This window comes from Schistocerca piceifrons, chromosome 1 (assembly GCF_021461385.2).
Source record: "Schistocerca piceifrons isolate TAMUIC-IGC-003096 chromosome 1, iqSchPice1.1, whole genome shotgun sequence".
NCBI classification, from domain to species: Eukaryota; Metazoa; Arthropoda; class Insecta; order Orthoptera; family Acrididae; genus Schistocerca; species Schistocerca piceifrons.
The window spans coordinates 134,785,749-134,929,927 of record NC_060138.1 but is presented as its reverse complement, the minus strand read 5'-3'; the positions used below and the strand labels follow the sequence as shown (position 1 = coordinate 134,929,927).

The 144,179-nt window shown below is 43.3% G+C and overlaps 2 protein-coding genes across 3 annotated transcripts; one reads left to right on the top strand and one right to left on the bottom strand.

Annotated features, from left to right (window-relative positions):
- Positions 1 to 1,953: 1,953 nt before the first annotated feature.
- LOC124789811 (gustatory receptor 23a-like) lies at positions 1,954 to 2,526 on the bottom strand. The gene has a single exon (XM_047257332.1). The coding sequence runs from the start codon at positions 2,524 to 2,526 to the stop codon at positions 1,954 to 1,956; it is 573 nt and encodes a 190-aa protein (XP_047113288.1).
- A 47,765-nt stretch (positions 2,527 to 50,291) lies between these two features.
- LOC124804610 (protein roadkill-like) lies at positions 50,292 to 90,990 on the top strand. 2 transcript variants are annotated; one of them, XM_047264819.1, is made up of 3 exons: positions 50,292 to 50,394; positions 65,304 to 65,877; positions 90,381 to 90,990. In XM_047264819.1, the coding sequence occupies exons 2-3, from the start codon at positions 65,315 to 65,317 to the stop codon at positions 90,814 to 90,816; spliced, it is 999 nt and encodes a 332-aa protein (XP_047120775.1). In that variant the 5' UTR covers positions 50,292 to 50,394; positions 65,304 to 65,314; the 3' UTR covers positions 90,817 to 90,990. The 2 variants fall into 2 exon arrangements, with proteins under 2 accessions (XP_047120775.1, XP_047120768.1); XM_047264812.1 differs by lacking the exon at positions 50,292 to 50,394 and adding an exon at positions 50,920 to 50,996.
- The last annotated feature ends 53,189 nt before the right edge of the window (positions 90,991 to 144,179 follow it).

Sequence of the window (144,179 nt, the reverse complement as noted above, 5' to 3'; positions counted from 1 at the left end):
GAATAATTTGGACACTGCATTAAAGTTCAGAGATGAGGAAAACAAATGTTTGAGGTTTGCCAGCGATATTTCAATTTTGTTAGATACGGCGGAGGACTAGGAAGAGCAGCTGAATTTTTTGAAAGGAGGCTTAAGATGAACATCAACTGTTGCAAAGGAGAGGCAATGGAATGTGGTCAAACATATCAGGCGATTCTGACGAAATGGGGTAAGAAAATGAAACACTAAAAGTATTAGGTCCTTTTTGCCCTTTGGCCAGCGAAACAACTGATGACGCCCGAAGCAAAGAATATATAAAAACGTAGATGTCAATGTGCAAGAAAAGCATGTGTGAAGAGCGGTAACTGGTCAATACCGAATATGTATTCAAGTGTTAGGAAATCGTTTCGGGAAGTATTACTCTGGAGCGAAGCCTTGTGTAGAAGCGAAACCAGGATGATAATAAGTTCAAACAAAATGAGAACGGATACTTCTGAAATGTGCTACTACAGAAGAAAATCGAAGATCTAATGGGTAGATCACGTAACCAGTGAGAAGATACTGAACTAAATTCGGAAGAAAATAAATTTATGGCACAACTTGTCTAAAAGAAACGGCCTGTTAATTGAGCACATTCTGAGACGTTAAGGAATTGTCATATTGGTACTGATGGGAGTGTGGGGCTGCGAGAGGGAGGTAAAAACAAAAAAACATAGAGGTAGACTCGGAGATAAATGAAGTAAGTAGTTTCAACTGGATGCAGGTTGTTTTAGTTACTAGGAGATGAAAAGGCTTGCACGGGATAGAGTAGCATGGGGAGCGGCACTAAACCAGTCTTTGGACTGAAGATCAAAACAACAACTCAACCTTGGACCTAAAAAGAATTTGAAACCCTATTGACATACATTATGTAAGTATCCTCTGTGGCGTTTAACCCATGTGTACAGTGAAATTTGAACTTTTTCTCATTTGGATTTCGTTGATAAATTTGATTTATAGATTATAAATAATTTCTTATGCTGGTTCTGTACAGTACAGAGAACTGTTGTATTAAAGCCAGTGAATGCACAAAACAGTTCTATAGTTTCAGATCTTTAAAGCTCGTCAGCACTTGAGTGTTTGCTCCCACTGCACGGGCATGAAGTGTCAATACATTCTGAACGCTCGTAAGCTGCTACGTTTGTTTGTGTAGCAGTGGCAGTATAATGTGTGGTTCTTATTTACTTGTCATCAAGGTACGTGTGAGGAGTGTGTCAACTTTGTGGCGAATATTGACGGATTTTTGGCAAACCATTAACATGTTATGATTCGCCATTTTTCTTTATCAGAGGTGATCACAGAAAAGAAAGAAATTTAATACAGCTTCTTGTGCGTGATGAAGTGTGTTAGTGTTGCAAAAACAGTATTGACATTGTTCTGCCGGTGATTTAAGGTCATGGAGAACCAGCAGGTGTCCTATATGGTATGTGCGTGCTGTAGACGTGGGGCATGATATCACCTGCTTCAGGTACTACGTAGGAAAGAATGTTTTAAAAGTAACGTATGATGGAAATATCATATTAAAATAATAGCTTATGCTGGAGCCCTAATACATCCTCATGCTTTGGAGCTGTAACCCAATTCGGTGCTGGAGGATCTTCTCCATTATTTATGTCACCTGATTTGAAGGAACCATTTTAGAGCTCCATTTTCCATGCAGGCTGTAGGTAGAAACAAAATAATTACACACGTTCACTATAAAATTTTTCAGAACAGCTTTATTGCTATTTGTTTCATTAGAAGCACATGTCTCTCGGTCCTATGGATAAAACAAACACTACGAGTAATTGAAAAAGAACCTGCACTTACCATGCGGCTATTAGGTAATATGACACAAACTTTGAGTTTGCAAGATGATGTTTCCAGCAATGATAGCTTCCGTACATTGCACTGTTACAAGGAGAGACGCCCTTCCAAGCATCATTATGTAGTACTTCACTTATGGAATTGTACAAGTATCACGAGATAAGTGACTGCCGCACTAACCGTGGCCGTGAAGACATGAAGGTCGATGTCAGAAAAACCCATAGCAGAAACTCTTAGTCTGTCCATTGGAAGTCGCAGAACATCGACTGCTGGCCCGGGACGCAGGAGCGGCTGCAGCCTCGACAGGAGCAGACCAGCCCTGTCGGCGCGGTCAGCCGCCGAGGAACACACCCAACAGACCACCAGCTGGCGTAACAGGACGTTAGTAAGTGCAAATAACTTCACGAGTATTTCCGCTCTCTTGTCTGTTTCTTGAGCCAGGATTATAAGCCAATAGGCAGAACAAGTCATCTCGACGAAATCTCCCAGGATGGCCAGCAGCAGTGCGGGTCCGAAGTGGAGACCGCAGAGGCGAGCGCAGCGGTGAAGAGCCAACCTGGCGCGCTGCAGCCGCCGCACCTCCGCCCCCACCGCCCCCGCCACCCCCGGCTGTCCTGCGCGCGTCGCCAGGTCCTCCAGTTCTTCCTCGCTGCCCGCCGGCGGCCGGGTACTCCTCAGCAGCTGTCCACAGACGATGCCCATCCTGTGTCGGAGTACCAGCACAACGGCGAAGAACTGAACTCGCCAGAGTGTGATAAATCCTTGAAGGCACAGGGTGATAGTACCTATTGGCCTACGTCTGAAGAAATAGGTTGCTAGTAAGCTAACTCGTATGGCAACCAAAACAAGCACTGTAATGGAAAGAAAAATTGCACTTTGGCGAGTTTTGCGATATATTTCCGTTCTGTAAGTGTGATCTCGCATGGCGAGCAGCGCATCTACCTGTTGAACCAGGTCCTTGATACTGCTAACGTTATCTTGTCCAGTAGACAGAGATCTACATAAGATTGTAGCTGGTTCCAACATCGACAGTAAAACAGATAATACAATTACAAAATGCACTGTCATAGGGGAATGCTCATCTATTATGATTATATGCTTTACTAAATAACTGCAGTAAAAACCAAGGGCAATGACAGAGACAAGCCACATCAAACATATGAAGTAGCATGTGAGTCGCTTTAATGACACTCTAAAGGCACAAGTTGAAGAATTTTTGTAGTCACTGATGATGGGAACCAAACCAAACATTTGAAATGTAAGGTACAATGGTCTCACTGCGCTTTCGAAACTATGATCACTCGATTGAGAAACAGATCTGTATGGACTGATCATAATTGAAAGAGCTCTCCTCGTGTAACCGAGTAGCTCTCACGACTGAGTTACGACCTTGTTGTCAGACAGAGCACAAAATGAGAATTCCAATTTTCTTGATGGGATAACGATCGATACGTAATTTCACGACTACCGGTAATGAATCATTAGCGCTAATGAGTCGTTAACTTAAGAGGGTCGGCAAAGAAATATTACAATCTGTGTCAATTGCGGGCTAGTTGTTTGCAGACCTATATTACAACCATTAATAATTTAAGGACAAGTGTTAAGGTAATACAAATATTTCATATATCATCTCGGAAATAGATTAAGGAGCACATTATAAATTTCTTATCTCATGAATTAATGTAGCACTTAGGATATGGTTTGAACTGACAGCTAGACTGATTCACGAGGAAGAGATATTTACACATGCTATTATCGTTATGCCTGATAAGTTGTCTGGCTATAGATACTTGGTGCTCTCTGCACAAAGCCAGTGCAGATCACTCATGCTGTATAGTTGGAGACAAGAAGCCATTCCAGAGCTCTGCGACCACTATGCACTTACACGCAAAGTTTCTGTGCCTAGATCACATTTTACTTATTAGAATTGAAATTTATACATTTTTCTAGATAGCAGCTAGTATTTCCCCCCTCAGATATTTTGCACACCAGATGGAATATTTCCTGTCTGTCCTGGTTCTCCAACTGACCTTCATAATTCCGAAGGAACGTCGTCTGCTGCTGGGGCTTGTTTCGACTCAGGTCTTTCAGTCTTCACACAAACTCTTCTCGCAGTGTCATTTGTCTCAACTCGTCTTCACTTACTTACATTTCTTTTGCTATAATCTTGTCTTTAAGCCTTGTATGGTCCCTTTAAATATTCCTTCCACCATTCAGCTAGCCTGCATAACGCATTTTATCAATATTTGTCAGAGAATAGCCCATATATCCTTCAAAGACACAGAAAAATACTATGAAAAGCTGCGAAATAAATGCAGTCTGATTCAATATAAAACGACTCCTTACTGTTGCGATTCTCAATCTGCAGCTCTCCACTCTAGTTTGACCTGTGCAGCTCTTGTCATTACTGAAACACTCCTGTAATCACATTAATTGTAAGCCACGTACAGTGTCATACCTTGGTGCACCTCTTCAACTCTTAATTCCCACTTCCAAACTTTACCAAACTGACTACTTCTTCATACCTCGAGACATGTCCAATGAACCAGTCCCTTCCTCTAGTCACGCTGTGCCACACATTTCTTTTCTGCCCATTTCGATTGAATCCCTCGTAATTTGTTTTCTGATCTATCCATCCAATCTTCAGTATTCTTCTTATTACCACTTTTCAAAAGCTTCTATTAGCTTGTTGTAGGAGCAGCATACTCTCCACGTTTTATTTCTGTACAAGTCCAACCACCTAACAAATGCTTTGAAAAAAGATATTCTCTTACATAAATTTACATCAGCTATTAACAAATTGTTTTTCAGACGCACTTTCTCTGTCTATTTACCCTTACTAATTTGGCCATCATTAGTTACTCTGCTGCCCAAGTAGCAAAATTCATCTACTATTTTTTAACAGCTCATTTTCTAAAATAAGTTGCTCAGCATTGCCTGATTTCATTCAACTATATTCCATTCCCCTTGTTTTACTTTTGATTGTGTTCATATCAGCACCTCTTTTCATGACACTATCCATTCCCTTCGACTATACTTCCAAGTCCTGCGTTTACTCTGCAAAAATTGCAACATCACTGCCAAAAATCAAAGTTTTTATTTCTTCCCCGTCAACTTCAGTTTCTTTTTCAACTTTCTCCTCAGTTTTCTTTACTGCTTGGTCATTCTACGTATTGATTGACAACAGGTACAGGATTTAACTCTGCCTCACTCCCTTTTCATCCATTACCTCCCTTTCATGTCCTTCGGTTCTCGCATGTGCAGCTAAAATGACCTTCCGTATCCTGTATTACATCCCTGCTACCTTCAAAATTTCTGGAATAGCAGTCCAGACCACACTGTTAAAAGATTTGAAAGGTAAGCTTGTATGATTCTTGAAACACTGCGCCATCGATAGCTCGCGCTACGTCTCCTAGAAGAGAATCCTCATTGCGACAGAGGCGAGGCAGGTTTGTCGCGATTGACGTTGAGACGCTTTCCCGGAAAAGGCAGTTTGTGAAGCAGTACGGACAGCTCAGGCCTGCGGGGCAACAGGCAAGCTGTTTGTTCTACCGCCTGTGTGACTTACAAGTTCGTCTTGCTGAGCATCTTCCCGTCATCAGAGACGTGCACCAGAAACGTGAGTGGACGCAGTACTTCACTGGTTGACCAGGTTTGGAGGCTAGCGGTGGGTCGTCGTCATCAACTCATCTCCCTGCGGCTCCATGTTCTTCCATTATGTGTCACCCCACAGCGGTTTTGCATGCCCGGCGAGCTACTCTTAGTTGGCTACTTCGATGCCGACATCACGCGGCGTTCATAAAGACTGATGTGTTTGGTTCTGCTGCTTCTATATCGGAGTCGGTTCAGCCTCCTGTCGCTGTTGCTCCCTATTCCTGTGTCCGACCGGGCGATTTGAGGAACATGTCGTTCTTATCAAAACATAAGAATTTCCATTTGGTTATTATCATAGAGCTATAACTTGATTGTGTGTTGTAAAGTATTGAGGTTTTGTAAATTTCTTTTATCTTCAATGTCATTAATCGTGACATTCACAAAATTTTTCTTGCAAATTACGTTCTGTTCTAAATCGTCAAGTCGCCTTTGTTAGCTTTTCGGAATTCAAAAGCTTACGTACCTGACCGCGGCAAATCTTGTTGCTTGTCCTTTTATGGATTATATTTGCAAACCAAGCCTGTGTTTACGTATGTGAGGTTCATCAGACAACTGTTGGCGTCTTCCTTCCACCTACGCTTCCCGTCCCGTGGTAAGGGTAGAGTATTTACTGTTTCCGCCTCGTGGCGTGACTTGTAGATGAATCTCAGTTGGCGGCTGAACTTCTTTCCTGTCAGGTGTAAGTGAGGGTGGTGGCCTTGGCTAGTAACCCAATTTTCTCTTAGTACATTTTCAGAAATGATACATTATGTCTACACTGCCAGCATCTAATCTGATGACCTAAGTTTTACTTATTTTACTTAAACATTACTTCTCTGTTCATCAGGCTGTCATTCTATGTTTGTGCCTCTGGGCAGGTTCCGACTAGTTGCTTAGAAAAAGAGTGTGGTTTGCAGCTTATCGAGTTGGCCGTAAGTAATTTCTGGTCCGGAGCACATTGCCCCACACGTGATGGTCTCATATCAAGCGGCTTTGATTGCTTTGTTTCTTTTTAATGAACTCATTTTAGGTAAACCTGAATTATTTGTTGTATTTTAGGTAACAGCAACAAAGGCAAAGCAAGGATAAAGGAACGTAGTCGAATTAGATCAATTGATGCTAAAGATTAGGAAACGAGACACTGGAAGCAGTAGATGAGTTCTGCTGTTTGGGCATCGAAATAACTGATGATGGCCTAAGCAGAGAGGATATAAAATGTACATTGGCAAAGGCAAGTAAAGTATTTCTGTAGAAGATAAATTTTTTTACATCGAATTTAGATGTAAGTGTCAGGAAGTCTTTCCTTAAAGCATTTGTCTGGAGTGTAGACGTGTATGGAAGTGAACCGTGGACAAATAACAGATTAAACAAAAAAGAGAATAGAAGCTTTCGCAATGTGGTAGAGTAGAAGAATTCTGGAGATTAGATGGGTTTATCACGTAACTAATGGCGAGGTAGTGAATAGGATTGGGGAGACAAGCAATTTATGGCACAACCTGACCAGAAAAATGGTTTGGTTGGTAGGACACATTCTGACGCATCAAGGGGTCACCAATATAGTATCGAGGGAAGTGAGGGTAGCAAAACCGTAGAGAGTGTGGTGTGCGTACTGTAAGACCTTCAGTACACACACCATCAGATTGTTTGACTTGTCGCTGTAACGAAGTAGGCGAATGTCAGCAACATGTCTCGTGGTCTTATTGTGGCGTGTTTATCTTCGGCCGTTAGGTCAGACGATAGAAATGCCACTTGCACGCTTAGAGTAGCAGATTGACGGTGACCAACTTTAAACAGAACTTGATTAATTTTCACACACATTTATTAAAATAATAAAAAGCAGAGACATTACGTAACTTGATTCTGGATGATGTTTACAAATGAAAATCTGAAGTTCTTTTGGTCTTGGTACGTTAATCTTATTCTCCCATATCTCTGATACTTGACAAAGTGTCTATACATTTATCTTCACGGCTATGTACAAGAATATGGTAATCTAATTAGGTGCAGACTGAAACTTGACTATAGACGGGTACAGACAAATGCAGACTGGTAGACACTAATGCAGACTGACTAATCGGAGGTCTGTACACTCGTTATAATACCTCGCGCGTTCAGGTATCACTGTGCTTTTTACTTTTCTTTATTTTTTTTTTGTTTTTTTTTTGGTTACGCAACTTTCCATTCTACAATAACCTATGAAACCTTTCCTTAGGATTTCCATCTATCGCTTAAGAATAACAAATGAAAACTTTCCTTTTAAATTTATTCTCTTACTGAATCTTCGCATACAAATTTAATTGCTGCTTATTAGAAGTGATTTTCTGATTATTTCGACGAAACATAGAATGTGGCGCCGTAATGGCCCTCAGTCATTATCTGCAATAACCCAAAACTGTTCCTTACCTGTTTTACTGTTACTGGATCGCCATCTGACTGCTACTTCGAACTGCGACATGAATATACTTACCCTGTTTTACTATATTCTATTAGCTGCTGGTGGATTGTCATAATATGTGGCTGTATTTATTACCAAAGCTGACGTTATTCTTTAATAGCAAAGCTGACGTCTTTCTTTAATTAATTTGACTGAAGTTACGTAATTCATAGTTACACTTTTTCTTGCCAACAATAAATTTTTTTGGAAAGTTTTACGTTGATGCTTTTTGGGATGCATTATAATCAGTACTGCAATATTGCTGGCAGAAATTAATTATATTCTGAAAACGTTTCTTCATATATCTACTGCTGGTAATGAAATGATTTTACAAACGTTTAAAAGGGGATTACTTTTTACAATAATCTTACAACTAGCATTGCGCAAACGTACCTTCAGTAGTCTCGAGTTTCGCAAAGAAAATAATTCAATAATATTAGTTCCTCTTATGATAATAGTTAGCTGATGTCTCTGTACAGCCGTTTATAATCTCTTGTAAATCATAGCTGGTGGCTGGCAGGCACACTGCTCCTCTCAACCTCTCGCTTCAGACCTGCTACCAGCTCGCTTCACATCTCGCTTACTGCTGACTTCCTACGAACGCGTAAGTGTGGTCTCTCCTGGCAACAATGCTTTCAGGTGCAGACAACCCCTGCTACCATTACAAAATGTATCAATGCGCGGTCTTTCCCGCTCTTTTCTTAAAACGTATCCATACGCGGTCTCTCCCGCCCTTTTTAAAATTATATCAATGTGCGGTGTCTCCTGCCAACAACACTTTGCTGCAGACATTCCCTCCTACCACAGTTATTTCCAACATGACAAATATTAATTATTCCTACTTATCCCTACTAATAAAATATAAACATCTTTCATGAATTGTGGTTTGACAATAGACAATAGAAATATACACGTCTTTCATAACCCTCCACTGGGTTTCCTTAAAATGTTCCTGCGTCGTTAGTCATTTGGACTTGACGTAAGGAGAAAATTTGATTATAGAAATATGTGTAGTAATAAGTAAGTTAATGATAGAATATTTGTTTCAACAAAGCACGTACATATACTGTCATAAGAATTTGTTTTCCTAAGTCTAAAAAAGACAATATTCAAAAGAGTATACATCAAAATATACAAATAATATGAGTCAGTAATTTGTAAGTGTACATCAGGTAGTAAAAGTTATTTATATCTCTAATAGTAATAGATGGCAAAAATTGGTACATAGTTTATGTTTCATTATAAATTGGCATCTATTAGTACCATATTCAAGGAAGGGGAAAAAAAAGAATTGGATAACATGGTCAAAGCACTGGCAACTGTCTGTGAATGCACTCAATAGTCCGTTTCTTTCCCTCACGTAGCACAACACCAGGTTTTGCAATGTGATTTCGTCTTCTCTTTGATCGATAGTTTTAGTGTAACCAAACACTAAGTTAACCGTCCAATTGCATGAGTTGCCGCAGCTACATCTGGTACAAGTTCCAGCTCCAATTGTGCATTAGTAGTGATGGTGTGCATCTTGATATGCAAGCACCTATTGACGTATATCATGACTGTGGTGTGCATCTTGGTATGCCGACACCTCACAGAAAACATCGTACATTGAGGTAACGTGGTTCACTATTCCCTTTGTTTGTGCTCCATAACCATGGGGATGCACAGGAATTAAGGAACAGGTATAATCATTTTGTCAAAAGGTTCACGGATATGGTTGATACCGTTATTACCAAATTTTACATCATCTCTTTCCTCTGTGCTCATAAAAGTCATTTATTTTAGGTGTGACTGTAGAAAATGTTTATAATTTTAAACAATTACATAAAAACACATTTTCCATCTGTAGTGATTTCAGCCTACAGTACATATGACATTACGTGACAGTGAATAACATAAACACATTTTTCTGCAAGTGGAATTTAGTAGTACATTTAGATATCAACATTTTAAATAAAATAGACAAGTTCCTTTATAAGAACTATGTAACTTTCTGTGACTTTATCAGATAAATTTCCTCTAAATAGATCATAACCTGGTTCTCATATAAGTAATTACATAAAGGCACTGTTATATTACTTCACAGGTTGTGAATTCAGTTTTTGAAATATGGAAGTACATTTTGACAAACATGTCGCTTTCTGTGACTTCAGTATGTTCGGTAATGTGGTCGTCAGTTACGAGTCATATTGTCAGTCGACTATATATTATGTTTGAGTTGTGTAGCACACATCGTCATTGATATTTAAGAGAAAACGTTTGTACTTTACGGAGAGTGCGAATCGGTATGCTGACATTTGGTGTGATCTGTTTTTCCTATGTATGTATCTGATGTAAAAGATATCATGTTCAATGCAGAAAAAGTTTTTCGAATAGCAAAGTACATCTAGTAAGCAATTTTATGTGGTTTCTCCATCCGTAGTGCTGCACTGCGCAGTCACCTGTTATCAAAATAAACCATTGCTAAATTATATCCCTTACATACTAACATCTTCATTCTCCGCTCTCCTTTGTACCTCGTGTCATCTCTCTGCATAGCTTATAATAAAATATTCATTGTTAATAATCATCAGCGCACGGCATGACTTAATTCTCTCTCTGTGTTACCTATGACAGAATATTCATGGTTAATAATCGTCAGCGCACGGCATGATTTCAACATCTCTCTGCATCTGGAAAATCGCGTCATCTCTCGGCATGACCTGTAAAGCATTTATCCACATTTCTCCATCTTCAATACTTACATTATAATTAAAACTACGTTACTTTCGTGAACTATGACAACAATACTGCATGCACGGGTTAAAGAATACTGCTGTATGAAAATCATTTGTACGTGTTACACATTTTAATTTAAAGTGGTCCTGTTGATTGCTTCACTGACCTTACATAATGTGAAATAAATGTCCTGCGAGAACGCTTCTAAGACTGCTATTAATGTTCAGTGGTTAAGCCATGTCTCCGCAGTATCTTTTCTTTCAGGAGTGCTAGTTCTGCAAGGTTCGCAGGAGAGCTTCTGTAAAGTTTGGAAGGTAGGAGACAGGATACTGGCAGAAGTAAAAGTTGTGTACCGGGCGTGAGTCGTGCTTCGGTAGCTCAGATGGTAGAGCACTTGCCCGTGAAAGGCAAAGCTCCCGAGTTCGAGTCTCGGTCGGGCACACAGTTTTAATATGCCAGGAAGTTTCAATGTTCAGTGTATTTATCTGCGGTCGAATCGAGGTGACCTGTTGTGCACGTAAATAACCCATTAGTACCTCACTGTGTTCAGGCTTGCTGGAATGTGTCAAAAAGCTCATTGTTATACTCTGTCTATGTGTATCCCTGTAAGAAGGTTTTTCTATTTTAAGAATTTCTTTATGTTTGACATAAGATGGTTTCCTCTCGATTTTTTTTGTTCGGAGTGTCTCAATGTGTTCTACATTAGCGTGCTGAATGTTTCGAATTCTGTACGGTCCTGTTTATAGAAGTTCAAATTTTTTGCATCGGTTCTTCCCTATATGTGACTGATAATGGGTACGGACTAGTACCTTATCACCAATCTCGTACTTGCGTAATCTACTTACCTGTTTCTGCTGTCTCTTCCGACGATCTGCAGCTCGTTTAATGTTCGCTAGTACCATGTCTATTATCTCACAATGACGAAGTCTACGCTTCTTTGTAAAAGTAATCATTTCAGTAACTTTATTCAGTGGGTCTTTATTCATCAGTATTACAGTTGGTGAGAACATAATTGACTAATTAAGTATTGCATTTATTACTTCCTGAAACTGTGAAATGTATTCGTCCCATGTTGTATGCTTTTTGTGGCAATAAATTCTACATAGTTTCCCGATCTCTTTCATTATTTTTTCTGACGGGTTAGAAGAACTGTGATATCTTGATATGTAAATTTGTGTTATGTTCTTACTCTCTAACATTTGTTTCCATATGTCTGACCTAAACTGCGGTCCGTTATCAGAAATAACCTTCTGTACAAGTCCTACTATTGATAGAAAATCTCTTACAAATGCACTTGATACTGATATAGCTGTTGCTTTCCTTAGTGGAGAAAATGTTACAAATTTGGATGTCAGTTCTACGGCTGCTTGAATATAACTATAACCTTTACTTGTTCTGGGGATTTGGCCGAAAAGATCTACTGCTGCCATGTGTCTTAACTTAATCGGTATGATGGGATACAGTGGTGGAATGCATGATACTGTTGACGATTTAGCTTTCTGACATATCTTGCAGGTTGCTATAACTTTGCGAATGTGTTTTTCCATATTGTTGAAGTGACACTTTTGTCGAATAATTAGAAAGCATTTCCTAGCTCCGTAATGTGCATAGATTAGGTGCGTATACTATTTCAATTTCCTTCTGATCCCTTCTGTAATGCATAAAAGCCAATTGTTGCCGCCTGGTTATGACCGAATAAACAGAATATTTTGATGTATAGTGTAATTATGTTTGGTTTTTTCGTTGCTCTTGTCTCGCCGAAGCGTTACAATCTCTTTTAGTGTTTCATCTTTCTGCTGTTCTTGTGGTGTCACCGCTAGACACCACACTTGCTAGGTGGTAGCTTAAATCGGCCGCGGTCCATTTAGTACATGTCGGACCCGCGTGTCGCCACTGTGTGATCGCAGACCGAGCGCCACCACAAGGCAGGTCTCGAGATACGGACGAGCACTCGCCCCAGTTGTACGACGACATTGCTAGCGACAATACGGACGAAGCATCGCTCATTAGCCGAGCAGATAGTTAGCATGCATTGCTCATTAGCCGAGCAGACAGTTAGAATAGCCTTCAGCTAAGTCCATGGCTACGACCTAGCAAGGCGCCATTAACCGTATCTGAAGACAGTCTTATTTGTATTATCAAGAGCGATGTACCACAAGATAGAATAAAGTTAAGTATTCGAGGAGCTGCATACTTTTCTTATTAGCTTTCACTACTTATCCTGTTCCAGACTTGACGCCAGTCGGCGTGTGTGTACGCGTGCCTTTCGGCTCCCTTCTCAGTGTGGCGTAGCTAGCTTGTTACGCCACAACAGTTCTCTCTCTATGTCCTGTAATGCTGATGATATAAAGTTTTCGGAAGCTACTTGTTTGATTTACATAATACTACGGTTGTTGTAGCAGAAGGTATTTTCTTTCTCTAGTCGTTTATGGTGAATAGATCTCGATAGTGCGGCGGCAACAATATTCTGCGTGCCTGGAATGTGTACAATAGTAAAGTCGAACTCTTACAGATATAATTTCCAACTGCTTTATCTATCGTCCGTAAGTTTTGCTGACAATAAAAACTGCATTGCTCGGTTATCGGTATATACTGTGGTGTGTCTTCCATATAGATAATGACGGAATCTCTTAAACGCCCATACTACGCATAGCGTCTCTAATTCCGTTACAGAATAATTGCGCTCTGCTGGAGAAAGTATCCTGCTTGCAAACGCAATATGTTTAACGATTGTCTTACCGTCCTCTTCTACTTCCTGGAAAATAAGTACTCCTAGCGCTGTAGTTCAACTATCTGTTGCAATGGAAAAGTTTTGTGTTGGGCCAGGATGTGGCGTCTTCATTCCATGACCAAATTGTGTTTTTACTTGTGAGCTGGTATAGCAAGGGTGTGTCTAATGCTTTATAATGAATGAATTTTCTAAAATAATTAATAAGGCCTAAAAAGCTCCAAAGTTCCTTCTTGTTTGTTGATACGTCGATATATTTCAATGCTTGCAATTTGTCGGAGTCTGGTGCAATACCTGTTTGTGAAATGATACGACCTAAAATTTTATTCAGGCTTTTCCAATTTCAGATTTACGGAGGTTTATTGTTACACCATTCTGCTCGAATGCAATCAGTAATTGTTGAAGGGTGTGGTTGTGCTGTTCCCAGTTTTCTGCTGCGATTAGAATGTCATCTACATATGTAGTAATTTTGTTTTTAAGATCCTGTGGGAGAATTGTATTCATGCCTCGTATAAAGCCTGCAGACGAAATCGTTAGTCCAAACGGAAGTTTACAAAATTGTTAACATTCACCAAAGCAAAAGAATGCCGTATACTTTCGGCAGTTTGGATGAAAAATGATTTGCCAAAATCCTGATTTGAGATTGAGGGTGGTACATATAGAGGTGCCATGAAACTTTTGCAGTAACTCTTCTAACGTCTGTGGTCAGTCAGTTTCTCTAATGATTATTTTATTAACCTGACGTGAATCTAAAACTAAACGGAGCAATCCATCTTTTCAACGATGTGTCAAGGATTTATACACTGGCTTGCTACTGGTTCAATTGTACCCTGATCAATCATTGCTCGTAACTCTTTCTTAACTGCTTCTCTGTGCATATGCGGGATTGGATAGTGGTTTCCTTTGAAAGTCTCGTGTGGTTTCACCTGAAATTCGTACATAAATCCTGTCATCGTTCCTGGAACATTGTTAAAAACTGTTTTATGTTGCACAAGAATATTTCCTAATTCTATGCGTTCTATGTCGTCTTTTGCTATACTGTCTCCAACATTGCGTGTAATTCTCTAATACATTATACACCTGTTCCTCTTCCATGTCGTTATTATGTTTATTCGTGCATAGTGTGAGATAACAATCATTGTCTTTAGAATCTGCAATAATCTCGATCCTGTGCATATTTTGTTCTTCTGAGGATACTGTGTTTTGAAATCTCACTACCGCTTCACTGTCTTCCTTCTGTGATGTTAGGTATGACGATTTAAAGTCAATCTTTGCGTCGTACTGTGCGAGAAAATTCATTCCTAATATTATATCAGTTGTTAATTGTGGAACTATCCAACAACTGATGTGGAAAGTTTGCCCTGCAAAAACAAACGTTAATTGTGTCTGCCTTTAGACTTCAATGCTTTTTCCTGGAAATGCTCCCTTAACTTTAGTTTTGTGTAATGGGAATACTGGGTAATCATTATTGCTATTGCATCTGTTAAATGTGACTTCGTTAATTACGCACATTGGTGAGCATGAATCAATTATTGCTAAAATATTTTGTGACTTTAAATTTATCTGGATTATTAGGTGGTATATATATTTCTGCATGATTGGTTTCTCGTGTAACAATGAGTCAGCCGGCCGCGGTGGTCTAGCGGTTCTAGGCGCTCAGTCCGGAACCGCGCGACTGCTACGGTCGCAGGTTCGAATCCTGCCTCGGGCATGGATGTGTGTGATGTCCTTAGGTTAGTTAGGTTTAAGTAGTTCTAAGTTCTAGGGGACTGATGACCACAGATGTTAAGTCCCATAGTGCTCAGAGCCATTTTTTTTTTTTTTGTAACAATGAGTCAACAACGTCGTCGAATGTAATGGCAATCTCTATCGTTATCTTTTCTCTGTCCTTATCCATAGTGTCGTCATTTAGAGATTCATCACAGGCTATCTCCAGTCATAAATGTTCTGACATTTCATTTTCTGTCGGGGAGTGTTGTGTGTTTTCTATGAGCTGTACTGTTGTACCGTTTTGATTATTAGCGGTAGGTGGCGGATGATATCTTGTGTCTGGTACATTCATATGATGACTTGGTTGCTGTGTACTGTTTGAATTTCTATGAAAATTATCACTGTAGAATGTCCTTTGCGGTCGGTGTTCGTTTTCTCTCCTTCTGTGTTATAACTGTGGTTATACGGCGACGGACACGTGTTTCTCTGAAAAGGCTGTCTTTGTTCGTTTTGTGTATTTTGCGGCTGACCCGCGTAATTGCTTGCACACATCGCATTTTCTTGGCTATAAGTCACGTGGAAGTTTGACCGGTTTGGCATTTCCTGTTGTATATGTGTTGTGTTATTTGGATGGCTTTGTTGCTGTCTTGAACTGTTATGTACATTGTTATTATACTGCTGTTCATTAAATCCCTGTGTGTATTCTCGATTAAAATTTTCATTTTCGCTGCGAAAGCGTTTATTACGTATGTTATTGCCAAATCGTGTTTGCTCAAAATTAGTATTGTTTGTCTGATTTGCGTTATGTCGTGAAAAAATCTTATTAACAAACGCATAATCTGCCTGGTGTACCTCTAGCAGTTGCAGCATGTATCAAAATGCGTACACGCTGTCCTTTTGCTGGCCTGTTAATAATAACACTTTTAATGCTCTGGGGAGTTTTGAAATACACAGCTGTATTAATGCAAATTGACTGTATGGCTCATTGAGGTATTGGTTTTGTTCAACCATATACTTGAAAAATTGTGTGATTGTTGGGAATGTAGAATTCTCGAAATTTAGCAGACTAATTAGCAGATCCTTAATTCTACTCTGTGTGGTATCTGACCAATATGCTGCTAGAAATGCTTCCTGGAATGCTTCAACTGAAAAACACTGTCTGACAATTGGTCGCATTCTTCTCACTGGCTCCCCTTCAAGAAAACTGATAATAAATTCTAGCTTATGTTGATCAGGCCATGATGGTGGGAGTGCCGCATTGAATTGGTGGATCCAGTCCAGTGGATGTATTTGCGTCATGTCGTTTTTAAATGTTTTAAACTTTCTCACTGAAACGAAATGCTTGTGGTCGATACTGTCATGTCTTTGTGTGTAATTATTTTTGTAATGTTGTGAATATGAATTTATGTGGCTTTCTGCTTGGTTAAGATCTGTTACTCTCTGAAGTCTACCGACATTATATGTATTGTGCATCTGAGGCATGTCATAATGGTGTGTGTTCTGTTGAAATTGATTATTTGCAGTTGTTTCTTGTGTGTCAGCTATCCCTTGCTGTAAAGAATTGATTTTCTGATGTAATAAATTATTACATGATTCTAGGTCTGCGATTGTTTGTTGCACATTTGTAATTTAAGTATCTTTACTATTAGAAATCTTTTGAACTGAGACTGCGGTAGTGTCATCTGATTTACTGTCATTGTTAGTATCTAACAGGTCTATTCTTGTAGTGAGTTTGTTGATCTTTCCTATCAGTTCGTTTCGTAATTTACGATTACTATTGGTTACTTTCTTAAAATCTGCTTTCAAATTTACTGGGTCTTGATTGATTTCAATGTGTTCTATTTTGTCAGTTAGTGTCTGGACTTCTTCTGTTAATTTATCCCTAATATTCTGGATTTCAGTGTCTGCAGAAATTTTCGCCTCAATTGTGTGTGATAGGATTTCCGTGAGCCTCTCTTGTATTTGAATATTTGTCTCCTTAGCCGTTTCGATTTGTTCCGAAAACGAGTGTATGTGATTGGCTACGTAAGTTTTTCCCTGAGCAAACACTTTCTTCTTGTCGTCCTGTCGCCGTTTATTAATTGTTTGTAATAGTTCTTTTCGTTCTTTATCCTGCGACCACACCAGCTTGCGGTGACGTATCAAACTGTTTTCTGTGTGATTGTTAAAACGTTCATCAATGTGAGCGTTTTGTTTAGAAAAGTTCTCTTTCATTGTTTCTCGTATGCTAACCGCGAATGCTTCTTGTTTATCTGTTATTTCTTCCATCTTAGCGTGTAATTCTTGGTTTTATTGTGAACATTTTTCAGCGACTACTTTGATTTGGTTATTTAGATCTGCTGATTCTTGTGCCTTTCTGTTAAAGTTTTGATTCATGTCTTGTCTCATTTGTAGCAAAAATGCCATTATTGGATCCGTTTCGGATTGACTTCTGTGTGTATTTGTATTCGTTGTTAAAGGTTGTACATCTGTGTTCATTTGAACATCCTCAGACGATTGTAATCGTGTCACGTCTTCCGTGGTTTCAGAATTTTTGTCAATAAAACTGTGGTATCTGCTACGCAGACTGTGTAGCTGTGTACCGTTTGAATCTGTTTCGGCAAATAATGGAGTTACACTGTTTGACTGCATTATAGTGGTTTCGTTACTGAAACTATTATGTCTGCTACGCGTAATTTGTGGCTGTGTAGCGTCTGTTGTATTACAAACAAATTATGTTGCACTAATGTCTCATTATCAGTTGGCATTTCTGAAGTTGATTGTTCGTCAAAAGAGTCAATATTACTAATGTCGAATGTCTGTTCACCTAACGTTTCACTATCGTGTTCTTCACACGTATTATTTCTCTCTATTCCTGAAAAGAATATCTCGTCAGTACTTTCTACACTTTTATCGCTTTGAGAACGAGTAATTATTCTCCGGGACATAGTCTATAATTAACACACGCAACAAAATATACCACTGTTCAAAGCGGATTCAACACTGAACAAACACTTTTCAACGCAGAATCAATAGAACAAACAGAATTGCCGATGGGCTGTGAATTAAAGGTATACAGTCAGAGTCAGTACATTCATTTTCACAGTAGATTCACTAAATAGTCTTAACTGATTGGATGTCGCCAAGTGAAACCTTCCCGTCTCCTCTGCAACTCCTTTTTTTTTTTTTTTTTTTTTTTTTTGTTACGCTACTTTCCCTTCTGCAATAACCTATGAAACCTTGCCTTAGGATTTAAATCTCTTGCTTCATAGTAACAAATGAAATCTTGCCTTTGAAATTTATTCTCCTTCCGAATCTTCGCATACAAATTTTATTGCAGCTTATTAAAAAAATATTTTCTGATTATTTCGACGAAACATAGAATGTGTCGTCGTCGTGGCCCTTAGTCGTTATCTGCAATAACCCAAAACTTTTCCTTACCGTTTTTACTGTTACTGGATCGCCATCTGACTGCTACATCGAACTGCGACATGAATATACTTACTCTGTTTTACTATACTCTATTAGCTGCTGGTGGGCTGTCATAATAAGTGGCTGTATTTATTACCAAAGCTGACGTTATTCTTTAATATCAAAGCTGACGTTATTCTGTAATAGCAAAACTGACGTTATTATTTAATTAATTTGACTGAAGTTACGTAATTCATAGTTACACTTTTTCGTAAAAACAATAAAACGTTTGCAAAGTTTTACGTTGATGGTTTTTGGGATGGATTACAATCAGTAATACAACATTGCTGGCAAAATTATCTATATCCTAAAAGCGTTTCTTCAAATATTTACTGCTGGTAATGAAATGATTTTACAAACGTTAAAATGGGACTTACTTCTTACAATAATCTTACAGCTAGCATTGCTCAAACATACCTTTAGTAATCTTGAGTTTCGCAAAGAAAATAATTCAATAATATAAGTTCCTCTAATGATAATAGTTAGCTGATGTCTCAGTACATCCTTTTATAATCTCTTGTAAACCATAGCTGGTGGCTGGCAGGCACACTGTTCCTCTCAACCTCTCGCTTCAGACGTGCTACCTACTCGTTTCACATCTCACTTGCTACTGACTTTCTATGAACGCTAAAGTGCGGTCTCTGCTGCCAACAATGCTTTCTGGTGCAGACAATCCCTGCTACCATTACAAAATGTATCAATGCGCGGTCTTTCCCGCTCTTTCCTTAAAATGTATCCATACGCGGTCTCTCCCGCCCTTTTTAAAATTATATCAATGCGCGGTCTCTCCTGCCAACAATACTTTGGTGCAGACATTCCCTGCTACCATAATTATTTCCAACATTACAAATATTAATTATTCCTACTTATTCCTATTAATAAAATATAAACATCTTTCATAAATTGTGGTTTGACAATAGACAATAGATATATACATGTCTTACACTTGTTGCACCACATGGTGGAAAATTGTAATAGCTGAAGACGAGCGGTTCTTCTAATATATAAAATTGATATACGAGTTCGCCATGCCAGAGAGAATGGTCAACAGCTGCTTTGACTTGAGTCATGTCTACATTAAGGTGGCATGATATATGTGATACAATTAAGCAAAGTCGGAATGAAAAGAAAGACCTGACTAATGAATCAATGTGTAATACATGGTGTTGGTAATATATGTATAATGCCTCTTAAGTATAGCCACGAATTATAGTTTCATAATTATAATTCCCCCCTCATCACACTATAAAGTCACGCTTCTATTGATGGAAATGTAATCCATTGTCGTCCATACGAAGTAAATTTTGTCCTTCTTTCACGTTTAAGATGGTAGAACTGGAGACATAACAGAATGAAATGAAATTAAAATGATGTAGTCACGAGTCTCCACATACTTGGTAATTAACAACCTCTTCACGGCTACTCCACTGCATATGACAACATCGAAGTATTTGGGCGTGCAGACCGATACAAATGACTGACCTTACTAATTTCAAACTGTAGAGCTATTTATTACTGAATATAAACTGGAATGACAATGCAAGCCATTTTGCATGCCATTTCAATCAGTTCAATATGATGGCTCTACATCAAATAACGGCAATTTCATGAGAACAGCATCATTCCTTAAATATAGCTGTAGAACCACCCATATTTTACACTAGAAGGTCCTAATTTCTGACTTCCTTCCAATAAGGGAGCAAATCGGGGAAGGAGCCATTTCGTCGGAAACGGTTGCTACTGGCTGGAACCCCGTGACGTCATTGTGACGCTGCGAAATGCAGCACAGCAGAATGGTAATATCGCAATCGCGCCAAAACACAAATGCTGTAGTGTGATGTTAGTTCATTTTACTTTCGGTCTGGTTCAGTACACAGTTGTACAAATCAAATCAAGTGGCATAACAGATGTATTACAAGTTAGGATTAAATAAATGGTATTTAAGATGAAAAATAACGCACTCGTTTGCTGTAGAAACAGATCTCAATGTAGCCAATTGCAGCTTTCTATTGCTGTTTACCAGGTCAAAATGCAATCAATAGCTGCGGTCTCCTTGTGGTACATTCCTTCATGGCTCCAACTTCCACTTCTTCATACAGATACACAATTATTACACATGTTCTTGTTGTTTCGTAAAGGGTTATAACTCTGTTTCAAAATCGAAGATAGATACTTTACATTTTTCTTTTTTTTTTTTATTTGCATAAGTCGTTTACCCCCCCCATGAACCATGGACCTTGCCATTGGTGGGGAGGCTTGCGTGCCTCAGCGATACAGATGGACGTACCGTAGGTGCAACCACAATGGAGGGGTATCTGTTGAGAGGCCAGACAAATATGTGGTTCCTGAAGAGGGGCAGCAGGCTTTTCAGTAGTTGCAGGGGCAACAGTCTGGATGATTGACTGATCTGGCCTTGTAACATTAACCTAAACGGCCTTGCTGTGCTGGTACTGCGAACGGCTGAAAGCAAGGGCCGTAATTTTTCCCGAGGACATGCAGCTTTACTGTATGATTAAATGATGATAGCGTCCTCTTGGGTTAAATATTCCGGAGGTAAAATAGTCCCCCATTCGGATCTCCAGGCGGGGACTACTCAAGAGGACGTCGTTATCAGGAGAAAGAAAACTGGCGTTCTACGGATCGGAGCGTGGAATGTCATATCCCTTAATCGGGCAGGTAGGTTAGAAAGGGAAATGGATAGGTTAAAGTTAGATATAGTAGGAATTAGTGAAGTTCGGTGGCAGGAGGAACAAGACTTTTGGTCAAGTGATTACGGGGTAATAAATACAAAATCAAGTAGGGGTAATGCAGGAGTAGGTTTAATAATGAATACGCTTCCCGTGCCCGGGTTCCCGGGTTCGATTCCCGGCGGGTCAGGGATTTTCTCAGCCTCATGATGACTGGGTGTTGTGTGATGTCCTTAGGTTAGTTAGGTTTAAGTAGTTCTAAGTTCTAGGGGACTGATGACCGAAGATGTTAAGTTCCATAGTGCTCAGAGCCATTTGAACCATTTTTGAATAATGAATAAAACAAATAGGAGTGCAGGATAGCTACTACAAACAGCATAGTGAACGCATTATTGTGGCCAAGGTAAACATAAAGCCCATGCCTAATACAGTAGTACAAGTTTATATACCAACTAGCTCTACAGATGATGAAGAAATTGATGAAATGTATGACGAGATAAAAGAAATTATTCAGGTAGTGAAGGGAGACGAAAATTTAATAGTCATGGGTGACTGGAATTCGTCAGTAGGAAAAGGGAGAGAAGGAAACATAGTAGGTGAATATGGATTGGGGGGAAGAAATGAAAGAGGAAGCCACCTTCTAGAATTTTGCACAGAGCATAACTTAATCATAGCTAACACTTGGTTCAAGAGTCATAGAAGAAGGTTGTATACCTGGACGGATCCTGGAGATACTAAAAGGTATCGGATAGATTATATAATGGTAAGACAGAGATTTAGAAACAAGGTTTTAAATTGTAAGACATTTGCAGGGGAAGATGTGGATTCTGACCACAATCTTTTGGTTATGAACTGCAGATTGAAACTGAAGAAACTGCAAAAAGGTGGGAATTTAGGGAGATGGGACCTGGATAAACTGAAAGAACCAGAGGTTGTAGAGAGTTTCAGGGAGAGCATAAGGGAACAATTGACCGGAATGGGGGCCAGAAATACAGTAGAAGAAGAACGGGTAGCTTTGAGGGATGAAGTAGGGAAGGCAGCAGACGATCAAGTAGGTAAAAAACGAGGGCTAATAGAAATCGTTGGGTAACAGAAGAAATATTGAATTAAATTGATGAAAGGAGAAATCATAAAAATGCAGTAAATGAAGCAGGCAAAAAGGAATACAAACGTCTAAAAAATGAGATCGACAGGAAGCGCAAAATGGCTAAGCAGGGATGGCTAGAGGACAAATGTAAGGATGTAGAGGCTTGTCTCACTAGGGGTAAGATAGATACTGCCTACAGGTAAATTAAAGAGACCCTTGGAGAGAAGAGAACCACTTGTATGAATATCAAGAGCTCAGATGGCAACCCAGATCTAAGCAAAGAAGGGAAGGCAGAAAGGTGGAAGGAGTATTTAGAGGATTCATACAATGGCGATGTACTTTACGACAATATTATGGAAACGGAAGAGGATGTAGTTGAAGACGAAATGGGAGATAAGATACTGCGTGAAGAGTTTGACAGAGCACTGAAAGACCTGAGCCGAAACAAGGCCCTGCGAGTAGACAACATTCCATTAGAACTACTGATGGCCTTGGGAGAGCCAGTCATGACAAAACTCTAGATGTATGAGACAGGCGAAATACCGTCAGACTTGAAGAAGAATATAATAATTCCAATCACAAAGAAAGCAGGTGTTGACAGATGTGAAAATTACCGAACTATCAGTTTAATATGTCACAGCTGCAAAATACTAACGCGAATTCTTTACAGACGAATAGAAAAACTGGTAGATGCGGACCTCCGGGAAGATCAGTTTGGATTCCGTAGAAATGTTGGAACACTTGAGGCAATACTAACCTTACGACTCATCTTAGAAGAAAGATTAAGAAAAGTCAAACCTACGTTCTAGCTTTTGTAGACTTAGAGAAAGCTTTTGACGATGTCAACTGGAATACTCTCTTTCAAATTCTGAAGGTGGCAGGGGTAAAATACAGGGAGCGAAAGGCTATTTACAATTTGTACAGAAACCAGATGGCAGTTATAAGAGTCGAGGGGCATGAAAGGGGAGCAGTGGTTGGGAAAGGAGTGAGACAGGGTTGTAGCCTCTCCCCAATATTATCCAATCTGTATATTGAGCAAGCAGTAAAGGAAACAAAAGAAAAATTCGGAGTATGTATTAAAATTCATGGAGAAGAAGTAAAAACTTTGAGGTTCTCCGTTTACATTGTAATTCTGTCAGAGACAGCAAAGGACTTGGGAGAGCAGTTGAACGGAATGGACAGTGTTTTGAGAGGAGGATATAAGATGAACATCAACAAAAGCAAAACGAGGATAATGGAATGTAGTCGAATTAAGTCGGGTGATGCTGAGGGAATTGGATTAGGAAATGAGACACTTAAAGTAGTAAAGGAGTTTTGCTATTTAGGGAGTAAAGTAACTGATGATGTTCGAAGTAGAGAGGCCATAAAATGTAGACTGGCAATGGCAAGGAAATCGTTTCTGAAGAAGAGAAATTTGTTAACATCGACTATAGATTCAAGTGTCAGGAAGTCGTATCTGAAAGTATTTGTATGGAGTGTAGTCATGTATGCAAGTGAAACATGGACGATAACTAGCTTGGACAAGAAGAGAATAGAAGCTTTCGAAATGTGGTGCTACAGAAGAGTGCTGAAGATAACGTGGGTAGATCACGTAACTAATGAGGAAGTATTGAATAGGATTGGGGAGAAGAGAAGTTTGTGGCACAACTTGACTAGAAGAAGGGATCGGTTGGTAGGACATGTTTTGAGGCATCAAGAGATCACAAATTTAGCATTGGAGGGCTGCGTGGAGGGTAAAAATCGTAGAGGGAGACCAAGAGATGAATACACTAAGCAAATTCAGAAGGATGTAGGTTGCAGTAGCTTTACTGGGAGATGAAGAACCTTGCACAGGATAGAGTAGCATGGACAGCTGCATCAAACCAGTCTCAGGACTGAAGACCACAACAACAACAAAGCGGTTTACATGAAAAGCAACAAATTCTTCTATTCTTCTTCAAATGCTTCATTTTTTGCTCCTGGAAAATCTAACAATTTGTCAGTGTTTTAGTGCTCGAAAGTAATATAGCCTGCTATGTATTTCATCGCATCTGGAAGAACTAAAGAGATTACAGAGTCGTCTCGATGTTGTCACAGCTGATAATAAACTATCATCGTCTCATACTGGCAATTAATCATTAACATAAAGCTCACTGGTTTACGAGTCTTGGGCGTGTAATATCTGAGTCGACGTAACACTAAGTAAATTTTGTACTTAATTCAGTAACTGTCGTGTTTGCAGAAAAAGAAATATCACTTGAGTTACCAGTCAGTTTTATGGAGACGCACTCTGTTCCTTACTTAAAAGAGACATTTTATTGAGGTGATGAAATATTTCTGGAAAGGTAAATATCCTTCTCTATCACCATCTCGCATTGCCAAACAGATGTCTAGGAATCTGTTTGGTGTGTTCTCCTGAAATGTGAGATTCATTGCAGATCCACATGAACACTCACCTATCGAACTCTAGAGCTAAAGACATCGAAAATGTCCTTAACGTGTTCAGTAAAATGTCTTTCAATGTCTTTACGGAGAACATGCGTCAAGGCGTAAGCTGTTCGTCGTGAAAACAGGCATGTGCTCGTCCAGTTACATTCATGTATTCTTCTGTAACGTGGTGTGTTTTCGTTAGGTCAATTTTATGTTTAAAAAGCTCCTATATATCTGCCTTAGTTATTCTGGACCTATTAGGTAGCGTAACGAAATTGTTCCTCAATAACTTTAACAGATGTGGCACATCGAGAAAATGCCCGTGCATCTCTGGTATCATCAGCTGGATTTACGAAATATGTTTTACCTGCATCAACATACAATTCCATCCGAACTTCTATATTTTTCCTGTTATATCATACATTACAAATACAATGTGTATTCCCGGTTCCTCAACTCCATTAACGATACTCTGATGTAAAACATTATTAATAACTATGTCGAAGTCATAATAAACTGGTTGCTTCCACAGCTTACATAATCCACGGATCATGCAAACGGGTACGCTGGAATGCGGACAACTACTATTAAGTCCTCAGACGAATCACAACATATACGGACATCAACATTCATTTCAACAAATTTCTAAGCTTCCAGTCTTTCTTGAGTAGTAAAAGGGTTTGACTTAGCCTTGAATAAACATAGGATATCTTCGAGAGCACCCGTCTCCATTTACATTTTTTCGTCCATTTCTGAAGTGTTGCCCTGCTGAGCACAGACTTTTTCACTTTCGCTAATAACGATATGCTTTTTGCAATTGAGTTCTTGAAGTCAGTGCATGGACATTGTCTCCTGAATTCCACTTTTGCCCCTTTGCTGTCGTTCAACAGGCGTTGCATTTGCGGCGATGTAAAACATCACGACATCACATTGCTCACACTTCTATGTAACTTTCTTTTTCTTTCGCGTCAGATGCTCTCTGTCTTCGCTTTAACGAAAGAACAAGGCGTAGAGCCTTTGTTCTACTTCATACGACTACATCACACGTTTTTGGTGTTGCTTTCTGGATGTTTAGTTTTATTAAAAGTTCAGTCAGACCTTCATTTCCTTAATTTCTAAATCCTTACTCACTATTTCACTGAGCTTATGTAGGTGATCATTAGCTGTCGTCAAACACACTTTTTTTTTTTAAGAAACAATTTCTGAAGCCGTGAAGCCGTGAAACCTCGTTTTTGCCAACATCTCGCCTCGCACTGTTGTGCACGACTTCTATATCTCTAAGGAATGAATTTCCTTTCATTACTACAGCAATTCTCATTATTAATCAATAAATATAAGACGAAACCAATTAATACCAGTGACGTAAATCACCACAATAGCTTTCTTCGACAAAATTTAAAGATAAAATTTTAGAGTAATCAACAGGTTGTGAACTCAGCACCGTCAGCGTGTCAGGAACAGATCAGATCTACTAAACTACGCAGCCACTGATGCATATATTTTTATTGTTAAGGTATTAGAGCAGGGCATGAAATGTGCGGGTATAAGAGTTCACTCGCAATTTATACTAAACCCATAGATTAAATAGTTGCCGCAACTTTAGAATACGAAATAAATATCGGCTAATTGTACGAGACATGGAGCTACAGTATCCAGGAACAAAAGCAAATAAACCTGATTAGCATAATTTATTTGTCTGTTACACAGTACTGCTAGTCCTTCGCTACCGTAGAGGAATCCAGTACCAGATGAAAAAGAAAGCATTAAATTTAGGTGACTCAATTTATTTTCAGGGAATTTTAGAGTTATAATATTCTGAGTATCATTTACATATGGATTTCTTATCTTGCCGCTCACATCCATGCTCTCTGTAATTTTTTCCCCGTTATAGTTTCGTATGTTTACGCTGGTGATTGCTGTGATCAGCAGCTTCTTTCTTGAAAGTAATCCTAAAAGTTTGTATCTCAAATCTCGTTCATAACCGTCAGACCGAAAATGAACCGAACAGACACATACAGTTTTCATATTAACTTGGAATGCATGTCTGCATCGAACTGTTCACTCACATTGTAGGTGCTATCTTTGGTAAAACCATGATAAACAAGGCTTGTCGTATTTTGAACAATATTAATGCATTAAGCCAAGGCGTAATCAAGTGATCTTTGCTCATAATCGACAAAAAATTAGTAATTTTCTTTGGATGCAAACCAAAACTTCGTGTTCTGTCAAATGCGTAGCAACAAGATTCCTCAAAGTGAATCATGACGCGCTACAACACCTACATATATTTTTCCTCGCCAGGAGCCGGAATGACCTACCTTCTCTTTCTATATACCTTCTAAGCACATAACATTCTCAACAACCAAAGCACGATATTCGCTGCTGGATAACTGGCTCACTAAAGTCTAAATTCCGAATTAGTGACTTAGCAAAAAGTGTGAACAAATATCATAATCGACGTATATTGGAGCTGGTTAAGTCGTTGTCTCAGGGATAGCTGCAAAATAAGTATCACAGATATTGAAAACTGTAAAGTAGTTGGTGAGGAAATGAAAGAGCCAACAAACAGACACTTTTCATCACCTCTACCTTAATGAGTTGAGAAGACTTGATACATGCTTTGGAGTAGACCATCAGAGGATATTCCAACTTTCATCATGATATCCTAATATATTGCTAAACATGAAAATATTTTTAAGGTAAGCGAGTAAAAAGTAACTCAAGAAACAACTGAATATTCAGGGTAGAAAATAGTAACGCCTTATAGATTACTGTACGCAATTATTTTTCATTATCCTCGGCTAGCTTGGCTTGAAAAGCATACCATTATCACAAAATCAATAGGCAAAATTTGTTACTATTCAAAATAAATTCCTAGATAAATAATATTAACTATATCCTTATCACCACATATAACTATAGAGAATCTAAATGATGCTCAATACGCTACCACATGTTTAAAATGGTTACTAAAAGATTAAGTTTGTGCAGTGTAATAACATATTCATTAAATTCCAGAAAAGTAGGAAATAGTAGAAAATAGTGACATACTCCACAAAAATAAGTGTGCATGAGCAATAATTAAGCAAGTCTGAATATCATTACTAAATGGATCCATATGAAGTTTTAATTCCTGATAGACAACTGAGATAGATGTGTTTGATGTTTTAACATGAAATAATTTACATTTTACATAATATTTGAGGGCACTAAACATTATGACACAAAATTTGCAAATTGCTTGTCTTTTTGAGAGAGAGAGAGAGAGAGAGAGAGGAACTTAGTTTTAGTCCATTAGCCTAGACTTCCATAGTTAACTGGCACAATGGAAAGACAAAGGTAACTCTGTTCTGAGGGCACTGATACAAACATTCTTTGCGGTTCAAGGGGCCTGTTCATTTAAAAGTTTTTTAGGCTACTGTTTCAGTGAATGAAGTGTAGATTACGAGCAGGAATAGGTAATTAATTTTCATCCTAGTGCAGGTTGACACCATCCACTCACTTTATGTAGCTGTTTAATGATAGCTACATCCAGACTACATCAAAGGTCCTTATGATCTGGCTACACATCACACTCTCGAGTGTTGATTATATACCGTGAGGAACGTGTTTTCCATGTCTTGATATACAATTCTGTATGTCAGAGGTAATCTGTAATGTCTGCAAAAGACTAATTCTGCTTACTTTCAGGTCACTCCACCTGTGGCCGCAAGGGATCATACATGAGCCTATATATTTCCAAGCCGGTCATCTTTGTTCCCACATACCATCTCTCCCTGTATCTCATCCCTCTTTCTTTGTCTCCTACTGATATGAAAGCAGAAACAATAAGTATGATTCTCCATGCCTTGTATTTACATTTCATCACTGTTATGATTAACCCATACTTAATCGCTTTGTAAAAGACAGCTATTACACAGCAAGTTAACTACCATATTGCTATCAGGAAAATCTGCTGAGGGTTAACTAGCTCATTTCAGATATTCCAGACAGCATAAAATTAGCACAGACAGTTCGCAATAACAATGGATATTTACATTAGGGTTTTAATATGAATTGGTGAGTGGCACTTAATGTGCATTACTAAATTAAATAGATCATTCATAGATCCAGTAGCTATACATCAATACTTAGTATAGATCAGTACATTGTTTGCATAAGAATTTAATTTTTTTTTCACTAACTGCTTTTGTAATCAGGTACAACAGCACTGGCTTCCTCTTCAAACCAGCAGCAACCATACCCTAAAGTTCAATAATACTATATTTGCGAATAAAAATTTCTATGCTAAGTCCTTTTATTGACAACGGTCTTCATACACACACACACACACACACACACACACATATATATATATATATATATATATATATATATATATATATATATATATATTGATACACACACATATATATGTGTGTGTGTGTGTCTGTGTGTGTGTGTGTGTGAGAGAGAGAGAGTTTTCATTTCCAAAACCTATCAGCTGACAAAAACTGCAGTGCTCAATAATATAAACAATGGAAATGGAAACAGCAAAAACTTTCCTGCAAATAATGCACAATGAATTAGCATGAAACCCTCTACTCATGTCCTAGCAGTTCCTAGAATGAAAATGCATACATCATGGTTACTAAACAAAAGTCTTCATATCAACTACATTTAAACACTTTTTCCTTATTCCTTGCTACAACCTCTGATGCACCTCGTCCTAATCAAGGTTTATGTCACCTAAATTGACTCATAAAACCAAATACATAATACAGTACATAAAATAGGTCACAATATATAAAAATTAAAGGGCACAAAAATCATATGGCAATAATAACTACCCTAACAATGTTACGTTTCACGTAAGTAGTACACGAATTTGAGTGATATGAGTGCCTAGCACCAGCTCTCATTATACATCGCCTTATAGGCTCTATGATCACTCTCTGTGTGATACACCATTATAGTATTCTATAATAACTATGTAAATATTCAGGACACTTAATTTTTACTTAAGGTACAGTATTCCTACTACACGTCCTAAAACAATTACCTGCACAGTAGTTCCACATTAGAAACATGACTGACTCCTTTCAGCATCCTGCTCCCCAATATTTCGACTACTAAAGCATATGATTGTGGAACAGGTTCCACCCTGAATGCATTGGAATAATTAAGAAAGAACATATGTGTCAGTACATGTCGCTTGTGGGTCAATGTGTGTAATCTCATCAGACTTTATCCAATTTTTTTGATACTTTATACCTGTCATTTCTTTGTCATCTCTCAGTAGCCTTCCATGTTGTGCCTTAATTTAGTGAAAGTAAGAGATGGTGCATTTTCTCTTATCTTACTTGAGGGAAACTTTTCATGCAACACTAAAATAACAGGAAAAGATGCCGAATCATTCAGCAACCAATTGATTACATCCTGAAACAGGGGTAAATGTGAATCTCAAGCTCTATGATACCATTGGTAAAGCAGCAGCCTACACGCTGCCCCAAGCTCCATTATGACATTTTCCAAGTGATACCTGGTGGTAAGAAGAAATGTAAACCGTTTGCATTCTTCTACTCTGCAAAGCATGCTTCAAAATTATCAATATGAATTGCAAACGATTGTCAGCAATTACTTTCTCAATATTATCAACCTTGCGTAGGAAACGATGTACAAATGCTTGTATAACACACTGTCTGGTAGCTCTACTCACTGGTGTTGGTAAAGCAAATTTAAACGTCAGCTCTACAGCAACAAAAAAATAGGAATAATCTGGGACAGTTATTGTAATAGCTCCAAACATGTCAACTGAGGTGGACTCTTCCAATCTTGACAGAATAATTTGAAATAAAGGTGCATGGTGTGACACCATTGGCAATTTTGCCTCTTGACTGAGATTAAGTGAAATCAAATCTGGGCAGACGCCACTCTCCATATTAAGAAAGTAGCATTTTCCATTAAGTTCGTGAAACTTCTTTGCATCACTGAACCGGTAGCTCAAACATATAAACAACATTAATTCACTGACTAATTTGCCAGGACTTAACAACCCCACATCAAATTATCTCCAGTTCTCTTCCTAAACAAAATATGTTTCGTCAAATAATATTGCCTAATTGCAATGTTATCTATTTCTTTCTACTTCTTCTTAAATTCTTCCCATGTTGGTCCCTTATCTAGTTTGGAGACGTACAACATTTCGCGCATTTACGCCGTATCAATCTGTATATTGAGCAAGCAGTAAAGGAAACAAAAGAAAATTTCGGAGTAGGTATTAAAATCCATGGAGAAGAAATAAAAACTTTGAGGTTCGCCGATGACATTGTAATTCTGTCAGAGACAGCAAAGGACTTGGAAGAGCAGTTGAACGGAATTGATGGTGTCTTGAAGGGAGGATATAATATGAACATCAACAAAAGCAAAAGCAAAACGAGGATAATGGAATGTAGTCGAATTAAGTCGGGTGATGTTGAGGGTATTAGATTAGGAAATGAGACACTTAAAGTAGTAAAGGAGTTTTGCTATTTGGGGAGCAAAATAACTGATGATGGTCGAAGTAGAGAGGATATAAAATGTAGACTGGCAATGGCAAGGAAAGCGTTTCTGAAGAAGCGAAATTTGTCAACATCGAGTATAGATTTAAGTGTTAGGAAGTCGTTTCTGAAAATATTTGTATGGAGTGTAGCCATGTATGGAAGTGAATCATGGACGAGAATCAGTTTGGGTAAGAAGGGAATAGAAGCTTTTGAAATGTGGTGCTACAGAAGAATGCTGAAGATTAGATGGGTAGATCACATAACTAATGAGGAGGTATTGAATAGGATTGGGGAGGAGTTTGTGGCACAACTTGACAAGAAGAAGGGATCGGTTGGTAGGACATGTTCTGAGGCATCAAGGGTTCACCAATTTAGTAATGGAAAGTAGCGTGGAAGGTAAAAATAGTAGAGGGAGACCAAGAGATGAATACACAAAGCAAATTCAGAAGGATGTAGGTTGCAGTAGATACTAGGAGATGAAGAAGCTTGCACAGGATAGAGTAGCACGGAGAGCTGCATCAAACCAGTCTCAGAACTGAAGACCCCAACAACAACAACAAGTTAGGATGTGTTTGCATGTCTGCAAAGCATTATAAAAGAGCAGTTTACAGGTCTGAAGACTGTTTATTGTGAACCCAGAATGTGTTTCGTATCAGTGTGATAAATATACTCCATCTGTAAAAAAATTGATCCAAAATAAATAAAGTACACTCTTTCCTTACTCTCTCCCGCTGCCCAGCGCAGGCTGAGTCATTTTTGTGCAATTTTCCCCTCTGGCTCATCGTCGTGGATTACATCACAGGAGGGATGACAGCACCCACTGGTGGTAGCGATGTGTTCTAGGTCAGTAGGACTCTAGATCTTGTCGTGGAGTCTCTGCCTACAAAATAAAGACTCATCTCCAGCACATGCACAATCCTTTTCCTGCTATTTTCCCCCACCCCAGACCGCCATCTTGGGTTACATCATGGAACAGATAACAGCAGTCTCTGGTGCCAGTACTGTGTACTAGGTCAGTTGGAGTCTGGACCAGGTGGTGAACACACTGAATGGCTGTACTGCATCAAATTGTTAAATAAAGACTGCAGCATGCAAAATAATAAAGACTTATGTCCAGCACTGGACAAGTCCTTTTCCCATGAATCCACAGGAAGAGCTGGCAATGGGGGTATCCCAAGTGACATATCTTCCTGCGATTTTCTTAGGTTAGTGTAGCTATGGTGCATTATCCTGTGGGAACTTGAACTTCCCCAACTTTTCTGATGGAGGGGATGGAATGTGGGTCGTTGGCTTAGTTGATGTAGCCTAATTGAGCTATATTCCAGCCATAATTCAAACTTTGCACCAAAAGCCACCATCTTGGATGATGTCATGGCCACAATCTTGTGTGACGTCATGTGCTGTTGGCAAGTCCACATGCAGCCATCTTGGATGACATAATCGCCACTATCTTGCATACATCTAGCAACAATGCAGAGTGGCTCAAAGTCACCCTTATTCCGATACTACTGACCTGATTTTTCTCCCAACCAAATTTAGCTAATTGCTCAACTAGAAAGTGAGCATCATACCCACTTAAGTTATGGACAGAAACGGGTACGTGTCGTGGTAACTGTGGTAAATGTCAGCTCCACCGCAAAGCTTCTCTGTAAGATGACAATGATCTCTACACGTAGTTTCAGCTTTTATATCTAATGGCAGCCCACACATATGACAGTTAACCATATCATTGTATAACTGTTTATCCTCCTCCAATTTGGTCATTGGGATTTAGGTGCTGTAGAGCCTGTCAACATCCCATGAGTGTTTTTCAAGGTCAGTGAGCAACCAAACCACTGGATTATCCCTGACAAAAGATTCATAGCAGTTAAGACTTGGATCATATGAACACACAACTAGGTACACTACTGCATACGGTATGTGTTTTTGCGTGAAGGTGATATGTGAGGCTAGGGGGTTCCCTTTAAAGCAGCTAAAAGCGGCAAGGAAACATTCGAAGTCTGCATATACAACCAATGGACAATGTTCCGGGTGTTGAGCAGTCTTTAATTTAATGAACTTGTTTTCTTCTGTAGGCATAACAACACAAATCGGTTTCCTTGGATTCACTGTCCATCAGTTGCCTTTTTAAGTAGTTTTCTAATGTTTTATATTCCAGTCTGATCACAATATCAATTCTTCAGATGATCACTGGTTTCAGTTCGCAATAACCATCCTCAGATCTACAATATACAAATATATACACCTAGTGAACAGTGTGTCTTTCAACAAAATACAGCAATACGTATCACAATATATTCTCATACAACCAGGGAAATTTACAAATAAAATATGGTTCTACGCAGGGCAGAGAAGGGTCGCGCTCTCGACTTGTTGGACGAGTTGGAGATTTCCGAAGCCAAAAATCATGAGCTCACTGGGGTACTCATTGGACAAAGCGATTTTGTGCCCAAAGCCTACTTTGCTTTGTTTGGTAACGTACTACGATAACCAATTTTTTTCTTTATTGTCACTTTAACACCTTATACAAGGTAGGACGGCGGCGGCAATACAACGCCGCTGTCCGGCCACAGATATTACAAGCAGAACATAGGAAGACATAGAAAAACAAAACAAAATTATGGACAAAAAACAGTAGACGGACTAAGATAAAACATGGAGCTGTTCACAGGCGTAGTAAAATAGAAAAACTTCAGCACTGGTACACAAACATAGGTGACTGAAGTGACACACGTGAATGATGGAGTGTGAGTGGTGAAACACTAAGGCACTAACACAATGGCACACAAAAAAACCGATGGTGATGATCTCCATCACGCAAATGTTCACTGTACGTGTACCATTCTGGGGACCTGCCAAAGCGGAAAAGGTGGGCAAGAGGGGAGGCTGTAGATTCCAGTGGCAGAGGAGATTGGAGGGGAGGAAAGAAGGTATGGGGTAGGGGAAGCCCAGAGGAGAGCAGGGAGGGAGGAAGGGAGGACGGAAAGAAGGAAGGGAGGGTGCCCTTGGGAAAAGACACAGGGGGTGGAAGGGGAGGATCAATGTTGGTACAAGGGGTAGATGGAGAGGATTAGGGCTTCACCAGGGAGGGGGAGTTGATGGAAGCCACCTGGGGCGAGGGTATAGAGAGTGGAGAGATGGAGAGCAGATGGGACTTGGGAATACAGGTGCGGCTGTGGACATGGTTGGGAGAGGATGAGAGAGACAAGCAAGTGAGGGGAATCGAGTTGACACGAGGTTTAGAGGATCAAGGAAATGGAGGAGGTGTGGGAACGGAATGAGGTCATACAGGATCCACTTGGTGGAGGGGAGGCGGATGCGATTGGCGAGGCAGAGCGCATGGCGTTCTCGGATATCAAAGGAGTTGTAAAAGGTAGGAAGGGTGGAGATCCAGGTGGGATGGGTGTAGCATAGGGCGGATGAGGGATTTATGGGTGTGGAGGATGGTGGAGGGGTCCAGACACCATGTGCGGCCAGATAGGAGCTTGAGGAGATGGAGTCGGGAGTGTATCTTGACTTGGATAGTCCGGAGATGGGGGATCCAGGAGAGGCATTGGTCAAGGGTGATGATAACCAAATAATCTCTCACATATTTATACCTACCCTTATTTGATGATTTATGTCGAGACATATCACTATGTATGTAAAGCCCTCTAGTGGTTAAGTTCTTACGATCGGTGCGTGCCTACATAACAACCTGTCGGCCGACCCAACAGAGGGCACTGATAATTTCTCTGTCTTTTCTCAGCTGTCATATAGACGTTTTATCTTTCATAGGCAATTTATAGCTTGCTACAGGCAATCTATTATGTATATTAATTGTTGACAGTAAATTCTCGATAAAAGGATAGGACCTATTCTCTTCACATATTTCCTTTTAATTATTTTATATGGGTAACTGTATTCGTCTTTATATGTATCACAATTGGTTTCTATGATTATTATCAATATTTAAAAGTCTGCTGCATGTATTTTACCTAATGTGATTCTATTAGATTTTGTTTTTTGCCTAAATGATGACTCCATCTAAGCCCACAATAGCGACATCTGCGGAGGAAGTAGGCAAACAGATTTCTGGTAGCCACTGTACTTCAGTAGGCAGTTGGAATGATAACTGTGTGGACGATATGGCCTATTCTACACCTTATTTTAGATCTATCTGACGATGCTGTGCTGATTGTATTTATATGTTTTGACAATGCCATTATGCCCTTATCACTTTAGGACATGATATAAAACAGGTATGTTTTACCGTATTTTATTTGTAAATTTCCCTGGTTGTATGAGAGTATATTGTGATACGTATTACTGTATCATGTTGAAAGACACACTGCACACTAGGTGTATATATTTGTATATTGTAGATCTGAGGATGGTCATTATGGACTGAAACCGATCATCGTCTAAAGAATTGGTATTGTGATGAAAGACTGGAATAAAAATTGACAGTATTGGGTCACTGTTCGTATACTTGACTATGTCGTAGTTAGTGAAATCACCTTTCTTCTGAAAATGTATTCAGCCACATGAAGCAAATGTGTTTCTCATCTTTATGGTTGGATAATTGGCTGTAAAGGAGGCGGGAAATGTCTTTGATCCATACGTAATGCTGATTATCAACTTCAGAAAAGAGCAGCGTGTAACATGAAGATCAAGCTCACCTGCATATTTCGAAATATGGAGTGGTTCGACTATAATATTCTTGATCTGCTCATCTGGCTTGCTATTCTGCTTCCTCTTCAGGACATAAGCGTGAATCGATTTTACGGGATTTTGTGCTTCAAATATTGATATGTCCTGAATCTTTACAGGGATGTTGACACCGTCAAAGCTATAACATCGACAAATATTAAGTCCTATCCCATATCGAGTTGTGCGCTCTGGATTTTGTTTAATTTTTCTTTCACAAGAGAGGATTGACCATCCAAAACAAGCGTTATCTTTTTCATTTTGAACGTTAATGGAAGCCCACTTCTTCTTAATATCCTCAGGGAGATCGATATAACTGGATAGCCCATTTAACGGATCACAGACGTGAATATAGGTGTCAAGGTGGGGTAATTGGCTGAGTGCTTTAGCTGACTCTCTTACGTTCATCTCGGAAAACCGAATCCTGCTTCAGGCATGGATGTGTGTGGTGTCTGTAGGATAGTTAGGTTTAAGAAGTTCTAAGTCGTGGGGACTGATGACCTCAGATGTTAAGTCCCATAGTGCTTAGAGCCATTTGAACCATAGCACCAAAGATGGATTCAGAATACCACTCAGCGACTGATGTACTCCGAGATATAACCCCATTATCACTCCAGATATAATGTAAGGTTTTCTCCTCGGCGGGAGGATGGGTCAACTCGCAGCAGAGCACTGCATTACATTTAATGGCAATATATCTCGGATTTCTAGGGCTTTCAGGAGCACTGCCTCCAACACTGGAAGGCACGCTTCTTGAAACCTGGCTTAGTTACGATACCCCCCCCCCCCCCCCCAACCGGATTTTCTATTCTACTAAATAAGGTGCGCCCCTCAAAGGCCCTAGTAACCGATGAGTATTCTAGAGAGGCCATGACACCGCTAACCTGATGAACTTCACTATCACGACGGGATAGAGCACTACCGCTAGCCACAGATTAATTATAATTAATACTACAGCTACGTGATGACTGCATCCAGGCAGTGGACGAGACTGCTGCGGATGAGGCGCCTTTAGGGGGGAGAGGTATGCACCTAGGTACACATACCTTGCGCTGCTGGCGAGGGCGAGAAGTCGGAGCGTGAGCAGTATTATGTGGTGGCTGCGACCTCCGGAGGGAGCACCCAAGCTGCGGCGAGGACGCTCCGTGATGCTCCTGCATAATAGACCATTCACCACTCCCATCCTGTGGGGTGGAGATAGTTGCTCTGACTGATGCAACCAAGGACGCCAGATGGTATGCTGTGGTTCGGGGGCAGGCACTGCATCAGCTACGGCGGCCTCCCAAGAGGCAACGAGCGGCGCTTTGCACTGCGGTGCACGTCGCTGGTGTGTGTGTTTGACACCCGCCCCCACAACCACCGGTCTAGGTGCACGTGCCACAGCCAACTCCTGTCGTGGCGGTGTTGGTGCCACCTCTGTAACATAAGAATAACGGGAAAAGTTAAGCACAGTGCCCAAAAAATTTTTAAAATATATGCTGTAAACAATCAATGACAAATAAGTAAATCACCACTCCTGAATAATAATTATATGCTTAAATGATAATGGTCACACCATAATCAAATTTTACGTTGTGGATCCCTGTAGTGAGCTGTTCATTCGATCTTTCTGGCATTTCTCCCACCCAGTGAAATGTATCCATCCCTTGCTACATAAGGGAGGGATCCCACTGTCTTTCAGCAGCCACCATCTTGCTTTCCCACTCAGGCATCTCACCCTCGCCGGAATTGTTGTTGTTGTGCAGCCATCGATCCATCTCACAGAAGTCGCCTATAACAAGATATTGATTATTAGAAACAGCAACAAAAAGTTTGTACTGAATTGGACTACATCGAGGTACTGATTATAACTACGAAAAAATTAAATAAATAAGTAAAAGGTTCATACCAAATGGAAATGAAGACTCCAGGTCAGGATTCTCGATGCATACCCCTACAGGAATTCAATTTTCTTCTTGAGTAGTAGAAACATCTATATCAATGAATGTACATATATCTCACACAAAAACGTCTAATGGCAATATATCATAACTGTACTTACATTCTTGCTGCATTTCAGACTCCAGCAGCAGCAGCTCAATGTCCATCAGCTGCTTCTCTAACGCTGAAGTAGCAAGGTCAAAAGTTTTATGAACGCTTGTTAGGAACTGAATACATCAAGAGCTGTTTTCTAAACATGTAAACTAGCACACAGAATTTGGAGATGTACGTACATGATGCTAGCACAAGCTCTTCCACTTGATGGGGACTTGTAGTTTCCAGTTGATACTGCTCTAATGCTAGAACAGCAGTAGAAATGTTACGATTTGAACACTTTAAGAGAATTTTGAGGTGTACTTACAAGATGCCTGCACCAACTCTTCCGCTTGCTGGAGACTTTCAGCCCCCAGCTGGCGATCTAATTCGAATAGCATTTCGTGAATGAATGCTGTAATAGTAAGAAAAGAGAACTTTTGCAACCACTTGTTACGAAAATGTATCACACTCTCGAAAAGTTTTGAATACTTTGCTACGAAATTTCACAACTGTCACAATCAGAACCCATTATTTCTTTTTGTAAACACTTACATAGGAACTGACTCAAAAAATGGTTCAAATGACTCTGAGCACTATGGGACTTAACTTCTAAGGTCATCAGTCCCCTAGAACTTAGGCAGGATTCGAACCTGCGACCGTAGCGGTCACACGGTTCCAGACTGAAGCGCCTAGAACCGCACGGCCACACCGGCCGGCAACCAATCACAGTGGAGAGTTTTACAATGGATATATCAAGACCATGATGCAGCAGTATGTAATACATCATCACTGAACCTTCACCCACCTGAAGATGAGTATCATGAAACATCCGAGCAGACAATAAAAAGTCAACCCTGGATGCGTTTTAATCTGCGCAATTCATACAAATAGATAACTATCCTCCAGAATTAACTGCACAATACAATCGAACCAAACGTAGCACAATAAAAATCAGGCCAATCGATGTTCATGATACAGACTCATGAGACTCGAGAATGCGGTATACTATCGCATTAAAATGTAGGAGTCATATAAACATAAATTTAATGTGGCTTATTTGTTTTTTATCTCAAATACAAGACAGCATTTGAGAAGTCATACCTCCCTAACTGGACGAATGGGATATTCACAGTTTCCGGACCACAGAGAACAAATACTAGAACTTACATCTTAAAGGATGGCGGTTCCACTGAAATTTCAGGAATTGCAGAAGAGCTGAGAATCATATGTGTTTCCCGTAAAACACGTCATAAGATATCTAGGGCATAGTGAACTAGTTAAATGGCTTGGTTTTCCTGCAGCACAAAACAGTTGTATTAATGCTGACGAATTGATATATAATGGGGTGTACAGAGCACAGCCAGAACAGTAGCATTACATGCGCGGTAGGAGACACATCACATAAGGTGCTGGTATTCTCGGCATATATTCTCGGCAGTTGCGTGTTGCAGGGTATAATTACTGCGGACGTGGTACAAGGCTTCAAAAACGTTTGGCTTATAGTGATATGGGGTTAACCTGCTTGATGAGGCATGTTTGGAACTATACATTTTATACGGAGAACACCAAGATCTCCCAGGACGTCACGCTACAGCTCGAATTTTAGGTGATACAGCCGAGGCAAACCTGTGAGAAGGGATACTTGAATAGGGAAGCGTTTGTAGTTGATAAAATCGTGTGTATAAAATTAAGTTGTACTTGGGGGTGAATCTGAAGCAAGTTTTGAACTCTGCACGTTGTGCATTCAAGAAGAAGACAGTGATGAAGGACAAGAAGGAGCCAGGGAAGAGATGTTTAAAAGCTGTAAACTGTTAGCGATGTATGCTGTTAAAAGCGCCCTGTAGCATAAAGGACTGGTTAAAGCACCCCAGGTTATACCGATACCCAAGGCATCAGGCGGAAATATCCCCTCCCTCCTTACACCCCTCACAGGTCTCTCAGTGATGGGTTCACTGGCTGGTCATACCGCGGCTATTAGCAGAACTGTCAAGAAAGCGTAGGACTCACAGGAGCAACTAGAGGAGGCAAGGTGATGTAACCATGTAACGGAAGCAGCATCCATCCGAAAAGGACTATAGGCCTAGCTCAAACCATACAAGAAAAGACTAGGTCTCTTCAGAAACAAAAAAGAGTCAGTTACCTACCCTACCGGACAGATCACTTAGAAATTCATATCTCTTCAAGTTTCTAACATTCTGCGTGGTGTCTGTTCTAAGTTGTGTCTCCCTACCACTTTCGCGCAACGACGCTCTGAGCGTGCTTTTTAGGGAATAGACTAAGTTGAACCAGGGACCTGTTGCTGGTAGGGAGACGCCAGACCACACATGACATGTAGAGTTCAGAAGAGTTCAGTGAGACTAGCGATCATATAATCAAATACTTAATGATTTCAGCGTCAGCTCCACTGTACTCCCTGTAAAAGAATCTTAATACTAACTTAATTTAGTGGAAGGGGTTCAAGTCTTCCCTATTTTTAGTTAGCTGGTAAAATAACATCGAAAGAGCAATTTAAGTTTACCATTGGAATTTTTATTCTACTCTTAAACATTGTTTATAAATTTCACTATTGGTAAAAGGAAATATTTTAGTACAGGATGATAAAAACCAACTGAGTTCAACAAAAATGTGAACGAATATTCCCTGAATGGGTTTCCAAGTTCTATAATGGATCGAAGGATGACCTATGCCATATCACATCTATAATCTAGGCTTAAGTTTCATAAAAGAGAAAACTATCAAAATGGTCTACAGTGACCCTCAATTATCTTTAATTACTTGTTTAACTCGTCGTAAATTACAGTGGCTGATGTGGCTTCTCAATAATTATATAACAGAAAAATCATCGCGTTCCAGATTTTAACTTCTAATAGCAAATGTGAATACCACGAAGTTCAATTGACGATCGACACTGGTATTACGTAAAAACGGGGTTGTAACAGGTGAGACTTCTGCAGTTCTGAGTGCGACATCGCGTGCGTTCATTACCTTGTCGTTGGTTAGGCAGCATCAGGGGGCGGCGGGCAGCGCAGCTCCACACACCTCGCCGTCTCGGAAGCAACTCTTCCAAACTTCTCCTTACTACAATTTACCGAAGTTGGTTTAAGAAAAGCTATCTGGCTGTGTTTTCAACTGACCAATGAGGATCTCAATGTTAACCTTAAGCTCCGCCTACAAAATTTCTGTATGTCCAATGAGAAACGTTATACTTTTCGTGGTGGGGCAATGTTGTTAATGCTTGCTACGTAACAGAGACGCGTATATTCTCACGCTAAAACTTGCAGCTGGTGTGGTCCTTTTAGTGTTAGCGTAAGATCTATACTGTTCTTCTGAAGGGCTCTATCTTTTAACATGGGCTGGGGGGTGGTCTTGGCGGCCGGCTGGCGACGTGGGTGTCTGTCCCTTATCGTAGGGCCTTCTAGCTTAACACGGTTCTGCTCTCGGCTTCTGTTCTCGTTTCTCCCCTCGGAACTGCGTCTTTTTCACGGTGGGAAGGTATGACATGCATTTAGGCGCTCTTGTGGCAGTCTGTGGTATTCCATTTGCTCACTCGTTGATCGTATTACTTTGGTTAATTTAATGTCTTGATTTATTCGCAGCTATGTGACATACTGCCGGATTTGCTATCATGCCAGGGGTTTCATGGAAGGTGTTGGATTTGCCTGACACCTTACAAGTTTGTTAGGAGATAATTCAGCATTCCAAGATTACATGATATGTTTATGCGGAATACGTTCCTGAAGACTATTTGGAAATCCAGAGTATGTGGAATTGTGAAGGATAATACCAATAACATCTACTATTTCGGCTCTTTTGAGGCCCTGCAGCCACCTGAAGAGCTACAACGATACTTCACCGACAGAGGACGTGCGTTCTAGAAGTTTAGTCACTACCGAGACTTTAATACTCACCTGTGTGGGCATCTATGCATCATGTTCCCCGTAACGTTCAAAAACAAGCATATATAAGATGGTGCGTCAAGCGTCCAGTCGTCAGCTGAAGTTCAGGTGGAATGTTGTATACTCTGGCTTAAACAGAACGATCGTCAGAATTAAGAGCGAGTTACTTCACACGGACTGTTTTAAGCAATGGAGACTGGAGTATTGCGCTAACTGCTCTGCAGACAGAATTGAGAATATCATACGGGCTAACAATAAACGTCATCCGGAAATTAATAGTTGTAACGAAATTGTGGGAGCAGTATCTGGAGCTTACGATATTGACGATTTAAACGACGTTTTAAAACGGACTGAAAAAGAGGTTGTCCTGCATGCAAACATCAGTACACTTAAATTTGAAATAGAGACACCGAAACCAGCCACTGACTTTAAACGGAAAGATTCAATAAGACGGCTACTGGATTTCACAAAAGAACAGGTTTTCAAGAAGGATTCCAAAAATTTTCCAGACCCGGTCTGTCAGTGGCTATACTTCCTGTCAGTACAATTTGTGTCGAGTGTAACATTGCAACGATCTCAATGTTAGATTGTTTCACACAATTTACTGATTCTTCCCATGGGTTGGAAGAGGATAGAAGATCATTGAGAGCGCCACCAACACTTATTTGTGTGGGAAACATAGAAGGTGTTGCAATTTATGAGAAACAAAAATTCGACTAAAAGGAAACAAAAATGTATGAAGTACAGTCTACACGAGCGAAGCAGTGAGCAGGAAGCTAGTAATAAACAAAACAGGGTGGCTGATCCTATGACAAGGCATCATTTGCCTTGAAGAACAACGTAAGTGTTGCATGACTGTGAAATACAATCTACATCTACATACGAGGTCTTTCTAAAAGGTATCCGACCTTTGATTTCCCCGCGTAAAATATAAAAGATAGCGTGGTACCACTGTACACAGTAAAGGAAGAGACCTTTATGCGCATGCGTGAATTTTGTACCCGCCTTCCAGCACGTCAGTGGCTGCCTGTCGGTCGCTGAGGGAGGTGCCACACAACGTATTCGTCGGGTTACCGATTCTGCCAAGATGACTGAACGTGTTGAGCAGAGATACTGCATCAAATTTTGTCAAAAGTTTGGTGATTCTCAAAGCAAAACAATTCGTAAGATTCAGCAGGTGTTTGGAGAAGGTGAGATGGGTGTAACACAAATTAAGGAGTGGTTCAGCCGATTCAAAAATGGCCGCACATCAGCGGAGAGTGACCAGCGTTCTGGCAGGCCCCAAATTGCTCGGAGTGCAGCTGTTGTTGAGAGGGTGCAAAATTTGGTGATGGCAGATCGTCGTTTGACCGTGCGGGAGATTGCCCAAGAGGTGAGGGTGAGTAAAGATTCTGCACATGCAATTCTGCGTGATGATTAGAACATGCACCAAGTGGCTGCGAAATTCGTGTCCAAGTAGTTGTCGCCGGAACAAAAAAACCTCCGTTTTGACGTGGTACAAGACATTCTGGACACCACCAACACTGATGCTGGGTTTCTGAACACCGTTGTAACTGGAAACGAGTCATGGGTTTACGGGTATGGACCAGAACAAAAATACAGCCGTCGCAATGGAAGCGTCCCGAGTCTCTAAGACCGAAGAAAGTGCGGCAGGTGCGAAGCGAAATCAAGGTGATGCTGACTGTCTTCTTTGATGCCCGTCGAATTGTGCTTCACGAATACACGCAGGAACGACAAACAGTGACAATGGAGTACTATCAATATGTTCTCCAGCGACTCCATGGCGCAGTTCAGTGCAAAATACCAGTCATGTGGACGGCGAAAAACTGGGAACTGCATCACGACAACGCCCCCGCACATTCATCCCACTGGATCCAAAATTTCCTGGTCAAACGTGGAATTTGCCAACCTCCCAACTCTCCAGACATGGCTCCTTCAGACTTCTAGTTGTTTCCAAAATTAAAGACGCTACTAAAAGAACCCGTTTTGAGAGTAGAGAAGAGAGAATGAGGAACACGACGACGGAGCTGAACACCATTCCAAAATAAGGCTTCCAGACGTGTAGCCAGCAGTGGACGGATCGGTGGTCTTGGGGTGTGCAAGCACAAGGGGCATACATTCAAGGGGATTAGGATCCCAAACCCGTCAAGTATTCGAAATATTTTTTCTGGCCGAAGGCATGATACTTTTTAGACAGGCCTCGTACAGTACATAATTCACACAAAACAATATACTTTATGGTCGAGATTACTTCGTTACAGTGTTCCAGATTTTCTTTCTTATAACATTTCCATGTCGGGCGAGGGTAAATGACACTCTACATGGTTCAGCATCCCCCAGTCCTTCTCATCTTATTCTTAAGATCCCTATGCGGTATTACGACGGCGACAGCAGAAAATTCATGCAGTCTCTGTAGAGGGCTGGTTTTTTGAACTTCCTCTGAAGCGTCACCTTTCTTCCGATGGTTAGCAAATAAGTTTCTCGACAATCTATTACACTTTTGTATGGGCTATAGCGACCATTTTGCATCTGAACAGCATGCCTCGAAATCGTTCGATGTCTATCGTCATGCCTACAAACGCTGTGATAACGTATTAGTCGCACCAGAAAGACGCGTTACAGAGTGCAGTTTCCCTGAACTCTTCCAATAAATCCAAGTCTTCCATTCGCCTTCCCTAATGTTGATGTTATTTGACCGATCAGTTTCACACCGCTTCTTACTACTGCCCCTCTGTTCTTACGCTTTGTTGTCAGTTAACGATCTTGAAACTGAATACTATTGGGTTTTCCCCTATGTTACTGGCATTATTTTCTGTTCAGCCACATTTAACGACAGCTACCATTTATTACCACAAGTGAAAAATTACTCCAGCTGTTTCTAAATTTCCTTACTGTGAAGATAACAGATCAGAGGGTATCAAAAAATGTAACTGTGTTATCCAAAACAGGATGTTCTCGAAGATCGACCAGGTAGAACTGGCGATGTCCAACAACTCGAATGGAGGATACCCCAATTCATCTCCGCTAATTTCTCGAGCCTGGAAATTGTAAGACAACTGAAACCGGAATACTCTACCTTTTCCTTAGTTTAACCGAACACTACTCTCACACATGCAAGTAATTATCCAGAAACGTTAATGTTATGAGTGATCACTCATTGACCAAATGAAACGGTTACCACTGATAAGATATTCTCCTGAACAAACTACACAACTCTTGGCATGCTACCGCCTGCTAATGTAATAGCGGATAATGTACAGCACGCAAACTTCATCTGCACAGCACTATAATTTGTATTACATTAAGTGCAGAACAATAAAAAACAAAATGCAGATGAACACCTATAAACTACGTAAATTAAAAATTTGTCTAACTTTTACATTAGTATTAATAGCAACTGTTTGAAATAATTACTGCGCCGTAAATGAATGAGCTTGCAAATTATTAAGATTATAGAAAGAAATAATTCAGTCAACGAAATCAAGTTTTAACTACTGTTCTGAACGTTACTGAAAATAAATGAGAATAGCTATACAATATAACACGCCACAGTAACGTAAAATGAATGATCAATAAAAGCTACTGTTGTATCTATATACTGAGTTTTCACAGCATCATCATCATCATCATCATTTAAGGCTGATTATGCCTTTCAGCGTTCAGTCTGGAGCATAGCCCCCCTTATAAAATTCCTCCATGATCCCCTATTCAGTGCTAACATTTGTGCCTCTTCTGATGTTAAACCTATTACTTCAAAATCATTCTTAACCGAATCCAGGTACCTTCTCCTTGGTCTGCCCTGACTCCTCCTACCCTCTACTGCTGAACCCATGAGTCTCTTGGGTAACCTTGCTTCTCCCATGCGTGTAACATGACCCCACCATCTAAGCCTGTTCGCCCTGACTGCTACATCTATAGAGTTCATTCCAAGTTTTGCTTTGATTTCATCATTGTGGACACCCTCCTGCCGTTGTTCCCATCCACTAGTACCTGCAATCATCCTAGCTACTTTCATATCCGTAACCTCAACCTTATTGATAAGGTAACCTGAATCCACCCAGCTTTCGCTCCCATACAACAAAGTTGGTCGAAAGATTGAACGGTGCACAGATCACTTAGTCTTGCAGGAGAGAGTAGATCGTAGCTGAGCACTCACTGCATTAGCTTTGCTACACCTCGCTTCCAGTTCTTTCACTATGTTGCCATCCTGTGAGAATATGCATCCTAAGTACTTGAAACTGTCCACTTGTTCCAACTTTGTTCCTCCTATTTGGCACTCAATCCGTTTATATCTCTTTCCCACTGACATTACTTTCGTTTTGGAGATGCTAATCTTCACACCATAGTCCTTACATTTCTGATCTAGCTCTGAAATATTACTTTGCAAACTTTCAATCGAATCTCCCATCACAACTAAGTCATCCGCATATGCAAGACTGCTTATTTTGTGTTCACACATCTTAATCTCACCCAGCCAATCTATTGTTTTCAACATATGATCCATATATAATATGAACAACAGTGGAGACAGGTTGCAGCCTTGTCTTACCCCTGAAACTACTCTTAACCATGAACTCAATTTACTGTCAACTCTAACTGCTGCCTGACTATCCATGTAAAGACCTTTAATTGCTTGCAAAAGTTTGCCTCCTATTCCATAATCTCGTAGTACAGACAATAACTTCCTTCTAGGAACCCGGTCATATGCCTTTTCTAGATCTATAAAGCATAGATACAATTCATAACACTTCTCCATTATTTACCGTAAGTTAAAGATCTGATCCTGACAACCTCTAAGAGGCCTAAAACCACACTGATATTCATCCAACTGGTCCTCAACTAATACTCGCACTTTCCTTTCAACAATACCTGAGAAGATTTTACCCACAATACTGATTAAAGTTATACCTCTGTAGTTGTTACAATCTTTTCTGTTTCCATGTTTAAAGATTGGTGTGATTACTGCTTTTGTCCAGTCTGATGGAACCTGTCCCGACTCCCAGGCCATTTCAATTATCCTGTGTAGCCATTTAAGGCCTGACATTCCACTGTATTTGATGAGTTCCGACTTAATTTCATCCACCCCACCTGCTTTATTGCACTGCAATCTATTGACCATTTTCTCCACTTCCTCAAATGTGATCCTATTTCCATCCTCATTCCCATCCCATTGTACATCGAAATCTGAAACATTACTGATCGTATTTTCACCTACATTGAGCAACTCTTCAAAATATTCCCTCCATCTGCCCAAGGAATCCACAGGATTCACAAGCAGTTTTCCTGACCTGTCCAAAATACTTTTCATTTCCTTCTTACCTCCCTTTCGAAGACTGCTAATTACACTCCAGAATGGTTTTCTAGCAGCTTAACCCAAAGTCTCCAACCTGTTTCCAAAGTCTTCCCAGGATTTCTTCTTGGATGCTGCAATTATCTGTTTGGCTTTGTTTCTTTCTTCAACATAACTTTCTCTGTCTACCTGAGTTCTAGTATGTAGCCATTTTTGATACGCCTTCTTTTTCCTTTTACAGGCTGCCTTGACTGTGTCATTCCACTAAGCTGTTTGCTTCATCCTACCTTTACACACTACTGTTCCAAGACATTCTTTAGCCACTTCTAGTACTGTGTCCCTGTACCTTGTCCATTCCTTTTCCAATGACTGTAATTGACTACATTCAACTAACTGGTACCTTTCTGAGATCATTGTTATGTACTTGTACCTGATTTCCTTATCCTGATGTTTCTCCACTCTTCTCTTCCTACATATGGACCTGACCTCCTGCACTTTCAGCCTCACAATACCAATTTCGCTTCAGATTAAATAATGATCAGTGTCATCAAAGAATCCCCTGAATACACGTGTGTCCCTCACAGCCTTCCTGAATTATTATATAGTCAATGACAGATCTGGATCCCCTGCCTTCCCAAGTATACCGGTGAATATTCTTATGTTTAAAAAAGGAGTTTGTGATTACTAAGCCCATACTGGCACAGAAATCCAAGAGTTGTTTCTCGTTCCTGTTGGCCTACATATCCTCTCCAAATTTACCCATAACCTTTTCATACCCTTCTGTTCGATTTCCAATCCTGGCATTAAAATCACCCATGAGCAGAACACTGTCCTTGTCCTTTACTCTAACAACTACATCACTGAGTGCATCATAAAAACTATCCATCTTATCTTGATCTGTCCCTTCACAATGCGAATATACTGACACAATCCTAATTTTCTTGCTAGACACTGTCAAATATATCCACATCAGTCGTTCGTTTACATACCTTATTGCAACCTGCTGGGTTCCATTTCTTTCCTGATGTAAAGCCCTACACCCCATTGTGCTACTCCTGCTTTGACTCCTGACAGGTAGACCTTGTATTCTCCCACTTCCTCTTCTTTCTCACCCCTTACCCGAATGTCACTAACAGCTAAAACATCCAGCCCCATCTTACTTGCAGCCTCTGCCAGCTCTACCTTCTTCCCAGAGTAGCCCCCATTGATATTAATAGCTCCCCATCTCATTACCATTTGTTTGCCGAGTCGTATCTTAGGAGTCCCTGGTTTGTCAGTTTGCAGGTGGGACTCCGTCACCTCCAAAGGTCCGAGCCATTTTGCTCTGATTGTTGCCAGCATCATATTTAAAGCACCAGGGAAGCAGGTTGCTAGCCTTACTTGCCCCGAGCCCCATTGAGTTTTACCCCTGGCGGTTGAGGGACTAACCGGTGGATTTGGTAGTCTTTGCCGTATGAGCACAAAGGTGACCACAACTCAGAATATGTCCGAGATGCCCAGCCTTATTCCAAAGTAACTGGTATCCCGACTGTCGGGACCACTTACTTGGCCACTCGTACGTTGCCCGTGGTTCATGAACTAGGACATGACTACAGGAACCCACACCATGAACCAGCTGTGATTAGAAAAATGTAGTTCGTGCTGTCTCTTACCCATTGTCCCTTCACGACAGGTAGCTGATGTTGCCAGCGAGTCGTACGCGTCAGCGACTTTAGTCCATGGTCCGTGAGCGTGTGATCCAATAACAGGTATCGTCTTGATGTACTCCTTCATCTTGGGCAATTTTTGCGAATTTAGCAGGAAAGATCGACGTCTGCAGAATTAGTTTCAGCTTACATATTTGCGTGCAGCGACGAACATAGGAAGCTTGACATAATCTGAGGTTGTAATGTATACTGTACAACATCGTCAATTTTTAGGGTGATGGTTTACTAATCAATTGCGGCGCGTGAGTTTTCACAGTATACCCGCCAGCACTACGAAAGTAAATCATGCTAATCGTACCGTAAGACATTTTTTCGCGATTTATACCGAACACTCGTGGCGTGCACTATTGTCTCCATAATCACTTCAGTCACGCAGCGGTTAGCACACCGTAAGTTCACAGTTAGTTCGTAGAATCAGTATACGACAAGAAAATGCGTTATCATATTTTCTGTTAGATTTAACTGTCCGTGCTTCGTGCTGTCTACAAACGGTTTCTTTACGTCGTGCACGCAACTTACCGATCTGCACATCAAAGTTTTATGCTTAATGAATCAAAACGCGCAGTTCTGGCTAATGAGCAACGTGACATGTAAAATCACTAGATCTTTAATCGTGGTACACATCGAAATGATAAAAACGACACTGTGCAAACACTGATAATTTTAACTGGCCACAATCACATAGCATTGCAGTAAATGCACGGCCGAACCTCCATTCTGTACTTCTTCAGCCTGTGTTGATGTTTCTCTCTCGACATATCTGTATACTTACACACCATTCATACATCTCGCTTCTCATAACACTTTCAATGATTCTGATTACATTGATTTACAGTTTCATGCCAGAACACAGTTTCATGTTACTCTACTCACCGAAACTTAATTAAATAGTCGTGTTAATTAACAAGAGAACATGCAACATCAGAACAAATGAAAATAGCAATCATATTCATCACAAGTACATTATGTAAACAGGAACATAACTGAACCAAAAATTTAACTTACGATATCTTATTCTGAAATAACATTTTCAAAGTACAATGAAATGAAAACAAAAAATACGTAAAAGAAAATGCATGGAAAAACAAACAGAAACTAAAGCGTTCTAAGGGTCATCTTCACATTACGATCGTGTAATGGAGTACTACTCTGTAGACAACATAGAAAGCGTAAAATTTTGTAGTTTATCTCACAGAATCTGATAAACAATTAGGTATACTGAGAGCTATATCGGCCGTATTAGACTTCCTTTCCGCACACAGGATGTTATTTTCGTTTCCGTAACACATTCGCCGTTCAATATAACGTGCTTTGTTCTGTTAACCCTTTCTGCGTCTGCGATTTCAAATGACATCATTAAGTATTCCTGGATTTTTTAAGCTGCCCAATGCTTCAGTGATACCGTCTGGCATCGCTTTACGTAGTTCAGAGTTTGGCTAACAGATCACAGTGGCGTTTGCTTTCGTGACTCGCCGTTTGTTTGAAGTGCAGAACACAGAAGTGTCGTGAGTTGTGCTACTGCATTCGTGAGTGAATAATAACTGTTGTGTTTAGTTTTATTCTGTGTGTAGTTCCTCAAGAGCAAGGGAGAGAAATATGGTAAGTTTACAATACAATTATGTACGCATTTTTTTTGAGTAATTATTATGTAATTTCTAATGATGCCATTGAGAATCATTATTTTATTTATTAACCAATTGCTTCAAAAGAACATTTGTAATGGATATGGCATATGTGCAAGATATACAGTAAATATTAACCTAAAAAAAAATTTCCCCAATTTTTTTCTAAATGTGACGCACAAAGGGTTAATGAAATATACAGTGTTTGGGCATATACTCCGTACGATCATACCTTCGTGGTGATCGACGAAATGGTACACAAATCTAGGAAGACTAAAGCTACTTCTTCAGCCGCGTCTACCATTGCAGCAAGACGTCATTCGTATCATAGGTCCTGGTAATGCAGCGTTCCGGTGCAGGAAACAGTCGGTTCATTTCTTGGCAAGAAACGCTGGGCGAAGCGAAGGTCACGCCTCGCGCGTTCGGCCTTCTCCGCCAGATTTCGGGGAACGGGAGTCACGAGATACTACAGCTGCTGCCGCCTCGCGTAGCTTGGAAGTTTGGAACAGTCACTCGCATGGCGTGACACAGTCAGGAGGTAGCGCAGTAGGAAGTGCACATCAAGTATATATGCAGCAGGTAAGAACGCTGAGCCTGCACGATTCGTATCGTAAACTTATATGTGAAACTGTCAGTGAAATTTCGAAGTAGCTATTATAAGAGCAGGATACGCAGCTGGAAGAGGCGAGTCGCGAAATGCTTGTTACATCGTCAGTCAGACATGTACCAAACGTTGATGCCCGTCCCATGTTGCCTAGCCGCTCGCTCCATGCTTCATGAGATTTGACCTCAGGTGTTCCCTTTTTATATCATAAGTGTTCACTAACATAGCATAAATTGCACCGTAAGATTGGGATCCTGGCGTACTCCCCAAGTTTCAACGAACCACTGCAGACGTCGGTGCGTGGAGGAATTAAAGCCTTTAATCGGATTGAACTGGCGATTTTGCGCCGCTACAGAGGTGACAACTTCTCTGATTCAGAAACTCTGCCACTTTCTTATGTGAATGCAGCTTCCCTGGCAAACTACACTGGCGATTTCTTTTTGGGAAATCAGCCGCTTAATGTGTCCTTGTTGCCAGAAAAGAAATTTGTAGAAACGTCGCTCCAAAAGGGTCATATTACGCTACTGCTTTCACGAGGAGAAATTCATCGGTGTCAATTTGCTAGATTCTCACGCAGTTTCTTCAGCCGGCTCATGAACCACCTGTTCAAACCCTAACAAGTGTAAAGCGTCGTCTAGACTAAATATGCACGAAGGTTCAGACACAGAACATCATATGTCTGTTGGCATATTTATCTGTTGGCGTGTTGGGAGTGTCTGCGCTTTTTTCACACAGAAGATCTATTAACTCTTCGAGGTTATGCAGACATCTGTTTTAAGAGGGGCCAAGTGCAGACGAATTTTTTAGTTTTCATTATTTGTGTTTAATCTGATACGAAGTTTTCTCGTTCTCTTAGTGATAGCAAGAGACAGTAAAATGTAGGAAACTGTTCAGTGACGCTTTTAGGCCTGCGTGGAGTAATTTCGGCTTGCTACGAAGTGACGGAATATAAATGAAAGAAAATTACCGGTTTCCTTATAATTCTCCTCTTCTCCAATAAAAGCTGATCAATGTTTGTAAAATCAGCTAGGTCTGAAAGTGCTCCTTATGAAATAGGCAGCATACTTTGTAGTACCTCTTGACTGAATAAAATTCCCTTGCAAAGGTAAGCCTTAATCAAACTTGAAATGGCTCAAGTCATAGCCTTAAAAGCATGTTTACACTCTGAAAACTCGTGACAGCAGCAGTGAAACACAAGTGTCGATGGACCAAAACGGCAGTGCTTACTGAGAGCCCGTTAAATTTGAGATATTACAGAGGCCTAGCGCAGTGATTGCTACATCGCCTGTTCAATCAGCGTAAATCACTTACGGTCTATAATGACTGGTTCAGTTTTTTACATTGTGAAAGGCAGACTTTTGGTCTTTTCGTTGCATACGTTTAATCATCAGAATGTTTACAAAGCATCGGGGTACACTGTTGGAAAAAAATTAGTACACCCTTTGTGGTTTCCAGTTCACTCAAGGTTTATTGTTGCAATAGTGCGTATGGATTAAATGAAATGATTACATTACAGACCAGCAGCACACAAAGTTCCGGAGTACTAGGTTAGGACCAATGCTGAAACATGTCCCGGCAGAGGTTCGAGTCCTCCCTCGGGCAGGGGTGTGTCTGTTTATCCTTAGAATCTTAGGATAATTTAGGGACTGATGACCTTAGCAGTTAAGTCCCATAAGATTTCACACACATTTCAACTTTTTTTTTTTAAAAACATGTTAGTACGTGGTGTAGCCTCAACAGGCGGCAGTGCATGCGCTGACTCTGACATCTAGTTGATCGTACAGATGCAAACAGTGTATTCAGATACGTTATGCCATGCCTGCTCGACATGTTCACGTATTTCTGTAAGAGTTGTTGGTTGATGAGTCGCATGTGTCACTTCTCGTCCCATCATAACCCACACGTGCTCGATTAAAGACACATCCTGAGATCATGGTGGCAAGGGAAGTTGCTGCATGTCTGGCAGAGCACATTAAATTTCACGAGCAGTGTATGGAAGAGCATTATCCTGTTGGAACAACACACAACGCTCTCCGTTGGCGGACGATATCGAATCCATTATGAGTAAATATGCTATACCCCAGGTGGCATATGCCATAATTGGAACACAATGGACGTTGTTTTTCATGCTGTTCCTATTTTTTTTTTTTGGCCGTGTATGTTAAATGGAATTGTTGGAAATCGTAAAGCAATGGTCTGTTTGTTACTTTCTGCATGTTTGGATGGTGCTGATTCCGCAACTGTCGTTCAATAAATGAAACCCCACGCCAATTGCTTACGCTGTACCTGGCTGCCTCGTTCATTGCAACTGTTTCACACATTTATTTATTCTAAGTATTACCTGATCATTTTATTTGAAAAACGTAGCATTGTGCTTCTGAAGTACGTCAGAATAAGTCGTTAAGCTAAAGCATGCTAAGTGTAAATGTCTTGGAATCTACAGTTTTTTAATTATGTTATGAACATTTTTCTTTGACGTATTTGGGTGCGAAAGTGTTCAAATCGAGCTTAATTTAATGTTTATATCATGTGACGTTGCTTTTATACTGCAAAAAAGTAAGCTGTTGATTCCATCTGTACTTGCACTGTACGTTGTCTCGTCTCCTATTATAAAAAATAGGAAAATATTTTTATATCTATCATATTATATATTAACATTCGGCAGTTTCATATCAATGCCCAGTTATAAAGGCCGAAACCGGTGGTGTGTGGACTTAATAAAGCAGTAATTAAGCAATTTGAGCGGATTTTCATTAATTAATGATGTGTGAGTCATTGGTGCGTATCCATTCACGATGATTCGTATTCAGTTTCAGTGTTGAACTGGATTCTATGTCGAATTAATATAATATCTGTTTCCACATTTTCTGAAGGAACCTCTCCATAATGCACAACGCTTAACTTGTACCGTCTGCCACTGGAAGTTGACTATCGCTGTAACACTGTCGCGCTGACTGAAAGAACCCGCGACGAAACTGGCCGCTCTCCGTTGTATCTTCTCTATTTCCTCTATCGGCTCTTCTTGGTAAGGATCCCAGATAGATGAAAAATACTCAAAAGTCGGTCGAAAAACGGCCTTATATGCATTTCCTTCGTGGATGCTTTACATTTCGTTGAGGTTCGTCCTATGAATGCGTCTGGCATCTGCTTTACCTACAATTTGCTTTATAGTCATTCCACTTGTGATCGCTCATGATAATTACTCCTAGATATTATACGGTAGATACTGTTTCCAGCAGTTTGTCATCAATAGTATAGTTGTGCATTAGTGGATTACTTTTTCTATATGTGCGCAGTGTCTTACATGTATTTATGTTCAGAGGCAACTGCCGGAGCCTGCACCATTCATCCGTCCTCTCCAGGTCTTTCCGCAATTCGACGCTGTCTTCTGCATTGCTACTTTCTTCAAGACAACTGCATCATCTGCCACCAGTATTAAAGTCTGCGACGCTTTCTACTAGATCATTTGTAGAACTTATAAATAATAATGGACCTATGATGCAAAGAAGTCTTGAATCCAGTGGCAGATCTAGTCAGATACTCGGTAAGCTCTTATTTGTTTCACTAGATGTCAGTGCGGGACGGTGTTATATTCCTTCATGGAGCCAAGGAACATGGCATCAACCTGACCGCCATTGTCTACAGTGCTATGGATCTCGTGGAGGAATAGAGCTAACAGTTTGGTGAATCCATGTTGATTTTTGTAGAGGATATTTTCGTTCCCCAGAAACGTTATAATTCTTGAGCCTGAAACATGGTCCAAAAATCAACAGATTCACATCAACGATACAGGTTTACAATTATTCTTTTTACATGTCTTCCTGAAAAAAGTGGAATACTGGAACGCAGATCAGTGAAACTGTACGCAATAATCTTGAGCTGTCCTGCTGTAGTAGTCATGAGCTGTCCTGTCAAGCTTTTACTCTAAAAAGTTTCAACATTAAGTCAACTGAAGTTCGCTATTGTTGTCTGATGTGCGGCTTGGGCACGTTTCACATAAATGAGTCCGTACCTCTTTACGGTTGCCTAAATGAAATGTGAACTTTGGAGAGGAGGTTATGCGATTGTAAAGTTCCCTGAGACTTCTGAATTATGAAGTGTAAGTTGTATCAACACTGTTAGTCTGGATCAGGCGTGGCCAAGATTTGCGATCCCAGAGCGCGCTCAAGTCGGGTCAGCGCTCCGGTTTCCCCCTCCACTGCACTATTCCGGGTAAGTGTGTAAGAGGGCTACATGCTGAAAGCTGCACACGCGGGAAACTTAGAAAGACGTGTTCGCAGTAGAGTTAAACTACAGCTAAGAGGCAAAAATTGCAGCATACAAGCAGGATTTTATCACGTATACTTTCAAATTTTTATTTTACTGCCAAAGCAATAACTTTCATTACTTGATTAAAGAAGTACAGAAGGTAGTGCTATTACAGTGAGCAGAGCTACGGAAGCTCTACAAATAGATATTTTACAATAATTTGTAATGTTTATAAATTTATACACATTTTAATGTTATGATACGTGATATGTCTACAACTAAGATTCGTGATAAAGTCAAACACATGGGGCTTCTGCAGAGATTAAAATCTCTTAAGCCTGAATATTGGTGGGACATTCTTGATTTTGTAACAGAAAAAAATAGATAGCACAGATGTGTTTAACAAAACACTGAAATAACTTTAGTGGCATGTCTGTGCAGTTGAGGTTATTGCTTTTGGTGAAACATTTTGTAAAAGTCTTGTAAGTACCTGGATCAGCTCAAATTGGAAATAATGAGGTCACTAGCAGTCAAAAGTAAGACCGATATAACAAATAAATATAAATACTTCTTGAACCGTGCTGTCTCTTGGAATGTCTTTCGGAAATTATAGTAAGATGTTTGTTACCGAAACGTTGTAGGCTATGTCTGGTCCACAAACGATTCCCTTGATGTGGGAAATGTTCCATGTGATGAACCTGATACTCATCTTTCAGAAGAAGTACTTTTTATTTGGTGGCATCAGTCTTGGCCACCATATGTTACCAAATGATTGTTTCGTTGCATTAAGACGCTGAATTCAAATAACACGCAATGTTGGCCACAAAAGATTTTGTCGCCACTGTACTTAACGTTAACTGTTTTTTACGTAATGGCTGCCTTCGGTTCATCTAACTTTCGCTGTCGTTCGTCAGATGACAAGTGCGTCATGTCGTCTACCTGGCTGTGTTGTAATCACGAACCAGTAAGTGTTTTCATGGTCATAGCCAGGTGATGGCATGGTAAGCACTTCGCACGGACTTCAAACGGTACGGAAAGTGATGTGTCGACAGAAGTGCCGACACAGTGTTATTTTGAGGGGGCCGATAGGCACGCTATCTAACGCAGACCGGCGTCAAGTCTGGAACAGGATAACTATTGAATGGTAGCAAGAAAAGTACGTAGCTGCTTTATACTTAACTTTATTCGTTGATGAATACAGCGTTCTTCTGGAGACATTTATACTATAACTCTCAAAGTAGGTAAGGCTAATGGCGCCTTGCTAGGTCGTAGCCATGGACTTAGCAGAAGGCTATTCTAACAATCTCTCGGCAAATGAGAGGAAGGCTTCGTCCGTATTGTCGCTAGCAATGTCGTCGTACAACTGGGGCGAGTGCTCGTCCGTATCTCGAGACCTGCCTTGTGGTGGCGCTCGGTCTGCGATCACACAGTGGCGACACGCGGGTCCGACATGTACTAAATGGACCGCGCCCGATTTAAGCTACCACCTAGCAAGTGTGGTGTCTGGCGGTGACACCACAGAAAGTATTCCATTCGGCGATGAAGTGTTCCTTCGCCACTTTTTATTTTTTAACTCCAATAGTAATTACAGTGTAGAACGTGAATCTAATGTAACGCGAGTAGTGTTGTCGGCAAACTGCTTGGCATCTGACAAGGCGAATGTTTGGCGTCCAGCTGCAGCCTCCACTTCCCTGTTCCTCCTCACACCTCAGCCCCACTCGTGGCAGCGCTCAGAGCTCTAGGCAGAAGCGCAGCCGAAGCGCTCGCGTTAGCAGAACGCCGTTTGGCCGGGCTTGGTCTAGATATGTTTCAAGCTGCTCCGTAAGGTGCGGGCGAATAACTCAGGTTGAAGCCTCGTTCAGGATACAAACATGTTATCTGCCAGAGAGTTCAGGTGCGGTTAGTCTTGTGATACACCGTGCAGTAAATTCTCTCACAGAAAGCCTGAAAGCTGGGAGGGAACGCAGATTGTATTTCCGCAAAGCAGCTTACTTTCTCCACAAAACATATTTTCATTACCACAAGGCTGCACATACCTTTGCTGCGAAATATTAGAAAGCCCTACCGCTAATATGTTGTTGTTGTGGTCTTCAGTCCTAAGACTGGTTTGATGCAGCTCTCCATGCTACTCTATCCTGTGCAAGCTTCATCTCCCAGTACCTACTGCAACCTACATCCTTCTGAATCTGCTTGGTGTATTCATCTCTTGGTCTCCCTCTACGATTTTTACACTCCACGCTGCCCTCCAATACTGAATTGGTGATCCCTTGATGCCTCAGAACATGTCCTACCAACCGATCCCTTCTTCTACTCAAGTTGTGCCACCAACTTCTCTTCTCCCCAATCCTCTGCAACACCTCCTCATTAGTTATGTGATCTAACAATCTAATCTTCAGCGTTCTTCTGCAGCAACACATTTCGAAAGCTTCTATTCTCTTCTTGTCTAAACTATTTACCGTCCATGTTTCACTTCCATACATGGCTACTCTCCAAATACTTTCAGAAACAACTTCCTGACACTTAAATGTATACTCGATGTGAACAAATTTCTCTTCTTCAGAAACGCTTTCCTTCCCATTGCCAGTCTACATTTTATATCCTCTCTACTTCGACCATCATCAGTTATTTTGCTCCCCAAACAGCAAAACTCCTTTACTACTTTAAGTGTCTCATTTCCTAATCTAATACCCTAAGCATCACCCGACTTAATTCGACTACATTCCATTATCCTCGTTTTGCTTTTGTTGATGTTCATCTTATATCCTCTTTTCAAGACATTATCCATTCCATTCAGCTGCTCTTCCTAGTCCTTTGCTGTCTCTGACAGAATGACAATGTCATCGGCGAATTCAAAGTTTTTATTTCTTCTCCATGAATTTTAATACCTACTCCGAATTTCTCTTTTGTTTCCTTCACTGCTTGCTCAATATACAGATTGAATAACATCAGGGAGAGGCTACAGCCCTATCTCACTCCCTTCCCAACCACTGCTTCCCATTCATGCCCCTCAACTCTTATAACTGCAATTTGGTTTCTATACAAATTGTAAATAGCCTTTCGCTCCCTATATTTTACCCCTGCCACCTTCAGAATTTGAAAGAGAGTATTCCAGTCAACATTGTCAAAAGCTTTCTCTAAGTCTACAAATGCTAGAAACGTAAATTTGCCTTTCCTTAATCTAGCTTCTAAGATAAGTCGTAGGGTCAGTATTGCCTCACGTGTTCCAATATTTCTACGGAATCCAAACTGATTTTCCCCTAGGTCGGCTTCTACTAGTTTTTCCATTCGTCTGTAAAGAATTCGCGTTAGTATTTTGCAGCCGTGACTTATTGAACTGATAGTTCGGTAATTTTCACATCTGTCAACACCTGCTTTCTTTGGGATTGGAATTATTATGTTCTTCTTGAAGTCTGAGGGTATCTCGCCTGTCTCATACATCTTGCTCACCAGATGGTAGAGTTTTGTCAGGAGTGGCTCTCCCAAGGCCGTCAGTAGTTATAATGGATTGTTGTCTACTCCCAGGGCCTTGTTTCGACTCAGGTCTTTCAGTGCTCTGTCAAACCCTTCACGCAGTATCGTATCTCCCATTTCATCTTCATCTACATCCTCTTCCATTTCCGTAATATTCTCCTCAAGTACATCGCCCTTGTATAGACCCTCTATATACTCCTTCCACCTTTCTTCTTTCCCTTCTTTGCTTAAAACTGGATTTCCATTTGACCTCTTAATATTCATACACGTGGTTCTCTTTTCTCCAAAGGTCTCTTTAATTTTCCTGTAGGCAGTATCTATCTTACCCCTAGTGAGATAAGCCTCTACATCCTTACATCTATCCTCTAGCCATCCCTGCTCAGCCATTTTGCACTGCATGTCGATCTCATTTTTGAGACGTTTGTATTCCTTTTTGCCTGCTTTATTTACTGCATTTTTATATTTTCTCCTTTCACCAATTTAATTCAATATTTCTTCTGTTACCCAAGGATTTCTACTAGCCGTCGTCTTTTTACCTACTTGATCCTCTGCTGCCTTCACTACTTCATCCCTCAAAGCTACCCATTCTTCTTCTACTGTATTTATTTCCCCCATCCCTGTCAATTGTTCCCTTGCGCTCTGCCTGAAACTCTGTACAACCTCTGGTTCTTTCAGTTTATCCAGGTCCCATCTCCTTAAATTCCCACCTTTTTGCGGTTTCTTCAGTTTCAATCTACAGTTCATAACCAATAGATTGTGGTCAGAGTCCACATCTGCCCCTGGAAATGTCTTACAATTTAAAACCTGATTCCTAAATCTCTGTCTTACCATTATACAATCTATCTGATAATGTGTACAAAAACTTACCTTTAAAAGTGGTACCGCAGCACAGTGCTTACCCCAGTGAAACACTTTTCCTGCCGTGCGATACGCTATAACCGAGGTGCAATTCTTATTACATACTCCAGTAACGACATTTCACAACGTTGGTATTTGTTTTATAGTTAAGTAGCAACATGACGATTTTCCCAGAAAAGTCTATTTCTCTTTCCTAGTGCACTGTGGTAAAGCACAGGTAACACTTTGCAGTTGCTACAAAACTTCCGTAAACTCGTGGATAGAAGGATGGAGTTTGTTGAATTGTTGTCATCTGTTGATATTCTGCTAAATGTATCATCTTCACTTCCATTGTTTCAAGTACGTAGTGTATAAAAGTTAACTGATTAAGACTGCGAGTAATATTAAGCAACTCTACAAATGCACCCCAAGAGTGTGCTTTGGAGATAAGAATCTTAAAACAAACAAATGTTTCAGAAAGTCTCGGGATTCTGACTGAGGATTGGAATACTCAGAACGAAGCCCATGTTCCACTGTACCTGACATAATCAGTCTTCAGTATTAACGCCTGTTATCTTTCTGTGCCGCCACATGAACTGCAACTTCAAAATCTACAATTAGTGTTTTAGGGTTAAAATTTTCAGTCCACAGACTGAGTACCGTTCCACATACAGTTGTTGATAACATTAAACAAAACGCAACATACACATACTCAAAGGTAGTGCATAAATGCAACGTATGAAGCTGATGAAGTCTTTTGGTCATACGTAAAATCTCCATCCGCCAATACAGTATGCAACTTACAATTCATAAATTGCAGATTTTGTTCACCCATGAAAATACATTATTTTCCGGCTTTACAAAGCAGAATCTTTCGTATCGGTTTGATAAAATACCTGATTTAAGTGCCATAAGGCCTGGAGTGCCAGGATGAGTGGGCATATGTTTCCTTCGCGCTCTGTAGAATGATAAATGCAAACCGTCTCTTCTGTATTTCATAGCTAGCTGACACAGATAATCTGCTGGTATTATTTTACTACCTTGTGAAATTAGTCCTTCGCACGCTCTGCTTTTGTAATTATTCCGCGATTAAATAACCCTACCGATTTTGTCTTCATGATCATGGGTGTCCCTTAAATACACTATTTCACACATTTCCGAACTAGTCCGTAAATTTGAGATATAATTCTCCTCCGTGCCACCTACACGCGTCATTTTACGCGGCTTTGTTTTTAAAATTGTCCTTAATAATAAAATCCACTCCATGTTTCGTTTATAAAGTACATCCTTAAACGCTTAAAGTGACGAGAGAAAAATAAATATTCTTAGATACGAGCGTCGAGACATTCATCCCGCTAGCTAAGTAAAGCAATAACTTCCGACTAAGTATATGGACGTACCCAGCACACCACTGAACACAACACAACACAACACATAACTTCAACCTTGCTTAGCCCCGTGTACAGTAAATTTCGCCTGTGTCCTTAGCCAACAATCAATCTTCCATCTTGCCGCTGAGTCTACCGTCGTACGGAGTGGGGTAGAATAAACGTGGAGTTGCATAGCTTATGTGGTAGGTAATTAGTAATTTCATTTAGCGATACTGAAAATTCATCTTCTGCGATAATGAAGTTTTTTTGTGAACATGAAAATTAATTTTTCCAGAATTTAAGTTTTTGCGCATTTGTAACCAAACTTGAGGAAAAACAGGATGGTTATAGTCAAACTTTTGCAATTTGAGAAGTACTCCCCCACCCCACAATCAGAAGAGTTATCGTAGTGCAATGAAAGTTTGTAAAAACGTGTGTAAGCACATGCGGAAAAGAATAATGAACCATTGAAAGAAACACATTTGAATTTCCACGTGAGAGGGTAACATTTTTTAATTGCATTCCATGTTTACGTTTAAGACAACAAACGTTGCTCACCGTGACAACTATCTGCATTCACTGCAGCCTCTAACCGTGTTAGAGGTAACGTTTCAAGGAATTTCGCCGTACCTTTCGAACGGTGGCCTATGGAACATTCAGCTATCGTGAGCTGACTTATAAGTTCGTGGCGCCCTCCATCGGTAATGCTGGAATTCAATATGGTGTTGGCCCACCCTTATTCTTGATGACAGCTTCCACACTCGCAGGCATACGTTCAATTAGGTGCTGAAAGGTTTCTTGGGGCATGGCAGCCAATTCTTCACGGAATTCGGTGAGGCGGTACGAAGTCGGCTTCCCAAAACACCCCAGAGGTGTTCTATAGGATTCAAGTCATGACTCTGTGCAGGCCAGTCCATTACAGAGATGTTATTGTCGTGTAGCACTGAGGAGAGATATCGATGTTGGTCGGTGAGGCGGTACGAAGTCGGCTTCCCAAAACACCCCAGAGGTGTTCTATAGGATTCAAGTCATGACTCTGTGCAGGCCAGTCCATTACAGAGATGTTATTGTCGTGTAGCCACTCCGCCGCAGGCTGAGCATTAAGAACAGGTGATTGGTCCTGTTGAAAGATGCAATCACCATCCCCGAATAGCTCTTCGACAGTGGGAAGCAATAATTTGCTTAAAATATCAATGCAGACCTATGTTGTGATAGTGCCACGCAAAATAACAAGGGGTGCAAGCCCCCTCATGAAAAACACGACCCCACCGTAAGACCACCGACTTCGAATTCTACTGTTGGCACTACACACACTGGCAGATGACGTTCAGCTGGCATTCGCCACACCGACTCCCCGCCATCGGATCGCCACATTGTGTACCGTGATTCGTCACTCCACACAACGTTTCTCCACTGTTCAATCGTCCAATGCTCACGCTCCGTACACCAAGCGAGGCGTCGTCTGCTATTTACCAGCGTGTGTGGCTTATGAGCAGCTGCTCGACCATGAGATCCAAGTTTACTCACCTCCCGCCTAACTGTCATAGTACTTGCAATGGGTCCTAATGCAGTTTGGAATTCCTGTGTGATAGTCTGGATAGATGTCAGCCGATTACAAATTACGACCCTCTTCAATTGTCGGCGGTCTCTGTCATTCAGCAGACGAGGTGGGCTTGTATGCTTTTGTGCTGTACGTTTGCTTTCACGTTTCGACTTCACTATCACTTCGGAAACAGTGGGCCTAGGGATGTTCAGGAGTGTGTAAATCTCCAGTACGGATGTATGACACAAGTGACACCCTATCACTTGACCATGTTCGATGTATATGAGTTCCGCGGAGCACCCCATTCTGCTCTCACAATGTCTAATGGATACTGAGGTCGCTGATATGGAGTAACTGGCAGTAGGTGGCAGCATAGTGGACCTAATAGGAAAAAGTATGTATTTGGGCGTGTCCGGACACATAGTGTAGCATGCCAAGGAAAAGAAACTGCATGTAAGTGAAGACATGATTCCGAGGGAGAGAGGCATACCTCCATTTATCCAGTGTGCCTTCCAGAATGAGAGCACCATCCTGAAAATGACACGAAAACATTCGCCAAATCATAACCCTCCGTCGTCCAGTCTGGACTGTTCAGACCATGCTTGCAGGGCGTTTGCTTCAGTCTGATGGGGCGTAAAATGTAATTAATCTGAAAAGTTCGCCTGTCGCCACTCTACGGACTTGCACTTGTGCTATTGGCGTGCAAATTGCAGCCTTCGTCTCCCCTGAACGGTAGTCAGCTTGGTTACATGGGCCAGGTACCTGATGCTCTGGCCCATACGCAGCAACGTTCACTAAACGGTTGGCGAGGAGTTACTGGGTAGTCAGTTGCTCAGCTGTTACACGTTTATTGCCCCGGACACAATTCTGCAGCCGTCGTTAATCCCTGTCATATATGGTGCACCGCAGTAGCATTGGCGCCACTTTTGGATAGTGCCGTTTTGTAATTCATGGTGCCGGCCGCTGTGGCCGAGCGGTTCTAGGCGCATGGATGTGTGTGATGTCCTTAGGTTAGTTAGGTTTAAGCAGTTCTAAGTTCTAGGGGACTGATGACCTCAGGTGATAAGTCCCATAGTGGTCAGAGCCATTTTTTGTCATGCACGGTACACTCTGAATACAGCGGCCCACAAATAGTTGACGAACATAGCTGTCCTGAAATCCTTCCTCAATTGCCCTGAAAGCCATTTATAATGCGCGTTTGATATTCAGATAAATTGCTCTCTTTCCACATTACGACAAAGTCTGCAATGTCTTCTGTGTCCCCTGACAATCTGTGATAGTGGTACCCTGTGCATCCTGTGAATGGATGTTGCACATTGCACATTGATGTCAACATAGACTGTGATCACGTTAATTTGAGTGGACTGTGTGGTAACTTCTGACCTTATGTCGTGTCCTGACATAGATGGGAGCGGGAGAAAAGGGGTTGTCAGTCTGCGCTCCCGAGCGGTACAGAGCAAAAGGCAAGAGGACAATTCACAGTGAAGGCATTTGATTGTTTTCTTCTATCTGAGCCAATACTGGTGCAGGCATTTACTGGAAATGCAGGTTGTTAGACATGATAGGGAACTCGTTGTGGAAACTCTTGGACAAAGGGTTTTGAAACAGTTGTTTATTCCAGACAGGACTAACACACTGGAGGCTAGTTCTAGGGTTAGAAAAAGCATGAATAACAATTTACAACAGAAGCCAGTGCAGAAGTCCTAGGATGGATGCTAACCACAGTAGCAAACTCAAGCAGCATCTTAAGGCAATAACTTAGCTGCAAAACAAAGCATACTGAATGTGACACTGTTCACTGAGGCACTCCAAGTGAGAGAGCAGACTTACCCGGAGCAAGACCGAATGCGTGGGGGCACTGTTTTTCGCACTTAAAGCCAACCAGCTAATCCCACAAGTCTCTTGCAAGCGTCTTCCAATCACGGTTTAGTTAGGTCCCCTCTACCGCTCCTAAGGCGGGGATGTTAATGCAGTTGCACCACCTAAGTCTGTATTTGGTATCAAAACTGTTCAGCTGAAAGCTAAACGTAATTGCTCTGCAAAATGAGGCTTGCAACATTGTTGTTATACGTCATTTAGCCCCGCCCCTCGGTTTCCCCGGAGCAGGGACTGTTAGGCCAACAGTTTTTTGGCGTTTTCGCTGTCTTTCTAACCCTTGTGAGCCTATTGACGCTGCTGTTCTCAGGGTTGGTATCAAGTTCTCTTTACCGCTAGTAAGTGCTACGGTGGCAACCTACCACAGTATGTAGACGACATATGAAGTTACATGTTAATTCCTTGAAGAGTAACTAGCGCCCTGGGACTGCTTCTGGGAGCGTCTGCATTTTCGCAACGCACTTCCCTTACGGTCTACTTCATGTAATAATATCTCTCCTAGTATCTCTGCCCTCAGCATCGTCTCTGCTTTCGCACCTTGGAGTGCCTGTCCTCTATTCTCACAGCTTCAAGATAACACCTCAGAAGCTAGGAATAATCAATATATTACACTTATCGGTATTGTGCCAGTACACCATTTTGGAAGATTCAGTGTTCGATAGAGACTGAAATGTAGATAGAAACTAAAGAAATGGGATACATTTTGGGCAAAAGAAGTGTTCAAACTGTTAAGGAAATATTGGTACTGTGTTACCTAAGAACTGCAGTTATTCACTTATGGCGTCTGTCTGATACAGCAAGAATATCAGGGTGTCGTAATTTACATGTAAAGTAGAAATACTACGAACTGTTGCTTCACACAGGTGCCTCTGTGCGTCATATAATTACTGAGAGCGCTGTGTGAGATCAAAGGGCTGATCAGTAACGCTGTGTTCCAGAATCACCCGCAATGGAAGCCGTTACCAAGGTTGAGGAAACTGCAGCTGTCGACCTAGACGCCTTACTGGACGCTGGGGAGGGCCCCATGGTGACTCTCGTGGCAGGAGAGACGCGGCTGATGGCGCGCAGGGCCGTCCTGGCAGCGAGGAGCCCCGTCTTCAGCGCAATGTTCAGCCACGACACGCTGGAGTCCAGCAGCAATGAGGTCACCATAACAGACGTGGAGGGTCCGGTGCTAAGAGAGCTACTGGCCTACTGCCACACACTGAGGACTCCACATCCGTCCAGCATGACTCCCCAAGTTCTGGCAACAGCAGACAAATACGATTTGTCGGGATTGAAGACAGAGTGTGAGCAGCAGCTGGCTTCTCTGCTGACTGTAGAGTCAGCGGCGGCCACAGCAGTGCTCGCTGTCAGGCACACATGCCCCAGCCTCACGAAAGCCGCCGTCGCCTTCATAAAGGCCAACTTCCAGGTGCTGGCCACTCAGGGTTGGGCCGATGCTGTGCACAACCAGCCCAAGGATGTGGTCGAAGTGTGTCGGCTACTCGGGCAGCCACCGATAAAAATCAGGTAAGTACAAGCATAAGAGCAAGATGCTAATCTGTGTTTTCCAGCGCTAGGTGTTGTGTGTGTGTGTGTGTGTGTGTGTGTGTGTGTGTGTGTTGTGTGTGTGTTGTGTGGTGTGTTGTGTTGTGTTGTGTTGTATTTTGTGTTGTGTTGTGTTTTGTGTGTTGTGTGTGTGTGTGTTGTGTGTGTGTTTTCTGTGTGTGTTTTGTGTGTTTTCTGTGTGTGTTTTGTGTGTTTTCTGTGTGTTTGTGTGTGTGTTTTCTGTGTGTGTGTGTGTGTGTGTGTGTGTGTGTGTGTGTGTGTGTGGGTTTTCTGTGTGTGTGTGTGTGTGTGTGTGTGTGTGTGTGTGTGTTTGTTTTCTGTGTGTGTGTGTGTTTTCTGTGTGTGTGTGTTTTCTGTGTGTGTGTGTGTTTTCTGTGTGTGTGTGTGTGTGTGTGTGTGTGTGTGTGTGTGTGTGTGTGTGTGTATGTGTGTTTTCTGTGTGTGTGTGTGTGTGTGTGTGTGTGTGTGTTTTCTGTGTGTGTGTGTGTGTGTGTGTGTTTTCTGTGTGTGTGTGTGTGTGTGTGTTTTCTGTGTGTGTGTGTTTTCTGTCTGTGTGTGTGTGTGTGTGTATGTGTGTGTGTGTGTGTGTGTGTGTGCGTGCGTGTGTGTTTTTGTAAGCCTACAATGTTTACCATTGAATTAAGTAGATGCGTTTGTGCTGGGAAATATACCTTCAGTGAAGACTACAAAATTCATCTGGTGATAGCTCTCAAACCTTTTGTTGCCTTTTCGTGACTGGTACAACAGATCTATGAACTGAAATGTTTGTTACGAGATAAATAAGCTAACAAAATCTTTGTAAGAGCCAAATCTTTTATAACTTCAAGAACTGCTTTGATCTCTAAGCAATTCATCAATACTTGCAGTCGCTAGTTCATTTAAACCATATGTGTATGTAGGTTTTGGCATTATGCCTGTTCTGAGAAAAAAAGATATGTTTACTGTGTTCTCAGCAGGAGACGTTCTTGTTGTGAGTACACAGGTGTGCTACCCAGCAGGGAAACACGCAGTAACCTCTGCAGATTGTACTCGAGCAGGCGAGTGCTCGGGATTTTTTTGTGCCTGATGTATAGCTCATCACAACCCTCTCGACGAAAAGTTGCATCTAGTAGTTTGGCGTCACAGTTGCTACTGATGAGATACTTCTGACTGGTATTAAGCTGGATAACGAGAAGTCGAAAATAAAGAGTATGTAGCTCCTCACTAGCACCAGGAGCATCACAGTATGCCGCAATATGAGACAATGAGAGCAGCAATGTATCTACAACTTGTCATGCCCTGATGTAAATGGTGACATGTCGCAAATTCAGACTTCCTCCCTTCACTCAGTTCCATGTCTCACAGTACACATTCATCAGCCAGGTGGACACCTTTGAGCAGGCAAGTGAAACTCTGCATCTGCATCTGTCAGCAGAGTTGCTTCTGCCAGCCCCAGCATCAACAAACATCTCATGGGAAGCCAACAAATGTGGGCAGCCGTGAGTTGGTGATAGCACTTTCTACTTATGATCACGATGTACTTTTCAATGTATTCAAAATATCATACATCCAGCCTCAGTGCGCCTACCACTGTGCAGGATAGTCTTACAACTTTGCCTGTTGCATTATTTGTTTCTATTTTCTTACTGTATCCCATCAGTTTTCGTAATTAAATTATTTTGTTAACCCTGATCGGTACAGGGGGAATTTTACATCAAGCTCCAAAGAGTCATGTTACATACAGCAGATATCTAGATGGCAAGGTGCTGTAAGCACATACGCTCATATGCTCTGTGTTCACCCACAACACCATCATGACATCATAGCAACACCGAAGCTTTGAGCAGCGTCCACACAATACTCGGTCTTCTTACCACATTTCTCTGCTTCTCTGTTAGGGAGTGACCTAGTAATGGTGCTGTAGTAGGTACTCATTTCTGTAACAGTGATGCTGTGTACAGAAGCAGATGACAAACCTCGGCGCCCCTGTCTTGCATGAAGTTTTCTATGGTGCTAGTAATAACCTTCCAGTGAATGCCACTAACTTAGCACAGACAGGTTGCTCATGTTATATTGTAGGAATGTGACTCCGCCTGGGTCTCGACTTTTTCACCGTTTCAAAGGGAAATGAAGGACGAGAGATAGGGTTCAATGTCCGTTCCACTTCCTCTCTTACATCTTGAAGCGTCTGGGTTTTTTGCTCTCCATGCAATCAAAGTGCCTCCTGAACTTCCTCTCTCACTATCTGACGAAGAAAACTTGTGAAATCAGTTCCTTCCTCCATCACAGACATCGATTCGACGTTTGGAAGCCGTTCAAACCTCTTGCGTGTAACTCTTCTTGATGCATTGTCTCGATATACTGTCACCATTTTATGAAGTCATCAGCTGTCGGAACCTCCTTCAGGAGTAGGGCTCGATACATGTCCTCAGCAATACCCTTCATGAGATGTGCAACCTTATCTTCCTCCTTCAGTCTAACATCCGCTATTTTACACTGCTCCAAGACGTCTTGAAGGTAGGATGCTGTAGTTTCTCTTGGACGCTGTGCCCTGAACTTTTGCTTATCTTCAGCCTTGCACTTCTGTCGTTGTTTTGCCGAAATACTTGCGCAGTTCCGTCCGGAATACTTCCCAGCTTGTGAACTTCTCCTCGTTGTTCTCATACCATTGCTTGGCAGTGCCCTCCAAGTAGAAAAATACGTTAGCCAAACACACGGTGCCATCCCATTTGTTAAATTAGGCTATACGCTCATACACCCTCTGCCACTTGTTTGGATCTTGGCCATCGTCACCAGAGAACCCGGAAGGATGTCTCATGGGGTGGCACACAGTTGCTGTCATCCTAACGTCCTCGTCTTCTTCTGTCTCCGATAGACTGCGATGTGTTGAATATGGCTCGAACTGAGGTTTCTCACCACGTAAACGGCGGCTCTGTCGTGGCCTGATTGGAGCCTCTGTCGTCGATAACGTGCGCTATCGTAAGTTCCAATACCCAACGTCTCCACCAGAATGTCACTTAGAAGAAGGTGTAATTAAATTAATGACGAACACTAACTTCACTTAACGAATGTTTATTCAGCACTTGCACATAAAAGGGCGTGGAGCGAACTGCCTCCAGCCAGAACACAAACAGTAATACACAGCTACAGAACATTCCAGTACAATGATTCATGACATTTGTGGATACTTGTAGAATGTACTCGAACCGAATATAGAAATTAAAATTCTACAGTCCAGGTGAGTTTTGAACATACGACCCTTCATGCAACAGTTTAGTGTCATATCCACTACATCACGGTGCTAGTTTGAATGGAATCCTCAGTGTAAGAGTCCTTATCGCATCCCAGACCGAGTCTAATTCGAAGGCATTTTCGCCAACATGGTCTCTGGGGTCTCTTAAGGATGGGGAACCGACCCAGTCCACAGAAGGTCCCAGTTTTCTTTGTGAAGTTTGTTTTTTACCGTCTTGAATTGTAAATCACTCTGTAGGCCTTAGTAGTAAATCAGTAATTTATCAGATTATAATCGCTAGTTCTCTGTCGTGAGGTGACTTCCCAATGAACATACCTAAAAGCTGAGACACTCGTAAATCTAACGTCTACATTGGAGATTTCTCACGCCCTGTTCTGGTAAGTAGGTGTATTTCCAGGATGATTGTGCACATACACTGATGACTCAAAACATTATGTCCGCAGCCCACTATTAGGTTGAATGCCTCCTGATGCTGTAGCGGGCATGTGGCGAAGTAAGAGAAGAATTTCAGCGGAACAGAGATGAAAGGGAAGCCATTATAGCGATGATTCTGGCCCCAAATGCGCAAATCCACTGATACAAGCCTTTTTGACAAAGAGCCCATTGTTGTGGCACTGCGGCTGCAAACGGGAATCTCTGAGAAGGCGAAGGTGGTCGCCTGTTCGCCTACTTCTGTCGTGAGCACCTATGGAAAGTGGTCGAAGGATGGTGAAACGAGGAGTAGGCTGTATGGTTTTGGACGACTTCGTATCTTCACGAAACGTAGAGGTCGGAGGATCCCTCCTGTGTAACTCTAGACAGGTAGCGATCTGTGGTAGATCTGACGACACAGTGCTAGTGCAGGCACAAGTGTTTCGGAGCACATCGTTCAAAGGCCATCGTCGAACATGGAGCTCCACGTCACATGACCCCTACATATTCCTGTGTTCACCAAACGACATAGTCAGTTAAGATTGCAGAGGGCACAGCATCACAGAGTATTCACCGCGGACCAATAGAAACATATGGCCTGTCGAATAAATCGCATTTCTTGTTACAACAGGTCGATGGTTGGGTCCTTACTCTGACATCCAGACACGAAACGTGCACTGAACCACAGATGCCTTGTGTTAAGAGGTAGATTGAGTTGGGCTTCCACTAGATTTGTGATGGTAATAAAATGCATCATGATGGCTGTGAAATACTTGAACATTACGGACCACCTGCATCGCTTCATGCTTGAAGTCTCACCCTCAGGTAATGACATCTTCCAGCAGGATAACCGTCTGTGTTGCAAAGTCAGAATCGTGCTACAGTGAAATAACACTGTCTTGTCCAGTTAATGTGTCTGTCACGTATCCATTGGAACACACATCGGGAGCCAGCTGTGTGCCAGTAGATAGCCGTCTCTTACTTTGCAGGAATTGCTTCACCTGGGCGTAGACATCTGGTGCCACATACGAGAGTAATCCCAAAAGTAAGGTCTCCTAATTGTTATAAGTACATAGACCTGTTTATTTCTACAGTGGTTTACATCAGTCTACAGCTCGAACATTGGGCAATTTTTCTATATAATCACCATTTCTGCCGATGCGTTTTTGTAGACGCTGTGGCGGTTTTTGTATGCCCCGCCACCGTGCTGTTCAGAAAGTTATGAATCTCTTCTTTCACCTCGTCGTCGGAGCTGAATCGCTTTCCGGCCAAATGTTCTTTTAACTTAGGGAACAGGTGATAGTCACTGGGCGCCAAGTGAGGACTATAGGGTGGGTGGGTGATTGTTCCACTGAAATTGTTGCAAGAGAGCAACGATTTGTCGAGCGATGTGTGGGCGAGCATTGTCATGCAGAATGTGTACGCCGGTTCTTAATTGCCCGTTTGAGTTTCTTAACAGTCTCACAGTGCCTGTCAGCGTTAATTGTGGTCCCAGTGGGCATAAAGTCGACCAACAATACCCCTTTCCGATCCCAGAAAACGGTTGTCATGACTTTTACCGGCAGACACCATTTGCTTGAACTTCCGCGGCTTTGGCGAAGAAGAATGCCGCCACTGGCGTGATTGTTGCTTGGTCTCAGGTGTAAAGTGGTGTGGCCACGTTTCGTCACTCGTGACAATTGAGTCCATAAAGTTGTCCTGCTCGGCTGCAAGGCGGTGAAGAAATGCGCGGAAAGCATCGACTCGTTGCCACGTGTGGTCCTCAGTCAGCATACGTGGAACCCATCTTGCGCACACTTTCCTGTAGTTCAATCTTTCCGTTAAAATTCTGTGAGCGTTGCTTCGGGAAACCTCAGGAACCAACATGCAGAGATGATCCAGTGTGATCCGCCGATCTTCACGCACGCTTTGCTCAACCTTCAACACTGTCTCCTCAGAAATTGATGGTCTCCCGCTCCTCTGTTCGTCGTGAATTTCGGACTGACCAGCTGCAAACACTCTACACCACTTAAGAACATTTATGACATCCACACACGACTCACTATACACTTCCGTCAATTGGCGATGGATTTCAATCCGTGCAATGGCCTTTGCGTTCAAAAACCGAATAATTGCGCGCAATTCGCACTTGGCGGTAACATCAAACGGAAGCTCTATTCTCAACGGCTGCCAAGCCAAGACTGAGCCCCTCAGAGCGACGTGTGCTTGTTTACACACAGCGCGCGAAGCACTCTTCATAACAGTGTGACCAACTGCCACACGAACATAGTTCTGTATTTATAAAAAAAAAAATAGAGGCCTTACCTTTGGGATTACCCTCGTACTTCAATGACTTGTAGAAGCCATGGCAATCAGAATCTCTGTTGTACTGTCTTTGAAAAGTCGAACAATACGCTGTTAAACATGTGGTCATAATGTTTTGGCTCATCGGTGTAAAACTGCAGCTCGAGAACAGCCTCTGTAATTCATGGCCCCTATCACATGGTGTTGCACTGCGACACGACACAGATTTAGAATCTGCTTGAAGAACAGTTACAATTAGCTTGACATAACGTGTCTGAAATGTGTGCGTTAGCTTTTCAATGTGTGTAAATATTTCATTACTGGAAGTACATGGTGAGAGTAAATCCACTGGTATCTGCGTTAATATCTTGTACTATTACGGCATGATCTTCATACAATTGACGGAGTTTCGTGACTTCTGATCACCTGTTGGGAACTACTACAGCTGCCATTGAGGATCTGCTCTTCGTTATGGTTTACGCTGTTTAGGCGTGTTGGATATTCTTCCTTGGTGCAGAGTGCGCTTCCTGTACTCATTGAATTTCTGTTCTTCCGTAGGATTCTGTAATTCGTGCTCACCAAATTTAAAGAATAAATAAAAACGAAAACCCACTGATGATGGCACAGTAGTGCCAAAACGTGTTTGGGTACTGAGAAAAACAGTTGTTTTGCGTAACTGGCGGGCCTCAAATCCCAAATATTTTAACTGCAAACACGGCCAATACAAGGAGCTGCAAATCAAAAGATGGATATCTGTTTGTAAAGTTGTTGTAAATCAGATTCTGCTTTTTTGCATGCGTTTTGGCTGAGTGCGTTACGCTTGCCTGTGCAAGATGGAAGAGTCACTGTTTTTAACTGAATTCGGGGAAAGTGAAGATAACGAAATCTCACTTGGGTGGCACACACGCACTAGATGCCTTAAGATGTGTGTAGAGTAACCAGCTTCTCTGTTCCATAGAAACTTAACGTATCACAATAGCTATCATACAAACGTTGAGGGTCTATTTGTGTTTTATTCTTCTACAAAGATATAGGATTAATCACTTTGGGTGGCAGCGTCCAGCATTCGTTTTCAGTTGACAGAAAGAGATGGCATTTCAGCAGAGCTGTCTGTCTGAATGGCGACATCAAACAGCTGTCTTTTCGCTAAGCACGTGCAAGGCCTTTTTAAATTTACAGCCAGTAGTTCTTCTCTTAACCGCTTAGATGGCGATTTACGCTTCCTAGATTTGAGTCCAGTATTTTCTGTATCTGCTAGTTCATTCATGGACGGAGTACTAAGTTAGTGTAATTCTAAGTAGTCTTGTCCTCTGTCAGTATTGTCAATAGCATTTATTAAGTAAGACAAATCCTATTGTTCACTGTGCGTTTTCCCCTGCTTTTTCCAGGGTAGGCAGACAGCTAGACTTCCTTCACTGTCTTTTTCCCACAGGTCCCACATATTATCTTAGCCGAAATACAGAACATACACACGTCTATAACCAAAGGACTTCAGACGTGTAATTATCATAAAGTAATCAACAGATACTGCAGGAGACTTCCGTTGCTCAACCAATCTCTTTCTCATAACAGTAGACACTTATGCCGCGTGATGTAACGTGGCTTTTCCTCTGACGCATTTCATAAATGAAAGGGAAAAATCATTAAAATCTTCTCGACCCATTTCTCTGTAAAAAATTAGCTCGTATACATCTGTAATTGGGCATGCTAGTAGGAATTTCGTAAAGGGTGACCGACGGGCTATTTTTCTACTGTGGCTCACAGTTGACCTGAGTTTTTAAATTCTCATGTTCGACTAATGTTTTTCAGTCCTGTATATGGGCCACATACCCTGTTAAGACGTTCTTAGTAGAATGAATTCTGTTTTTAGTTTCTCATTTTGTGGATCTGCAACTTTAGAGGCGGCTTCCCTGATTATCTTGGTGGTTTCCCTCATTTTTAGTTTTAATAAATACCATCATACGAGGTGTATGAGAAAAGTAACGACACGAATTTTTTTCGCTACCAAAGCTTTTATTTTTGTTAAAAGTATTGGGCCCTTCAAAGTAATTCCCTCCGGCAGTTATTCACCAGCGGAGTCGTTGTTTCCAGTCTTGTTACCAGCGCAGAAAGGCTTCAAATGCTAAGACATTTAACATGTCGGTCACATTCACTTGAATGTTCGTCAGAGTCCCGAAATGAGTGCTTTTAAGATATTTTTCAATTTCTGGGAAAGAAAAGTCAGGACAACTCAGATCCGGTGGATATGGGGGCTGTGGAACAGTGTCTTCAAGTGGCTGTGTGACATGGGGCGTTTTCATGGTGCAGCATACACTTGTCTGCAACGTCCAGTCTCACTTAATTCACCCCTTTCCTGGTACTTTGAAGGATGCCTTCACAAACTCTTAGCTGACAATCTGTCCTATAGGAACAAATTCTTCATGCATGATACCTCTACTATCAAAAAAGCAAATAACCATAGAAGTTAGCCTTGACCGTACAAGCTTGCGATCTTTAACAATTTATGAGTTATTTTAAAAACACTGGTAACAACCTCGCCAGATAAAATTTTTCACCCACAGCCTGAAGGACTAATATAGAAAACAAGCTAAGACTGAAATAAAAGAAATCCCAAAGCAAAACCCCAGAAGGGCAGATTTTTTTAAAAAAAGCAACAACCATTAACGCCTGAAGAGTTATTTAAAAAAAATATCACTGCCTCAACGAATACCACCTGAACGGCTGATTTTTTTTTTAATGCAAGTAATAACGGATAACTCCTGAAGGGCTGATTGTAAGAAATACCAACCTGAAGGACCAATTAAGAAATGCAATTAAAACAATTAACTAGTATTTGAAAAGTTTGTTTTGAAAAGTCAGTTCTGAAACAGACCTGAAGGGCTATCTTAAACGCACAATATTTGACAAGGTATATGAATAATTAACAAGGCACTTTAAACAGAATCGAAGGGTTTAACAAAGAAATCAGTCATAAGTAGGCTTCAAAATTTCCACAGATTACAGTTACAATCGGCAATAAAATAACTGAAGATTTGGTTCTTAAATCTAAATCAGTGTGATCTCCTTTAAATTTGGCTCATTTATGACCTGACCCGTACACTACAGACGGCTCGCAAACCACAAGTTTAGCGTGGGAATGTAGACAAGTCTACAACAGGCTAAAACATCCAGTTGCCATCCGGTACTGACAAATATAGTAACAGAAATGAGAACCTAGCCAGATAACATTATTTAAAACTTCCGGGCTGAATTGCCGTGGTCCATATATAAAACTACTTCTCCTTCCTGACGTTTCGTTGCCTACTGCGGGCATCTTCCGAGGTGAGTCGGCAACTGGCTGCTAGGCGCTGGAGGTCCCGCTTATATAGAGCGCTTGGATGGCGCCACAACTCATCACGTGCTTTCGGCTTTAAAACTATCTCTGGCTAGTGCCATCTCTCTCGATTACAGATAATCTATTGTCACTTCGTTGGTAAAAAGTCGACCACCGTATCCTGTCTAGTTTTAATTGTCCTTTTTTTATTAAAATTATTTTCGTGCTTGTAGATCTCTGTAGCTTCTCTATACAAACGGGTATAATAATGTGAGGTCCTAGCAAAACACATTGGTAGTCCTACTGGTAACATAAGGCCCTAACTAAATGTAAGGACTTGAACGAGGCAAGAATAATAGTTGCTACTAATCTCTGGGACCACTGAAGGAGGATACGAAGAAAACAGGTTTCGCATGTAGTGGATGAGGTAATTGTGAAATTCCATGACATGAAAAGGGCTTCTTTGAAAGCTGACCAACCTTCAATTTCTACGATTGTAGTACGTAAGTTCAAGTGTTTTCTAGATAACCCGCTGCAATCGCTGTTGACCATTAAGCTGCCAGATACCGCACAACCTGCACTACATTTACCAAATATAAAACATAGGCCTAAACCCAGTATCGAACCATCGACCTGCTGCATGCTAACCAAAAAGACTATCCACTGCATCAGCCGTACAGTAGGAGGATTGTGTGCTCACAAAAGATACTTACCATACATGTGGTTACAGTGTTGCCAGATTGCCACTCTTTAACGTCCTTTTTCTGCCGGATGTACTCGCCGGATGAAATTTTGTGAGTTTTTTTTTTTTTATCGCTGGCATACGAGGAGTTGCGGAATAGATATGAAGGGCGTTCAGTATGTATTGCAACTCTTCTTTTTTCTAAATGCAGGTTTGTTTTATTCAGAATTCCAATACACCATATTATTTCCCATTCTTATGGCTACTAAACCCTCTTTTTCACCATAACCTCCATTCAGTGCGATGGCCTTAAGCCACCTTACTGGGAGGGTCTGTATGCTCACATGGTATCACTCCTCTGGTCGACATTGGAGTCTGTTTCTTGCTGCATCAACAACCTCCACATCGTCCATGTACTGCTTCTCACAGAGTTCCTCGTTTATTGTGCCTAAGAGATGGAAGTGGAAAGGTGGGAGACCCGGGCTGTAGGGTGGATGAGGAAGAATAGTGCAATGCAGTTCTATGAGCCCCTGTCCAGAGTGTCAGCTCGTGTGAGGCCTTACGTTGTCGAGGAGGAGGAGGAGGAGGAGGAAGAGCTTGTTTGCATTTTTGTGTCACTGAAGATTTTCCCGAGGGTAGCACAATATGCTTCAGAGTTGATCGCTACACTATGAAGGAGGACATCAAACAGTGTAACACTTCAGAATCGCGGAAGTCCGTCACCATGACTTTACGAGCTTAGGGTGCGGCTTTGATCTTTCACTTTGCAGGAGAGGTGGTATGGTACCACTCTATGCACTGATGCTTCGCTTCCGCCGGCCGCGGTGGTCTAGCGGTTCTAGGCGCTCAGTCCGGAGCCGCAAGACTGCTATGGTCGCAGGTTCGAATGCTGCCTCGGGCATGGACGTGTGTGATGTCCTTAGGTTAGTTAGGTTTAAGTAGTTCTAAGTTCTAGGGGACTGATGACCATAGATGTTAAGTCCCATAGTGCTCAGAGCCATTTGAACCATTTTTTTTGCTTCGCTTCCGATTCTAAGTGATGAACCCACGTTTCATCGCCTGTGACGATGTTCGACGAACACTTATCACTATCAGCCTCGTAACGCACAAGTAATTTCGCACGGATGGTCCCTCGTTGCACTTCATGGTCTTCTGATAGGCGGCGGGGAACCCAACGGACACACACCTAGGAGTACCGCAACTGGTGTGTCAGCGGTATCAACAGTCTTGCAGCTGTGCACCGAGGTCTTTGTGATATGTCGGTCATTTGGAATGAGAGTATCCGTATTTCCAACATTGCAGCAGTCACAGCTGTGTGCGGGCGTCCGGCAAGCGGGAGACCGGACAGGCGAACTTATTGCGACGACAGGTGGCTCGTCCAACAACTCAGCGCACTTTTGTTTACTGCCCGGTCTTCGTAGACACTTTGTAAGTAGCTAAGATGCTCTGCGAAGCCCTGGTTTTCCACTAAAAGGAACTCAGTGACAACTCTGTTTCGAACGCATATCCGTTACAGACGCCATTTTGAAGACTATGAATAACGCCACCTTCTATCGGAACTTCATGAAATGGTAAGGGCTGAAGCACGAATATTCCTCTGTTCCACGACAAATTGAGCATTTGTTCAACCGAAATTAGCGGAGAAAAAAGTTACATTACTTACTGAATGCCCCTCTTGTAATGGTAGTTCACCAAAGTGCATTAAATAATAATTTACTCTGAGATACCGGTTTCTCCGACACCTTCTGACACATGATAGCCAAAAGAATGTACTTAAAAAGCGTGTCAGTGTGTGTATGCATGTACAGGGGTGTAGGCTTGGCTAAGCGAATGTTAAACTGTGCACAAACATTTTGTTGTGTATGCATCTTTTGGTGGCTGCACGTTTTTGTGTGAATGTGTGCTAATTTGCAAGTGCCCTCCCCCCCCCCCCGGTCACACACACACACACACACACACACACACACACACACACACACACAGCACGAGTCACGTAAGACGTAACACCCATTTTATTTAGCGAATGATTTCAAATATCAAAATGTTATTTGACAATTAATTATACCCTAAGTGACATGTACTTCGGTACGTGATAAAAAGCTTTAACTATCTTATCGATCGAGATATTGAAGGAAGAATATTTTTTTACTTTCTTTAACAGAATGATATACGTTTTTAACGGCATCCGAAAGCGATTTAGAAGAGTACAGTAATATAATATTAGTTAATGTTGAAGCTGAAACTCTTCGCAAAAGAATCCGAGAAATATTTTAAAAAGGAAAGGCAAGTCGGCTGGAATCGGCTGTTGCATTGTAAACACGCTCACGCCAGGCTACGTCGTTGTATCGAACATCCCGACCGTGTACTGGTCTGCACGGCAGAAGTAGCAGGAACTGTGTCGTCAGTCGGCAAATCATTTCTGCTTCGACGTTACTTTCATGCAGAGATGAACACCAGTGAGAAGAAGTTTGTTGCTTCCATACATCGAAGGTGGCACGCGAGGTATTGTCAGGAAGTGTGGGATCAGCTACGGGAGTGTCATTCCCGTTCGACGTAAATTCCAGTTTTATCACCTGTCACTACACCAGGCATTCGGTGGACGTCATTCCGGAAGTAGTACTGTATACAGTTTTGTTGGTTTACTATTTCGGGACAACACAGTGTGCCACTTAGCGATAAAGCAAGGTTTACGAACCATAGTGATACAAATGTAATAATGGGCAGCTGAAAATCCACCCATGCTTCGTCAGCTACAAGAACAAAGACTGAGAAGCGTAAACCTAAGGTGGTGCATCGTAGTAATCATGTGTGGGTCTTTGCTTCTGCCCAGGAATGTTCAGTGGATATATATATGCACACTGTGTTCGGAACATTATATCTGTTTATCTGGAAGAGATATCACTGGATAAGCGACAGTGTATGTGGTTACAACACGACGGCTACCCAGCTCATTCTTCCCTTTTCGCAGGGCAAATACCGACAAAAATTCCCTGGCTATCGAATAGGACGTAATTCTGTGGTACAATTGCTGACCAGGTCTCTAGTTTTGCTTCCTCTTGATTTATTTCTATAGGAACCACTGAAACATGCAGTCTGTCATGAAGCCACAACTACGCGAGGCTATATGTAGTGTCGATTTGCGACATATGCAACAGCCTGCCATTCAATATAATTTCACCTGTTCATATGTATCTCGAGCAGTTACTACTGATGCGTGTTGCAGTGGAAGATAAGCAGTTTGGGCACATACTTAAGTGTAAAAGTACGGTTTGTTAAAACTATATATTTTGTGGTGCCATATTGTCAGCCATTCTGAATAAATTGCTTAGTTCATTTGCCCTCCTGCTGGTCCGGGGCTTAGATTAGGCCTGAGGTATTCCTGCCTGTCACAAGAGGCAACGAAAAGAGTATCACGTTTTGGCCTTTACGTGATGCTCCCGGGTCGGGCTTCACCTCCATTCTCCTAAATTTTCCCGAAGAGCGCGCCAATTCGAAAAGGGCGCCTTACACGATGCATCATGTCCATCATGTCCATTAAGTGCTGTCCTCCCACATCCTTCATCGATGTGGATATACACTTCCTTTCATTCTCTAGCTGTTGGGCTAGGTCACCCTCCTGGGTGCGTTTCCCTCCATCCCCTGTGCAGTACTGATTCCTGCACTGACGATGATAATGGACTAGTATGCTTGTTTGTACCTGATATCCAGCATGGTAGCCAGTCTGCTGTGGTGAGGCGTCAAGTACCCTGTTGGTTGTAGCCCCCTGACCCCACAGGTATTGCTCTGCTGATGCCTGTGCCGTTAAATCCCCACGTATGCCAAGAGGTAGACGCCTGTCACCCTGGGGCATTGGGACTCTGAGCAATGGCCATCCTGCCAGGTGGCCTTTGTTGTGGCTGGGTGGCGCCCATTGGGAGGGCCTCTGGTCAGACTGGGTGGCATCAGGGCGGATGACATGCCATGAAGCGTACTACTCCATCTCTTGCTGGCGACGCAACGCCAGCAGTCTCTAAGCGGTCAAGGTCTAATTATAATGCAAAAACGTATGGCCCCCAAATCGTCCCCTTCCCTGGCCACACCATGGGAGGAGTGTCAGGCTAAGGATGGCAGCGAATCTTACTCCCCCAATACCTCATATCTACAAAGGTTCGTGGGGCATCCTTCATGTCGTTGAAGCCTCTGTTTTTTGTGGAACATTTAGAGGACAAGTTTGGGGAGATGGAGGGATTGTAGAAAAGGCGATCGGGCTCAGTCTTGATAAAAACAGCTTCCTATGCCCAGTCACAGGCACTACTCGCCTGTGACAATCTGGGAGTGTCTGTGGTTGTATCACGCACCATAAGAGCTTAAATATGGTCCAGTGTATTGTTGTGACTGGGGAAGTCCATCACATCCCAATACTTCATGTGCCCCACCTCTCATCTGTGTCAACTGCAGAGATCACCATTCCCCTTGCTCACCACACTGCAGGATTCTCCAGAAGGAATGGCAAATCATAGAATAAAAGATCCTGGACCGGCTGATCTACACAGAGGCTAAGAGGAAATTCGACCACGTACATCCTGTACCTCGGACATCTTACACCGCCACTACGAGAACAAGCTGGCCGGAGTGGCCGAGTGGTTAAAGGCGCTACAGTCTGGAACCGCACAACCGCTACGGTCGCAGGTTCGAATCCTGCCTAGGGCATGGATGTATGTGATGTCCTTAGGTTAGTTAGGTTTAAGTAGTTCTAAGTTCTAGGGGACTTATGACCACAGCAGTTGAGTCCCATAGTGCTCAGAGCCATTTGAACCAATACTAGAACCGTTTTAGCCCCATCTGTTCAGTCAATTCCAGTTGGCTCTCAGAGCGATAAGACTACTCCTGCCCCCTTGACAGCGGGGGGGGAGGGGGGGGGCGGCTTTTCCCTCCCTGTTGCTCGCACACCACCTACCTTGGGAACGCTGCTTCCCCCCCCCCCAACCATCTTGGACGTTCGTCATCACTTCTCAGTTAGAGATGCGTAAGTCTCCTTCAGCTCCTTTCAGTAGGAAGGCATCTCTTGGCTCACTACCTCCCCAGTTTTCTACTAGTGGAAAAGATGACACCCACCAGTGGCTGAAGCACCCAAAAGCAGCTGGTTGTAGGGCTTCACGATCTTCCTCAATCCTGGAGGCCGAATCAAAGAAGCCCTCTTAGTCAGAGAAACCGAAAGAGCAGTGAGAAAAATCAAAAAGCAAGACCCCCCCAAGAACAAGGAAATTGCGGCTGTGTCACCCACACCACAACTACTTAAAAGCTCTGCATTTGAGGAAGAGTTGGAGATTCTGGCATCGACTGAGGACCTAGATCTCGCTGGGCTCTCAGATACAATGGATAAAGACTGCTCAGGAACTAAGTGGCAGCAGGTGACCCTGAGACGTAAACTGGCTCTTTGGGCGTATCATTTCTTCCCTGCCTCACGATAACGTCATCCTCCAGTGGAATTGCCACTGTTTTTTCAACCACCTGGCTGAGCTACTGGAACTGTTTAAACCTTACACTTGCTTTCTTCACTGCCCTCCAGGAAGCCTGGTTCCTGGCAATGTGGACCCCTACCCTTTCCGGCTATAGGGGATATTTCAAGAACAATAGTGAATATAATAGAGGGTCAGGTGGGGTTTGCGTCTATGTCGTGAACTCAGTATGTAGTGAACCTGTGCCCCTTCACACTCCTCTTGAAGCTGTGGCTGTCAGGATAAGGACAACAATGGAAATAACTGTCTGTAATGTATATCATCCTCAAGATGGTGTGGTACCTCTGAACATCTTGGCTGCACTGATTCAACAACTCCCTAAACCTCTACTACCTTTGGGAGATTTTAATGCCCATAATCCCTTATGAGGTGGCACCATGCTTAGTGGCCAAGGTAGAGAGGTCGAATGTTTACTGTCTCAGTTCGCCCTCTGCCTCCTAAATACTAGGGCTCCCACACATTTTAGTGTGGTTCATGGCACTTATTTGGCCATTAATTTATTACTTTGCAGCCCAGGACTTCTCCCATCAGTCCACCGGAAAGTCTATAAAGACTTGTTCTAGTAACCATTTCCCCATCTTCCTGTCGCTCCCTTGGCGTCATGCACATGGACTCTAAGAAAGGCAGACTGGGAAACTTTCACCTCTTTTATCGCCATTGAAATTCCTCCACATGCTACCAACGATGTGATCGTTGAGCAAGTCACTAGAACGATCGTTTCTGCGGCTGAAAACGCGATCCCTTGCTCCTTAGGGTGCCCCCCGGCGAAAGACAGTACCTTGGTGGTCGCCAGAAATTGGCGAGGCAATTAAAGAGCGTAGGCAGGCTCTACAGCGACATAAGCTTCACACATATCTCGAGCACCTAAGGGCTTATAAATGGTTCCATGTCCGCGTTCGCCAGCTTTGGAAACAGGAGTGTTGGGAGAGGTACGTCTCGACCATTGAGTTCCATACGTCAACTTCCCAAGTCTGGATGAAGATCAGACGTGTTTTTGGGTAGCAGACCCCAACAGGTATCCCTGGCATTACCGTCGATGTCCGTGTTACTTACCGACGCAAAATGGATTAGCAAGCACTTCGCTGAGCACTATGCTCGAGCCTCTGCAGCGGAGAATTACCCCCAGAATTTCACGCCCTCAAATGGGTGATGGAAGGGAAAGTCCTCTCGTCCACTAGAAGCCATAGTGAACACTGTAACGCCCCATTTAGAGAGTGGGAGCTCCTCAGCGCCCTTGCACATTGCCTCGACACAGCTGATGGACTGGATTGGATCCACATTCAGATGATTAAACATCTCTTGTTCAACTACAAGGATATCTCCTCGTCTTCCTCAACCAGATCAGGTGCGATGGTGTCTTTCCATCGCAATGGCGGGAGAGCACAATCATTACGGTGCTCAAACCAGGTAAAAACCCACTTGGTGTGGATAGCTATCGCCCCATCAGCCTCAACCAACGTTCTTTGTAAGGTGCTAGAACGAATGGTGTGTTGGTGGTTTTCTTGGGTCGTGGAATCACGTGACCTACTGGCTCCATGCCAGGGCGGTTTCCGCCGAGGACGGTCTACCTACACCTTCTTGCCATCTTTTTTGATTTACAAAAAAAGCTTAAGACATGACCAGGCGACAACATATCCTTGCCACGTTATATGAGTGAGGTCTCTGGGGCCTGCTTCCGATTTTTATCCAAAATTTCCTATCGATCCGTACTTTCCTTGTCCCAGTTGGTGCCTCCCATAGTTCCCCTCATATCCTGCAGAATGGGGTCCATCAGGGCTCTGTATTCAGTGTGCATTTTTCGTGGCCATCAACGGCCTAGCAGCGGTTGTGGGGCCATACGTCTCACCTTCTCTGTATGCAGACGACTTCTGCATTTCGTACCGATGCTCCACTACTGGTGTACCTGAGCGACGCCTGCAGGGAGCCATTCACAAGGCATAGTCATGGGCTCTAGCCCACAGCTTCCCATTTTCATCCGCAAAGTTTTGTGTCATTCACTTCTGTGAGCGTTGTAATGTTCATCCGGAACCAGAACTTTATGTTAATTACGATCCACTCACTGTAGCGCAGACGTATCGATTCTTAGGACTGGTTTTCGACGCCTGATTGACTTGCTTTTCTCATCTTCGTCAGCTTAAGTGGAAGTGCTATCAGCACCTCAACGCCCTCCGTTGCCTGACCAACGCCAACTGAGGTGCAGATCCCTCTACATTGCCAAAGCTCTACAGAGCCCTTGTTCAATCCCGACATGACTATGGGAGTCTGGTTTATGGTTCGGTGGCACCCTCAGCGTTGCATTTACTCGACTCAGTGCACCACTGTGGAGCTTCCACTAGCGACAGGAGCTTTTAGGACGGGTATGGCGACCAGCATCCTGATGGACGCCGGAGTCCCTCCATTGAAGTTTAGGCGTGCACAACTGATCGCCAGTTACGTTGCACACATTCGTAATTCGCCTGCACATCCGAATTACCGTTTTGTTTTCCCAACCACTGTGGTTCATCTCTCGCATCAGCAGCCCCAGTCAGGATTCATGATTGCGGTTCGTGTCTGATCGCTTCTGTCTCAACCGGAGTCCTTCTCTTTACCACTTCTACTCGAGGTCCATTCACGTACACCTCCATGGTGTAAACCTCGGCCAAAGCTTCACCAAGACCTTTAAATGGCCCTAAGGACCCAGTTACTCCCGCGGCTCTCCGCTGCCACTTTCTTTCGTTTCTTGATGTTTTCCTGGGATATGGAGTGGTTTACACCGATGGCTCAATGACTGATGGTCACGTTGGCTTCGCCAACGTTCAGAGGCCTTGTTGAACCCCATTCCTTGCTCGATGGCTGCAGTGTTTTCACTGTAGACCTAGTGGCTATATCTCGTGCTCTTGAGCACATACATCTAGGCCCTGGGGAATCGTTTCTTCTGTGTACTGACTCCTTGAGCAGCCTACAAGCAATCGGCCAATGCTACCCTCACCATCCTTTTCTAGCGTCTATCCAAGAGTCCATCTATGCCCTGGAATGGCCCAGGCGTTCAGTGGTGTTTGTCAGGACCCCAGGTCACGTCTGAATCCTAGGCAACACACTTGTTCACAGGCTGGCCAAACAGGCTACATGAAAACCGCTTATGGAGGGCGGCATTAAAATAACTGACCAGCATTCTTTATTACGCAGCAAAGTTTTTCGGCTTTGGGAGACAGAATGGCATAGTCTCAGTATGCACAACAAACTGTGTGCCATTAAGGAGACTACGAATGTGTGAACGTCCTCCATGCAGGCCTCTGTCAGGTACTCTGTGGCTCTCTGATGACTCTGCATTGGCCATGCTTGGGCGACATATGGCTACATGGCAACCTCTTGCACCGTGAAGCCCACCTCCGTGTCGGTGGGGTGCGCAGTTGACAGTGGCCCATATTCTTGTTTAGTGTCCTAGTTTAGCAGACAATGCCTCATTGGCTGATCTGGTTTTAAATTTTATACGTGAGGGTGGGTTTTATCACTTGATATAAGTTTCAGTGTAGGCCCTTTGTCCCTCAGTGCCCTCCACCCTTGTGCTTTTATGGTGGAGGTTTTAATGTGTTGCAGAGTGACTGGCTTATCCTTTTATTTTCGTGGGCTGCCAGCCACGGTAATCTGCTCTCCCGTTTTACTCTCTTCTACCAGTTTCTTGCGTCTCTGTGTTTTACTGGGCCTATTTTGTTCCTTGTAGTGTTAGTTGGTCTCCCGTCGTCCTTGTGGTTTTTCCTTCTTCTCGGTATTGTGCTGTGTGTCCTGTTTGTTTTACATCTACATACATACTCCGCAGTCCACCATACGGTGCGTGGTGGAGGGTACCTCGTACCACAACTAGCATCTTCTCTCCCTGTTCCTCTCCCAAACAGAGCGAGGGAAAAATGACTGTCTATATGCCTCTGTACGAGCTCTTATCTCTCTTATCTTATCTTTGTGGTCTTTCCGCGAAATTTAAGTTGTCGGCAGAAAAATTGTACAGCAGTCAGCCGCTAATGCTGCTTCTCTAAATTTCCTCAGTAGCGATTCACGAAAAGAACGCCTCCTTTCCTCTAGAGACTCCCACCCAAGTTCCTGAAGCATTTCCGTAACACTCGCGTGATGACCAAACCTACCAGTAACAAGTCTAGCAGCCTGCCTCTGCATTGCTTCTATGTCCTCCCTCAATCCGACCTGATAGGGATCCGAAAGGCTCGAGCAGTACTCAAGAATAGGTTGTATTAGTGTTTTATAAGCGGTCTCCTTTACAGATGAACCACATCTTCCCAAAATTCTACCAATGAACCGAAGACGATTATCCACCTTCCCTACAACTGCCATTACGTGCTTGTCCCACTTCATATCGCTCTGCAATGTTATGCCGAAATACGTAATCGACATGACTATGTCAAGCGCTGCACTACTAATGGAGTATTCAAACATTACAGGATTCTTTTTCCTCTTCATCTGCATTAATTTACATTTATCTACATTTAGAGTTAGCTGCCATTCTTCACACCAATCACAAATCCTGTAAAGTCATCTTGTATCCTCCTACAGTCACTCAACGACGACACGTTACCGTACACCACAGCATCGTCAGCAAACAGCTGCACATTGCTATCCACCCTATCCAAAAGATCACTTATGTAGATAGAAAACAACAGCGGACCTACCACACTTCCCTGGGGCACTCCTGATTGTACCTTCACCTCCGATGACCACTCACCATCGAGGACAACGTTCTGGGTTCTATTGCTTAAGAAGTTTTCGAGCCACTCACATACTTGGGAACCATTCCCATATTCTCGTACCTTAGTTAGGAGTCTGCAGTGGGCACAGAGTCAAACGCTTTCCGGAAGTCAAGGAATATGGCATCAGTCTGATACCCTTCATCCATGCGCATGATATCATGTGAAAAATGGGCGAGTAGCGTTTCGCAGGAGCGATGCTTTCTAAAGCCGTGCTGATGCATGGACAGCAACTTCTCTGTCTCAACGAAATTAATTATATTCGAACTGAGAATATGTTAGAGACTCCTGCAACAAACCGATGTTAAGGATATTGGTCTGTAATTTTGAGGATTCTTTATTCTTTCCCTTGAGGAATTGTTACAATAGGAACAAGGACCGATGATCAAGTAGTTTGGTCCGTTTCCCCCCTTTTAAACAAACAAACCAACCAACCTTTAATTCATTTGAAGTGTATTCCATGTAACCATAATTACGATTAGTGTTTATACACACAGTTATCCGAGAGCTTCTCACAAGAGTTTTGCTTGGCGATTTTTACACTCCAGTAGCTGACTCTGGCCACATTGCTTTCCAATTTTAGTACGTTTCTTGTATTTTTTGGTGTAGAGATTGAGCCACAGCGTTAACAAACTGTATATCACGTACTCGTATTTTCATCTGTTTTCGGTTACTGTTAAAAAGTGTATCACATTTAAAAAATCATACTTGCTTCAATATCTCAATCAATAAATCCTATAAGCTGGGTGATTCTTCAACTGTGTACAAACTCCAGGGATTCATTTATGACAAGATACGGAACACAAAAAATGCATAATGAACTTACGTCCGAAAATTTATGGTTATTTTATTCAAATGTACTCTGTTACGGAAACTACAGCCTAATTGGCGCTGTACCATGCAACAACAGTTAAAATATTTGTTGAAAACAGTTTCCATGTGTGTACGCGCCGTAGCATGTTGTGGCTGTTGATATACTTCCCGGGATGTGAGGTCGTGGTCGAAGAACTTTTCTGCTCCTTACGTTTCGTCCAGAACTGCGCTGGACGTCCTCAGAGGCGCTGCTCCGCTGAGTCTTGCCGACTGACTGGTCGGGTGTCTGAGAGCGACTTATATATTGTGAGAAAGGGGGGCGTGGTTCAGGTGACACGTGATGAGCAGTGATAATCCATAGCAAAGATAAGGTTGACTATCGATTACCATCTTGTCAAAGATAAAAATTGTTGGCAATTTTGTAGAGCCACTGTCCATATATCGCTAAGTTTCATAGCCTCCTCTTTCCTATTAAAATTATGGTGATGTTTATAAATTTCGATAGCTTCTCTATATAGCCGTGGATAGTAATTTAACGTTGTAGATAAAACTTCGGTATCCGAAAACTTCACTTGGTGGTTGCCTGGTTGAAGAGCATGTTCCGCTACAGCTGACTTTTCTATTTTTCCAAGTCGACAAAGACTTTTATGCTCTTTCAGTCGCGTGTTTACGCTTCTTTTGGTAGTACCAATGTAAACTTTACCACAGGTACATGGAATTTTATACACACCACATATCGACAGGGGAGTGCGTTTATCCTTCACAGATCGTAGTACTTGACTTATTTTCTTTGTTGGTTTAAAGATCGGTTTTATGTCACGTTTTCGTAAAATCATACCGATCCGATCTGTTACTTTTTTAATAAAAGGGAGAACTACTGTAGTTTTCTGTCGTTGTGGTTCATTCTTATCTTTTGGGTTTCTGTTCCTTGGACGCAAAATTCTATTTATCTCTTTCTCTTTACAGTAGTTCTCCCTTTTATTAGAAAAGTAACAGATCGGATCGGTAAGATTTTGCGAAAACATGACATAAAACCGATCTTTAAACCAACAAAGAAAATAAGTCAAGCACTACGATCTGTGAAGGATAAACGCCCTAACCTGTCGACATGTGGTGTGTATAAAATTCCATGTACCTGTGGTGGTGGTGGTGGTGATTAGTGTTTAACGCCCCGTCGACAACGAGGTCATTAGAGACGGAGCGCAAGCTCGGGTTAGGGAAGGATTAGGATGGAAATCGGCCGTGCCCTTTCAAAGAAACCATCCCGACATTTGCCTGAAACGATTTAGGGAAATCACGGAAAACCTAAATCAGGATGGCCGGAGACGGGATTGAACCGTCGTCCTCCCGAATGCGAGTCCAGTGTGCTAACCACTGCGCCACCTCGCTCGGTGTACCTGTGGTAAAGATTACATTGGTACTACCAAAAGAAGCGTAAAAACGCGACTGAAAGAGCATAAAAGTCTTTGTCGACTTGGAAAAATAGAAAAGTCAGCTGTAGCGGAACATGCTCTTCAACCAGGCAACCACCAAGTGAAGTTTTCGGATACCGAAGTTTTATCTACAACGTTAAATTACTATACACGGCTATATAGAGAAGCTATCGAAATTTATAAACATCACGATAATTTTAATAGGATAGAGGAGGCTATGAAACTTAGCGATATATGGACAGTGGCTCTACAAAATTGCTAACAATTTTTATCTTTGACAAGGTGGTAATCGATAGTCAACCTTATCTTTGCTATGGATTATCACTGCTCATCACGTGTCACCTGAACCACGCCCCCCTTTCTCACAATATATAAGTCGCTCTCAGACACCCGACCAGTCATTCGGCAAGACTCAGCGGAGCAGCGCCTCTGAGGAGGTCCAGCGCAGTTATGGACGAAACGTAAGGAGCAGAAAAGTTCTTCGACCACGACCTCACATCCCGGGAAGTATATCAACAGCCATGTCACCCGGTCGTGAAAGACTTCATTCTACAAGTAGCACGTTGTCTCACATGATCACATCAGCCAGGCTGTTTCCAAACAGTGTCAAAGGCAGCGTGAATACGCCGCTCCACTGTCTCCTCATCAGGAATGGACTCTGCATACACAACACCTTTGAGATGGTCCCCTAACCAGAAATCGCACGGGTTGAGATCCTGTGAACAAGCAGGTCATGCTACTGGATCGCTCTCGTCCGATCCATCAACCAGTGAAGACACAACTGAGAAGCGTTTGGATTGTAAAGGTGAAGTGGGTTAGAGTACTGTCATGTAGGGGTCACATAACCCTTCGAATCATCAATAGCTCCTCTTCCAGCAGAGGAGGCAAGGTCACCTGCAAGAAAGTCTGACATTTCCGGCCCGTTAGGTGACGTAGAAGGAAGACTGGTCCCACAATAAAGAGGTTCCAGCTGCACCCGTGCTGATGATTCTGCCACCATACAGTTGGGATTCGGCATACAATCCCGCAGATGACTGTTACGAAACTTGAAGATACCACTCGGTGTAAAGGTGGCCTCATCTGTGAATAGGATGGATGAATTCCCGGAATCGTGGGGAGCCTAGTGAAGAAACCAGTGACCAAAGTGATACAGATGTGAAAAGTCTGTCGCTAGTGAGCGCTGCACACACTGTAAGTGATGTGGTGGGTAACAGTTGGCATGGAGAATGTTCCACACGGACGTCGGGCGGGTCCACTGCTTAGTCATTTTCTTCGACGTCTGGTGCCTTTTAAGACTTCTTGCTTCCTGGAACGACACTCCCTCAGACAAAGGGCGAAACACGATTGCAAACACTAAATGCTGTGGCTGTTGTCAGTGGGGATGGGTCTTCTCATACAACAATGCTTCTCACAGCCCATTGTCATTTGCCTTTGCGTAGGTAAACACCATTTCAGCAATCTCTCAATTCGAATACGGAATTATTGTGTACGACGCTGTATCACATCCACTACAAGGTGAGTCAACAAGAGAGGTGAATCGGACACAAGATTATCAGTGTCTGTGGCGAGAGAGGGTACTAGGGCGTGACGTATGAGGAACATTACCAGCAGATGGGGCATACTGGAACTATGGCTGCATGATACAGCACGTATTAGATCGCAGTCTCTGTAACAGTGCGATTAAATAGTCTCTAGCATGGAAACCATGCATTACCGGACGTAAGCTCAATAGGCTTTTTTTTGTTACGTATCCTCTCTGTACAGAGTGGAAAAAAATAACTGTGTGTGTGTGTGTGTGTGTGTGTGTGTGTGTGTGTGTGTGTGTGGTAGTGTAGAGTGTAAGACTCTTTTGCCGGCCGTTGTGGCCGAGCGGTTCTAATCGCTTCAGTCTGGAACCGCACGACCGCTACGGTCGCAGGTTTGAATTCTGCTTCGGTTATGAAAGTGTGTGATGTCCTTAGGTTAGTTAGGTTTAAGTAGTTCTAAGTTCTTGGGAACTGATGACCTCAGAAGTTAAGTCCCACAGTGCTCAGAGCCATTTTTGGAAGACTCTTTTATGTTTCGCACAGGAGCGGTTTAGGAGAGGAGGAAACCAGGAGACTGATCGAGGCGTCTGAGGAGGGGGATGTAGAGGAGCTGCTGGAACTCATCGCGGCAGGGGCGGATGTGAGGACGAGGGATAGTGATGGGATGACCGCCCTGCACTTCTTTGCAGAGATGGGATACGTGGAGGTAGTGAGGAGTCTGGTGGAGCGAGGCGCAGAGGTTGACGCCAGGAACAGCAGCATGGAGACGCCCCTGCACTTCGCTGCAATCGGTGGCCATTCACCGATTGTGCGGCTGCTGGTAGCGTGTTCCGCTGACGTCAACGCAAGGAATTGTTACGAGAGAACACCGTTGCAGTTTGCTGCGTGGCATGGGTACGAAGAGACGGCAGCGATTCTGGTGGAGGCTGGAGCCGACACGGAAGCTAGGGATAAAGATGGGAGAACCTACCTCAACTGACAACCAGGAGTATGGATGCCATCATATAACTAACAGTTCAATGAATATCTATGATATAAAACAAATGATGCTTCACTACATGAGTTTTCATTATTTTTAAATTAAAGAATAGAAAAAATTTCATTTCTACCCATCATTATATGGTGCATACAAATGCTCTAGCAACACCTCAACTAGTATGAAAATAGGAGATATCCATAAACAAATGTAAATAACTTTTCATTTGAGGAAACCGACTAAAATAAAAGGTTTTTTGAGGGATCTTTGCAAAACTCAACAATTAAAAAACACTCATTTTATTACCGATAGACACCAGTCCTGTCTGAAACTTGAATTTCTTCCAGTGTGCAAAATATACAAATATCTTAAAATAATGAAACCAGGTGACATTTTAGACAACCGCCGACGCGTCAATTGGTGAAAACCCAGTTATTTTCAAGGCGCAAATGGAGAAATAACGGTTGTTTCAAGTATGACACCTGGCTGATTTCCTGTAAGTTGTTTCAAACGATCTCCTGCATTACTTAATTACTGAAATCTGCTTAGTAAGAGCGTGTATAATGCAATGCTAACAGAATGTAAACTGTAGCTGTCCCCAGAAGTTTACTATGTAAGACAAATGGTTCGAAACATATTATGCTTTGAGCTCATACTGAATTTACTTTGTCTGCAGTATAGATGTGCACCAGTCTAATTACACTGGTAGCCATATTTACACCACACTGTAGGTGTCATCTGCACTGGTCCCAAGGTTTACAGTTGAAGTGCAGCTCTACAAAAGTCGAGTGCGGGCTGTAATTATTATACGGCGGTTATGGTAATGCGTTGACGCGGAACCGATTTACGCCGGAAAACAAGTTTCATTTGTGGCCACAGGAGAAAATCTGGCGCTGTACACTATGACAGTATGATATACAAGACGTCATTTGACAACCCTTAAGGTGATAGAACGGTGTGGCTATCGAGAGGACGGACTGTGTGCTGTTACTGAAACTATTTTATGTGAATGGGAGCAATAACAGTGCTGCATTGAGAGAGTAACACTAATTGAAACATATGAGGAGAGGAGCGATGTTATTAAATGGCTGAAAGAAGATAATGAAATTCAAAAACACAGGTGAGCTTGGTGTGGTGCATGGAAGAGGAAAGCGTCGTATCGCAGAGGAAGTTAGTGATGAGACTGCTGTTGCTGTAACTTACCATTCATCACAGACCCAGGCTAATGCTACTGCTCGTACAGTGTTTCGACAACCATCCATCACATTGTCAACTCTACAGAACGTTTTGCGCTCTAGCTCACATTCGTACAGGTACAGGGTCCAGACGGTGCAGCATCTGAAACCTCATGAACCGCAGCAATGTTCTGAATTTGCTGTTCGGTTCCGAGCCAGATTGAAGTAGGTGACAGGTGTCCAGGCAATATCCTATGGAGTGATGACATGTTAAACAGGTTGCAATGACACGCAGAGCTGCTTAGTTTTGGGTACTATTAAACTGTGTGTGTGACTTTCGTCATTTGCACGGTAGGTGTCGCTGCAATCGGCAAATAACTCAATTGAGTTCCAAAACGGCTTTATCTAGAGAAAATTGCTCTGGATCAGAAAAAGAAATCCATATGTATTCAGTAATCGCGAAAAAAGTATGGTAGAGATGTGCCCTCTCACCAATGGGGCATTTGTTTATAAGAATTATTTAATAGTACGCGCTCAAAAATGTATCCGCCCACTTCGAAGCACTTTATTGTGAGCGCATTGAATAATCGACGCAGCTGAGAAGTGTTTCCTACGTAATCAGTTGACATACATTGGTGATATGCTTAATCATGTTACCGCTTGTTGTTAACGCTTCATTATAAACTTCATTCTTCAAGCAAAGCCAGAAACAAAAGTCAAGAAAGGAAGACCTGGCGGTTTTGCTGGTCAGTTGTACGTACGATCTAATATTTTCCGTGCTATGACAGAGTAATATGCCGGATAACCATGATGCTGAAAGTATACTGGTTGTCACAAGTCCAAAGGAATGTCCGCCAGTAGCACTGGAACATCGTCCTCACAGAACGTTCGATATTCATAATCGTTTAAGGTGTCATCGATAAAGAATCGACAAATCAGTTTCTCATCAACCATTCAAATTCCACGGGCCCTGATATTCATCTTCGTGTAACTGTTGTCGACTTTCCACTTCCCAGTAGTGAATGTTGTGTCTATTAGTCGCACCGTGGTTTCCGAAGGTTCACTCGTCAGAGAGCAATAATCGAGCAAAGAAACTGGAGGTCTCTCCGTGTTTGTTGAAACCACCACTGGCAAGATGTTACTTGGTTCAGTCTTCATTTGGGCACGAATATTCGTGGTATTTCATAGGCCCCATGACTACTTTAAGAGATCGCATTACTATGACCACTTCGCCTGATCGGATCCGTCTCTTGCCTGTTGCAAATTGGTGATACTGTGTTCACACAACTCACGTCATCGAGGACTGATTATGTGAGCACGAGAATGAATTCTCGCGATGTCCTCTGGCCACCAAGATCATTCTCAATTTATTGAGATTTTGCTGTCTATTTCGAAGTGACAGGTGCATGATTGTTATCTGCCTCCATAATTTTTGCCTGAACTTGTCACTATTTTGCTGTAAGGCTGCTATTAGATTCCACTAAGAACCAAATAAGAGACGTGTTTCTCCATTCCGAGACTACTGAAAGCTGTTTCGAATTCCAACGATTTTCCTACACCGTATTAGGCATGGTGATGTGTTTATGGCGTTTTCGTATTTTTCTGCAGCCACTCTTTCTTCTTTTAGCCGCACGGAGTAGCCGCATGCTTTGAGGCGCCATGTCACGGATTGCGCGGCTCCTCCCGCCGGAGGTTGGAGTCCTCCCTCGGGCATGGGTAGGTGTGTTGTTCTTAGCATTAAGTTAGTTTAAGTAGTGTGTAAGTCTAGGGACCAATGACCTCAGCAGTTTGGTCGCTTACGAATTCACACACATTTGAACATTTTTCCGTCCTTTTATGAAGTGGTTGGCCAATGGAATGATTTTTAGTTTCAAATGTAACTCGTACTCCTTCCTTCTTCTGTTTACTTCTGAGAAAATATACGTTCTAATCTATTGATTTACTGAGGAGTTTAATTTCCTGTGCCAACCTTCGACAGCATTCATGGTCTTTTGCTATTGGTTAAAAACATTCCACGTTTAAATTCGACTTCATCAACTCTTTTTGGTAGGAGATGTGACACTGCGGCAGAACAGTCGGAATTTCCGGTACCCCTGCATAACTCTGTTAATCGCAGTTCTTGCATTTTCCTGCACAGGTAATCGTTGCAGTGAAAATTACAATTCGAAACGGATGTCTCTCGGAATACAGTTTTCATAGCTTTCATTGTAGCAATTTCAAAGTGTAGCACCGCAGTTTTTGGTGACGTTAAATGCATCTCATTTTTCAATCAAGAGAGAGGTCTTTAATGTGTCTTTTGACTTTTCTCTGGTAGCAAAGCAAAGAAGAGGTAATACCTACCTCACTTTCTCTGTGCTTCTGATGTAAAGTATGCTGGTGTGCATTTGTTTGAACCGTTTCGAACAACTCTGCAATATTTCGTCCGTAGGAACTGTTCCATTTTCACGCGGTATTTTCTTTGCTTCTTCCCAACTGAACATCAGGATTCTTTCATGAGGAACAGACCTATCGTCAGTTTCCAAAGAAGTGATACCGTAAGTAAATTTCCAAATATTTTCACCCTGAAACTTCCTGGCAGATTAAAACTGTGTGCCCGACCGAGACTCGAACTGGGGACCTTTGCCTTTCGCGGGCAAGTGTTCTACCATCTTTTTCTGTTTTTATTTATGTTTTTTAATTCGTTTTTCTTCTTCTTTTCTCTTTTCTTTCCTTTCTTTTTTTTTGGATAGAAACAAAACCTACACTAAAAAATCACAAAATGCGTACTTGAAACAAATAGCCACTTTTTTAACAAAAATGAAAAAAAGGAAAAAGGATTTTGGGAGGTTTGTTTTTCTGCTTTTTTATTTTTATTTTATTTTATTTTTATACAAATGGATAAAAGGAAGGCCGTTCCTCTTCGGCTACCTAAACAGAATAATAGGAAGTCGTCCCGTTACGACAAAGGATGCTCCATACTAAATCCCGCTGCGAATTTTTCGATGATTGTCGTCTCGTTGCTGTGTTGTTTCCGTTGTTTGTTCAATCTCATAAAAAAAGGAACTGGGAAGAGGTGCTGTGGTTATCTTCTCATGTCATCGATAATCCAGCTGAGAGGCAGATTGTGGAATTGGCTCCACAGAAAATTAGAAAAATATTGCCTATATTTAGGGTTCTTGACGACCGCACAATGTCGTTCGTTGAGGTAATACCAAAAATCGGGTACTGTCTTTACGCCATTACCGAATAGGTAGTGAACAGCGTGGCCGCTGATCCACGTCACAGAGTTCGTATTTGCTCTTGGGAAATAAATCTTGTCGGGGAAAAGAAGTGATTGGGTAGTTATCCTGTCGGGAGTCGTGCGTGTGAGAAAAGCCAATATCTGACGCACCAAATACCAAAAGTCGTTTGCCGACCCGCATTCGAAACGATGTTCATCCGTGTCAATCACTTGGCATGTGGCACACAAGGGTGAATCAGCGTGGTGGATGTGATGTAGGCGGGACTGGCACAACTGTTTCCCATTAACAGTTACGTACCATGCAGACTGCACGTCAGTGTCAAGGGTGGTGGTACTCACTGCCTGCCACACAGCACGCCAATTTGTAGTGGGGTGTTTGCTTTCAATCACATTCGGCGTCCTGTTCTTTTGCACGGCAGCATATATCGCCCTCGTCATCATCAAGCGTGTGGGTAGTAGTGCGGTGCGGATGTAGCTTAATTCAAGGAAGAATTGGCTAATGTAGAAGAAAGGTGCTGGGATGTCCGATATCATCACAGGGGGTGCGAGTGAGATTGGTCGTAAGGCTTCCAGTAAGAGACTTGTGAGGCACGTCGGACTTCGTCGCCACAGTTGCAGGTGACAGTTGACGAACAGGGCCTTCGCTCTGTTCTGAACTTGACAAAGGCCTAAACCCCCTCTGCTCCTCGGGAGGGTTAGGGACTCGTAACGAATCTTAAATAACATGCCAGTATTAACAAAGGATCCCAAAACCGCCAATATGCGGTGAGCCAGGGTAGGTGGTATCGGGAGTATCTGTGCAAAATGGGGGATACGTGACGTCAAATGGACGTTAGCATATCGTGTCCGTTGCAGGAGGTCTAGATGTCTCAGACGGTGGTCACTTATTCCTGCTCTCGTCTGATTCAATAAACGCCTGTAGTTAAGGGCTGTTGAACGCTTCATGTCAGATGTGAAATCAATGCCAAGACAGCAGATTGTGTCACTGATTCGTAGCGGTGCGACGCTCTCGTCGGGTAGGTCTCTGATTATAGACAGGGCGTGTGATTTGTGGAGATTGAGATTGCTCCCCGATGCCGCGCCGTAGGTCGCCACCCACGCCAGTGCTGCACGAACATCGTCATTATTGCGAAGGAGTAGTACCAGATCATCCGCATAGGCAGTGCAGCAAAAAGTGTGTCCACCAAGGGACATCCCAGTCAGGCGTTGTCGGAGGCCGCAAAGGAGTGGTTCCAAGACGAGGGCGTACAATATCGCCGAAAGAGGGCAGCCTTGTCGCACCGATCGCTGGATCTGTATCTGCGGCGTGAGACGGCCATTATATAACACCTTGGACGTCGCGCCGCGTAGGAGACGCATCAGTACATTAACTAAGACGTCCAGATACCCCATGTGTCGCAGTACCTCCATCAAAAATGTGAGGTCGACTCTGTCAAAGGCCTGGCTAAAGTCGAGTGAGGCCAAAACTCTTGGCAGTTGGCGAGCTTTGGCTAGCCCGATCATATCTCTATATCGGCACAATGCAGTGCGAATATTATGGTCACCACCTAACGATGCCTGGACCTGCGACACAACACATCGTACTGATCGCTTTAGGCGTGCCGCCAGAAGCCGGGTGAAAATCTTCAAGTCACTGTTGAGTAAGGTCAAGGGCCGATAGTCACTGATCCTGGATCGGCCTCGTGGTTTGTGTATGGGCACAATCAGTCCGTCTATGAAGGCCCCAGGGATCTGCGTCGTGGGAGACATAAGATCGCGGCAAATATCAGTCCATGCTGGTGCCAGCAATTGTTGATATATCCGGTAAAATTCCAAAAGAAGGCCATCAGGTCCCGGGGACTTACGAGCACCCCCAGCCTGTATTGCTTCAATGATTTCGTCTTCTGTTACATATGCAGTCAAATCCGCTGCCGCTGTCGGAGAAATCGTGCCATAAGTGAGTTGAGTGACTTCGGCGATCACCTCTAGGGGATGTCGATGTTCCGAGTACAGCCTAGTGTGGTGAGCATGAAGGGCGTATCGTATGTCGCGCTGGGGATCAAGGCGTCGTCCGTCTTCCGTCGTGATAGCTTGGATCAGTGTCCTGCGTCGGCACCGTCGTTCTGCAATGACGTGGTACATGGACGGTTCCTCCTGGGCCACTCTGTCTTGAGTGCGCGCTCTGACGATCACACCCTCAAGGTGGTAACGTGTTAATCTGATGATCTGTGCCTTCGCACGGTTCGCCGTCACCTGCCGTGCAGGCGACTACGGCAGTGTTGTACATTCCCTTAAGATGCTGTAGTAAAAGTCCATGGTATGTCTCTTCCATGCTGCAACATCTCGGCCGTAGCCTATCAAGGTCTTCCGGAGGGCTGGTTTGGCGCAGAGTAACCACCACGACAGTGTAGAACGGTAGGTGCCACGCCGGCGGCTACAAGAGTCCCACGTGTTCTCTATAAGGCGGCGGCATTCCTGAGAAGCTAGGTGGGCAGCGTTCAACTTACAAGGACCACGGCTGTGCCATACCTTCTGACGGCCGAGGGTAATATCGCAGATGTAGGCTTCGTGGTCAGAAAAAGCTGTGGGCCAAACTTCGGCAACTCTTGTCCCCACAGCTATGGAGCGCGAGATGTAAATCCGGTCGATGCGGCTGGAGGAGTAAATCCGGGCCGATCGCCACAAACATGTTCCCACGAGTCCACCAACTGAAGATTATTTATAATTGTAAGTTCTGCGTAGGGAGAATGATGTGGTAACTGATCCTTAGGTGCTTGGCTACATTTGAAGTCCCCTCCGGTTATGAAGGCGTCCTGACGGCCCACAAAGAGGGGCGTGATTGTATGAGCGAAAAAGGTGGATCTTTAGCGACGCCGACCAGATCCTGACGGTACATAGATGTTAATAAGTTTGACTCCTTGTATAGTAAGAGCCATGCCTCTGGCGTCAGGGAGATACTCGACGTCTTCTGCGGATATACTTTTGCGGAGGAGGATCGCCACACCACTGCCATTGGCAGATGCATGTGAGACCCAAGTCTTGTAGCCATAGGGTTCCTTGAAGTCTGCGACATACACCTCTTGAAGGAGCGCAATGTCGATGTCTGCTGCGTTGAGTAGATCCTGTAGCATCGCTAGTTTATGTCGGGCACGTATGTTGATGTTAATCGTCGCTAGACGGTATGTCTGGTCAGCCAGGTCGGCAACTGGGTTGTGTAGGAGGCCAGGTGTGGGCGGCAGGGCGGCCCCACAGAGGCTGACAATACAGCCGTAGTCACTGTGGTTCGTTGGTGCTGGGTACAGCCGAGGGAGCATCTCTGCCTTCGGCGTCCTCCTGGTGCTGTGGCTCCTCCTCGACATCATCCGCCCAAGAATCGGATGCAGCAATTGGTAACTGTTGATTAGTGCTGTCAGTAGAGCGCTTGCGCGCATGTTCGGTAGCAGAAGTGATGATGTCGGACCGAGGCTCAGAAATTGTATCCAGCGTAGCATCGAGATGGGAAGGGTGAGTTGTGGTGGTAGTCCTGAGTGTCGTCCGACGCCGGATGTTCGTCGGGGTCACACATCCGAGGCAGGCAATCATCGGATGGCGTATGGCGCCGTTTCTTGCGTTTTCGAGGGGACCGTTGTTTCCGGACATGTTGTTCTGTGTCAGAGTGCGGGCGACAATCATCTGATGCGGTCTCCATTGGTAGGAAGGCAGAGGTCGGGACAATTTCCGTTTCTACTTCCATCTTTTCTTTAGGCTCGTTTTGGTGGCACAATTGATCACTGTCTTGAGGCAAGTCTGCCGATGACGTCGTAGAGGGGGATATGCTGTCCGCCACACTGTCATCGACCACTGACTGCAATATGGTGTTACGATCCTGGGCAGGAACAGCTGTTGCGGTTGCAGCCGCTGCATACGTGATGGGGAATGAAGTAGGCGTCGCCGGGGATGGAACTTCACCAACCGGTGTCTGAGTCAGTCGGCGTTGAATGCAGGCCGATCGGACATGTCCTTCCTGGCCACAGCCGGCGCAAGTACGCGGTTGTCCGTCGTACATGACAATGGCTCTGCAGCCGCCAATTACTAAATAGGATGGCACATGCTTCGTCAGTTCAATCTTAATTTGTCGCACTCCATTAAGACGGGGTACGTCTCAAACGTTTGCCATTTTTCAGCCAAGTGGCTTAGCACGTTGCCGTACGGTTTGAAAGCTGTCATCACAACCTCCGGCGGGACTTCGAATGGCAGCTCGAAGACCCTCAGAGTGTGAAGGCCTAATCCAGCGTGGTCGATCGTGACAGTTCCTATGTGACCATCAGAATGCTTAATTTTAAGTCCATGAGAGTGTCGGCATACAACATCAGTGCACGCCTTTTCATTGATCAGTTTTATGTAGGCGACACTTTCTGTTATAAGAAAATGGATCCCAATGATGTCTTGAGGTGCAATATGAAGTTCTTCCCGGATGAAACGTTCAATGTCAAGTGCTCGATGTCTTGCGTAGTCGCTTGAAATGTGATCTTAATTGTGGACTTGCGATACGAGTGCGCCATGGCACTACAGAGACACGGACGCGTGATACTCGCCGCAGCGACCCCCCAGGGGATCCACAACTCTTTTGTGGATACGTGCGAAGCGAGCACGGGGCCCCGAGCTAATGTGGCCTTCCTTCCTTTCCGGGCTGCATACCTTCCCTTTCCGCATCCTTCCCCATTCCCTGTCTTCGCCCCCCCCCCTCACCTCTGGCTCTTTCCTTCCCTTTCTCCCCCTCTGGGAGTGTGGTTTGTGCCTACTTCCGGAGACGGACGCTTGTGAATGTACCGCATTCTTCGCCTTCCTTGCTTGTATGTCTTCTTCCTTCCTTTGTCCTTCTCTTTTCCTTATCTCTTCTCTTTACCCTTTTCTCCGCTGCAGCGTTTGAGACCCCCTCTTCTTTCCTTTCCCTTTCTCTTTCTTCCTCCCTGTGCGTGATTGAAGGCCGACCCACGCACTTCCATGCGTAGCCGGTGACGGGGTAACGCGTAATTCCCCACCCCGGGTAGACAGGTAGGACACGTACGTACCCCCTGGTAACGGCCAGGCCCAGGGAGGGGTGATTACCCGAGCTGATACCTTCCGAAAGTGCCGATTGGTCCCTCCGTCCGTTTGTCGGGAGGTGTGACCTGAGGTGTGAAGAATCACCTAAGGCGGGTGTGCCCTCGGTGAGGGCCCCCACATGGGACGAGCGCGCCATCGGAGACGCCGGTAATCATGGGGGATTCTTCCGCAATGGTTTCCTCACCTTCCACTATGTCTGCTCACAAACGTAAGTTCACTGAGTCTCACCCACAGACGGTTCTTCCATCGTTGCCACAGTTCCTTGTTGTTTCTCGGTCTGACGAAGGTCACGACTTCTCCACGGTCAACCCTTTCATTATTCAGAAAGGTGTCGACGCAATTGCGGGTCCTGTAAAGTCTTGTTCCAGATTACGGAATGGCACCCTGTTGTTAGAAACACACAGTGCCCTCCAGCCTCAAAAATTGCTGCGTACTTCTCTGCTCCACACCTTCCCTGTCCGGGTGGAACCGCACCGTACCTTAAATTCCTCGCGTGGAGTCGTTTATACCCGCTCCCTCGATGGATTGTCTGACGAAGAAATTCAGCACTACCTGTCTGACCAGGGCGTCACGGCTGTTCATCGGGTTATAAAAAGGGTTGACTCGAACATCATTCCAACCTGCACTGTCTTCTTGACATTTGACAAAGTTCAACTCCCATCAAAAATCAAAGCAGGCTATGAGATAATTTCCGTTCGCCCTTATGTCCCAAACCCTACGCGTTGTTATCGATGTCAGCGGTTCAATCACACCAGCCAGTCCTGTTCCAATCCGGCCAAATGTGTTACGTGTGGCAAGGATGCCCATGAGGGTGCTTGTCCACCTCCATCCCCTCGATGCATCAACTGTGTGGGTGACCACGCTGCTTCCTCTCGAGATTGCCCCATTTTTAAGAACGAAAAGCTCATCCAGGAAATAAGAGTGAAGGAAAAGGTGTCGACCTTTGCTGCTCGAAAGTTACTCGCCAGTCGACAGCCCACCGTGCCTCAGAAAGGAAAATACAGCACTGTCCTTGCTTCTCCTCGGCCAACAAAGGAGGCGGCCACGCAGACTTGCGACCTCACCTTTAGTACCACGGTCGTCAGATCGGCCAGCGCAAAGATCGCCCGTTCAACCTCACCTCTTTCGCCTGCCCACTCTATGGCTCACCCTTAGTCGGGTTCTGCTAAATCTCGGGCCCAAAAGTCAGACGCCAAGTCTTCGAAAAAAGAGCATTCTCGTGAAGAGTTTTTACGTACCGCAACTTCACAACCACTGGTTCCTCCTTCATCTAAACATCATACTTCCAAGAAGGCTACGAAGAAACACAGTTCCTCTCCTTCTATGCCAAGGCGTGTCCCATCTACAGCACCACCTGGCGGAAATCGCCCTCGGCCGTCTTCTGTGTCGCCGAGGCGCACTGCTGGTGGCCGGTCAACTGGCCGATCGTTGGTGGCAGGAGCTGCTCCTGACCAACCTATGGATCAGGATCATCTGCCTTCGACTGAACGCCATTCCATGCTGTCGGTCGCAAGCTCTGAGCAGTCGTTGAGTTGACAGCACCCTTGGTCACGTTCCTCCATTTTCTGTTCACCCTATGTCCATTATCCACTGGAATATCCGCGGCATTCGAGCCAATCGGGATGAATTGTCGATCCTCTTACGATCCTACTCGCCGGTCATCTTCTGTCTTCAGGAAACAAAGCTGCATCCCCATGACCACTTTGTTCTCCCTCATTTTCAGTCCGTCCGATATGACCTCCCCTCTGTTGAAGGCACTCCAACCCATGGAGGACTCATGATTCTGCTCCATGATACTCTCCATTATCACCCAATCCCCTTAAACAGATCCTTCCAAGCTGTCGCCGTCCGTCTTTCCCTTTCTGGATACACATTCTCTCTTTGTACGGTATACAGTCCATCGTCCACACCAATGGCACGAGCTGATCTCCATCTTCTTGATCAGCTTCCACCCCCCTATTCGCTGGTTGGGGACTTCAATGCCACCACCCGCTTTGGGGATCTCCACATCCTTGTCCACGTGGCTCACTATTGTTAGACGTCTTTCACCAAGCGGATCTAGTCTGCCTCAACACTGGGGTCCCCACATTTTTGTCTGCCTCCACGACAAATTTATCTCATTTGGACCTTGCGGTCGGTACTGTTCCGCTAGCTCGGCGCTTTGAATGGTTCACCCTTGATGATACACACTCGAGTGACCACTTTCCATGTGTTCTTAGACTGCAGCCTCAACTGCCACATATGCACCCGCGACGCTGGAAGTTTGCCCAAGCCGATTGGACACCTTTTTCGTCTCTAGCGACATTCGATGACCGTCGCTTTCCCAGCGTCGACGATGAGGTCACACATATTACCGATGTTATTCTTACAGCTGCGGAACGTTCAATGCCACGCACCTCCGAATTGCCCCGGCGCCCCCCAGTTCCTTGGTAGAACGAGGCATGCCGTGACGCAATACGTGAGCGGCGACGTGCTCTTCGCATTTTCCGTCACCATCCAACTTTGGCCAACTGTATCCGATATAAGCAGCTCCGTGCGCGATGCCGTCGCGTCATCCGCGATAGCAAGAAGGCAAGCTGGAAATTCTTTATTAGCTCATTTAACACCTTCACTCCCTCCTCGGAAGTTTGGAGTCGGCTTCGACGGTTCTCAGGCGCGCCTAGTTTCTCCCCGGTCTCTGGGCTCACTGTCGCGCATGATACCTTAGTGGACCCCGTCGCAATTTCTAACTCATTGGATCAGCACTTTGCTGAGATTTCGAGCTCTTCAAATTATCCGCCAGCGTTTCTCCCAAAGAAACGTGCAGCGGAAGTGCGACATCTTGCTTTCTCCTCTCAAAATCACGAAAGCTACAATACTGTTTTCTCCATGCGGGAACTCCAACATGCCCTCTCTTCTTCTCGCTCCTCCGCCCCAGGACCGGATGGTATCCATGTCCAAATGTTGCTGCATTTATCAACCCATAGCCTGCGTTACCTTCTTCGTCTTTATAATCGAATTTGGACCGACAGTACCTTTCCCAGGCGATGGCGGGAAGCTATTGTCGTTCCCGTTCCGAAACCTGGAAACGACAAACATCTCCCCTCTAGCTATCGCCCCATTTCTCTCACGAGTAGTGTCTGTAAGGTTTTGGAGCGTATGGTGAATTACCGTTTAGTTTGGTGGCTGGAATCCCGCAGTCTTTTAACACCAGCCCAATGCGGATTCCGAAAGCATCGTTCTGCCGTTGACCATCTTGTTGCTCTCTCCACTTATATCATGAACAATTTTCTCCGGAAACGCCAAACGGTAGCAATATTTTTTGATCTGGAGAGAGCATACGATACCTGTTGGAGGACAGGCATCCTCCGCACACTGTTCTCTTGGGGCTTTCGAGGCCGACTGCCCCTTTTTCTTCGCGAATTTATGGCCGAGCGCACATTTAGGGTGCGGGTGAACACTACTCTCTCCCGTACTTTCTCCCAAGAAAACGGGGTACCCCAGGGCTCCGTGCTGAGTGTTGTACTGTTTGCCATTGCCATTAATCCAATTATGGATTGTCTCCTTCCTGATGTCTCGGGCTCCCTCTTTGTGGACGATTTTGCGATCTACTACAGCTCTCAACGGACCAGCCTTCTTGAAAGACGTCTTCAAGGATGTCTCGATCGCCTCCACTCGTGGAGCATCGAAACCGGCTTCCGTTTCTCACCCAGTAAGACCGTTTGTGTTAATTTTTGGCGACGTAAGGAGTTTCTTCCGCCCTCCTTACATCTAGGTCCTGTCAACCTTCCGTTTTCCGACGTCGCTAAATTCTTGGGTCTTATGTTTGACAGAAAACTGTGCTGGTCCTCCCACGTTTCCTATCTTTCGGCTCGCTGTCTGCGTTCCCTTAACACCCTCCGTGTCCTGAATGGTACCTCCTGGGGAGCGGACCGAGTGGTTCTTCTCCGCCTCTATCGCGCCTTAGTGCGCTCGAAATTGGATTATGGAAGCATAGTCTATTCCTCTGCTCGGCCGTCTATTCTTCGGCGTCTCGACTCTATCCACCACCGTGGATTACGTTTAGTGTCCGGAGCTTTTTACACCAGCCCTGTGGAAAGCCTTTATGCTGAGACTGCTGAACCTCCGCTGTCCCATCGGCGGGCAGTCCTTCTGAGTCGTTATGCTAGCCATCTGTCTTCCATGCCTGCTAATCCAGCCCATGACCTTTTTTTCGACGCCTCCTTTGATGTAGGGTATGCAGGCCACTCCTCCTCCCTACTACCCCCGGGAGTCCGCTTCCGTCAACTGCTCCATTCTCTTTCCTTCCGCTTTCCTAAAACCTTCTTGACAACTTGGGGTACAGCACCGCCTTGGCTCCGTCCCCGGATCGACTTGCTCAGAGACCTATGTCAATTTCCCAAGGATGGTACCCCTACACTTGTTTACCATCGGGCATTTGCTGCTCTATGTGCACAAATGACGGAAGCCACATTTATTTACACCGACGGCTCGAAAACATCGTTAGGTGTAGGGAGTGCCTATATTGTTGGCGACACCCCAAATCACTTTCGGCTTCCCAACCAGTGTTCGGTTTATACTGCGGAGCTTTACGCTGTTCTCCAGGCTGTCCACTACATCCGCCGCCATCAGCAGATACAGTACGTAATCTGCTCAGATTCTCTCAGCTCTCTCCTAAGTCTCCAAGCTCTTTACCCTGTGCACCCTCTGGTCCACCGGATTCAGGACTGTCTGCGCTTGCTCCACCTAGGGGGCGTCTCAGTGGCGTTCCTCTGGCTCCCAGGACACGCTGGTATCTGTGGGAATGAGGCGGCCGATATAGCGGCCAAGGCTGCAGTCTCTCTTCCTCGGCCAGCTATTCAGTCTCTTCCGTTTACCGATCTCCGGAGCGGTTTATGTCGCCAAGTTGCTCAATTATGGCATGCGCATTGGTCAACACTTCCCCATAATAAATTGCGGGAAGTGAAAGCCCTTCCTTGAGTCTGGACCTCTTCCTCCCGAACGCGTCGTCGGGAGGAGGTAATTTTAGCTAGACTCCGGATAGGGCACTGTCTTTTTAGCCATCGACATCTTTTAAGCGGTGATCCTCCCCCACTCTGTCCCCACTGCTCTCAGCTGTGGACGGTCAGACACCTTTTAATTGAATGCCCCTATTTTAATCCGTTACGCTCCCGTCTAAAGCTATCGCCTGATCTATCGTCGATTTTAGCAGATGACACGCGCTCAGCTGACCGCGTTCTACAGTTTATTAGTGACAGTGAAATGACGTCAGTCATTTGAAGCCTTTTTTGGGGACAACCAACCCCTTTTTGTAGTGGATTTTTAAGCATTCCTTCTGCCTTTAGTTTCTCAAATTTTATGACTTTGTTCCCATTGCTGCTGATTTTAAATTTCGTTTTTTTCCTGTTTCCTACGTCACGGGCTGGGCGCTAATGACCATAGAAGTTTTGCGCCCTAAAACCACAAACAAAAAAAAAATCGCCGCAACGAAAGGTAAACAGTACACACTCGCGCGCGCGGTGCGCTAACAGGGGGACACAGGCACGACGACCTTGCCCCACCGCTGCTAACAGCGGACTGGGAAGTGTTTAATGTGTCTTTTGACTTTTCTGTGGTAGCAAAGCAAAGAAGAGGTAATACCTACCTCACTTTTTCTGTGCTTCTGATGTAAAGTGTGCTGGTGTGCATTTGTTTGAACCGTTTCGAACAACTCTGCAATATCTCGTCCGTAAGAACTGTTCCATTTTCACGCGGTATTTTCTTTGCTTCTTCCGGCCGAACATCAGGATTCTTTCATGAGGAACAGACCTATCGTCAGTTTTCAAAAAAGAGATACCGTAAGTAAATTTCAAAATGTTTTCACCCTGAAACTTCCTGGCAGATTAAAACTGTGTGCCCGACCGAGACTCGAACTCGGGACCTTTGCCTTTCGCGGGCAATTTCTCTACTATCTGAGCTACCGAAGCACGACTCACGCCCGGTCCTCACAGCTTAACTTCTGCCAGTATCTCGTCTCCTACCTTCCAAACTTTATAGAAGCTCTCCTGCGAACCTTGCAGAACTAGCACTCCTGAAAGAAAGGATACTACGGAGACATGGCTTAGCCACAGCCTGGGGGATGTTTCCAGAATGAGATTTTCACTCTGCAGCGTCATGGTTAGTCTCAATAATTTCCCTTCTTGCTTTACACAATACAGTTTTGGAATTCTCATAATTTGGCTCATTTGCGAAAAAATCTAGTCTTTTATCTTCAAATCTGGAAACTACTCTTCAAAAATTTGGAACACAGGCACTATATTTTCTTCGTGACTCTTTTCCCGCAGCTACGCAATCGTTTCTTAATCTGCACATCTGCTTCGTCAGGTGGGCAAGAATGCTGCTCTTCAGCAATGATTCTGCCATATACAGTTCTAAACGGCCTCGACACTTACTCATTCGGAATTTACAAACAGATAGCTCGTATACTCATCACATTACCTGTGCATCTGGTAACAATGAGTATTCTTGAGAAGACAGTGCTTCCCTTTCGTTGTTGGAATTATTTACGTTACTAATAGTGTCCAGATCTTACGTGGTTTAAACCTACGAAAGAAACTATACGAAAATGAAGACCTTACACAAAGCCACTGCGCGACTGGCGGCGATAACGTATCCGCCGTTGCTGATCGACTGACGTAAATCTGAAATCGGGGAGGCTCTGGTGTGAATAAGTACGGTGCAAAACTGCCTTGGTCGAAAGCCCCACGGTACCTGAGGCAGCTTCAAAGAGTAGGAAACACGACAGGTGGAAGTCCACGTACGCAACTTATTACCGTAAAGCGCTCGCCTGTGGTACATCTGTGAGAACACTTGTGTGATAGGCAGAGGAGACATTTTCTGATGTAACAACGTATAGTCAAACCATCGGATTGGGAATATATTGTGTGTCGAAGGCTAAAATAGTTGAAAGATGGTATCAGCTTTCAATAATTGCACGTGTTTCCCCACCACTAATTTTATTATGTTTCATAAGATTACTTTTAATTAACTGCTGAGTTCTATGTTCCAGTGTGACGGACTTTCGTCTAAGCACGTTGCGGCTTCTCTTCTCTTCCCCCCTTCCAACCCTTCTACTGGTGAGCTTATTCGCTACTACGATATGACCGACGCCCTTGACAGTTTACGTAAATATGTCAGCACATTGGCTTATATGGAGTCTCTCCCTCTGTATTTTGTGATTTTCGACTGTACTTTACGGTATAGTATGAATGATGTTCTCACTATTTTATGTACATACTTGAGGACAGTAATATATATATATATAAGCACCCCCTCTCTCGTCCCCTCTTCTCCATTTCGTGGAACATACCACTTTCCTATAGATCATTTCGTGTTGTTCACAACGAAGGCGCGGTTAATACAGAATAATTTAGTATGTATTTTAGCTACATAGGTAGTCGCTGCTCATATACATTAATGAATGTTGCAAAACAGAGTGGACCTGTTATTATGTTTATTTAGCAATGACTTTATAACCGATGTTACCGTGCCTGGTGCAACTGTGATAATGTCCACTCCTTTCCTGTATCGTTAATTTCCCCGCTTTAACTGGATTGGTGTTATTCTACGTTTTGTAACACTGATATGCGCTGAATAGTGTTTCTAGAGACATATGCCTTTCATGTCATGATTATACAAATCACGTTTTATAGTGCTAGCTCAATCTGATCTACATTTGACATTCATGTTATTAGGTTTAGATAGCTATGACATTGTAATGTTATGTGTGCTGTATTTTTGAAACTGAGCATCTACTTATCCTGTTGCTTACACGATGAGCAGAGAACAATTCATAATGCATAAGTATACATTATAATGTGCCATTTCCAAACCCGTCTATTAATAAAGGTGATGGGAGAGATTTCTGTAACTACCGAACTGTTTCACTGCAGACATTTTCCAAAAATTATGAGAAGGTGACGTGTTTTCTACTATTATTTAACCTGAATAATAATAATATCAATGGAAAATTAGGCTAAATCAGAAAATAGCGCCATATGCTACTTTCTGCGGCCCATCTGAGGCATTTCACTGCGTGAATCACAATATTCTCCAGGATAAAATGAATGTTTATTGGATTGATGATATTGCCAAACAATGAATAATATCATAACTAACCAAAATAATGCAGGAAATTGTACTCAGTAATTCAACCGTGTAATCCGTGCACATTATTCTGAGATGGGAGAACTCACATATAGGGTTGTCCAAGGCTCAAACTTAGGCACACTATTATTTCTCATAGGTGTAAACGATCTCCTGTCTAACATATAAGAAGTAGAATTAGTTCTTTTTTTGCAGGCGAGAGTGATACTGTAATCAATCCAAGCTTATGTACAGAAACAGATGAAATGGTAAATAATGTTCTTAAAAGTAGGCATGTTATTGACTGGCTTACAGCGAACGGTCAAACCCTCTGTATTAAGATTACTAAGTGTCCATATTGATGAGAATTTAAATTGGAGTAAGAAGATTTTAGAAATTTTGAAACAACATGGTTCAGCCACTCTTGCACCTACAATCATTGCAAACCTTGGGTAGCGACAAATCTGTAAGCTGGCATATTTGCCATATTTTTATTTTGTAGTGTCCTATGGATTAATCATGTAACTCAAGTTTAAGAAAGAAACTCCACGTTGCCCAAATATGCGCCGTAAGAATAATATGTGATGCTCACTCGCATTCACCTAGTAAATATCTGTATTAGAAGTTCTGACTTCTGCTCACAGTATATTTAGTTCCTTGTGAAGTTTGTTGTAAATAATCCACTACATTTCAAAAGTAACAATGATGTACGAAATTACGGTACCAGAAGGAAAAATGATATTCATTACTCCACACTCAGTTGGTCTTTTGCACAAAATGGGGTACACTTTCACATCATTACGATTTATCATGCACATGATCCATGAAACCAACCAAACAGTTACTAATATAAACAGTGATCTCTAAATAAACCGGTGGTGTCTTTGGTAATATCTTGGATTTACGTTGGAACAGCCGTTTTTGACTTCAGTCTGCATGTGAACATGTCGCGACAATAAGCTGATGTACGTATTGGGAATTACTTGTATTCCCAACTGTTGGACATTAAGTACGTTCTTAAGTTGTATTGTACATGAGTCTACAGCATGTATTATAAACGTTCTTTTCCCATTAATACAAATTATGATAATATTTACAAGTGGTTCTACATTTGGGCTAGTGGATTGATTTGCGTATCAGATATGTTGCAACATGTTGCATAGTGGTTATCTGAATGAAAATGCTGTAGACTATATCAAATTGATAAATCTGTCGTTTGGTGTGGTTTTGATACAGATTTTATACATCCCCCAGTTAATCGAATTTTTCAGCTTTTGTGGTCTTGAACTGGTGTGTCTGTGAGATGTAGAGTGTTGTGAAGTGGGAACGTTGCTGTTGGTCAGCCGTCACAGTGACATGTGGCCAGTGAACCTTACTTTGCTGGATAAGGCAGACTCAGTATAACAGACGTGTACCACAGCTATAGCTCACAGTCTATAGTACTGTTAAGTGCATCACTAAATAATTAAAATTTCATTCGCCGTGTGGTACATATGGAAATTAATTTCCATGTGATGAATCCACTGATGCAGTAAGCTTCATGTAGTTTTAACCATTTTGTCACAATCCTTTTATTAATAGATTGAGAAAACGGATTCCTTTGTTTCATCATTCACTTTTCTGCACTCTTACTTGATATCTGCGCATAGTCATTAACAAGAGATTCAAAAACCAGAAATCAGTCTACTCTTAGCAGCCATAGGACACACATAATAGCCGAGACTGATTCGTTCTGGAATCTGCTCTCTTCAGAATACATCTCATAATTCGTTGCTTGGAAAGTTCTCAGTGCGCTACCTCCTGCCAAATACTTTGAGCTTCTTCGGTGATATCATTTATAGGTAATTTGTTTTTCCAATTTAGACACTAAATGTCATCAAGTGATCGTCTGTTCCTTTTCCAGTCTCCATGTTTAATTTACTTAAGTGACGAAAAAGAGGTGAAGTGTGAAAGTAGCAATCTGAAAATAGTTATTACCATATACTTACAAATTTGTCAATTTTTTATAATAAGCGTCCTGTAGTGCCGCTATTTACCATTCTGTTCCTCGGTTCCATGGCGTGGTAATAGAGATCTGCATTCATATATTGCTTACAATTTCTTAGAACTTCGATTTGCAACATTAAAACCCTCCTTAAAATGTTGCTACCTTGTCAGCTGAGAAAACTCTAGCATTCCTTATTTGGTTTGTTATTCCCCATTTTTTATGTTACATACATCATGACTATCTGCCGAGGAATAATACTTACCTCCCGCCATCATTGCAAGCACATAGTTATTGACATTAATTTCATCGCTACAACTAAACAAAAACTGACTATTGGTAGTTACTTCACAGCGCAATTTCAGCTGATTAAGTTCGTCACTTTGCATGTTTCATTTAATTTAACATCTCTTTATTTCCACTTGTTGAAGTTTAGAATGACATAAATCCCAGGGGTGGAATAGCTTTCCCTTAAGGTCAGTAATCGCTTTGTATAATTCCCTACACGTTGTGATAAGAGTGCTAATTCGACTTACTACTATATTATAGCTCACCAGCGAACATCATTCACTGTATGTCAACTAGGTTGCCAATATCTTACCAGGATACGAATGGATACAACATGGATACGAATCGGTAAGAGTATTCCGCCATCTTTTTTTTCACAACCTTAGTGATTCTTGAATGGGTAACTTACTAATGTGATTGATTTAAAAATTATTTATTAGTAACACATCGTTCATGATAGTATCATTGGCTAGTACAGAAACAAACTTCAACTGTGGAGTACTGAGATAAGAATTAGTTTATTTCCCGGTCGTGGTAAACATAGGATAGAGATCAGGAAAACAGGGATCTAAAATTACAAATTTAAACACATTTATAGCTGAAGTATTTTAATAGATCCAATAGAGTACAAAGATACATGCAAGTATTCTGAAACACAAAAACCCACACATATTTCCACACATCCACTGGTCGTCTGCACTGCTGCTCCCCACGTCTGCACACATCGACGCCTACATAATTAGCAACAGTCTTTTCATTTCCCTCCAGCAAGGAGGTCGTTGTCACTGCTGAAGCTCCTGTCTCTGTACTCGAAGGACAAGATACTCAAGCGCAGAGGCGACCTGAACTCAGATCCATGGTGACTGTAACCAGACTTTAAATCTTCAGTAAGTACTCTAAGAACGACGCACCAGTGAGGCGCAAGTGTTCCTCAGAACGTAGATGACCAGGAAAATGAGCAGTGCGACCAGGGTAGGCAGGTACGGCCTCCTCAGCAGACCGTCCAGCAGCGGGTCCCTTCTGGAAGCCGCGTCACCGCCCCCACCTGCCGCCGCCGCCGCCCGCCGCCTCCACGCCTCCGCCACCCTGGGGTGGTTGCGGAGCTCCGCCCTCAGCATCGACATGTGCCTGGCCTGCCAGCTCCGCCTCCGCCGCCGCCGTGGGCGCCACACACGCGCGGGCTGCTCCTCCCACCTGTGGGGCAGAAACACGCAGCTCAGCGAAGGCTCTCACAAAAACCACCTGCAGTTCTTTTTTCACCCTTTCGGAAAGTGTCTCCCATCGCCACACAGGCGCGCAGGAGTCAACAGTTAACAGTTCTTCCAACGCAGAACCTGCAGCACTTTACTGCTGCTGTTTACGGGAGGGCTTGCCATTTTCTAAGCCCTTCTGGTGGGCATTGCTTTAAATTGTTCGAGAAGCTTGTACAACATTTTTGTAATAACTGCTCGGAGTTGGTCAGCAGCTTCATGTCTAGAAAGAGTGGAAGGAAATCAGGTTGGCTGAGTCGAGAGCTCAAACCAGTGCACAGAGGTTTGCTAATATTGAGGCAGAAGATATCAACGACTCTTTGGTGGGTGTCCAGCCTCACCCATTGCTGGAAGTGTATTATTTTAGACATTTCTGGCAAAGCGTCCAGTGATCATTTATACATAGTCTGTGACAGTGCTGATCGTGCAACATCAAGCAGGAACATTTTGTTTCTCTGCAAGCAGAGGTACAAACTTATGTTTCTCTGTGGAGCTTTAGGCATTCCGAGGTGCTCACTTATGACTGCACTCTTGGGTCAAGCGTATGGTCTTGGAAACTTTATAAACAGATTGTCTTGATTCGTGAACGGACTCTGTACTTGAGTAAACTCGAATGTAGGAGTTTTCGGTTGCAAACAGATGTCCTCCGTTTAGTTAAGTTCACATCTGCACATCACATATCGTTTTCACCACCACAGCCTTCTGCTGATCGATGTGGCTGACTTGGGCTTCACTCGACTGCTATGATGGTATACGCACCACGGCTTGAGAAATAAGGAACCGTAGCTATAAATGTATTCAATTGCATGAGGTTGTTCTCTGAGCTCTCTATTTTCTGCGTCAGTGAGGGTGGAGATTTTACTAGCAAAGAGACCACACAGTATCAACGTTTTAGGTGTTTCTGTCGTCAAAATGTGGTGCGCAATCTTTGCAAAGAAGACTGGGGTTGTGCCAGTTTAAACTTAGACTAAGGAGTGGGCTTAATTTAATGCTGTAATTATGCAAATTCCATTCTGCAGTTGCCTTGATTTTTTTCGTAATAAATATGTTGATAGCATCGCATTACTCGCATTTAAATGTGGTTAGTCATCACCTCACTGATCTTGAGTAGGTTATTTAAGAACATTAGTATCAATTAAATGATTTTTGTGTGTGGGTCATCCATAGCTTGATTAATCAGATTACACCCTCAAAATAACAAGATCACCACTTACCCTGAGTTACAATGTCACCAGATTTAGCATTACTTTTTTTTTACTTGAAAAAACAGATCACGAAACTGACCTACGTTTCATGCGTTGAAATGGGGTACCATTCCAAGAGATCACCAGGAAGAGCGATCATACACAACCTGTAGGGCACACATAACAACTTAGGCACAACTGCTAAGTAAAGACGTTAAACATAGCCGAAAATAAGCAAACTGCATGTCATCACTGGAACTAATGGAAATACTATGAAGAAGAGAAGAAAAGGAAATATTTAAAGTATGAGACAGAAATAAGAATTCTGCTATAGCCGTTTCTGTCAGGTTGACTAGTGTTGTTGGCTTCCTCCAGTTACCTTGGTGTTCTTGCCATTGAAACTGTATACAGAGACATGTTGGATGTTGGGTGGAAAATAAATGAAGCACCTGAGGTGGACGACGCAGCTGTGAGTGGCCATTTTCCTCAATTTTGTCGCATACTCTCAGGAATTGCGAGATCAGAACAGCCATTCACTGAAATTCTTAAACATTATATTCTGTATCGAGTAAAACCAGGAGGGGCTGCTGATGAAAAAACTGAAGGCACGAACACAGCAGGGCAGTAGAGGAGGCAAGATGGTGGCCGAGAAGATGGTGAACGAGAAGAAGAAAATGACATTCAAATGCTGGTAGTGATAATCCTGTATATAAACTCTCTAAAAGAAACAAAGGATAATTAATGTGACAAAAAACGTGGAATTCATATAAAGCACTGACAACAAAGACATATTGTGCCACTTGATGTGAAAGTGTCTGTATTATGTTGAAATATCTTATTTATTTTTGAGAAATACCTCGTGTCACGGAAGACACTGTTCTTTGGAAATTGTAACGCTTTCGTGTGTTGGCTTCACATTTAACAGACAGGTAAACGCCTCTATGTAATGCACAGCTCCAATGTTCAGAGTATTCTTGCAATGATTATAGAACATCTAACCGTCAACGATAACCTGCTTTTAATAGAAACAACACAGTCATGCCGCCAGGAGTGGTGCCAATGTCTGCTGTGTTTGTGGCGTCCATTGGAATGTAAATAACTAATCAAATTTTTCTGCAGGCTGTCAACGTTAAGCATCCGCTTCACCTTAACGGTAATTGTGCAGCTTCTGTCCAGTTAATGTTACTGATTTACATTCCTATATCGAGGACTTGTTTGTAACAGATTCGTAGGAAGTTGATACGTGGAACAACATTTTTGTTTCAGTAAACAATTTCATACGTTTTCTCGTGGGTCTGTTTTCAGTAACCGCTGGTATTTATTTCAATCTCGATATTTTACTTGCCGCTGATGTTCTACACAGTGTGGAAACTGTGCAGCTTGACTGAGCGATCTGGTTGTTTTCAGGAATGCTGTAGATCGCATGCATCTGCTGCCAAGACAGCACTTAACAAGGCGCGGGATGTACAGTCTTCTGGGCAATCAGAAAATAGATCTTACTCCTTTCTTGTCCGTGTATCTACATGACGATAAACATATAATTACGGTCGTCAAAAGAAAACGCGTGTCCCGCTCATCAACGTACTAGGACTCGGTTATCAAAGAACCCGCAGGCACCATCGGTATGTGCAACAATAATATTAAATCGAGAGCGGCTACAGTTTTAGTGGTGAATGGAAGCGGGTTCTCTACTTTGAGAGACTGCGGAGAAATTCTCCCTCTTAATTTCGTTCCAGCGGGCACCACTGGCATTAAGGACATCGTCACAGTCTCTGGCAGCATAACGACACGGAATTGCTCTTGGCCAAGAGGAGAAAGGGCCTCGCCCAGAGTTGGGTTTTTTTTATTCAGATCTGACGCTACAAAAATACCGAAAATGTTTTAACTAGAGCTTGCTGAAAAGTGTTGACTCCGAAATTTTTATTCTGTTCTCAATACCGGTTCAGATCTTGTATGTCATACATACTAATCGGTCGACTTCCCTTCTGCCGTTAAAGGGCACCAAATTGTAACGTTGTAACATGGCGGTGTGTAACGTAACTACGTCAGTGCGCAAGGAACAACGTGCTGTAATCGAGTCTCGAATTTGAAGATTCGTTCGCACATGCAGCATCCTGTCCTTCATGGTGACAATGCCAGACCACACACGAGCGCTGAGGCATCTGCAACCATCCGACGCCCGGGACTCAGTGTCAACAATCACCCTCCATACAGTCCAGACTTGGCCCCAGCTGATTTTCATCTGTTTCCAAAACTTAAAGAACGCCGCGGAGGCCTCCACTCTGATACTGATGAAGCGGTATAAGCGTAGGTGACGTTGTGGTTCCGTCAACGAAGTCAAACATTCTACAGTGACAGTATCAACAAACTGATCTCTCGTTCGGGGAAACGTATTCGTCACCAGGGTGACTATGTTGAGAAGTAAATAAACAGACTTGGAGAATAAGGATGTAGAGTGTTACTATGTTTTATTTCTGAACCTCTATGAATTTTCAAATAAAAAATCGGAGATTTTACGTTTCCTCACGTCCTCGTACAATGATCCCACTGCGGGAAACTTACTCCTTGCATTTCAGGATACACTACTCACCTTTAAGCCTCTGCACAGTACAAGAAATATGGCAGTCAGCAGTGCTTGTTAAAACAGTGTCTCGGATAAATAGCCGGCCGGAGCGGCCGTGTGGTTCTAGGCGCTACAGTCTGCAGCCGAGCGGCCGCAACGGTGCAGGTTCGAATCCTGCCTCGGGCATGAATGTGTGTGCTGTCCTTAGCTTAGTTAGGTTCTAAGTTCTAGGTGACTGATGACCTCAGAAGTTAGGTCGCATAGTGCTCAGAGCCATTTGAACCATGTTCAGATAAATAGTGTCACTCGGGGTACTTAGTAAGACAACATGAAGTCATTGCCGGGGCAGTCTCAAAAAAGGAATAGCGAACTTTTTATTTCGAACAACCTCCGCCTGCAAGTCCAGTTACCGAAGTATGCTTGCGTTGTTATGCTCAGCTCAGCGTAGTCTGTTCGAAGAATGCTAAACCGGATGTTCTTCTCACCATTACGTGGCTGGAAGGGTGAAGAAAAGTAACGGTGTAAATACCTTGACCGCTTTCAGTTAGTGTCCTAAATTAAAATCTGAGCTTACTAATTGCGTGCCATAATCTGGAAACATAAGAGAGACATGAGACATAACGAAGGTGTGTGTATACAGTGGGGACGTTGGTTTCGGCAACTCAGTCCCGTGTCGCTGTTCGGAAGGAGTAGTCTGTGTACCGACATAAAATTGCAGCCATTACATAAAATTCCACCCGTCCCCTTAACATGTAGAACAGACACGACGCCAGACTGTGCTTGCGCACATGGCGGCCACTAGCATTGTGCATCTGATGTCATGGAAACACAGGCTCCCTGAATAGCCTCCAGTTAAATGTTTCCACAACACAGAAGTGAAATAAGTTCGTAAAGAAAAATTGTTGGCATCAAGCAAAGAGAATTACCAAACCCTATCGCTGTTGCACAATGTCCCAAATATTAGTCCCAGGCAATAACTTGAGTTTTACTTTTTTTTTTTTTTTTTTTTTTTTTTTCAAGAAAGCAGCTAGGTCGCAGAACTAGCTTGTCAGGTTTCTGTCGTCTGCTTAGAGATCCAGGTACCATAATACGTTTAGTGGAAACCTGCTGGGACTAAAGGTAAAGGGTTACTGAAGATCGATCTTAAAGTGCAAAACTGGATAACGACGTCATCATGCACTCCTTTTCGTTAAGACAATATACCGACGGAGACGAGGCATTCGTTAATGAACTGGACTGTCATTTTCAACTCAGGGGAATGAGGGAGGGTCGGGCGTAAAGGTGGCGGGCAACATTCAAACCAAAGTCCGGCCACCCTCTTTCAGTTCCCTTAACTCAGTTGTAGCGAATGCTGGGGTGATTCCTAAGAACCGTCTATGGCCGTATACATTTCCCATCCGTTTCCAACCCTAACTAGTTTCCTGTCCTAATAAATTACCTTGTCGTCTACAAAACGTTGAAGCGCAGTGTCACGAATACATTACAAATGTTGCGATAGTAAAAGAAATTGATACTGGCTTATGACTGTATTTACTAAATCTCATTGAAATACAGACATATTATACATTTTACTCCTGTAATGAGCTTCGTAGTGGGCATATAAAGCTACCGATAAATTCCAACGAAGTTCTCGACCCTACCAGAACGGAGCCCGCGGTCAATGCTGTAACAGGAAACAAACAAGCCAAGTGTTGTTTTACTTTGCAACTCCTCCGTTTCTGAAAGTCCTCTCTGTTGCTGTGAGGTAAGGAATTTACTTCTACTGCCTACAACCTAACATCATAAATCAGTCGTCTAAGCATTTTTGCCCTGGGATGCTAGTCGGCTACCATCTGCTGTCTAGTTGCTGGAACTCGTGGCTTCGGTCGCAGATATCTTGAAAACATCTCGTAATATCTAAATTGTATCCCTATTCATTCAAATTGACTGGCTTTTAGGGGAATAGTCTTCTTAACATATTTGCACACTAGTAGCCCACAGAGCAATAAACGAAAGCTCGTGCGTAATAAGATCTGCTGAAAACATGTCTTTCATTAGTTGACATTACTTAATTAGTAGGACACTGAAGAGTCATTTAACACGTTGACATCAAAATGATGGGACTTTTCTTAAGAAATCAGGAAGTAACAAATTGGGGATGTACTTGACGAAAATTTTAGGGGGACACAGACACAGACACTGATATGTGTAGAAAATATTAAATGTAGAAGTTGGACACAGGACAGGATATTGTTGAGGGGCCCACCAAATCAGTCAGAAGACCGATCACTACCTAACACAGTAACGTGTGATTCTGTGTAGGTTTTGAGAAAGACACCACTCCCCGTCTAGCAGCTATTTACAGTTGCTCACTAGATCAATCAATCGCTCCAAACGATTGGAAAATGAGGGTTATTGCTGCTTTCAAGAAGTGTTGATGAAATAATGCGTTTAACTGTTGGCCTGCAACCATATTTTTAATATTTAGCTGATTTATGGAACTAGTTTTATGCTTGCGTACCTTTTCTGTTTCAGAAAATTGAATATCTCCTCTGTAGACAGCACAGATACCACGAACAGCCATCTTGTCGAAATCTGTTCGATGTGTTCACCCATGACATTCAAAAATTAATAAGCCTTGACAGTGGCACCTAACTTATGTGTAAGCCATTATCATGCGTACAGTTCTTCAATGTCATCTAGGAAACCAACCCACGAGCTTACGAAGTGTAGCGCAATCACTGAATTCAGGACTGCTCCAAATGTCCAACTAATGCCGTCGTTCTGAATCCATCGGATGTAAATAGTGCCCTTACTGTTCGTTATACAGGTTGGTCAGAAACCGTCAGAAAATGTTTTACGTATGTTTCAGGGCACGTCGTGCTAAAAAAGATCTTAAGGAAAAATTTGAAACCTTACGCCGCTTCCGATTTACTTAGCGTTGATGTTGCCCAATCCTGTCGTGTGTGCGCAGATTCGAACAGCCTGCCGGAGACAATGTCGCCAAACATTCCAACAAGTGGTAATTTACGGATACACAGCATCTGTGAATTGCCGCATTTTAACGCTTGCAAGTGCTTGCATTCGAGCGCGGGGGACCAGGTTGGTTAACGTCAACACTAATTAAATCGGAATCGGTGCACCGTATAGAATTTGTTCCTGAACATTCGTTTGTCAGCCCACACTACCCTGCAACACCTTTTCAAGCTTTTCAATCTGTTTGTGACTGCCCTGTGTATACGATGGATGCTCCGTCAGGCTGCACGCTGTTGATGCTGCTGTACCCCGTACGGAGGAGAGTGTTTCGACTGGAACAGTTTCCATACTTTCTCCTCTAGCCGGTTCAAAAATGGTTCAAATGGCTCTGAGCACTATGGGACTTAACTTCTGAGGTCATCAGTCCCCTAGAACTTAGAACTGCTTAAACCTAATTAACCTAAGGACACCCCACACATCCATGCCCGAGGCAGGATTCGAACCTGTGACCGTAGTGATCACGCGGTTCCAGACTGAAGCGCCTAGAACCCCTGGGCCACTCCGGCCGGCCCTCTAGCCGGTCCTGTAATTTAAACACTAAAGTTTGTGAACAGGTTGCCAATGCTTACATCGCTACGTTGAGAATAATTTCTCTTTTTTTCCTTTCTGAAACTTTACTTCTGAATAGTCATGAAACGAACCGACTAGACGCAGTCTGAGAAGCGCGCTCGCTTTCGTTAAAATATTGGCATGTATTACGTTATTTCGAGTATCACGTATCATTCACTGCTAGTGGTAAGTTAAAGCTTATTATCAGCAGTCTGCACTAAAGTAATTTACTTATTTATTTAAAACAGTAGCATTCATTTTGTGGGTGGTGGTGTCCTGGACAAGTAAGGCTTTTCATAATATCAAAAACTGTTCCAATGCACAAGATGGCCACGTATCTAGGGGCAAATATTCTGTTTGAATTGAAAAGCACTGCAGTCGAGAAAAACTTGTCATTGCTATATTTAACAGCCACTGTGTTACGCCACTGCTCTGCTGCACACCAATATATCAGTGAGTGAAATAAGATTAAGAAGAAGCCTCATCAAAAAGCCGTTTCATCTTAAAAACATTTTGAAGCAGATGTTATTGGAAATTAACACAAGTTTCCGTCTTCAAGACACAGAAAATTGTTAACACACTTCATAAACCCAGTTGATTTGCAAGCATCACGTGTTGCCTGAGGGAAGCCGTCAGTTTCAAGGGATAAGACAGTGCACAACTGATGAAGTACGGCTTAACTGTCCTCACCATAAATTTCTGTGGCTGAAGGATTAACATTGTCATCCAAATACACTCCTGGAAATTGAAATAAGAACACCGTGAATTCATTGTCCCAGGAAGGGGAAACTTTATTGACACATTCCTGGGGTCAGATACATCACATGATCACACTGACGGAACCACAGGCACATAGACACAGGCAACAGAGCATGCACAATGTCGGCACTAGTACAGTGTATATCCACCTTTCGCAGCAATGCAGGCTGCTATTCTCCCATGGAGACGATCGTAGAGATGCTGGATGTAGTCCTGCGGAACGGCTTGCCATGCCATTTCCACCTGGCGCCTCAGCTGGACCAGCGTTCGTGCTGGACGTGCAGACCGCGTGAGACGACGCTTCATCCAGTCCCAAACATGCTCAATGGGGGACAGATCCGGAGATCTTGCTGGCCAGGGTAGTTGACTTACACCTTCTAGAGCACGTTGGGTGGCACGGGATACATGCGGACGTGCATTGTCCTGTTGGAACAGCAAGTTCCCTTGCCGGTCTAGGAATGGTAGAACGATGGGTTCGATGACGGTTTGGATGTACCGTGCACTATTCAGTGTCCCCTCGACGATCACCAGTGGTGTACGGCCAGTGTAGGAGATCGCTCCCCACACCATGATGCCGGGTGTTGGCCCTGTGTGCCTCGGTCGTATGCAGTCCTGATTGTGGCGCTCACCTGCACGGCGCCAAACACGCATACGACCATCATTGGCACCAAGGCAGAAGCGACTCTTATCGCTGAAGACGACACGTCTCCATTCGTCCCTCCATTCACGCCTGTCGCGACACCACTGGAGGCGGGCTGCACGATGTTGGGGCGTGAGCGGAAGACGGCCTAACGGTGTGCAGGACCGTAGCCCAGCTTCATGGAGACGGTTGCGAATGGTCCTCGCCGATAGCCCAGGAGCAACAGTGTCCCTAATTTGCTGGGAAGTGGCGGTGCGGTCCCCTACGGCACTGCGTAGGATCCTACGGTCTTGGCGTGCATCCGTGCGTCGCAGCGGTCCGGTCCCAGGTCGACGGGCACGTGCACCTTCCGCCGACCACTGGCGACAACATCGATGTACTGTGGAGACCTCACGCCCCACGTGTTGAGCAATTCGGCGGTACGTCCACCCGGCCTCCCGCATGCCCACTATACGCCCTCGCTCAAAGTCCGTCAACTGCACATACGGTTCACGTCCACGCTTTCGCGGCATGCTACCAGTGTTAAAGACTGCGATGGAGCTCCGTATGCCACGACAAACTGGCTGACACCGACGGCGGCGGTGCACAAATGCTGTGCAGCTAGCGCCATTCGACGGCCAACACCGCGGTTCCTGGTGTGTCCGCTGTGCCGTGCGTGTGATCATTGCTTGTACAGCCCTCTCGCAGTGTCCGGAGCAAGTATGGTGGGTCTGACACACCGGTGTCAATGTGTTCTTTTTTCCATTTCCAGGAGTGTATATATAAGATATTACACAGCATTTAAATATGTAGAAGTCGTACTGCTTACAAGTGCTGAATAAAAAATACTCAACGTAATGTGTCATAACAACGAACACAGTAGAGAATGTCAGAAACTACTTGTGGCAATCCCTAGCGCACTTCCTTCATTTTATTCTAAAATCGATCTCTAGATTGAAACACCGATCAGGGATAACATGTGTTCGTAGTTACGAGCAAAAAACTCTCTTTCCCCAATGGGAAGATTGCTATGCTAGAACATTACAGCGATGCACAGGAAAATCTGTTGAAGATGGAAGATATAAGAACTAGCAGAAATAAAATTTATACTTGCACGTAAACAGGCGTAAGTATCCTTTAGTGTTTCATTACGCGATTGGGGAAGAATATCAAAATGTAGAGTAGTGTACGTGAGGAAGAACCCGAAGTGGGGTGACCACCTGAAACTAGGAGTAGAAAAGCTGCCACCTGACTGAGAGTCACTGGAAGAATCCTAAGGATATGTGATTTTACCCCTCTAAAGAAGTAGACCACAAAAACCTCTTGCCACAAATTCTTGATCAGTCACCTTCAGTGAGGAATTCTCACAGCATAGAGTTAATAAAGAAACGAATGGGAATCAACTGAAGAGCAGAAGATTTCATCGCTACTTCGATCAGACATTGCGAACACGTAACGCGTTGTGCATTTCAGACGGATTTACTATAAATTTCTGTGAGTGCACGTTCCAAGAATAGCTGGGTAACATGCAGTATATCTTCCTCGCACATATATTTTACACAGTGATGTTTTTGTCTTGTTCCTCTCTTCAACCCTTTGACTGAAAGCGCGAAACGTCAAATTTCCCTTAATTAATCGTTTGAGCCGCAAATATAGGTGTCTTCTGACATCAGACTTCTGCCCTTGCACAACCTCGTCCTGGACTTTCTTCTGCTTTCCCTTCTATTGCCAAAATGCACCAGCTTGAGCGTCATAATAGATGTCTCTCTCCATTTATTATCAAAAAAGTGGTACCTCTTCTGCATTACTCAAATACTTCTTCATTCGTTTTCCTATATGACTAGGTTACCAAGATGGACAAATCAGATATACGAGAGCTTCTTCGGAGGCATATAGAATGTTACTCCCAGGCGGATGGAATAAGAAAAATGGACACGAGAGTGAAACTTCCTGGCAGCTTAAAACTGTATGCCGGACCGAGACTTCACAGAAGCTCTCCTGCGAACCTTCCAGAGCCTAGTTCTGCAAGGAAGTTTGGAAAGTAGAGGGCGAGGTACTGGCAGAAATAAAGCTGTGAGGACGGGGCGTGAGTTATGCTGGGGTAGCTCAGATGGTAGAGCACTTGCCCGCGAAAGGCAAAGGTCCCATGTTCTAGTCTCGGTCCGGCATACAGTTTTAATCTGCCAGGAAGTTTCATGTCAGTGCACACTCCGCTGCAGGGTGAAAATCTCATTCTGGACACGAGAGTGATATCCAAAGTACCCTCCGCCACACAGCATCAAAAACCCTGGCAAATGTGGAGCTGCATGTAGGATATATTCGCCTTGCCCAGTCTAAATAAAGGATCCACTATAAAGCCATCAAAAGCCCGTGTTTGCCTTCGGGGTCGTATTTGTGTTTTTCACGGGGTTCTTGCCTGCATCACCAAGGAGAAGGACGAGCTGCCACCCTATTCCACCAGTGCGGCGATCCTCAAGATGACAAGAGTATTTATGACCATACTGAAGGCGCATCATGATCAAGAATGTACATTCTTATTCATGCACGAGACTTCCCACTGCCTACAAAAATGGGTCATTTCACTAATTACTTTCAGTGCTGTTGTTTACAAAACACGTGAGCAACAGTGTAACGGACACCAGATTAATTTGACATACGTACGTTAAAACAAAAAAAAGAGGACACAAAAAATGGTTCAAATGGCTTTGAGCACTATGCAACTTAACTGCTGAAGTCATCAGTCGCCTAGAACTTAGAACCAATTAAACCGACCTAACCTAAGGACATCACACACATCCATGCCCGAGGCAGGATTCGAACCTGCGAACGTAGCGGTCACGCGGTTCCAGACTGAAGCGCCTAGAACCGCACCGCCACACCGGCCGGCAAAGAGGACACAGACGTGCGTTCAACTAACTGTACAGTGTGCACATTTAGCTGTAAGCGCAGACTGTGGCAGTTTCCAGTACCAGATAATTATTCGAATTATTGATAAACTACGATAAATTTGGGAGCCATTTATCATCAGTAATAATTCCTGTCTTAAGAACGAGCTTAACATTTTCATGTCATCGTATTTACGTTAGTTTAGAACTTTAGAATCAATAATGTCAACTTGTAAATGGATAGGAAGTAAAAAAATTCCAAAAATATGTATGTTATAGACTTAACATCGCACTTGGAAAAGGGAGAAGAGCTTTACAGAAGAAACTGCTCACCCAGTAGAGTATAGAAGCGAAATCAGTTTAAAACTACAGTAAGTCTTTCTCTTTACTACGTAATATCTAATAATACACTGAGTGCTTGTAATTTATGCAGACACATTGTGGCAAGTCAGTCCCATTTTACACCACAATGTTTAATTCTCTAAAACCGATACACACATACTAAACATCAGGTAAACAAGTAACGCGATTCAACGAATTGAGGTTCTCACTTACCGTGGATCCTGGTTACAGCATCGTGTCTTCTCGTGAATTTTCGTCAGTGAGAGCACACAGATAACCTGAAAATTGTAACAGAATTATTAGTTACCTAACAACACTCATCAGTGGATTTGAAAAATGCATGCACAGATATTATTCAAGATAAATTAAACATTGGCGTTTCCTTAAGAAGACGACTGACCTATTTCAGTTCCGTTCATACTAAGTACTGTGTGGTAGCTGTAGCTTTCAAAACAGATGGAAAACATAGGATAATATACGAGAGTTGTTGAAAGATTACTGGTGGTAACAACATTGGACACTGTACATGGTGTAGCACTTGGTCATTCCTACATACAGTATACGCCTGCTCACTGTGACCGAACCACACTTCTGTAGTCCGTAGTGCTATGTAACATACATTTAACGCTGCGCTTATGGTTTGTAATAACCATTTACACTGGAACATCCTGAAAAGGTGTATCCCTGTGGCAGGGATTTCGGAGTTACTATAATGTAATTGTTGACACCTCCAGTAGACGATTATTTAACAAGGATTTAGCACGATAAAGCTTATTCATAAGTGTTATTGCGTACGCAAACACAAACACGATAATGTGCGAGTGGGCGCTAAATTCAGATATGTGGAGCGTGGGAATCTATGTTGCTTTATTGCCGAAAATCGTTTCAAACAAATAACGAGATAGTGCCTAATAATTGACCACTGCTGTTTAATTTCTCCACCATTGTTTCCTCTGCTGAAATTCTACTCCATCTCTAATTTCTTCACTAATTTTCAAGATCCTTCAATAGCATAGCTCCACATATTGTCAGTGCACCTGAGCTTGTGTGTGTAATAGATTATTAGAACGATGGTAACATTGACAGTTCACTACATATTTAACAGTATATTACGATGTAATAAGTGTCGTGTTCATCGGAATCGGATCTTGTGGGGCTCTCACAGTCAAAAGGCTGAATTTTGACAACGACATGTACTCATGTCAGATAGTGTTGTATTCTAACAATGTAACTTTTGCAGTGTTACTTGAAAACGGCCATAAGGCCGAAATTGCATTCGTAATAATAAATATTTTTTACAGTCAACGGCGACTATAATGTCTTTTAAGAAATATTATAGGACTGTGAATACCAACCATGAGAAGTTAATCTAAAGGTCAATAAAATTAAAACATTCTCAAAAGTCTTGAAAATTCCGGGACTGGTATCGTCGTTCGATTCCCTGGATGGATGAACTATCTACATACATAATTGAGTCTATATGAAATCCTCACACAACTAGTCTTACTGGCACTTCGCCATTTTTTTTATTGGTCAAGTGTTTGAGTGGAACGAAAATAAGGCTCGCTAGAATATGCATAATGGATTTTTGTCCGAATTTTAATAGAGAAATCAAGAGTGGGAAATGGACAATTGGTGTATCAAATTTGCTAGCATGAGTTCTAGATCTGCAAAGGAAGACTAGCTATGTAAATGATGTGTCAAAAAACATCAAATTACGGCATATTTTTTTTCTTTTTTCTTGCTTTGTACACTCTTAACAATAATGGAAGACCGATCGATATTTAGATATTCTTTATTTTATGATTACCGAACAAAACTTGGAACAAAATGATACCAAACTGTTAAATCTTTCGTGAAATGATTCTTGTAAACATAAGACATGCCTTTGAATGATGTAAGATATCATGTACAGCAAATGAGGTGCCGACTGAAAATCGGTTAATGTCAGTGTTTAAATTAGAATGTTAGAATTTATAGAGTACTCACCCATTAACGTATCATTATCTCAAGTGCTGTTTTTATCATAAAATATTTGACAGGTTCGTTAAAAAAAAAAAACAGCAAATTTTACATGTACTTAATTTCTAAAGGCTTAGGTGCCGAAACGCACGTCTTCAACGAAACAAACCTCGCCCCCCACCCAGGCCATAAAAGCCAAAAGTTACGAATTTGGATTTACAATGAACAGTCGCAGACAAAAGACGTTATTTACCCATCACAACTTCGGAACGGAGCTCATATTGTTTCAGTTATACTGGAGATCTCTGAGGTTGCTTGCAGGCGTAACCAAAAGACAGTCGACACTAAGGATACCGATATGTAAATTATAAGTACTTTGCAATGTAATACAAGCGTACTATTTTAAACATCCAGTGCCGACTTGTTCCAGAGAATTAAAGGAAAATGCTGGGACGTGTCGAAACACCATTCAGGGCGAAATTAATCACTAGATTGTGCCAAGCAAAACTTGAGAGCAGCAAAAGTACTGCCTGGAAGTGCAATTAAATTACATGTCCCCTCCAGCTTTTCTGTTCCCTTCGAGCACCGTTGCATCTCACTCAAGTCCGCTGCCTACAGTGAAATAACATACTTGTTTGAACAACTATCCACCGACCTTTGAAATTCTACAGTACCGCAGTGAAGTTAAGAACAGGAGCTGCGCTGCTGAATATGAGACAGCTGTGTAGGCGGCAGATTTGTGAACCAGGCGCTATGTTCTGAGACTGACTTGTAGATGTGCGTAATGTAATGATGAGTCATTCATAGAATGGTTCTGAAACCAAGACACAACGTGAACGTAAAATGATCTTTCTACAAGTCTCGGAATAGGCAAAAAGAAATACTTATCCAGAATACCGTAAATGAACGCGTGAAGCAAACAGAGCATTTGTGCACGTGTTCGTAAATACTGGAAGCGTACGCACGTTCTCATTATCAGATTCCCCTATCAGCAAGACACACACTAACTACTCTTCCGCACTAAACAGGTGGAGCAAAGTACAAATAGTATTGACCGCAATGCAAAAAGTGTTCCATTATCCAAAAATAGACAGGAACCGTAACAATTACGGGGTCCGTTTTGCAGCGAGAATTTAGCAAAATTAATGTAAATGCGAATGAAGCTTTTATAAGTTTTATGATCACACTTTAAATAACATTACGAAAACAAACAATAGAGAAAGAGAAATTGTTCCAAAGGTTGCCAATGCTCATATCGCTACGTTGAGAATAATTTCTCGTTTTTGCTTTCTGAAACTATACTTCTGAATAGTCATGAAACGAACCGACTAGATGCGGTCTGAGAAGTGCGTTCGCATTTGTTTAACTAATGGCGTGCATTACGCTATTTCGAGCATCACATCTAATGCAATGCTACTGATATGTTAAACTTTACTATCAGCAGTATGTTCAAAAGTAGCAAAAGAGAAGAAGGGAAGACTGTTTACATTACACACACAGACTACAGAATACAAAAGAACACTTAAATATTCCATTTTGATACTGCTTTCTGTCAATGAGTTACAAGATGGCCAACATTAACGCCAGCAAAGGATGCAACGAATCTGCGCATTAGGGTACCTGGCGGTTTGAAGAAACACTAAGTACTGTTCCAGACTAAACGGATGGGACAACACGCAAATGACGCCGTTCAAAATGTGTGCCACATGTTAGCAATAGATAGAAACTTTAACATTTGTGCAGTTCGTTTTTCACTCTAAAGGCAGTAAAAGTAGTGTAAATGTGAAGTAATCTATTACGTGGCTTGTGGCGAAACTGTCAATACTATTACGAAGAAAAACCTGAGGACAAAAAGAAATGGTAGGAGAGGCGACGTCAAATTAATTGCGAGATTATTGCTAACATCTAAATCACATAGACAATTTCATTTTTGTTACTGACGTAACGAACCGAATGCGAAATCTGCGCTCTACATTTCTCATTGGGCACCAAAGTGTAAGGAATACCAGACAGCGCGCTGCTCACTTACTTCGAAAACCATGATGTCGGAGCTCGGAGCAGGTGTCGCCTGTCCTTCTGTCGACGAACCCTCCTCCGATAACTCCTCCTCCGATTCTCCGTGCGGAGTAGACTGGGGATTCATCTCCAACGATACTAAGTGACGCACGGTCAACCGAACACTGGTTCACTCCGTGTCACCCCAGTAACTGGACCACTGTCTACAGGCTCAGCCGCTGTAGCTGTGACTCGTAATGGTACTGGAAGGGGAGGGGTTGGTGGCAGCGGTGGAGGGGATGGAACGCGCGAGATAACGAGGAATTGTTTGGGAATCCAGCAGCTCGTAATGCCACGTCATCACGTGAGGCGCCTCCCCACCCTCCCGGTACCTGGACCCGAAGAATGACCGAAGGTCAGGGACATTACGTCGCCGACGACGAGGACAAGACAGACACAACACATGCGCGGATACTCTTGGGGCAGGTAATCTTTTCCATGCGTGTGCGGTATTTAGATTCGGCAAAAGTTCAGAAAAACTAGATGTTGATGACCGGATGGGGAATTTTAGTGAAGCTCTTTAGTACCTGAGACGATGTCACGTTGCTCGGTAGTGTCTCCAGCCGATCACCAGTGCGTGCCCTTCCTTGAAAGTAGCACAGGAAGTAGATGTGTGAGAAGGAGAAGTTCCACGGCACAACTAGTATTTTTGCAGAGCATTATTTCCTCATTTTAAATGAATAAAAAAACATTTGTAATTCAGCAAGAACCGTACTTGAACATTTTTTTAACTTATCTTAATGTGCAGTTACAAAAACTTTAGGCTAACATTAAACATGAGATGAAACGTTTTACAATATTGTTTATAGTGGATTTTACTTATTAGGCTTGTATTCAAAATGAGCATCTACACTTGTAATTAAACATATTCTTAAGTACAGTGTATAAGTTACTTCTACAACTACAAATGATTTTTCTCATTGGAAATAAACCTACAATTCTTCCATGTAGATCAGCATAATAAACATATTTAGTAACTACATAACGCAATTTATTTTCCGTACTAATTAAGATCGCAGTAATGTGCGCACCGTATTCCACCATTGAGTGGAAAACTTCAAGTCTTACTAAAAGTTAGGTGTAAGATATCTAGAACGCATCTCGTGGTCGTGCGGTAGCGTTCTCGCTTCCCACGCCCGGGTTCCCGGGTTCGATTCCCGGCGGGGTCAGGGATTTTCTCTGCCTCGTGATGGCTGGGTGTTGTGTGATGTCCTTAGGTTAGTTAGGTTTAAGTAGATTTAAGTTCTAGGGGACTGATGACCATTGATGTTAAGTCCCATAGTGCTCAGAGCCATTTCTTTTGTAAGATATCTGCTTCCATACGCATTATCATTAAAATAATGTGATCGTCATTCCGTTTTTGGCACTAAATGTTCCTGATTCCTCAATCTGGCAATTTACATGTTAATGAAGTTAGAATATTCGTTAAGCTTGGATGTTACATTCTTGTTCATAATGGGATTACTTTTGCCTCCTGGGGCACTATGCATCGGGACGAAGGCAAGGGAAACGAAACGAACGAGGAAGTAAAGTCCTCATGACTCACTCTCCCTTGAGCAATTTTACTGTTTTCTTTACGTATGCATTCGCTGCTTTGCTAAACAAGTCTTGGGGAATACTGGGATTCATAATATGTACGTTGCCTGCCAGTGTCGGAGAGTACGTAACTTCCCCGTGACAAGTAGAATGGCCTCCAGAGAGGGCATTAATGTTGTCCGTATGTAGTGTGGTTACCAGGCCTGGTAAGGTACAGAAGGGGGGCGAACAGCATCAGATGTTGAGTGATCACTGTGCAGGAGACAGAGAGGCCGCATACTAGTATGAGGTGGCGTTGCTGGAGCCTCACGTAGTTTGAAAGGAGCCTCACTGTGGCGGCTGGTCGAATCGTGCACTATCCAGATTTTTTGTCTATTCGGTTGTGGTAAAGGCACTACTTTCGACTACATCGGAACCTGAAGATTGACATGCCCGTCCTCGAACTTCAGATTGACCACGTCGGACCACCACAAGTGAAGAGCGCCAAACACGTCGTAACCCATTTGCATCTCCGTCTGCCATCCAAGATGAGGTGACAGATACCCTGCCACCAACTGTGTCATAGCGCACCATTGGTCGGAGACTAGCGGAAGCCGGATTAAGGAATTAGCGTCGCAGGCGTAGGTCACTGTTAACAACAGGAACAGCCGTGTTTAGAGTAGAACCGTGACGCCGAGAAGCGTCGCACTGTGTTCAGCGATGAATCGTGGTGCGTCTCTCCGGTGGATGACCACCGTCAGTGAGTACGACGGCGGCCATGGGAGAGCTCCCGTTCTTCCTGTGTTTCGTAGAGGCATAGCGGTGTTGCTACTGGCGCCGTGGTGGGGGGGGGGGGGGGGGGAGAATTCGGGTGTGGCCTCGGATCACAACTGGTGATGTCAGAGTGAATTCTGCCGACAGAAAGGTGTGTCACGGACATCCTGCGTCCTCAAGTGTTGCCTCTCATGTGACAGTATCGTAGTGCTACGTTTCAACTGGACAATGCTCCCCAACACATGGAACCAGTCCCTGTGAACTGCCTGCTTCTTGCTAAAGTAGCCCATAAGATCTACTGTCGATAAAAAATGTGCGGGGCCAGCTCGGGCGTCAACTCAATCCCATTACCAGTATCGCAGATATCAAGGGCCAGTTGCAACAGTCGTGTCCCAGCTTTCCGCAGGAGTTTGCCTTAGGAGAGGATACTACAGCTTTATGACATCCTTCCCAACTCACTCAGTACGTGAATCCAGATCAGAGACGGTGCAACTTTATACTGGTAAGTGGTCTCATTCTACCAAGTTCGATTTTCTAATCACTGAAATAACGTCAGATACCCTGTCAACCCGTAGTGTGCTTTATTTTTCTTGTCAGACAGAGTCATTTGCGCATACAGTTTTTTCCCTGTTCATTCATCAGTAAGTTAGAAAGCTGCAGGTAACCTCATCGACTGCAGAACATACGAATGAATGTCGTAGACACAAATTGCCATTAGTGGGGCTCCTCACTGTTATTTGACGATCTCTGACTTCATAGTTACGTTTAACTGACAGGTTTGAAAGGAACTCAGTTGTATTGTTCATTCCAGCAACTGTCGACATTCTGCAGTCAGCTAAGTCTTCCGTCATGTCTTCGGAAACGTGTCTTGTACATGTGTTAAATATCGTTACTTTATTCAGCATAGAGACTACATTAAATTTCGCTTACAACAACACTTCCAATGGTAGATGACGTTACGTGGGTCATATAACAAGTAAACATTGATTAGGCGAAATGCTGGTTTAGTTTCGGGCTGGAGATGCAAATGGGAAGAATTACGCAGTGCTTTGGCGTTTAACAAATCTGAAATATTGTTTGGGATGATACAAGTCTGAGCTCAGAGGCAAAAAAAAAAGAACAGATTTCGTTGAACAAGGAAATACAGTGTCTAATCAAAAGCATGCGGACACTCCTACGTAATACGAAATTCAGCACCTGATGTCATCTGAGCCGGACCTGCGACTATAAAAGGAGACACGGAGTATTGTGTTAGTAGTGGAGAGGCAGTAACAACGGATGGATCGTTTGGGAGAGGCCAATGACTTCTAACGTGGAATAGTAGTTGACTGTCACCTGACTAACAAATCCACCAAGGACATTTCAAATCTTGTAAAACTGCCCAAGTCGATTGTTGGCGATGTGACTGTGTAGTAGTAACAAAAGGAACAATCACAGCAAAACCAAGACCAGTCAGCCGGAGTGGCCGAACGGTTCTAGGCGCTACAGTCTGGAACCATGCAACCGCTACAGTCGCAGGTTCGAATGCTGCCTCTGGCATGGATGTATGTAATGTCTTTAGGTTATTAGGATTAAATAGTTCTAAGTTCCAGGGGACTGATGACCTCAGAAGTTAAGTCCCATAGTGCTCAGAGCCATTTTTGAACCAAGACCACCTAGACCTCGTAAACTGACGGCCAGGGACCATCGGCCACTGCGGAGGGTAGTTGTAAAACATTAGCGGAAAGAATCATTCCTGCCTTTGAAAATGCTACCAGCAGTCTACCTGCCACATTGACTGTGTGCGGGAAATGAGCCAGAACGGACTACAGCGGTCGAGCAGCTCCTCATAAACACGTATTTGTGTAGTCAGTGTTAGGCAACACTTGAGATGATGTAAAGAACGATGTCACTGGTCAGTGGCCTCCAGGGGCTCACCATTTATTTGCTGGGTACGGGCTTGGCGACCCCTGGGTTCCTGAGCTGGGGACTGGTAAGCGCCGCCAGTCCCCTGTCACCGTAAGCTCTGGGCATACTTCAGCGACCACCGTGCGGCGCGGCGGTGGGACGTTGTGTGTCTCAGGGAATGGGGATCTTGGCTTCACCGCCCGGATCGCGAGGATGGAATAAACCTCTATAAACAACCCCTCAATCTCAAGGTGTGCTGCATGCTGATGAGATGCATGGCTGTTGAGGTGGAACAGTCATTAGCGGGCAACCTCTGGGGAACCTGCCGCACCTCAGTTGTATAAGGCTTACCTAGGCACGCGGGGCTCTGTCTAGGTGGGCTTCTAGTTCCCTAGCTGCTCGTGGGACCGAGATGGAACCCTCGAACTTTTCTTCTCCTCTTCCCAGCGGAAAGGGTGGGCCGCTGGTAGGTTCTAACACCCAATCTAACAAGAGGGCTCGTGTAGCCAGTCCTCCTGACTCAGGTAATAGTAATAGAACGCCTGCTGCTTCACAGAATGTGTTTCTCATACTTAAAAGAAAAGATGGAGTTTTGAAAAAGTTTCGCCATTTTATATACAGAAGGGCTTAGAAGGTATTGCTGGCACGTTAAAGTCTGTAAAGCGCTTGCGAAATGGCACCTTGCTGGTTGAAACATCTAGCTTCCAGCAAGTCCAGAATCTTCAGAAGGCACAATTTCTTGGGGAGTTTGCGATAGAGACTGAATTTCACAACACCTTGAACTACAGCAAGGGTGTTGTGACTTGCAGAGATCTCGTTGACATTCCCCAAGACGAACTGAATGGTCCTGGGAAGGAATTGTCGACGTGCAACACGTTATGAAACGGGTGGATGGTGCCCTCATGAAATCTGCCTCATTTATCCTTACGTTTAACGGCACCAAATTGCCAGAGCAAGTGAAGGCAGGTTTCCTACGTCTCGGTGTACGGCCTTATTACCTTAACCCCATGCGGTGTTTTAAATGCCAACACTTTGGCCACACTACTCTCGGGTTTAAAGGGGAAGCCACTTGCGGGAAATGTGGTAAAGCCGCCCATGAGGGAGTTGGTTGCTCCTCTCCTCCCAAGTGTGTCAACTAATGCAGAGTTTTCCTTGAGGAACGGAAGATCCAGGAACTTAAAACCACTAAACGCATCCCGTATGGCGAGGCAAAGAAAATCTACAAGTCCATGCAGCCGCCCACGTTCGCTGCCTCCTTTTCTTCCGTTCTGAAACAGCCAGTCTTGAAAACCGATGCCGCTGCACAAACGAAGGTTGCTACTGTCAGCACTAGCACCTGCGTTTGTCAATGTACATCAATGTACTTGTGGTGCTGCCGTTCCTGTGAAGCCTGCTGCTCCCCCCCCCCCCCCCCCCCACACACTTCCCGGCCTTCTGACCAGGCCGTGGTAGCTGACATCATGGAACTTCCTGCCCCTTCCCGGGTCCAGTCTTGTGCACTGAGCAGCGCTTCTACACCCCCTACTGCTTCTGAGTTTTTGGCTCCAATGCCACCTCAGGCCAGAAAATCTAAACCAAAGCCAAAGGTAAAGACTCGCTCACTGAAGGAAACTGAAGTTATACAGTCTGCTGATGTTGATGTCATTCTCTCTGACGTCTCTCTCGACTCCTCTTCAGAGGCGATGGAGGTTGATGTCAGATTGGGGCAATCATCTCGCCCCAAAGCTGAGCCTCCACCTGTTGTGGGCTCTCCTCCTCGACAGAAAGTGAGAATGAAGGTACTCCCACCCTGATAGATGGCTCCCATTATACAATGGAACATGAATGGATTCCGGGCACATGTGGAGGAACTTAACCTCCTAGCACGGCAACGTCCCCTGTGCTTGTGTCTACAGGAAACACATTTCAAACCTTCTGATGCTCCTGTACTAAGGGGCTATACGTTATATCGCAAAGATGACCTGACTGGAGATAGGGTCAAAGGTGGAGTCGCCGTGTTTGTCAATAATGACCACCACTCCTCTGCTCTCCCCCTGGATACTGACCTGCAAGCAGTTGCAGTTGCAATTTATTCCGGTCGGAGGCTTACCGTTTGCTCCCTTTATTTACCCCCTCTGGATGCAGTGAACTTAGAGGCTCTCACAGATCTTATCGACCAACTCCCCCGTCCATTTCTCCTCCTGGGAGACTTCAATGCCCATCATGTCCTGTGGGGCTCCACTTCTCTTTGCGCTCGAGGTCGAATTTTGGAGAGCCTCCTAACATCTCAAGTGTTGTGCATCCTCAACACAGGTACTCCGAATCATTTCACTACTGCTACTGGGTCATTCTCAGCCATTGACCTATCTTTCTGCTCTCCAACCCTCACCAACTCTGTTCACTGGGAGGTCATTGACGACCTTCATTCCATCGATCACTTCCCCATCCGCATTCAGCTCCTGGATGGTGTATTGCTGGAGCAGAGGCCGCCATCGTGGATGACTGGCAGAGCAAACTGGCCACTATTCACTCGGTTGGCTGTCTTTGAACGCCGCAACAGCGTACAGGAATGGGTGGACCACATCACACTTGTGATCCATCATGTTGCTGACCTGTCCATACGACGGTCTTCTGCCCCTCTTAAGCGGCGCCTTGTGCCTTGGTGGACAGAGGAGTGCCGTTCAGTCATCCGGGACAGGCGTGCGGCTCTTCAAAGATTTAAATGCCGCCCAACAGCGGCCAATCTCACCGACTTTCGAATCGCGAGAGCCAGGGCACGCCGTGTCATTAAAGAGAGCAAGAAAAGGTCATGGCAGGACTCCATCAACCGTTCCACTTTTTCCACAAAAGTATGGGAAGCCATCTGGAGGATTTCCGGTAAACGCAGCCGTTCACCAATAGCTGAAGTCCTGAACCAGGGATGCTTCCAAACGACACCCAGAGCTATTGCTCAGACGCTGGCAGAGCATTTTGCACAAAGTACTGCCACTGCAACTCAGGATCCAGCGTTTCGTCGCTACCGTGCGACTGTCGAAAGAGCGAACTTGGACTTTCGGTCGAATAGTTCTCAGGCCTACAACTCCCCTTTCTCCATGTAGGAACTTGAATCGGCACTCAATGAGACTTCTGACACTGCACCAGGTTACGACCGCATCCGGTACTCCATGCTGCGACATCTGCCAGCGGCGTCAAAGGAAATCCTCCTTGAATGTTTTCATCTCATATGGCAGACAGGAGTGTTCCCTACGTCGTGGAGGGAGACAAACCTCATCCCTCTCCTCAAACCAGTAGTTATCGTAGTATCGCCTTGACAAACTGTGTCGGAAAGACCCTGGAACGGATGGTTAACCGTCGTCTGGTCTGGCTGTTACAGTCCAGACAGCTCCTTAGCCGCTTTCAGTGTGGATTCCGAAAATTTCGGTCCACGGTTGACAACCTGACCATCCTGGAGGCGGCTATTCAGCAGGCTTTCCTCCGTCAGCATCACTGTATCGGTATCTTCTTTGATATCAGTAAGGCATATGATACTACTTGGAGACACTGTATTCTTGCACAACTGCATCAATGGGGTTTCATGGCCGCCTCCCCATTTTCATTCTGTCTTTCCTGTCTCAGCGGTTTTTTTCGGACCCGCGTTGGTAACACACTGTCTGATCGCTTTGAGCAAGAGAAGGTGTCCCCCTGGGCAGTGTTTTAAGCGTTACCCTCTTTGCCATAGCCATCAACAGTATAACGTCTACAGTGAGGAGTCCAGTACAGTGCTCCTTGTTTGTGGACGATTTTTCTGTTTTCTGTTCCTCCTCCATTGTTGCAACCGTGAGCCGTCAGTTGCAGCTAACAGTGCGGCGGTTAGAGGAGTGGGCTGCAAAGACGGGTTTCGGTTTTCTTCCGATAAGTGTATTTGTGTTCATTTTAATCTTTCTCGTCGTCTTTTTACTTTGCCTGCCTTGCATATGGGGGATACTGTCCTACATTTTAGAGACACAGTGCGTTTTCTGGGCCTAATTTTTGACTCCAGGTTGTCATGGCTGCCACACCTACGTGACTTGAAAGCCAGAACTCTGAAGGCACTGAACATCCTCAAGTGCCTCAGCCACAGATCTTGGGGAGCGGACGGGGCGCGTCTCCTTCAGTTTTATCGCGCTTTTGTGCGTTCACGGCTGGACTTTGGGTGCACAGTATATGGGTCAGCAAGGCCGTCTCATTTGCAGATCCTTGACGCTGTTCACCATGCTGGGATTCGACTGGACACGGGTGCTTATCAGACCAGTCCCGTATCCAGCCTCTGTGCTGAGGCTGGAAACCGCCACTTACCATCCGGCGGCAGCTCCTGCTGGTGCACCAGGCATGTAAGTTTCTTGCAGCTCCCAGCTCGCCTGCTCACCATCTTGTTGCCCATCCACCTCTACACCGCCTTTTTTCCCGCCGTCTCCGGGCTACGTTGCCATTTGGGATCCGTGTGCAACGAGTGCTAGAGTCACTCGGTGTGGAGTCTGTACAACCCCAAATCCTGGGTTTTAACCGTCTGCCACCCTGGTTACTGAAGAGGCCTAGAGTGATTTTAGATTTATTGGAGTACAAGAGAGATTGCACTCCTGCCACCGTTTTTAATGCAGCATTTTCTCCCATTTTATCTGAACACCACGACTATGTAGCTGTTTTTACGGATGGATCGAAACAAGGGGATTCCGTTGGTTGCTCAGTTGTTTTTCCGGATCGTGTCCTCAAGGTCCGACTGCCTCAGACTTTTACTGTCTTTGATACAGAATTGTCTGCGATCTTGCGGGCACTGGAGCAGATGAGGCTTTCTTCCTCTCCTAAATTTCTTGTCTGTTCCGATTCACTCATTGCAACGTTTGTATCCAGCAGACAAAATAGTCCAGACCATCCAGGATGCCCTCCTCCGACTACAGCGGCTGGGGAAGGTTGTAGCTTTCTGCTGGGTTCCGGGGCATGTCGGCTTTGCTGGGAATGAAACGGCAGATCTCGCAACCAACGAGGCGTGTCTCGATCCACAAGTATCTCAGTGTGCTATCCCCTTGCACGCACTCACCTCGCTGTTGTGCTCACGAGTCGTGCGTCGGTGGGAGGATGAGTGGCTGGAAGTGACTGACAGTAAGCTCCGTATAGTCAAGCCCACAACGCGTGTGTGGTGTACTTCCTTTCAGCTCCATCGACGGGACGAGGTTCTCCTCACGCGGCTTCGAATAGGCAACAGCCCTATGATGCATGGCTTCCTGCTCCGGCGAGAGGACCCTCCAATATGTGGTGCTTGCGGCGTCCAGGTCACTGTGCGCCACGTTTTAGTGGATTGCGTTTTATTTTCTGACCAGCGGGCCGCGGCTGACTGGCCGGCGGACATGCCATCTCTGTTAGGCATCACTCGGACCAATGTGGTTAAAGTTTTAAAGTTCTGTGCCATGTCAAATGTTTTCACACAGACTTTAGGGTAGAGGATTTTAACTTGTTCATTGTGTGACAAGCTCACCAATATTTTATGTAAGTGGCCAGCCAATGACAATTTCCTGTGGCATTCTTGTTGCTATGTTTCCCCTTTCCTTAGGTTTTACTTTCTTGTGCAGCATATTCCTTCTATTCCTGATTTCTTTGAGTGAGTGCTTCAGATTTATTAGGTCTGTCCACATTTGTTCCTTTTACTGTGTGTCAGGGCGCTGATGACCTCGATGTTGAGCGCCCATAAGCCCCAACACAACACCACGTCACTGGTCAGTGAATGACTAGAAGCTAGCGAATTGGAGTGGAGTATCGTGCTATGCCCTTTTGCAATCAGATGGGAGTATTTGGGTCTGGCGAACACTTAGAGAATGTCATCTCCCATCATGTGCAGTGCGAACAAGTAAGGAGCAGGTCGTATTACGGAATAGGGGCGTTTTTCATGATTTTTTTGTTCTTCTTTATTGCATGCGGCACTGCTAAAAGTAGCGTAAGAGTTTTGATACTATTGTTATTTGTGTCTGCATGAGAATGGACCCTGCCACCACAGCATTCCTGACATGGAGTGAACTGCTCAGTCCCAGGCTGAATATAATGGAACTTTTTTGGCATGAGTTAGAACGCCGACTTCTCTCCACATCATTGCATACTCTGGTTTCGGCTCTAGAGGAAAAATGGGCTGCCATTGATCCACAAACATTTAGACACCTCACTGAAGTGAGCGCAGCAGAGTTCTAGCAGTCATAAAGGTTAAGAATGGACACACCTCACTTTAAAGTTCACTAATAATTGTCGGTTTCTTTTGGTCTGTTGGTTTAGGAACTTATTTTGATGATGACTCATTAGAACCTTCGTCTAAGTGTCTCTAAGCAATGTAGAAAATTATCCGTTATTCTCATCGTATGTATCTTGGAACGGTCTGGTAGTAGCTGTATGATTGAGAGCAAAACGTAAGCACAAGCTTCACTCTGCAAAATTCTTTAGTTCAATTGCATGGAAAAAAAGTGCAAGAGACGTGGAGCGTGCCGGCAGACAAAGTAGTAGAGTTGTCGTGCGTGAGCAAGCCGGCCGCGCCCACCTCACCGCCACTCCCCCTGAAGGCGCCTCGCTGTTTCTTTGGAAGTCGCGGCCGTCGAGCGACGGAACTTACAGGAACCAAAGCGAGGCAATGGTGCGTCTAACATCTCTCTTATGTTTATGCAGTGTCTGCCGGGTATCGTTTATTATTCAGTTTGTGTGTTCCGCAGTCACGCTGCCAGAATTTACCGTGCTTCCCTTTAGAAAATTGTGACGCTGCTTTCGTTCACGTCTACTCTCAGATCTCATCTTATCATTAGGCGAACGTCATGTACTGTCGTGCTTTGTTTTGACGCTTGGCAGCTGCAGGCGTGTTTGCGCCACGCACTATGAATGCCGCGCCCTTATCTCTTGTCGTAATCCCGTTACCTGCGCTGACTGCCACGCGGCGGGCACATTCCTGGAATTGCTAATCGCAGCGGCTGGCCTCCACTTTGCTCATTATTTCTAGGGTGCTGTAGCTTTCTGTCAGACCGTAGGAAACGACGAAGGGAAATAAATAACACACATGTAAAAATTTTCGAGTCTGTTGGTTTCTGATTTTAAGAGTATTCAGCACGCAGTTTGCTGTGTTGTTAAATTGACAGAGATCTTAGTATTGTTTCAACAATAGCTGATTATTTAGTTTTAAACAATTTTCGATATGATTTTAGTAAACCAAGCGGAAACTGGTGTTTGCCTTGTTTTCACTTCCGTAGTTTGCTACTACCCAATCAGAGTATTGCTGTGACACACGTAACGCTCGCCTGTTTTAACTCAAGACATGAATAATTCTATTACCTTTAAATTGATTGATCCATGCGGTAGTGACAGAGAGCAGGTTATATTGTTTCATGATTTGTGAAGGATGTAGTCGTAAATAGGAAGAAACAAAGATTAAAAACCACGTTGAGGGCTACGTCATCATAGACAGAGCAGCAGAACTGCCGTTAACACTCAAAATCCGCACTACGCTGGACCTACGTTCTTCCCTCGACGAGGATCCGTGAGAGTCTCCTCCATTTCGCGCCTTTAGAACGCCTATCAAAGCTTTATTACTTGTATACTTTTAGGCACCTTCTAATTGAATGACTAATTTGTCGTCCAAGGGAGTTCTCTTTTGCTTCAGCTGCCTCTCCGGCTGTTAACATCTCCACACACATCAAGGTATTTGTGTGTCTGCACCAACAGCGATACTCCGAAGGCCACCATAAGGTCTGTGGCAGAGGGTACTTTGTGTACTATTGTCACTCACTGATTCTTCACCCCTTTACCTGTTCCAGTCGTGAATGTTTTGAGAAAAAGGCGATTGTTGGTAAGCCCGCCTGTAAGCTCTGATCTCTCCAAATCTCCACGAACTTCGATTTACGCAATGCATCGCCTTTTTCCACCACCATGGTGATCTGAATGTTACTGTTAACGCTTTGAGATATTGGATGAACATGTCATGCTTCTCACATCTGTGGGGACAAATGACGAATGTATCGAAAGAAACAACTAGGGTTGAATGACGCCGTGTCTAATGCAATATCCTCGAAATTCCCCTTGAAGAGGTTTGCAACAGCTGGAACTAATGAGGTTTCTATTGCAACGCCATCCGTCTGCTCTTGATAATGGCCGTTTTACTCAAAGTAAGAAGACATAGGAATGTGCATAAATACCTCGACCGCGTCACTCACATTGAAGACTAATTTATTCAGTTCGTTAATCTTCCTACTGCGTTGCTGTGACGAGAAGTCTGCTGTACGATTGGCTAAGGTATCCCATCACATGGAACACCCTCACTTCCAGGAAGATATTTCGTTGTGTCAGAAAGGGTACATAACACTAGGCGACAGTTGGATGCAAGTGGACATGCTCCTATGGCCTTGCATCAGCAACTATCGTGGACGCTCTCAGCTTTTCAGTGGGATTGGGTCGACGCGCCTATGGTTTCCCATCAAAATTAATCACAGAAACGAACTACAGAGAAACGGAAAGGAAAGTTCAGACGCCTTTCCATCGATAACATGGTGTGGACACAGATCTTCAGAACAGACAGTCATCAAGCTGACGGGTGCAATGTCGGCTCTTAGGAAGGACTTAACTTCGTACCTTCGCCGTGGATCACTCCTATCTTTGAAATAATAAGTGATGTCGAAAGATTCCGCAAGCTTCCAAGTCAAACAGTGGATGAAATATGGGGCGAAACGAGCCGTATTCCCAGGAAAGTAAAGCTCCCAGCACCTATCGTGATCAGGGCTGACCTCAATGGCCTGCGTACACTACGCAGTGAGTAAGCATTGAGATGCTTCCTGCTGACAAGGGCAATGTAGACGTAATTATGGAATATGCGGCCTACGATACGAAGATTTGCACGCTACTGGTCGAAGGTACTTACTGTGAGCTGCCATGCGACCCAAAATCGAGAATAATAAGAAAGACATTTGATTTTCTCAAGCGCTTTTCGGTGAAAGACAGTTTGGTCAATCATCTCCTCCCTTAGGCCCCTAGACTACCTATAGCTTACACTTTACCGAAGATTCAGAAGAATGGATCGCCATCCCGTCTCACTGAATCCACACTGGCTCACCAACATACAAGCTGGCGAAGTACTTGGCTAATCTCCTCGCTCAACAGATGGGACACGGTGAACACTGTATTAAAAACTTAGCCGCGTTAACCATATTCGATTTAATGAGTGTGACATTAAGGTCAGTGTTGACTCGGTAGTGTTGTATACGCATGTGCCTATCAAAGACCCTCTAGACATAATATCCTTGTTCTTTGTAAATGACATGGTAGAGCTATTTACGCACACTCTTACGTCTTCTTATTTTCTGTACAACGACCAGTATTGCGGTCAGACGGACGGCACTGCTATGTGAAGCCCGTTAGCTCCAGCTGTTGGAAAGCTCTTCTTGGAGGATTTCGAGGATATTGCCCCAAACGTGGTGCCATTAAAGCGTAGTTGCTTAAATCGATACGTTGACGAAATGCTCGTCGTTTGGCTGCACGGACGACGAGCTCTTGGAACATTTGAACAGCGCTAACAGTAACATCCAGTTCACCATGGAGGAAGAAAAAACGCCATCTCCCGATGCAAACGAAATTTGTTCCTTGGCTCCGTCGTCGGTACGAAAACTGTTGTGTCTAGAAAAGACAGCCTAGACACAATGAGAGGAAGCCGAAAGGCACGCGCTTAAACTCACGCAGGCAGGCGTGAGGTCTGAAGCAGGATACGCAATGAATGCTATAAAGAAAAGTACGTAGCTTCTGGAATACTTAACTTTAATCCACATTTGTAGAACATCGCTCTTGATGATACATGCTTCATATAATAATTATCAAAGCTATGGCGCCTTGCTAGGTCGTAGCAAATGTAGCTGAAGGCTATGCTAACTATCGTCTCGGCAAATGAGAGCGTATTTGTCAGTGAACTGTTGCTATGAACGTCGGCTGTACAAATGGGGCGAGTGCTAGTTGAAGTGTCGGCAGAAGTGCCAACACCGTGTTGTTTGAGGAAGCCGAAATGCACGCTATAAGCTCACGCAGGCTGGCGTGAGGTCTGAAACAGTATACGTAATGAATGCTACAAAGAAAAGTACGTAGCTGCTGGAATACTTAAACTTTAATCCACAATTGGTGAACATTGGTCTTGTTACTGTACATGCTTCATTAGATACATAGCAAAGGATAAATGGCGCCTTGCTAGGTCGTAGCAATTGACTTAGCTGAAGGCTAGGCTAACTATCGTCTCGGCAAACGAGAGCGTAATTCTCAGTGAACCTTTCCTAGCAACGTCGGCTGTACAACTGGGGCGAGTGCTAGTACGTCTCTCTAGACCTGCCGTGTGGTGGCGCTCGGTCTGCGATCACTGACAGTGGCGACACGCGGGTCCGACGTATTCTACCGGACCGCGGCCGATTTAAATGTTACCACCTAGCAAGTGTGGTGTCTGGCGGTGACACCACAAAAACCACCCACACAGATCTGTACTTGCACGTCATCAGCCATCAGCACCCAGGACACGAAAGCACTGTATTACAATCTTGGCGCGTCGTGCAAGGGTGATATCAGATGCTGGCAACATGTCCCATGTGTTGAACTGTATTTGGTGAGATAGTAAATAAAATTTAAAATTCATCGACAGCTACTGACTAATTGACCTCACCCACGTGCCCTGCAAACAGCTTGACACGGTGGTGAATTATGCTGGGTTCTCGAATCTCGGTATCTTTTGACCTCTGTCAGTGTGGTTTCCAGGAGGGATAACACATAGCTGAATAGCTGACCTTCTACTTAGGGTGGGCGGGGCATCCTGTAAGCTGTTTCTAAACACCATTCTTTTTTTATCTACATCAGGCATAAAACATCTCTTGGCTCCATCATGTTTTAGTTAGAGAGAGGTGAGTAAAGTGGTATTACGTCACGAGGACAGAAAAGCACGCAGCACACGTTTCGAATGGGTGATGGCTGTTTTTCGAAAAACTACAGGTTACCTATGCGAACCTCGACCATTTATCTTGACAAGCTATTTTCATTCAGTGCCCTAATAGGTAACACTTATTTCATTGTTTTGGAAAAAGTAACATTTGATCTTGGATATAGTGACTGACTGATTTTCTTATTGTACAATTAGTATTTTATGTAGGTCTCCTGGCTTCCGTGAAGATAAGATCTTACATGTTGTCACGCGGCGTCATGTTGTTCTGTACATTCCTGGTTTCGCCCCCCCCCCCCCCCCCCCCATCTGCTGGGATCTTCTTCATGTTCGTGTGGCGTCCACGGTTAACTAAACGCTGTCATAGACCAATGCCGCATTCTCTTGTACTGGAGAAGTGGCGTTATTGGATAAAATTCCTGTGTGTTTGGAGAAAACTGTTCTCTGAGTTGTATTTCACGACATTATAGACCCTGTATCTACGCGAGATTTTGTTAGTAATAACCTAACCGCATTGATGTCTGATTATTTTGACCCAGAAGAACTCGCTTTACCTCCGAATTGTGTGGATGTGGAGAATGTGGTTCAACCTAGTCACTAAATCATTTAAATCACGCACAATTCTGTCACTAAACCTGTGAACACTACAAGATTGCACTGTACATCCGTTCACTTATCCCTGTAATCATCAACAACCAAGTTATTTCTCATTAAAGTATGGTAACATGACTCTAAATACGATGTAAACGCAACTTGCCTGGTTTGACGGCTGTCATATTCAATCTGCGTTCGCCGCGAATCTTAGACCAACAGAGAAAAATCAATTTTAATTGTATTTCTCTATGGCGAGAAACTAATGGCAGACATTGCGATCCATGCGAGACCTTATCAAACACTAAAGTATTCCAAATCACTTTGAAAATGACTGCACACACGTTTATAAAACATCCCCTAGAAAGGAATACAAAAACATGTAACAACAACAGTATAAATTTAAAAGTAAGAGTAGTTTAAGTAAAAAAAATACTTATAAATAATGGTGGCTGAACATTGCTCAGCTGGAAGTTAATAGTTTACTTCAAGCAATTTTATTTGCGTAGCGAGAGCTAAGAAAGAAAATACTTTTATAATGAAACTGAAACGTCCCATTAGAAAAATTATAAAGGACTGTGCTTAAACTGACACACATTATTTTTAGCGCAACGCAATCTGACTTTCAAAAATCCCTACAAAAGCAAGGTCCTGACTAACAATAACCTAT

What these genes read in the sequence shown, in the direction of transcription:
- LOC124804610 (XM_047264819.1), top strand. Translation starts at nt 65,315, where the DNA reads ATGGAAGCCGTTACCAAGGTTGAGGAAACTGCAGCTGTCGACCTAGAC. An exon ending in CAGCCACCGATAAAAATCAG is followed by an intron (nt 65,878 to 90,380) that starts GTAAGTACAAGC and finishes TGTTTCGCACAG; the next exon opens with GAGCGGTTTAGGAGAGGAGG.
- LOC124789811 (XM_047257332.1), bottom strand. Translation starts at nt 2,526, where the DNA reads ATGGGCATCGTCTGTGGACAGCTGCTGAGGAGTACCCGGCCGCCGGCG.